The 144,179-nt window shown below is 35.6% G+C and overlaps 7 protein-coding genes across 9 annotated transcripts in view; 4 read left to right on the top strand and 3 right to left on the bottom strand.

The window, feature by feature from the left end:
• LOC134259847 (protocadherin Fat 4-like) overlaps positions 1–37,619 on the top strand; it is a 40,576-nt gene extending 2,957 nt beyond the window's left edge. The window contains exons 1-19 of the mRNA XM_062742445.1: positions 1–2,370; positions 13,548–13,749; positions 14,760–15,103; positions 16,872–17,073; positions 18,700–18,890; positions 19,114–20,029; positions 22,902–23,085; positions 24,710–24,960; positions 25,243–25,433; positions 25,552–26,184; positions 27,240–28,122; positions 28,768–30,150; positions 30,283–32,033; positions 32,432–32,532; positions 33,983–34,302; positions 34,612–34,817; positions 34,924–35,029; positions 35,160–35,303; positions 35,435–37,619. The exon at positions 1–2,370 is cut by the window's left edge and continues 2,957 nt beyond it. Coding sequence (XP_062598429.1) covers positions 1–2,370; positions 13,548–13,749; positions 14,760–15,103; positions 16,872–17,073; positions 18,700–18,890; positions 19,114–20,029; positions 22,902–23,085; positions 24,710–24,960; positions 25,243–25,433; positions 25,552–26,184; positions 27,240–28,122; positions 28,768–30,150; positions 30,283–32,033; positions 32,432–32,532; positions 33,983–34,302; positions 34,612–34,817; positions 34,924–35,029; positions 35,160–35,303; positions 35,435–37,107 — 12,051 coding nt within the window. The 3' untranslated portion in view covers positions 37,108–37,619. The remainder of the gene's footprint in view (positions 2,371–13,547; positions 13,750–14,759; positions 15,104–16,871; positions 17,074–18,699; positions 18,891–19,113; positions 20,030–22,901; positions 23,086–24,709; positions 24,961–25,242; positions 25,434–25,551; positions 26,185–27,239; positions 28,123–28,767; positions 30,151–30,282; positions 32,034–32,431; positions 32,533–33,982; positions 34,303–34,611; positions 34,818–34,923; positions 35,030–35,159; positions 35,304–35,434) is intronic.
• A 3,998-nt stretch (positions 37,620–41,617) lies between these two features.
• Positions 41,618–48,203, bottom strand: LOC134259848 (spartin-like). 2 transcript variants are annotated; one of them, XM_062742447.1, is made up of 8 exons: positions 48,111–48,203; positions 46,766–47,547; positions 46,488–46,673; positions 46,253–46,342; positions 45,463–45,654; positions 44,770–44,949; positions 44,543–44,633; positions 41,618–42,397 (listed from the first exon to the last, which is right to left on the bottom strand). In XM_062742447.1, the coding sequence occupies exons 2-8, from the start codon at positions 47,520–47,522 to the stop codon at positions 42,166–42,168; spliced, it is 1,728 nt and encodes a 575-aa protein (XP_062598431.1). In that variant the 5' UTR covers positions 47,523–47,547; positions 48,111–48,203; the 3' UTR covers positions 41,618–42,165. The 2 variants fall into 2 exon arrangements, with proteins under 2 accessions (XP_062598431.1, XP_062598432.1); XM_062742448.1 differs by having other exon boundaries at positions 46,253–46,324.
• A 214-nt stretch (positions 48,204–48,417) lies between these two features.
• Positions 48,418–53,903, top strand: LOC134259846 (transmembrane protein 184C-like). The gene is made up of 9 exons (XM_062742444.1): positions 48,418–48,779; positions 50,237–50,273; positions 50,383–50,588; positions 51,274–51,348; positions 51,512–51,605; positions 51,692–51,804; positions 51,900–52,002; positions 52,310–52,484; positions 52,857–53,903. The coding sequence occupies exons 1-9, from the start codon at positions 48,535–48,537 to the stop codon at positions 53,363–53,365; spliced, it is 1,557 nt and encodes a 518-aa protein (XP_062598428.1). The 5' UTR covers positions 48,418–48,534; the 3' UTR covers positions 53,366–53,903.
• A 1,532-nt stretch (positions 53,904–55,435) lies between these two features.
• On the top strand, positions 55,436–64,785 carry LOC134259845 (uncharacterized). The gene is made up of 7 exons (XM_062742443.1): positions 55,436–55,681; positions 57,479–57,722; positions 60,296–60,412; positions 60,701–61,337; positions 61,422–61,587; positions 61,879–62,297; positions 62,396–64,785. The coding sequence occupies exons 1-7, from the start codon at positions 55,572–55,574 to the stop codon at positions 63,055–63,057; spliced, it is 2,355 nt and encodes a 784-aa protein (XP_062598427.1). The 5' UTR covers positions 55,436–55,571; the 3' UTR covers positions 63,058–64,785.
• Positions 64,786–67,724: 2,939 nt separating this feature from the next.
• LOC134259843 (protein dachsous-like) lies at positions 67,725–98,965 on the bottom strand. Its single transcript, XM_062742442.1, has 20 exons — positions 96,712–98,965; positions 81,224–81,407; positions 80,816–81,049; positions 80,266–80,517; positions 79,887–80,053; positions 78,660–79,758; positions 77,529–78,551; positions 76,523–76,762; positions 75,989–76,123; positions 75,348–75,557; positions 74,598–74,967; positions 74,093–74,499; positions 72,871–73,298; positions 72,455–72,740; positions 72,147–72,337; positions 71,914–72,009; positions 71,660–71,801; positions 71,321–71,492; positions 68,056–71,218; positions 67,725–67,971 (listed from the first exon to the last, which is right to left on the bottom strand). Exons 1-19 carry the CDS (start codon positions 98,440–98,442, stop codon positions 68,731–68,733), a joined length of 9,855 nt encoding a protein of 3,284 aa, XP_062598426.1. The 5' UTR covers positions 98,443–98,965; the 3' UTR covers positions 67,725–67,971; positions 68,056–68,730.
• Positions 98,966–105,481: 6,516 nt separating this feature from the next.
• On the top strand, positions 105,482–131,151 carry LOC134259842 (guanylate cyclase soluble subunit alpha-2-like). Of its 2 annotated transcripts, XM_062742440.1 has the most exons (12): positions 105,482–105,864; positions 106,806–106,998; positions 111,942–113,322; positions 117,479–117,549; positions 117,644–117,762; positions 120,590–121,308; positions 121,397–121,576; positions 122,069–122,207; positions 122,413–122,579; positions 125,285–125,428; positions 128,943–129,097; positions 130,734–131,151. In XM_062742440.1, exons 3-12 carry the CDS (start codon positions 112,906–112,908, stop codon positions 130,933–130,935), a joined length of 2,313 nt encoding a protein of 770 aa, XP_062598424.1. In that variant the 5' UTR covers positions 105,482–105,864; positions 106,806–106,998; positions 111,942–112,905; the 3' UTR covers positions 130,936–131,151. The 2 variants fall into 2 exon arrangements, with proteins under 2 accessions (XP_062598424.1, XP_062598425.1); XM_062742441.1 differs by lacking the exon at positions 105,482–105,864 and having other exon boundaries at positions 106,314–106,998.
• Positions 131,152–142,522: 11,371 nt separating this feature from the next.
• LOC134259841 (guanylate cyclase soluble subunit beta-1-like) overlaps positions 142,523–144,179 on the bottom strand; it is a 6,479-nt gene continuing 4,822 nt past the window's right edge. The window contains exons 4-8 of the mRNA XM_062742439.1: positions 143,891–144,179; positions 143,573–143,804; positions 143,186–143,329; positions 142,933–143,087; positions 142,523–142,838 (exon numbers count right to left, since the gene is read on the bottom strand). The exon at positions 143,891–144,179 is cut by the window's right edge and continues 711 nt beyond it. Of these exons, the coding sequence (XP_062598423.1) occupies positions 142,712–142,838; positions 142,933–143,087; positions 143,186–143,329; positions 143,573–143,804; positions 143,891–144,179 (947 nt within the window). The 3' untranslated portion in view covers positions 142,523–142,711. The remainder of the gene's footprint in view (positions 142,839–142,932; positions 143,088–143,185; positions 143,330–143,572; positions 143,805–143,890) is intronic.

The following is a 144,179-nucleotide window of genomic DNA, read 5'->3' as shown; positions in this document are numbered from 1 at the left end:
TTGACAACAAACTCCAACCTATTCAGAGTTAATCCAAACTCGGGGATGATAACTCTGACACGACCTTACCAGAAAGTCTATGGTACACAATTTGATATGTCAGTCACCGCTTCTGATTCAGGTTCTCCTTCTAGTAGCGCCTCCATGAATGTTGCAGTTCATGTTACAGACGTCAACGATCACAACCCAGTGTTTCCCAAAACAGACTATGCCATCACCCTGGAGGAATCTACTCTGGTCAACACCCAGTTCCATACCCTGACTGCCACAGATGCTGATAAAGGTAGAAATGCTTATCTTGTATACAACATAACTAGAGGAAATGATGATGGGAAGTTTGGAATTTTTCCTGATGGAAAGCTGTACATTGCTAAGCCACTGGATAGAGAAATCAGGGATCTGTATAAATTAACAGTCATGGCTCAGGACCATGGCATTCCTCCAAGGAGTTCTGAAGTTAATGTTACCGTTCATATTTTGGACAGTAATGACAACAGGCCCAGATTCCTCAACCAGACTTATTCCTTTTATGTGTCAGAAAATGTTCCTCCTGGAGAGAAGATTGGGGCTGTTAAAGCTTTGGATGCTGACATAGGAAGAAATGCAGAGCTGGCTTTTCTACTGTCAGAGGACCAGGACAATTTTACCATTGATTTCCAGACTGGAGAGATCACAACTCTGAGGACTTATGATAGGGAGGCTCTGATCTCTGAGACGGGGAAGGATTACTACAGTGTTGAGGTGACAGTAATGGACAATGGAGTCCAAAGACAGGAGGATACCATCACTGCCCATATTTATATACTGGACCAGAATGACAACCCACCTCTTTTTGATAGAGACATCTACAGAACATCAGTCAAGGAGAACCTGGCCAAGTACTCATTTGTGTACAAAGTCACAGCCACTGACTTAGACATAGATGAGAATGCAGCTTTAACCTACACCATTATTGAGGGAAACACTGAAGACATGTTCAACATAAATCCAGGGACTGGACAGATCTCCTTGAATGGGAATTTGGATACAGAGACTCTAGATCTGTACAGTTTGAAAATACAGGCTGCAGACAATGGAAAATCCAAAACATTCACATCCTCGGCCACAGTCATCATCAACATCCTGGATGTTAATGATAACACCCCACTTTTCCATCTCACCGTGTATGAAGTCAACATCCCAGAAGACACCAGACTTGGGGAGAAGTTGATTCAGGTCACAGCAGACGATACAGACCTCGGCATCAATGCTGAAATAGAGTATTCCTTGAGTGATTCAAATAACACGTTCAAAATCGACAGTCATAATGGAAATATCTACCTCAACAAATTGGTGGACTTTGAGACAAAGAGATTATACAGTGTCAAGGTCATCGCTACAGATAAAGGTGATCCAAGGCTGTTTTCAGAGGCTGATTTGAATGTCCGGATTGTAGATGTGAATGACAACTATCCAGAGTTTCGCAACGACTTTAGCGTTTTGTCCATTTCTGAAAACACACCACAGTTTGCTAGTATTGGTCAGATCTCGGCCAGTGATAAAGACAGTGGATTAAATGGAAAGGTGGAGTACCTCCTTGTGAACCAGGATCCCCCTGGAAATAATTTCAAAATCAACAGAGATGATGGAAGACTACGTCTGGAGACTAAACTGGACAGAGAAAAAGTGGCCTTGTACATGTTAACTGTTGTTGCCAGTGACTTGGCCCCCAATGGCAGTCTACGTTTAACTTCAGAAAAAATGTTTTCGATTCATGTACTGGATGAAAATGATAATGCCCCGATTTTAAACAGTCCTCCATCAATAACTATACAGTACCCCACAAGTACTGGTCACATTGGAACCATACATGCTTCAGATCCAGATTACCTTAGCAATGGCACTATAGTGTTTCAGCTAATGGGTGGTGTGGAAGTAACAAGAAAGTTTAGTTTGGATAGTGCACTTGGGAAACTTTACCTGAATGAAAATTTGCCACAGAGTCCTACAATGTACAAGCTGGTCATTACTATTTCAGATGAAGGCCGTCCTGCTCAAACTACCACCATTACTGTTACCGTTATACTGATTCAAAGCGTTAATGTCCAAGCGGGTCCGAGGTTCAGCAATACTCCGTACAGATTTTCTGTCAGGGAGGGTGAGGAAGCCAATGTGAATTCTGTTCTAAGTTCGGAGGCTAGTGTGGAATATTATATTGTGAAAATTAAATCTGCTCTGTCAAGCAATGGATATTACTTCACTTTGGACAAGACATCAGGAATGATTAGGACCAATGGATTCCTTGATCGGGAGGTGACGGGAAGCCAAGTGAACCTGACTGTCTGTGCCGTCAACACGCAGTCTGACTTTCCTCAGGCTTCCTTGGAAGAGGTGAGTTCAGCATCTTGCATTTTTATGTAAAATAAAAATTGTAGGGCTATTTCCAGCAGTACTGTTACAGAAAATGTTCAATTTATGGCTGTTTTGATCCGAGAAATCATTTAGAGTACCAGTAGTTTATGCAAATATTAATTGATTTTTCTATGGTTACATTAATTTTAAGTGCCGATACCCAGTGTCTTGATTGTGGTTTAGAAAAATGTGTTTTAATATGGAACTTTGGTCTGCATTGTTACTGTTAAGATGGAGAATTGCTTTTACAATACAAGCTGTGCTCAGGAATGGTACCAATAGGTTTGGGCTTTTATTTAGGGGTATATTTTCTTTTCAAATATTGGTTCTCAATATTTTTCTCATTAAAGGGAAAGACATTGGTTGTGGCCAAGGAAAGCTTGATAATTTCTACAGGGGCATAAGATGGACAGATTTAAATTTGTTTTGGTTGATTGAGTAACAATGGGACTGGGCTGATAAGGATTGGGCCTGATTCTCAGAAGGCACTAGTGTGTGTCCTGTTATTTCTAGATTAGATATGATTACAAATTACAGGACCTTCTATCACTGGTCATGCTAGCTGGCCACAAACATCCATAGAATTTAATTTTGTTTGAAACAGGGAAGGGAAGGTCCATTAAACATGATACAGTGATTAAGTCAAAGTAAAATTCCATGTATCCAGCTTTAGGTTTCTTCCTGACCGATGTCAAAGTCAGTAGAATATGTGTGTATCAAGGGTGGATGGCTGGTGTACCCTGTAATTTGTTTCTGTTGATTGACCCAGTGGTGTAGGTCTTCTGTAGGTAGAGCTGTGCATGGCGACCTCTTGACTGTGAGATGTGTGCCGTTTGCTGCCTCTCTAATGCTCATCTAAACACTTGATCCTCTCATCTACCCTAAAATGATAAATACATGAGTATCTTCCTCAGGTGAAGGGGGCAGCCAGGTGTAGAAGATATAATAAATGTTATGCATGGTAGGAATTCTAGTTTTAATGAAAAGTGTCATATGTAATCATATATAATGGGCCCAGTGGCAGGTTTTATGAATTATGTCACACCATCACAGCGTTTTGGTGTTCCTAAACAGTGCAGTTAATGTAGCTTTACAGGTTGTCCAAGTTTGTAATCTCAGGTGAAGACTTTGACAGGTAAATGTCCACAAGTGTCACATTTTCCAGCTATAACATAGTTCTTTTCCCAGGAATGCTGTAATGTTAAGGAGGACTGAAAACTCCATGAATTAGCAATTTCTGTAGGTTGTTTGTATTTCTCAATTAAAATATTGTGATGTCTAAAGACCCTCTCAAAAGGTTTGATATGGGGAATGGAAATTAAAAGCTTCTCATATATCGCAGGGATTAACAATGTATTGTCACAAGAAAACTGTTGATTCATCCAGAAAGCAGGGCCTGTATGCAAGGAAAGGGGAGATAACTCTGTATTATAAACCTTTATTGATAATTTATAAGAAAAAGATTAGAACATATTTCAGAAATCTTTGTTTGCCTCAGATAAGAAATGATATAGACATTTTCCTGTTGCCATTAAACTTTCTTCCAGTAACATTTATGCTTATAAAGTGGACCGTAGTCCAACCATGAAAACTTTGACTTGTCAGGAGAGAAAACAAAAAAAAAGGTACCTCACAGCAGTGTAATGATATAGTGGTGGTATCTCTGGGTATAGTGAAATGGAAATTGGGTCTTTGTGAGGGTAAGATAACAGAGCTCTGCCTTGGTTGGCCAGGTGAGACACATTCTATCTGTACAATACACCTGTCCCCCTGGAGATTCCGAACACTAAATTACCAGCCACTCCACAACTAGTGCTGGATCAATATATTGGAAGATTCATTTATTAAATTTGTTACTAAGTACATGTAAGAAACAATCGGCAGTGGTCAGGTCTGGTAACAATTACTAGATTTTGTCTTTTCTTTCTTAACTAAATCAGCTTGGAAACAAAAAAATTCTGGCCAAATCTCAAGCTGGGTACAGGTGGCACCTTGCTGTCCTGATGTAGTATTGATTTAAACTGATTCAAAGTAGAAGACAATGCCCATTAAAATGACTTAAATTTACCTGTGTCACTTGTCAAACCAAACCTAATTGTTACCTGTTCAATGGCGACTTATTTGTTCTTAATTGTGATTCATTGTAGTAATTCTAGTCACCGAGGGACACTTTATAATTAACTCCTCAATAAACAGAACAGCCTGTCCTTGTGATCTTTGTAAAGATAAACGGATGGGAACCAGAGGTCTTTTATTTGCTGTCTAGAGATACAGCATGTTCCTAACTGTACAAATATGCAGTGCTGAAATGCTGAAACCCTTTTTCTCAGCTAAACTAAAAAAAATTATATGGGATGAAATCAAAATACTTAGCTGTAAATAATTTTTTTAAAGGTAACTTTATCTGCATCATGATTACACTGCAGAAAATTCAATTAGCTGCTGCTGGATTGGAGTTTAATTGATAATTTCTTGAGTGAACCTGATATAGTGTTGCAAGTGTTTAAATTTCCATTTTGATTGTATGTCAACATAAATTAAAATATTTCTCTTCTATAGAGTTTTTCCAGCCCTTCAGTTTGACAGCGACAAAGCCTTTTGTGTGGTCTAGCAGTACCCAATTTTATTTTAAGATTTTGAATGAACTGTATTTGTGACAATGCTTTGAGATAAGAAATTAAAGACATGGGCCTGTAGACCCTATTGATTCCCCATAATCCAGGGCTTGCTGGGTATGCTACATAAGTAATTGTGGTTATCGTGTCGAGCCACTGACTATCTCAGTGCATTTACAGGATAGTTTGTTGTTAGTTTCTTTTAAGATATTCAGTAAATATTGAGAATGTTCGATACATGTTGGTATTATAATGAAGCATTTTATGAACGTTTGAAAGGAGAAATAAGAAATTGGAAAATAATTTCAGTAGTCATAAATTTTTACAACGAAGTAGGTCTTCACTTTTCTGCAATTTGTAAAATTCCTTCATAGGAGAGAATTTTTACATATAGCAGGAAAGCAGCAAGTTGATTTTCACAAGAATGAAGTATTCACTAGTAGGGGATCAATCCCTCTCCATCGATTAGATTCCCAATCATCCATTATCTGGGGCAATACATCAATGTAAATCTCTGTTAAAAGTATCAAATATTGCTGTTTTCCTGCAATCATGACCCCTTATTTCAGTGCAGGACCCCAGCTTTGTTATTCATGCCTCCCCGATCTCATTGTATGCAGATTCAATATGTTGTTACAGTGTTCGGGGTGGAATTTTAATTTCCATACCTGTCTTTAAACATGCCATATGAGATGATACCTGAACTTTTTATGTTGCCATGAAGTTGGGGACTGAATCCCTGCTATTTTTATAAAGTATTATTTTATGGATCCGTATGATGTTGGTGCCTTTGTAAATTAAAACCCCAAACAAGTGACTCATTAGTTTTTGTGTGGTTTAGTCATTTGTTCCACCTTTAAAAAATCAATTCTATTATCAGTACAAATCCATGAAATCAGAAATTTAAGGAATTTTAACAATGCTCAATATTTAAAATCATTTCCTTGATCTTTACAATTTGAGCATATGTTACATAAGAATAACTAAACATTCATTTCAAAGGATTTTTTTTATTTTCATGAGTAAAATACAGATGACATTATAATTAAATTTCCATTTTGGTTTTATGTACACATAACTGTAAATCTCAGATCAGTTAATTATAATGTATCCTAGGGATAAATTTAAGTTTCTGTTTTAAATCTTGAACCTTTGAAGTTGACCAATTAGAGTCAAGACTCTTGATCTAGGACCAGACAAGTGATAATTGTGGGACTTGACCCTCAGGTTTCCTTAGCACCTGAAAATCTTTTATGCATAAAAAATTAACCTGTAAAATGTGTTAAAAATACCCAGTCGAGAACAGGCTGGATGAAAGAAAAACATTGCTCAAATTGGACCACCATCCTGTCCAACCATTGTATTGTAGACCCACAGGCCATTGTGCAAATCCAATTATACAGCCTTTATATTTCTGATACCTGCTGATTTTTCTTGGACCTGCTTACCAAAGAGCACAGATGTTACCATTCATAAATAATGACATGAAATGGGTAGGAGGGGGTATTGTTTGTATGCTTTAGAGTTTGCTGATTTTCGGTTTGCTTTTTGGCAGACATTATGCACGGTATATGTTTTCTGTTAACAGCTATTGGGAACATGAGAACAACAGAACAATCTTTAAATGCTGATCCACTAATCCCTTGTACTGGTAGATTTACCAGCTTTCCTTGGACAGAAATTGTTTAAACCTGTTAAAATGTATCAGCTTCCAAGGAATGTAGTTTAATAATGTGAGACTGTCAATATTTTTTTAAGTTTATCACGAGACCTATTCATCTTAAGATTAAGGGCATTGGTCAATGAACCAAGCCCAGGGACTTCTATATTTGGTGACAGATTAATTGTACATAGAATTCTGATAAATTGACATATATTTTTAATGAATGTCCTTGAGAAGAATTTTTAAGCGTTTCTATTCATACCCCTTTGTAGCCCCCTTCTACCACTAGGGACCACGATGTTAACAAGCTTAATTCAATCAATGATTATATTAAGAAGTTTTTATTGCACAGTTATCTCCCCTTAAACAGAATTTAAAAGAGATATTGTTTGTATAAATTCTGTATTTTACATATTTTGGTTCTAACTTTAAAAAAAAAAATGATAGCTATTGAGCAGTGCAGATTCCAATTTCATGTGAAAGTTCTCGACTTCAAGAATTTAAGTAGAACTCAATTATCTAGAAGACATTTTCTGAAATATTTAAAAAATATCATCATGTCAAAATGTGTGTCAGAATGACAATTTCTGAGATGGGATGTCTGATTTAGGGTAGGGCACTCCTAATTGCCTCGTTGGGACTAATTGACTAGTGACAGTTAAAAAGAAAACTATGCAGGGCTTAATTATCCAGTTGATGGACAGTTGGCCTTTATTTGCTTTTTTTTTTAAGTACTTTATTTTTGTTTTTTTCACAGTCAGCAGGATGTGTGAAATGTTTTGTAATAATTATGTTTATTTAAACTTGCCCAAGATCCTTATTCAGATAGACTGTTATTTGGAAATTGGAGATTCGCATGAGAATAGCTCATTTTTCATTAATAAATGCATTATAGGCTAAGTTAAATTTCGTTTATAACCACTATATTTATATCTATGAAAAACAAAATATATGTCAGATCAAAAAGTAAAATAGGAGGTGCACAATGGCAATATGTGATAAAGATTCTGTGAAAGTTTCATTAAACTTCCTTCAGTGGTATGGGAGGAGTTGCGGATAAGAGAATTGTGAATTTCAAACCCCAGTAACAGACGGACTGTACTTATATATTGAAACTGGATGAATTGTTTGAAATCTGCTCGGTATTTATATATACCCAAGGGTGCCTTTTCAAAAATTGTGCTGTGTGGATCAAGCGGGGGGGTTCATGTGTGATTAAACAGCTAGCTAGGAACACATACTCTGGTATGCAAAGCAGTGATCTAAATTGCTTTTTATATTAGAAATGTCTTCTAATATATTAAAATTTCATTATATTTAGTTGACTGTAATTCTGTTACAATAATCTGCAATCTTAAGTTTTTTGGTGTTTCTTACTTCTCCAGGTGTATAACCCATAATGCTTATATAGAAAGTGTTTGACCATAATTGTCTTATGTATACATTTCAATTGTCAACATAAGATATCCATGTATATTGAAATAGAAATGTATGTGATGTTGGTGTGTTTACTTTCCTTTTGGTATTGAATTGGTATATGTTGGCTCAGACTGATTGTGTTTCCCGTTATTCACAGCTACTGCTTTTAATTCAGTTGAAGAAAAAAAACTACTGAGAGTGTTCGGATATGTTTGCTTTGTCCATGTCAAGTTTAGAGGGAACATTTAAGTATGAGGATTTTGGCAGAATTTCCACTTGATTCAAGATTAATAAACACATTTTACACAGTCTAAGAACATTATATACATGATATGTAAATTCTATAGATTAAATCTTTCTGAGAGAACTTGATAGACTGAAGATAGCTAGGTATATATGCAGGTAGCTTTCAGATGATGTCAACCCTTAGTCAGAATTGTAGATTATAAATGAGATGCTTGAGAGAATTACAAGCCAAGGTGAAAAGATAAATTGCTTTCAGGCTTGTATAAGAAAAGTACCATTTGGCAATCATGCAGGGACGGGATAAAAAATGATCAGGGTTTATAACATGTCAAATCAATTCCAGGAGCCATTCTCATTGTTGTCAAGGAGGCAGCCATAGTCAAAGAAATGCTTCTGTAATGTGCCTTTGGCTTCAGGAATGCATTCTTAAACATCAGTGACATTCTGATGAAAGCTTTAGGCAAATTCTGAAGAAAACTTCATATTTTAAGACATGTTTAATCTTTGTGTGTGTCACATTTGTTTAATGGGAATTTTGATTGCTTTTGAATACCAGTGACTGTGGTACAGTCATTTCTAAATTCATGCTATGCCTTTGTTTTTAACCACATCTTTGAAGTTAAAGTAACACACATGGAGACATACCACTTCTCTGACTGCAAAGTGCTTCAAATTCTTCAGGTGGTAAGGCCGGGTTTGGGGTTATAACCCAGACTTGTTTTTTGGGGGTAAAAAAATTAATGGCCATGTGAATACGTAAAACATCTGTGCAGTTTATAGGAACCAAACAAAAGCTCAAGTGTGGCTGTTTTCTTATAACCAAATCCAAATGACAGATATATCTGATAAGTTGTGGTAGACATGCCTGTATGAAGATTGAGGCTTGGAATAGAACAACTCTCCAGATATCCTTAGATATGGCGCTATATTTGTCAGATTTCCTACAGATGTCAAACAACAAAGATAGATCATTTTAGTTTTGGTCCGAAATATGTATCTAAAAAAAATTGTAAAGCCTATAAGGTATTGACTCATTATGCACACTCAATATTTGGAAGATTTTTACCGCATTACTTATGCAAATAGGGTTTAATCGGCTTTTATTTCTTTGAATTAAAAAGACAATGCCTGCATGCACTACATGACAGTTTGATTTTGAAAAGAGTTATGCATTTTCAATCACAAAGAGAAAAAAGGGGGTGTTGGCATTTTATCTTTCAGATAATGAATGAGAGGTATTGGTTTTGAACTTGAAGTATTGATAGTTGTTGAGCAAGTAACAATAGAATGTCTAGGTTGAACCTAAAAATACCACATAAAGTGAAAAAAAAACCTTGAATAAACACTCAGAAAAGCGGACCTTATATAACTTACATAAAACTTTATTATTGAAATTTTTTTTAAAATAATTTTTATGTTGGTCAATTGTCTTTGGATTTTCTTTCGGGTGGTGGTGTCAACTATTTCATTTCCAGTTTTAAAATTTTCTTTACTATAAAAATTGAGATGAAAATAGAATTTGTGACTTTAATCTCTGAAAATGGTGACCTTTCATCACATCCTTTGTAACAAAATCAAGTCCCTCTAGGGAACCTGCCAGACTAAGGTGGGGGTAAAGTTCTATTGTTCCAGACACTACATACAGGTACCAAGGACAACAAAATCTGGGATGAAACCTGAGAATTAAACCAATTACCTGTACAAAGTCATTCCACATCAAGCCTGTCAGTTCACATCGTTTTTGTACAAGTTTATTTCTATTTTTTAGTTTTATTTATTTGCTGCAATGGTGTTGGAAAATCTTTTATATTTCAATGTGCATGTGGTAGGATTTTTTTATCCTTCAATTTTTTAAAAGTCAGAAAAAGTTGTTACGTCATTTGCCTGTAAAATAAAGCTCTTGATGGTTTGCAGTGTGCATCTGTAAAGAAAATATTAGTGATCATATATGTCCCAGCCCTGGCTTGTACAACAGAAAGGTGGGCTTAGACAGGCAGATTGGAATTTTTACAGCCATTATCCAAATTGGCCAACCACTTCTTAAGCTGAAAACCAAGTTATTATTGAGGACTAGAGAGCTCATATTTTAAGGAAAGTTGATGTTTTTATACATGGGTGAAACTTGTAATAAAGTATATAAGAGTCCTGAATCATAGCTATAAATCAATTTCTTGTCTATCTGACTTTAAACTTTGCGTCTTTTCTACATAAATGTCCTATACATCCTAGATATGAGAACTGAAGTAATGTTAAAATAAATAAAATTTGAAGGATAATTTAGCTTGACATATCAATAAGAGTCTGTATACAGTGGATTTATAAGGCTTTTATTTCTTCATTATTCGGGATTCTTAGCTACGAGGTTTTAATTGGTCTCATGGCACTGGTCTTTCAGAGACTAATCTCGTCACACTGAGAGAGATTATTCGTCTGTTCCTCTCTCATAGCTCTGAGCAGTGCAGAAATGAAGAGTCATTCAGAAATAGGTCCTCTCCAAGTCCGTCTCAAAGTCCCGCTTTGTGCAGGGATAATGCGACAACTCTGACTAAACAATACACTGACTTTGTTGGTGCAGGATTAGGGTGACCTTTGTTAATGGAATTAATAAAACATTTTTATCTTGTTTAATCCCTTTTCCACCTAGCTTACTCTGTAAGAGGATAGGAAAAGTTGTGAGAAAGTTGCGCAATTAAACTATAAAAACCAGATCTAATTCCATGTCAAGAGACTCTCCAAGAACTGCTCTTGCACAACGCAAAGTTGTTTTTTTTCTGCATTATGCTTTTTATTGAAAGAGAATATTTTGTGGTATTACTGATGTGATTTTTTTACCTGTCCAAACAATAATTTACTGTTACAATTAAATATGAATCTTTTTTTTTATAGTTGTTTGGTTGTTTTTCAACTTCTAACTTCTAACACACTGCCATGCCCAAGGGCTGTATTAAACTTCAAATAAAATATGCAGATTACTTCGTAAAGTGCATCCACTGCATATATAGTTGAATGATATGATATGGGGAAAAAAGTTGCCCACAATTACATATAATTACAGGGAAATAGTGCCAAGACATTCGTTACTCGGGGAGTTAAATTTATGTGATGTTTCAAATTTGTCCACAAAATACAAAAATTATTTTGCTGTAGGCTGGTACACATATATATTACATGTATACTATTTTTTACAGTTGTACAAAGAACACAGTTGTGAATCCCTTTTGATCAGAAATTTTAACAGTATTATCTTGCCATCTAAAGTGTATCATTTCGAAACATTATCTTAACGTGCTGTGTATTGATCTAGGAATATAATCACGCACACAAGATTTATTTTCAAAAATTTTTTTTTTCACCCAAAATAATTTTGACAACAATAGAATTCCTGATATGGAAAACGAATTAATGTATTCATATTTAATGTATTAAAGATTAATCAACCAGAACTAATAGTAGCAGAGAGTATTACTCATCACTCATTTTTCCAAGGCTTCCATTTGCAAGAGGAAATACATGTGTATATACTCTTATATGTAAATAAAAAGAGGTTCAAAAATGTAGCTTAAAATGGAATTTGATTAAATTATTTTTCAATAAAATGTAGGGTTCATACTGAGGTTTTTGTAATGGAAGATGGACGAGTTATCAGGACACAATCAAATTTTCACCTGTTACACAGTAGACACGTCTGTATTAGTGTCAATCATTTTCACTTTTTATTTTAACATATGTATTTTTTTATGAGATATTTTGCATTTTTAAACATTTCCCAGTTTTTTGATCTTGTAATCAATGGACACAATCTAAACTTTATCAAGTTAAAATATCAGCAATATAAATAAATCACATAACTTACAAAATTTTCTGATTGTGGTTGTCAAAAATAAAGAGATTCATACTGGTTACGAAAGTTTGTATTTTTTTTTCTTGAAATACATACTTTCTCGATTATCCTGATTATAACTGTCACAATTAGACCAGAAATGGAGAGCATGTTTACATGACAGAATCATAATTGTACGGCACTGATCTTACTGTCATATTACAACTCATAAAATGATCAACTGTGTCTTAATTGCAGTTTAGCCTAAATGTTTATCTCCCTTTATGAGAAAAAGTAGATAATTATCTCCCTTGGTGTACATGAGCAGGAGATAAGATAGACATTATTCTGTGTGTTTTGTGGGACTGTGATTGTTGGAGAAGACGGAATGTTGATAAAACAACAAGATTAAGGCTGTGAAGTGTCCTCAGTTAACCAAGACAGCAGTCTGAAACTGGGGGGTTCAAAACTTATCAATTTGGCCTGTTTTGACATGTGCTATTTCCAGAACCTTTTATGTTTGACTTTGGCAATCATTAGATGCATTAAGTTTTGTGACAGAGGCAAAACTGTAAGAATTAATTTGCTCTCAGGCATACGGTGTGAAATTTCACTATCCTGCCCTTTGAAAAAAGAGGTGTCACAATACATGGGAGAAGATTTAGAATTTTCAAATAAAAAAGATTCTAGCACCTTGTTGAGTAGAACCCAGTCAACTGGCAGAATGTATAGAAATTTTTACAGATTGATTATATAACAAGAAGTAAATTTTGGCAAGTATTAAATCCTAGTTTTTACATGGATTAAACAACCAGTCCCCAAACATGCTTGGCAGGTATAGAGGGGGTCCTGGTTTATATAAATTAGGCCACAAGGAATGGCTAAAATTTATGTGAAATATGAATTATATAATAGAATTATTAAATAATTACTTATAATACTGAAGATGCAAGTTTTTTTGATGAACAGTTGTCAATCTAAATAAAAGTGCAAATATAAAATAAAATTAAAACTATTATTACTAGATAAATAACAGTTGATACAATACAATGTTTTCAATATATGACTGTGAACTCTTTAAAAGCATTTTGAATCATTGACTGATAGTGCTTAAAAACCTAAAAAGGTTTTGTAATAAGGTTTTTTTTGTGTGTCCTCATTGCCTTTGGTCAAAAAGTGTTTGTCTTTAATTTGTAAACTGACTTATATGCATTTTTTAGGGGAAAAAATACACTGGGAAGCATTAGATTTGTGAAAAATAGATGTTTAAAAGATACAGTATTCATACTTTATATTTGATTGGCTGCATGTTTTATAGAATTCTTTGTATGATTTTGTCACCCTCCTTAGAGGTAAATTGGATGAAGAAATTGATTCTTCTTATATTTTGTAGGTGGTGATTACAATCATTGACATCAATGACACCCCTCCCCTGTTTACCAACACCTCGTTTGTTAAGAGTGTGGGTGAGGACTTACCGGTGGGGTCAGAGATCCTGCGCATAACCGTCACTGACCCAGATTCTACTACTGGGACACAGAGTCTGAAGATTGTCAAAGGAAGCCATGGAAACTACGCCCTGAACAGTCAGACAGGTACACAGGGTTATATTTATTAGGTGGTCATGCAACTGAAGTGTATTACATTCAAGTAAAAATCAAGGCAATATATGAAATATATATATACTGTAAATTCCTAAATATATGCGTGGAATTTATTATCGTTTAATTTCGCAAAAATAAAGCATTAAAAAAAAAAATTTCGCAAGAAGCACCAGACGCGAAATAAAATTACTCGCCTTTATTATTATGGTGCTGAAATGTATATTAAATTTCTTGATCAACCATACATTCGCGAATTAATATTCTCGCAATTTGCCGTTTAAGAGCCCATTCGCGATAATAAGTACTCGTGAAAAATAAGGAATCGACAGTATTACATCTTTCCATGTACTAGCTGCAGATCTGTAGCTCTCCGAAAAAAAATTATATTGACAGACCGGAGAGCTACAGTGCCACCTATTGAAAAAACTGTATATTTATTGCGCACGAAAATGTGCGCAAGGGTTTGGATTAATTCTTCCAAATTCTTACCTCAATTGCAAAAAGGATAGATTTTAAAAGATTCCTTACTCCTCTATCAAGTACTTTCGTACTTTACATCTGTGCGAAACGCGTTGGACCGAATTATCTCACAAACCAAACTGACATTATAAATAGGCGAATTTTTCAATGATCTCAATTTCAAGGCCAGGAGGGTTATTAACAACAATTATAAAATATGTTTTGTCGTGGAAATAGTGAAATCATATGTTGGGAACACACAGTTAGTAATATTTTGAGATGACAGTTTCAAAAACATTGAGAAATAAATCGAGAAACAGCGCATTTTTTGGTGCGCAATAAATATACAGTTTTTTCAATGGGTGGCACTGTAGCTCTCCAGTCTGTCAATATAATTTTTTTTCGGAGAGCTACAGATCTGCAGCTATCCATGTACATGTAGTTGGAATTGAGAATAATGGCAAAACTTATCATTCCTGAGAAAAAATATATCTAGCAATAATTACTTCTTCTGTATTATATGTATGACTATTCCATTATAGGAGCATTGACTGTCGCAAGAAGACTTGACCGAGAGGTTCGTTCCACAGACAGACTGACCATTGAATCCTCTGATGGCACCAACACAGCTGTGGCCACGGTGAAAGTCCTCATCACTGACACTAACGACAATGCCCCAGTCTTCACCGATGTCTTCTACTCTTTTGATATTCCCGAGGATACCCCCATAGAAACCACCGTGGCTTTGGTGGAGGCAGTGGACGCGGATAAAGGACTGAACGGAGAGGTGGTGTACAGTCTGGTCTCCACCTGGGGGCAGTCCATCTTCCACCTGGACCCACAGATGGGAACCATCAAACTCATCAAAAGGGTGGACTTTGAACAGGTATGCTGTTAGTGTTTGTACTATAGAATAGAGAATATAGGGGGAGAGGGTAATAATTTCTTATATTTACTGCATAGATATTGTAGTTCTCGGTGCAAAAAAGGCACAAGTTGGAATGCTGTTATTATGAATGTATACATTTATTAGATGGTACATACTTTTATCTTAGTGAAATGTTCATAATGAATAACCTTAACATCCAGAGAAGGTTATTTGTTATGTTGCATTTTGCCAAGGTCAATGGTATGCAAATTGTTTGAAGGACAAAATATCAAAGGGATGGCTGCTGGTATTTTAGTGGGATAAGAGGAAATCTTTGGCCATTAAAACTGCCCGTTAAAATCATTGAGCTGTGCGGCAAAGTGTTGGTGATATGGTATTATAAAAAAGTTGTTAAACGTTCACAGTGAATTCATTTTGTCAAGGTTTTGTGAAAAGAACTTAAGAAAGATCAGGTATTCATCTCTAGTAATTAGAAAAAAAACTGTTATTTTCCATTAAAAAATCCTGGTGGGTTCTGCTGCTAGAACCATTACGTATTATCTATCATGCTGTTTAACATGATCCAGTGTGATTACAATGGATAAGACATACAGTGTTTTTCTTTGTGGTGCCAAACTTTTCTGTGAAAAAAAAGCATCAACGCATTATGCTGTTTGCTAGTACACAGAGAAGTGTCTGACTGAGAAAATAAACCCAGAACTAGCGTGTTAACACATTTTCTGTCTCCTGTCTCGGCTTTTATAATAGCAGGTGCCCCCGGAGTCAGCAGGCCTGTAATGTCGCTGTAGATACATGCTTTTCTTTCTTTTTTACAATTGATTAAAGCTCTCACTATCGGCAGGTGGTCATCTGGTGCAATTTAACAGGAGTAAATATTCTTTAAAATTCGTTGTCCTTAGTGTCACAGTGAGATAGTCGGAAGTAGGCAAATTTAAAAAGACGACCATTAATAATTTGATTTCCAACATAAACAGCATTTATACCCAGTACAAGATCAGCATGATAAACGTCATAGCTCAGTGGACTGTATCAAGTTATGTTCTCTTTTCTTAGTGCTAAATATTCATGAAAGCCTTTTTTCAAAGGCTTACCGAAAATTAATATTTCAGCATTTATCATCTCATTTTCTATCAGTGTTGAACAATTGCTGACAATTTTTTTAAAGCGCCACATAAATCAGTATATTATTTCTTTTATATAAGGATTAGAAAGTTTTTCGCCCAACTTTTAAAAATATTTGAATTCATGTAAAAGTACTTTTTATATGAATTTTTTAATACCTTCATATGAAGTTTACTATTCTTCGATGGTTAATGAAAAACTTTCAAGCATTGAATAGGTATTAGCTGACAAGCATAAATAATTAACTGACATTTTGTTATCAGGTATATGATGTAATATAGAATGTACTTCTAAATTAGAATTCATTGAGTCCTGAATCACAGGTTAGCAGGGTATGCAGTGACTCAGTGGCCCTTTCATAATATTATACACATGTATCTTAAAGAACTATGATATCTAACTTACTAGAATTTGTTTCATTAATATTCATTTATTCCTTATGGATCTGTCCTAAAAAGTGTAAACTTTAAAGGTTAAAAAATAAAAGGAAGTTTTTAAAAATTGAAATTATGCTCTTATAGAATCAGTAGATTTCCATTTGTAAGTCATTTTGAATTTGAAAGTCATGAACAGTATAATTTGTAATGGAGCTGAGGAAGCCTGGATGAGAGTTGATATACATGTATATGTTATTGTATTGTAGAATCATCTGTATACTCTGACCATCCTGGCTTCTGACAAGGGAAGTCCCAGTCAGTCTACTTCAGTACTAGTGTACCTAAACATCAAAGATGTCAATGATAATGAACCACAGTTCAACCACCAGGCTTACAATGGAGAAGTATTGGAAAACGCTGCCATTGGTACCAGTGTGCTCACAGTACAGGCCACGGACATTGACTCAGGTTAGTCTCTAGTGTAACAATGTCTACTGATCTTATTGACTAATGTCTACAAACATAGACTCAGAGGAACTTGAACATTAAAAAGTGGAGGCATTTTATCAAAATTATCATTTCAAAATCATTAAAAGATGGTTTGTTATTCTACAAATGAAAATGATCACAAAGGCTTTGTAGTAAATGGTGTGCAGTTAAAAAGTCTGCTGAGTGTTTGAAAAATGTCAGTCATTACCAACAAGCAAAACAAAAAGACAGAAAGAAAAAAAGCAATGAATCAGGTTGATAAATAGTGATGAGTGCCTTAGATTAAGCTTCTAGTGATCAAATGACTCGCACTGTCCCAGCTTTACTCCCTGTCACTGGTTTTTGTGTAGGACCAGCGTCAAAAGTTTTACCTGCATTCCAAAGAACAAAAGAAAGCGCACCTCAAGCTCATAAAGTTTCGAGATAAATGGTTTTTGTTTTTAGAAATGTTCTCTTTTATGATCTAACACCATTTTGAAGAATTGTTACCAAACACACTTAAAACATTAAAGTGAAACCCGTGGAAGGTGTCGCGTTTCCCTTAAGATTTTCAGAGATTAACATATACATTCGCATTGAATATTGGCATGAATGATGACGATGCAATGCAAACTTAAACTATACAGTGTCTACAGACTGAGGAAATGCCTGAAAGAACTGAATAATATGCAGTGTTAATCATGCATTATAAAATGCCTTTGTTGTGTTTTGAAATGATCCCTCTATTCACTAAAACTCGATAAATGAATTTAAATGTAATGAAAAGAAAGACCCAAGACTTTGTGCACTGCTTTGAAAGCTTAACAACAATGGCTGGTGAGAGATTTGAATACCAGTGTGAAAACTGGGTCTAATGCTGCCTTTCCTAAAGGTGTTCTTTTTTGGCATTAAACGTGAGTGCCAATGACAGGGATGGGGTATAATTTCTCAATTATTTGGAGGTAATGGGTGGTGTTGGCAGGAAAACCAATGTCAACTGTTAAAAAACAAATCTTCTGTGTGAAGGTACAAAAAGAGCAAACATCCAGAAAACACGAAACAGTAGCACATCTATACACCTATATACATACTATTAACTCTAGGGGGGATTTTAATGGGATAGAAAAAAATATATATGGTAAATGTACCATATCAAGCCTTAAGATGCACACAATTAACTTGCATTGTTGAGGATCTGTTCCTATGAAGTTTGATTTTTTTGTTGCCTGTATAGAATGTAAATCTTGCATAACAAGCCAACACATCAATCTTGGGGAGGTTGGTTCTGTGTACACCGACAGCCTCTTTGTAGGTAAACATTTACAGAAGGAAACATAACACTTGTAACTGCTGTTTCACACTTTTGAGCAGCAGTTAATTCACAACATATAAGTATACAGAAACACTGATAATCTGATTAGTGCCTAGTGATATTGAGGGAGCCTTCATGTTCACTTTATTTTGAGATATATCCAAATCAAATTTGCACTGTCATTTCTTAAATTAAACATATATTTTATATAATATAAATCAACATTGCTGATAATATTGAGTTTATTTACTTACAACAAAATATTTTCTTTTACATCTGCATTTATTTATTCAAAGAAAAAATAAATCTTGTAGGGATTAACAGTAAGCTAGAGTACACCCTGCTGGAGGGAAATTCATCCTCGGACTTCAGCATCGGGACAGAGAATGGAACCATATACACTGTCCAAAGCCTGGACCGAGAGACTCAATCTCAGTACACTCTCGTGGTCATAGCAACTGATCAGGCTGAGCCACCAAGTTCAAGGAAGAGTACAACAGCCGAGGTCAGTTTTCACAAAAAAAACCCCCAAAATATTTAATTAATTAAAATATACAGGCAAGAGATTGGAAAAATTAAACAAATGAAATAAAATATTTTGCACCACAATTGATGTTGCTTAGATTCAGTAATAAAAATTTTTTATCTTAACTCAAAAAATGTGTAATATATGAGAGAGAAGAACTCTGTTTTTGATATTCCTAGTAAAACTTGTGATTGTGTTTCAGGTGATCATTACTGTGAGAGATGTCAATGATAACGCTCCAGAGTTTATGACACCACCCCAGATCTGGGTAAAGGAGAATGCCACCGTGGGGTCTGTTGTTTACACTGTGAGAGCGGTGGACATTGATGAGGGGGCTAATGCCAATGTGATGTACAGTCTGGTGTCCCATCCTGTCTTCCAAATTTCTCCCTCCACTGGGGGAATAACTTTACAGAGTCCACTAAATAGGGAACTCATCCAAAACTACACCCTCCAGGTGACCGCCACTGATCAGGGGACAGAATCGCAGTCCACCACCCAAAAACTTCAGATCTTGGTTGAGGATGTAAACGACAACCCTCCAGTGTTTATTCCCTCATCTTACAGACATTCAGTCCAAGAGGATGTTCAGATTGGCACCACTTTACTCCGAGTGACTGCAACAGATGCTGACGCTGGTTTGAATGGTGTGGTCAGATTCTTTATCATAAGGGGAGATAACAATGCAGACTTCAGTATGGACCCTAGTAATGGGGTTCTTAGAGTACAGAAAAATCTGGACTATGAGAGAGTGAGCATGTACACTCTGACAGTGCAGGCTGAGGATATGGGTGTGAATCCTCGCTATTCTGTAGCCACAGTCACCATTAATGTAAATGATGTGAATGACTTTCAGCCAGTTTTCCAGAATTCTCCGTTTTATGCCCTTGTTAGGGAGAACATGGCGTCTTCTCCCCCTGTCCCTGTGATTACGCTGTCTGCACTGGACCTGGACTCCTCCCCTAACAGTCAGCTGACTTACGCCCTACGGGAGGGAGATAAAGGTGTGACCTCCATCTTCCAGATCAATTCAACGTCAGGGGAGGTAACCTGTAGCCAGACTCTGGACCGAGAGCAGGTGCCCCAGTACAAAATCCTAGTGGTGGCTATTGATTCTGGTAAGTATACCTTGTCCATTTATTTCATTTTCACTTCTACCTTTCTTTTTAACTTAGATAGTGAACAGAACACGTCAGAATAGTATTTTCATTCAGTTTTAGCAATTACCCTGGTGTAATCATTTGAGTTCATGATGCCATATTCAATTTCTTTTCCCATGTTTATTCAACTGTTACACTTTCAAGAAAAACAATTGCATTTTCTTTATTTTACCAAGGCTAGTGAGTGATTAGTGTCGTCCAGAATGTCACATCATTTTGAAGTTTAAATTGCAGGTGTCCAGATTCCCAGAGTTAATGTTCTTTGGTACCCCTTTCAATTCATAGCTTTGTAGAAGCAGAAAAAATGTTGAATGAACTGAGCACAATTATGTAATTATGAATGTTATAGACAATTTGAACTTAACAATAGAAGATTTATTTTGAAACAGGTTTTAAAAAAAAAGAAGATTTTTAACAGTAAACTTCGTGATAATTGATAGCGTATTAGAAACACATTTTAATTGGTCAGGAAATATTCTCATAATTAGTAAGCCATGGTGCAGGTTTAAAATCTGGAAGTTCTGTAGAATTTCTTTATAATATACGTCATAAAGGGTGAACCTTCACTGACTGTGCAGGTATAATTGACATAGAAATTATTTTTAAATTCTTGAACTTGTGATATTAATCTCCGATGTTGTCATTATAAAAATTAGGGAATAATTTTGTCATCTGTATGCAAATAATTGTTGTCACTTCAAAAGATAAGGCCTAGAATATCCATTCAACGGGAACATATTTAGAATTAAATAAATGCAGATTAAGGTGTTTTTTTTATGGAGATATATCAATTTAGGTGTAGGAATTGTTTGTTTTGGGCAGACATTGGTGTTTTGTGTGGTACGGTGATCATAGCCTTAGGTCAGATAGGAAGAGATAACCGATAATAAGAATAGACTTGATAGAGCGACGAATCAATTTAAATAAAAAACCTTTTTTGACCCCCAGGCTGGGAGTATGATATATGTTTGGTCCTGGACCAGTTCAATAAACAGATAAGCCAAAAACCAAATTGGTTGTTATTGAAATTTATAAGAAATTCAGATCGATTTTTACTGTTATTTGGGGTGGAAAGAATGCTTGGTGTATACCAGCTTTCTTCTAACAAAAGAGTCGTGTGGAGATTTTTATCTCCCATGCTGAAGTTTTCCACCTAACTGTGTCAACTGAATGGGTGACAAAAGTTGTGTGGAATTGATGTATGTGGTTGATTGTAACACACCCTGGTTATACCTCTGTGTAAATGAAGTGTACCTGTTATAAGGCCTATCCATCTGACTCCCTCTGAACAGGTGAGACATAAACAGTCAGTCTACACCTGATGACATCCTCGTTTGGTGATCTGGGGGTCATTCATCATTTCTTGTGACAAATGACCATCAGTAGAAATTGATGATTTATGGTAAAGTGATTAGGTTGGTGTTTGTCGGCCATCAGATTTAGCATGACTTGCTGGGGTGGTATGTCCGGATTGTAAGCTCTACCCATCAGCACCCTGATTCAGCCACCAACCCATCACTCTTACTTGACAACTTGATTGAAATTCCCATCAACGAAGGGCACATGGAGTCAACTCTTCTATTAGGAAGCTGCATTCTGGATGATAAAGCATGCACTATATATGTCCAAGTTATGAGAAATAAATTAAATTACTCATATCTTAGCAACTACTGGGGAATATTTTATGAGTATTATTGAGCATTGATGTTTTTATTCCTCCAAAAAAGAAAGTTTCTTGAACTGCTCCTTACCTATAGAGAGATAAATTCTTTTGAATTACCTTTTAATAAAATTGTGTAAAGGGATGTCTATAACCCAGCATTTTTTCTTTGATAAGACTCATACATGGGTACATTTATCTCAAATTCATAAAGGTATTTGTCCAAATATTTTTTCAACTGTTTGTTTAAAAGGGAGGTTTAATGTCGCAATCGTAGAACCATTCACACTGGTACAAGAGATGATTCACGGAGAGGGAAGATAAAAAACAACAGTGACCCTCTCCCTCTCTGACAACAGATATATTTCTAGATCTCCTGATACACAAAGTAGGTGCCATTCATCATTGTGTAAAAGAAGATTAGCTGATTGTGTCATTGTTAAAACTTCAGCTATGGTAACTGTTTTGTACATTAGGGGAGAATAATACTTTTTCTTATAGAACATAAGGGAGAAATTGGAATCTCTGTCTTTCAATAAATTGGCTTCAACGTCTTTTTTCGGCTTTGTTTCCGTGGGTCTCTCTTTTCCCTATTTTGATTCATGGAGACAGCACTTGATACCTGGCCTTCACAAATAGGGCTGTTCAGGTCGGCATTTGATCTTTGGGGTGAAAACAGCTCAACTGAAGTGAATCAGATTTAAGATAATGTGGTTATGTTCATGATGTATTTTCAACAAAAATGACAGAAAATGAAATAAAACATAGATATATGACTTTTTATCAGGCTATTTGTCTTTTAGTGTTTGTCCATGATATGACCTACCCACTTTGTGTGACAAATGGTCTTCTTCACCCTTCAAAGACCAAATAATCATTATTTATTAAGATTTACTTTTATTGGTTAAATGATGTTTCAAAAGTACAAAATATTTATTTATTTCATAATTCACATAAAATATAATCATGCACTTAGTACATTGGCAACATTAAAGTGATCAGTGAAATGTCAGAGAAGAAAAAAAGTTCAGCTTTTGTCAGCAATATATTTAGTGCCCAGTGACAAAAGTCTTGGAAGATATTTCCTTTTTCCTAAAATATGTGTAGAAGAAAAATCAAACTTCTAAAACTACTATTTACTAATGTACAAAATAATTCTGTATTTTGCAGGAATAAACCGTTTGACAGGAACGGGGACGATACATGTCGAGGTAGAGGATGTGAACGATAATACGCCGCTGTTTGACAGGAGCTCTGCATATGTAGGTCACGTCCAGGAGAATCAGGACAGTCCAGCGGACATACTGACCGTCACCGCCACGGACGATGACAGCGGCGCCAACGCTCAGATCAGGTAAACACATAATAGAGGGGACTGTAAAGTGTGCTACAGTGGTCAAAATGGTTAAAAGTCGGTGGTTTGAATCCCTGTGACTACTGATTACTTGGATACTAATGCTGTCCTTGTAAATGGTCCAACTAAATGTATCAACTGTGAATGACCTGTGTACTATATAAAGGACACCAGTACATACAAAAATATCAGGAAGCATTATCATTGGCTGGCTAAATTTACAGATTTTTGAATGAATGAGGATTCCGAACATGAAATTCCTTATAGTGCATTGATTGAAACAATGTAATCAAAGTTCACAAAGTCCATGGAAGGGAGTCACTTTGAGGTCTTACGTCAGGTTCTAACCACCAAGAGCCATTTCATTGGCAGGACACAGCATAGGAATTTATTTACAAGACAAAAAATTATAAAAACATGCTTATTTATTAATATATGTTTGGTTATGACAGGCAGCATTTTAAGGGAACACCAATTTTAATGTAGTTCCGTTTTTTGCAGTGCAAACATAATATGTGGGAGAGTTTATTGAATGACTTGGCAGAAAGAAATACAATGATGTTCAATAGTATGCAATCAAATTGCATTTAATATACTTTATTTACAAAGGCATTGAATGCAATTGCAAGCAAATACTGCAGGCAGTTTTATGTAAGACCTGGATTAATGTTTGATTGAAGTGCTAGGAGAGTTTTAAGTACTAAAACAAAGAAGTTCCCTTGCCTGGTTTCCGCGAGACCTTGATTGGGGAGCACAGCGTCTTACAGTGGAGTGGATGTCATGTTAAGACGTGTGAAGTGGGTGGGAATGGGGAGACCCTCGCCTCTTGTCTTCATGCACTGTCAGGGCTGTGTTTGGAGAACTAAACATCCATTTTTTTTCTACCATCCACTCTTACCATAACAAAATATTCATCTTTCCCCAGATCTATAGTATACAAAGCATTTCAATCGATGCTTTGATTTTTAAAAAAATGTTTGTTTGACTCTTTAGGAAATATTTTTGCAATATGAATTCAGACAATTAAAATTGATTTATTTTTTGGTAATTTAATAAAATGACATAAATATTTAGAGTAGATCAATTATTTGATTAAAAAGATATGAAACAAAATGAAAAAAAAAATTATATTTATTCATGATTAGAAAATTTTTAACAAATATATGACTTTAAGAGGTTGACCTGTGCAAAACTGTCCTCAAGATATACCAGCCTGAGTATATATTTGACAGTTCTTCAATTTAATCTGTCACATGAAGGAATCATCACTTTGTACATTTTGTGGGCTATGTACACAATCATGATTTAGCATTCTGAACATATGAATAGAAATTGACTAGTAGAGACCTAATTGATTTTATTGAACAGAAATTTAAGAGCAAGATAAATTTCATTTAATGCATCTGAATTGTTTGTTTGCAAGTTTACGTGAAGGTGCTTATTATAGTCACAGTATTTTCACTGGTAGCCGTTAATTTGGAATGTATCAGAGCGTAGCAGAATATATTTGATTTGAGAATTTTGAGTAGAGGGTACAATTCTTGTACGTCACTTGTGTCATTTTAGGACAAATGGAAACTCTGTATTTAAATCTCCTCCTAATGCGCGTGTTGTCTTATTACAGCTACAGCCTGGTGGATGACGTTGATGGTAGATTTATCATCAATATGACCAACGGTGTTCTGACTTCACAGAAACCTCTGGATCGAGAAGATACAGCCCTGTACCATTTAACAGTGGTAGCAAAGGATCATGGGAACATTGCCCGATCTTCTAATGCTAACATCACTGTTTATGTTGATGATATTAATGATAATGTCCCTTTGTTTGAGAAACAAACCTACAATCGAACCCTGAATAATCCAACTTCTTCAGGTATGATCAAAAGTTCGAAAAAATATCTCATAAAATAATGCAGCAATATTAACCATGATGATAGCAATCTACCTATCTCCCCATTAAATGCATACTGCACAATAAAGATATAATGTTAAAGTACATATATATAAAAAAGAACTGAAAGATGATAAAATAGAAGTATTCTAATGAATGTCAAATATCCTCTTCAACGTTAATTTGTTATTTTAGTGCAAATATAATTTTTCTTGTGAAAAGCATTTTTAAAATGCACACTTGTCATGTCATAAATCTTTACAGGTCAGTTTGTGGTGGGGGTTACAGCAGTAGACAGGGACGCGGGACTGAATGGAAGAGTCACATACCGTCTGCTGGGACCACAAAACTGTAATAAATTTAACCTGGACAGTCAGAGAGGGGTCATCACTACAGCCAATTTCATTTCTGGGGCCGAGAACAAGTTCACCTGCACCATAGAGGCCAGAGACCAGGTGAGTGAGGCTTAAAGGGAGTTTTCAGTTTTAAATTTATTTGCAACATTGAAGAGAGATAGGTACACATTGTAGAGTCACTCTAGAATATATTCACTACATTGACTTTTCTTTGTAGGGTACTCCCCAGAAGACATCCACCACCACTCTTCAGGTGGAGGTTTCCTCAGTCGGTACCTCCAGTATTCCACAGTTTGATGCCATCAGTAACCCACAACTACCAGAGGGCTCACCACTGGATCAGGTGGTCGCCACCGTCAGGGCCAGGCCTGCGTCTGGCAGTGGGGTCATCAAGTACAGCATCGCCGGAGGGAACGTCGGCAACACTTTTCATATTGACGAGTCTCTTGGAACTATTCGGGTCGCTGGAGATGTGGATTACGAAATGACACCTGATTTCCATCTGTGGATCCAGGCAACAGAAGGATCTAATCTGTTACTCTCTGCTTATAAAGAAATTGTTATTACTGTTTCTGACCAGAATGATAATGTCCCAAGATTCCAGGAGGGTGTCTACATCACCTCAATTAGAGAGGATGTTTCTGTAGGCACGAGTGTCTTTACTGTGAGTGCATCTGATGCAGACAGTGGTGACAATGGAAGAATAGTGTATGTTCTAGCTGGAGGAAGTTTGGACAATGTTCAGGACACTTTTGAAGTGATTTCTTCTTCTGGAGAAATTAAAACCAAAGTCGTTTTAGACAGAGAGACTCAAGATTCATATAACCTTATTGTAGAGGCGAGAGATATGGTAAGCAAAAATTTTTAAAAATTCACTCTTAAAAATTCTATACACTATTCAGTCAAGTACAGCCTACTCTGGATATATTGAAATGCAGGGAACCATGCAAATTATTTCAATATATCCGTAATTCAATATACGCGAAATCGTGAGGCCTCCATTTTTTTAATTAAAAGTTCAATCCCGATCTTAAAATAAAGAACAAACCCGAACAAATTAATTTTGTCATCGTTTAACTATAACAGTGTACAGATTGCATGGAATATTACTTAGTTCTTGAAAGTTTAAATAAAATTGTTTTTTTCTTTTTTATCGATAAGACAATCTTCAACTTCATTATTATTCCCCTATCGCATTTATTAACATTTTGGAGAGAAATCACCGATGTCAAACTGTTGAGTACGGCTGAACGCTGCATGTTTTTCATCTTAAGTGTACTCGGGTTGATCTCTTAGCTATTTCGAATTTAGGTTTATCATCAGCCATTAACAGTACGTATTTTATTTGAAAGTTATGTTTTTTCTAGATCTGCTGGGGTTACTAACTATATTGCCTTTAGCCTAAGTACTTCCGTATTATATACATGGAAACAAACAATTTAGCAGTGAATAATTTTTTTTTCGTAAGAGCATGCAGTATAAAAACACATAAGGTGAAAACTTAATTATTCACACCTTTTTATATCAACTGGTCAGTCAGGTATAATTTCTGTCACCAACCGTAACGACAGCCGCCAGGGAGACTTCAATATAACCGTTATGAAAACAACTCATTATCACCTGTGGGGACCGATAAGTGGCTTCAATATAAGCGAAATTTCAATATAGCCGATTTCAATATAACCGTTATTTTAATGCAAAGAATATAAGAGTAAAAAACTGGGGATTTATTTTTATTTCAAAATAAGCGGAATTTCAAAATAAGCGAGTTCAATTTAAGTGGAGTAAGCTGTATTTTGATGTTAAAGAACATGAAGCACAATTCTTGGTTAAAAGATTTTCGCCAGATATTAAGAAATTCTTGAAGTTAAAAGTCTTTGATGTATGGTATACTTTCTGTTGCAGGGATCACCACCCAAGACTGGTACCACCACAGTGAGAGTAACACTGATTGACGTCAATGACAATTCTCCAAAGTTCACCACCATCTTCTCTGTGAACATTCCGGAGGATCTTCCTGTCAACAGCTTCGTCATTCAGGTCACCTCCACGGACAGGGACATTGGGGTCAACGCCAAGGCACACTACCGCATAGACCCCACCGCCAGCGAGGCTGCCATGTTCAGCATCGACGCTGACTCTGGAAACATTACACTGAAGTCTCAGATTGACCGTGAAACCGTGTCCAGCCAGAGAATAACCATTCCACTGATAGCAGAAGATGGATCCTTCTCCACCCGAGGATATTTACATGTGTTTGTCACAGACGTCAATGACAATGCACCTCAGATCATGCCTCCAGTTACCTTCAATTTCTTGGAGCTTCAGCCAATAGGTTCAACAGTTGGTACAATAACAGCAGAGGACAAAGATGTGTCCAGTCCCAATAATCAGTTCTACTTCTCCTTCAAACTACCTTCCTCAGAGTTTGCAATAGATGACAAAACTGGAGTAATCACCTCTAAAGAGGAACTGACCTACATCTACCATAAGAGCTTCTCTAACGCTCTGAACCAGAGGGAGCTGGTGGTCATTGCTACAGACTTAGGCACCCCAGCAAAGTCCTCAGAAGCCATAATAACCATAGAGATCATTGATGCCAATGACCATGCTCCCAGTTTTGAACAAAACCTGTACTTCTCTGCTGTGCCTGAGAGTTCCACTGTTGGAGAGAGAATACTGACTGTGGTGGCGAGGGATTTACAGGACTTTGGTCAGAACGCTGAAGTGGAATATTTTATTGAGAGTGGAAATGGATCCAGCTACTTCTTTGTCAACAAAACCACAGGTAGATAATTTAACTGAAATCAGTTTTGATGTTCTCATTGTTTTTAGCCGGGCTTATTGCTCAAAGAGCAATTGCCGGCTTATGTGATCCTGTTCAAGGCAGGATGTTGACCCCATAGTCGCCATTTTAAAGTTACGTGCAAAAATATAGTTCTTACTCTCAACCGCTTTTGAGATAATACAAATGCTAAATAAAGCAACAAAAATAAAACGAAGTTTTATCTATATAAAATAAGCATTAGTAGTAATGACTTTGAAAACTTCATAAGTCAAAGAACATAGTTCATTAGCGTAAGGATTTTTGATAATCAGTGTTACCGTAGTTCTCTACACATACGAGGTAAAGCAGGAGAGGGAACCAGACTGACCTGTTTTTTTTACATTCAGCTGCGGTACCAGATTAATTCTGATTCTGACAAAATCGGACCGTGGTATTAGGATTGAAAAACTCGCTGTCAGTGTCTTACCATTTATATTGATAGTTTTAAAATAATTTTTTCATCAGAATATAAACGTGATTCATGTAAGAAATCCATTCTACTCTGTAAATGAGCCCGGCTCTCTGTACTTCTGAGTACTTTGATTTGAAGATCAATTAGGATACTGGTACAGTGTTTATTCAAATTTTATGAATGAATCATTTCAGGTTTGATCACCGTGGCTCAGCTCCTAAATGGAAGAAGGAACCAGGATTTCACTATCGACATTAGAGCAGAAGACAAGGGCTTGCCCCCCAAATCCACCACAGTGCAAGTTCAGCTCTCAATAACTGCAGACAACAGCTATACCCCTGTGTTTAGTATGACAGGCTTCTCCTACAGTATTCGTGAAGATGCCCCGATTGGACAGAGTGTTGCACAGGTGACGGCCACAGATCGAGATGGTCCAGGTCCCAATGGAAAAGTCTCGTATTACATCATGGATGGAAATTCAGAGGGACTTTTTCAGATCAACTCTGAGAATGGAGTCATTTCTGTTGCTCAGGCTCTAGATTATGAAACTTCAGATATTCATTTATTAAATATATCAGCCCGGGACTCTGGACTGCATTATCGTGAAGCAACAGCCATTCTAACTGTGCAGTTGAATGATGTCAATGACAATCCTCCATTGTTCCCACAGACTCATTTTGATGGTTACGTTCCAGAGAACTCGCGCTCAGACACGAGCATCATTAAAGTTCAGGCCCACGATAGGGATAAAGGGGAGAACGCCAAAATTGAGTACTACATTAGTGAATCTGGAAGTGATCAGCTAGCTCTTACACTGTTTAAAATTGACAAACAAACTGGAGTACTTATGACCAAAGGAAATTTAGATTATGAAACTCAAACCAAATATTCAATGGTCGTTATTGCTCGTAATCCAAATGATGACATGATGAGAAGTTCTACCATAGTAACTGTACATGTGACCAGTGTGAATGAATTCTATCCAGAATTTGAGCAGAAGACTTATGCCTTTTCTACCAAAGAATCAGCTGCCAATGGCAGTGTTATTGGCAGTGTGAGAGCCACTGACCGTGACAAGGGAATTGATGGAATTGTGTATTACTATCTGATTGGATCCAGTAATGTTAAGGGATTCAGTGTCAATTATAAAACAGGGGGTATATATGTGTCTGGTAAACCGGACTATGAGAGTTCCCCACATGTCGTTCTGAATGTCTTGGCCAAGAACTGGGAGAGTGTAAAGGGAAATGACACAGATACCTGTACCGTGACTATTTCTGTGGAAGATGCCAATGATGCACCTGTGTTTACACAAACTCTCTATCTAGCCAGCGTAGCAGAGAACTCAGCAGGGGGAGTGAGTGTCACTACTGTAACAGCCATAGACCGGGACAACTTGCCAGAGGACAGACTGTTCAGTTACAGAATTCTCAGTGGAAATGAGGCTGGGGAATTCTCCATTGATGCCACCAGTGGCCGTATCCACACCACGGGGAGAGGGAGCTTAGACAGGGAGACCACACCCACACACTCCCTGGTGGTGGGGGCTGTAGACAGAGGAACACCCCCCGCTACAGGTCAGTAATTTTATTACCTGGTATCCCTTTTTGTGCCGTATTAAATTTTTTTTTGTCTTTTTAATTTTTCTTGGTTTCTTTTCTGATTCAAAGATTGTCAAATGAATAAATGAATTTTCTCATTATTCTCAGGATCAGCAACAGTGAGAATTACATTGCTGGATGAGAATGATAATCCTCCGTACTTGTCTCCCTCTAACCTAACAGCATATGTCAGGGAGAACCTGCCTGCAGGAACCAGCGTGATCAACGTAGCTGACTACACGTCTGATCGGGACATAGATCTCGCAGGACAACCTGGAAACCAAGGCCCATACACCTACATCATGTCTCCTGGTAGCCATTACAACTTCTTCAGTGTCTCCTCAGAGGGACAGGTGTCCACTAAACAGACCCTAGACAGGGAGGCCCTACAGGGGAGTCAGTATGATGTCATAATGGTCGCCAGGGATGTGGGAACACCCACTCAGTCTGCGACCTTTACATTCAAGGTCATAGTCCAGGATGAGAATGATTCACCGCCACAGGCCAGAAATATGAGTGTCCAGGTCGGTGTTTTTGAGACCACTCTTCCCACTTCTCCTGTGGCAGATGTTCGACCATTGGATGCTGACACCATTGGTACTTACACATGCACTGTGACAGATGAGTTTTACACAATTACCCAAGGATCAGGATGCAACTTAACTCTAAGGAACTTTCATACACCACCGACTCGAACCTTAAATGTTCAAGGGTCTGATGGAAATATCATGGTATCATACAGAGTCATATCAACACTGCTCTATTTCGATAATGTGACTTTGGATAACGTTGTCATAATTTATGTTGATGGAATGGAAAAATCTACGTTTGTGAAAGATAAGTTAAATGGTTTACAAAGTGCTATTGTCCAGCTGTACAGCAGTGATCACAGAGTAACAGTATTAAATGTGGACACCAAAGATACAGGAACTTTAGTTTACGTCAGTGTGGCAGAGGCCTCAGGAAAAGTGGTTGTTTATGACTTTCTGAAACAAAAGCTGAGCTCCAACAAACAAGACATTGCAAGGGCCATTTTTCAAAATGTGGTAAATCCAGAAAATAGAATTAGAATTGGTTACTCTGTTTGTGAATCCTCCTCATGTAACTCTGGGACTTGTTTGAATAGAATTCTTGTTAGATCTGGAATGAACACAGTGGACTCCCCAGCGTTCGTTCTGTCCTCTCCAGTCATGGTGCCAGATTTCTACTGCATCTGTCCCTCTCAGTATACAGGCAGACACTGCGAGGTCCCCGTACAGCCCTGTGGAGGGGGCTTCTGTAGTAATGGTGGATTTTGTCAAAATGGAGTCTGCCAGTGTGAGGATGGATGGACAGGACAGTACTGTGACCAGAATAAAAATGAATGCTTGACCGATCCATGTCAGAACGAAGCCACATGTGAGGACACACAGGGGTCCTATACTTGTCTCTGTCCAGATGGGTTCACTGGCAAGCACTGCGAAACAGGCTCCAACCACTGTGCCTCCTTCCCCTGCCAGAATGACGGTCAGTGTAAGAATGAGTTGAATGGATTCCTTTGCCAGTGTCCATTTGAGTATTGGGGTAACCAGTGTGAGTACACATCAAAAGGGTTCTCAGAGCTGTCATATATGGAGTTCAACTCTATTGACCAAAACCAGAAAGACATTGACCTTGATGTGACCTTTTCAACCATCAAATCAAAAGGTCTTCTACTGTATAACCCTAGCAATACTGGAAAATTCATAGCTCTGGAGATTTTTAATAGAAATGTGAGGTTTTCATTCAATTTCGGCGACACCAAAGCTACAGTTCTTACAGTACCAAAGGATGTAACCACGGGGGAGTGGTTCAGGGTTCAAGTCCGCAGGCAGCTGAAGGTAGGTTTATATTTCTTTGGTGTTCTTTAAGGATTGCATGATACCTACAGAATTAATTTTAACAATGATGCAGTAATGGTAAGATATTTATGGCCAGTGCTTGTCACTGTCTGGTAGAATGTAAAAGGAAGCTAGCATTAACAATGATTTTATGTCAGAATTTAGTAATTTAAAGGTGTAAGACATCTTTAATGACTGAAACTTGAAGACAACCTTTACAGAGTTACTAAATGATTCGGATTAATGTGCAGTTAAAATTTTACATAGAAGATTTATGAATAGGAAAAGTGTGATTTTTATTAATAGACATCTAAGAATCTGGAACATCAAGATAAGCTTAAGTATTACACAATCGTCTTGTCCTTTATGTTTGGTTGACCTTGTGGGTTTCGTTGTAGGATGCTGAGATGAGGGTGACCCACTGCCCCGGTACCAGCTCAGAATGTGTCACTTGTCAGACCGGGGATACCTCCTGTTACAGTAAAGGCAGCCAAACAAAGTATGTCCCAGTAAAGTCTCACATGTTTACTTTGTATCTACATATACATGATATACACAGTTATTCTTTCTATTAATCAGCAAATTTCATTGAGAAAATCTGAAATAGAATTGTATGTTGTTGATAACCTGGGGTTAAGTCGGATTTATCTCTGGTTGACAAAGTTCTGACTCCATCAAGGTGGTTATTTCTTTGTGTTTGACAACAGTCATGATTGAAGTATCCTCAGAATTCCTTATTAAGGAGGTATTTGCAGACATTTTTTATATTCAGATTACGTGGTTTGATACTTTGAGTCCTATTAAGATTAAATTTACTGAAACTGTCATGCCTGTCTGATTTAAGTAAAGGCATTCATCTGTGTAAGCTTATCATTGCCATTTATTTATAAAATTCAATGTTAGTATCGGGTAGATTGGGGTACGTGCTGTGTTTATTATTCATTGATGTGTAGATTACACCGCAGCTCTGCTGTAGTGTGGAACATTTAGGCAGCCATTGTGTTGCATTTAGACATTCCTTTTTAAATGTGTAACTTGATCGAATTTTGCATTGCCTTGGCCAAATAAAACCCTCCCTGCTGGATTTTGTATATAAAACCCACCAAATTGTATTAGTGTAGGAGTCCATCTTAACAATTAATTCTGTCAAAAATCAAATCAAAAAAGATAAAGTTATTGATTATATGTAAAGGTTTAAATGTTTCTTTGTTCCTGTCTAAATGCAGAAAAATAGGCTTTTAATTAATAAACCATCTGTACACAAGAAGGAAAAACAATCAATAATCAATAAGTCGGAACACCAGAAAAATGGTGTTGAACTTCTTGGGGTGGTTTTTCACCCATGTAAAAGTCTACCCTGTTACATGGTAGATAGAGTTACCCACATCCGTGTGGTTTATAGTGCCATGGGGTGGATTGAGGTAAAGTTTACGTGATCTATGGCCGTTACACTGAAATCAATACAGATGTATGGCAGTTTTATGTTTCCTAAGCATTTAATTCCTCATATTTACAAACACAACCACTGTCAATTACCAGATCAAACCATTACTGTACAACCCGATACAATCTTTTATCAATCAATCTTTGCTTACTTTTAAGTGATAGTATATGTAAATAGGGTGTCTTCAACACTTCACTAAAACACTTTGGTCTGACTTTTATCTCCTCCAAAACTAAGTGAAGATTCGGGTGTGTAAGGATATCCTAAAGAAATGAACTTTAATTTGGTTCTGAATCACACCCTTTGATCCCCAGTAACTCAATTGACACCTCTGTGTTACTCAATCTTGTAAAATGCCCTTTAATGAATAAATAATTTTTTAATTTCTGTACAATTCTTCCATTTCCTAAATAGACTCTAAGCTCATTAAAGGTTGTTGTCCATACTGAACTTTGAACACTGAACTCTCTTGAGTTTTAATACCAATATATTTTTTCCTTTTCAGTTACTATCTGGACTTAGATGGACACCCAATGTACATAGGTGGCCTCCGAGACATTGAAACCATCCAGAGTCGCCCAGGACAAATCAGTTCTCATGATTTCGTTGGGTGTATCAGAGAATTCAAAATTAACAATGTAGACCACCTCACCCAACCTCCGACCCCGAACAGTCAGAAGAACATCCTGAACAAGTGTCCACGTAACTCCGCGAGCGGTAACTGCCGAGCGGACAGCTGTAAGAATGGGGGACAATGTGTGGAGGAGTGGGAGGGGTTCTCCTGTCGCTGTGTCAAAGGTTATGCAGGGGCCCACTGTGAAATAGGTAAAATATTTAGAAAATATTTCTTTTTGAATAAAATAAAATATGGAATGATGATAATGGTAGTTGTAAATTTGTAATGTCCTACATGATAAATGTCTTTTCAATAATTCAAACCATTTTCCATCATAAAGGATGGATGTAAATGCAGTGTTTTTTGGAAAAAAATATTTTTTGCAGGTGATCTGTGAACAGAAAAAAATTAACTGTACTAATGTTTATTTTCTTCACTTGTATTTTGAGAATGATATTAAATTCATTTATTTTCAATGATGATGAGAATGATATTAAATTCATTTATTTTCAATGCAGCACCTGGGCCATTAGGATTTGGAGCCAACTCTCGTATAACTTTTGTTCAAAAGGAGTCCTTCAGAAGAGACCAGATAATTAACCAATCAAATTCAAGGAGGCGCCGGGCTCTTGACACATCATCAGTGATGGTTAGATATCGTACCACTGGTTATCCAGAACCTCTGCTAATTCTTAATACTTCTAATGACCAGGGAGTCCTTTGGGTATGTTTTACTGGCATAGTTAGATGAAGTATTCAACATAACAAGTGTTTTCTTTGGAAAGATTGTTGAGAATAAATTGTATGTTAATTACTAAAACTTGTTACAGGTGGATTCTGGGAAGTTGGTGTACACATTTGGGTCCAGATCAGTTGTTCTCAGTGATGGAAGTGTACACAATGGAGACTGGCACAATGCTACTGTCTCAATAAGTGGTAAGACTTTTTCATATATTAACTATCAAATGTCCCGAATTTGTTCTGGAGTTTTATTTTGCATGATTAATTTTCCGATACACCCTTCTTTAATTTCTATACAAGATAGTATATAATTTTCCTGTTACAGGAGACCAAGTAACATTGAGGTTGGATGAGAAGGAAGACACACAGAATCTGAATGGTGTAGCTAAGTTCTCAGATGTTAATATCACCAAAATGGTGATGGGTTCCAGTGAGTCAACCATCAATGTGGACAACAAAGAGTTCAAAGGTCAGAATATTTCAAGTAATGACATTAAGTCAAATAAATGAAAAAAGGAAAATTAGGAATTGAATTTCAATTATGCGGTAATACATGTAAAAAAGATAAATATATAAATGAATTTTTTTTCTATATTGTAGCTTTCTCAGGTTGCATCTCTGTATTTCAAATGGATGGATCTTCAGTTCCGCTTAATGGCTCTACAGAGCGCTTCATCATTACACCCACCGAGAGTGTCGAGTCGGGATGCTCAGCTCTGTGTGCAGGAAATCCATGTGGAGGAGGAGATTGTTCTGTCAATTTGGAAACTCGTGTGTGTGCTCAAGTGAGTGAACCAAGTGACAGTCTCAGCATTGGCATCATTGTGGTGATTGTTTTCTTTGGAGTTCTGTTAATCGTTATCGCAATTGTGTTTGTGTTATTCCGTATGCGCCGTCAGAAAAAAGATCCCAAAAATCAAACCAGAGCAAATGAAAATGGTCATGTGAACAAAAGTTATAATAACAGCCCACCCAGTTATCAGGATTCTGGTTATGGAGAGCAAGATTTTAACAGACAAAATAACCTCAATACACCCTATACTCCAAATGGACTACACAGGCCTGATCTAATCAACTCTGATCCAACTCAACGAAGACCATATGAAATAGATGATGGCACCGTAATTATTGACAATGGAGATGTAAACATGAACCAGCTCACTGACATGCCAGAACATTATGACCTTGACAATGCCAGCAGTATAGCACCATCAGATACAGACGTTCACACACACTACAGAGGTTTCCGATCTGGTTACTATCCCGATCGCTCCCGAGAGCGTCCCCACAAACGTCACAGAGAAAGTCCATCTGGTGGATTCAAGTCCCGCGAAAGTCCGGGACCAGGGGCACTCAAACTTCAAACATCAGGACGACTACGAAGTAGTCCTGCTAATCACTTAGAAGTGCCACAGATTGCTAGTCATTCTGCTAGGAGTAGTCCTGCTAATGTAGCAATGCGCAATAGTCCCATCAATCAACTCTCACGACAAAGCCCGCAAGTCCGGGCCAGTCCATTGACTCATTCTAATTTACGAGGAACACCTGTTTCAAACATTCATCACAGTAGAACAGAATCAGACCGCAGTCTTGCCAGTCATCATAGTAAAAGTTCCACAAGTTCATCCGTTCCTAGAACAGTGATACCAAATGGACATGCAAAGTCCAGTAGGCACAAGTACCATAATTCTAATTCTCGTCAAGTTAAAGGCCTGACAGTGGAGGAGATAGAGAAACTGAATGCCCGTCCGCGACGACCCAGCCCTGTCAGTTTGTTGGAGGCCGTGTCGTCTTCAGAAGAGGGTCGTCATATGGCTCATATACGAATGAGCACTATAAACAGTGACGTGGAGCTGGTTCCTCCCGAGTCCAGCTCCGAGGATAGTGCTAATGACTCATTCACTTGCTCAGAGTTTGAGTATGAAAATGAGAAGACTAAAAATGAATTTGACCCAAATGCAATGATATTTTCAAAGGTGTCGGAAGCAGAAAATGAACACGAGGATTCCAGTCATCAAAACAGGACTTCCCAGTCCGATGGCCTCGATTCAAATGGAGGTTCCTTCGCCAGCACGGTGGGGTCATCAGAAGAGGGTCCTCATCATGACCAAAAGTTACTCAACGGTCACTTTGCCTGGGATTACCTCATGAACTGGGGTCCCAGCTACGAAAAACTTGTTGGTGTGTTCAAAGACATTGCTTCACTGCCTGACGGTGAGACGAATGAATGTCCGGAAGATGAGGTAGCAGCAGACTGTGAGGAATATGTGTGATTGTGTGTACATCTGTGATTGTATGTACATGTGTGATATTTTACCTCCTAACATTCCCTTATTTATTGCAGCAATTTTAAAATATGCAACTGCAGAGTTTTTGAATAATGATATGAATTTGTAAATACATTCAATGTATGATTGAATCAAGGTTGTACAGAGTGTTTATCATTATTATTATTATATTTTATGTTTATATTTCTGTTGGTGCAGACTTTTTATTGTTGTAGAAAATGCCTTCTGAGTGTGAAGTGTGTGTGTAGTACATAAGATCCATGTTTTGTCTCCAATATATCACTTTAAGTCCCAGGAAATTGTTAAGGCAATATTTTTACTGTTTGACGTAAGTCCTTACATCCCTAACATTCCCCAGAGTCTCTGAGACAGTGTCTATTTTTATAAATGGTCAACCAAGTTGACTTCATCAGATTGTGAGTGATATTGACTTGTGTGCATTTATATATATTATTTTTCATTCTCTACTTAATTTTCCAGTCCCTTTCTCAGAATGATTATCTACCTATAATACCACGGACATTTTGGGTGAGAACCCTTTTACAAAAGCATTTATTTTTTAAATACTTTCTGATGATAACATTTTATAAAATTGTTTGATTTATGGAATTTATGCTATTTTGTCCAAAGAGCGAGAGAAGAGAGCTTTTTATTCAAACTTTTGATAAAAGAACAAAAAATATGCCAAAGTACATGTATCATTTATTTTAAAATTCTGTACTTTATTTTAGCTCTGTCATTGCAATAACTCACAGGTAACCAATAATAGATGCAAATATGATCATTATTTTTATTTGTATATGAATTGTCACTTTTTATACTCGTAATAAAGGATGAGGTGACTTGCGGCCCCTCGTATACTGACAAAAAATTAAATGTCTAAATTTTACTCAAATTTTTGTATGTGACTAATCACTGATATGTGTACCATTATAGAATACTATTTTTAACAAAAATAGAAACGTGATTTGAAAGATATAGATCTTTTATTGTGGTAGGGGTATCATGTTTACATTCAATTCCCATTGCATTTTAACCCTGCCCCACTCTTTGAAGACCTTAAAATATACGAGCGCAGGTAGGTACAATTTTCTCTTTTGGCTGTATCCTGTATTTTATTGAAATCGACCTATATGTCAAAGAAGAAAATTGTACCTAACTGCGCTCACATGCTATTTTTTAAAAAATCGTAAAATCTAGCTGGCCTTTCCCATTAAAAACAGATCGACGGAACTAGATTTTCTGACGTAAGAATGAATTCATATGCTAATCGAGGCACAGGCGATACTCTCTAACTGACCAATCAGCTAAATGAAATTTGTTACGAGTGAGTACCACAAAAATACTATGGAAACATGCTTGGAATTTAATTACTGCTTTCCGATATTTTTTTTATGCATTTGAGTCACAGATTAGGCACGGATCTACATATGTACCATTTTCGATACCACAGTAAAATTTATATACAGTTACAAACAATTGATAGAATATACACATGGTATACATTGATTTAAAGTTTTGTAGCGTGTTTGGTGAGCATCTCGCTAGGTCTACACGTATTCCCGAGTATCGGTAAATACAAGTTTCATGTGCATTTCTTGTCCAAAAAACCGTAAATGCTGAAAATCCATGCGTATAATAAAGTATAAACAGTACTGGCTGACCATTTTAAAAGTTTGAAATGTAGAAAAGGAAAACATGTAAACTGACCTAAACCACGTGTCTGCGATAAAATGTAAACGTAGTAAACCAGCATGTTTTGTTGTTCTGTCATCGGATTGAACCATGACTAAATGCAAAATAATAACAATAGCCATATAAGGTCTTCTCGGACACGCATATCCCTCTATTGTACTAAGACCCGCCCATTCTCTTGCCATAAAAAAAATATTCGCACAAATCTAGCTGAATTTAGCTGTGATAGGGTCTAAAAAAAATCGAAGATAATGCAGTATTCCTTATAATTAAAATGTGTCTGAACTATTGAAACTATTCAAAAGGCGTCGTATTTATTCACTCGTGTTTGAAAACTACCAACATCATTGTAGATTAAATATAATTCGTCGTAGAAAAGGGGGCCCCGGATAGCAGTTATGTCACATCATCCTTTATCTAAGACAGTAGATGGTTTTTATTATATTCAGCACAAGAGGGACAACTCTTTTAAAAACTTAGGACTCAAGGCTTGAAAATAAGAAGGGCAAAGGTGTATACAAACTTTTATAATTATCAAACTTACATGTTGATTTTTTTATATCAGTGGGAGAACAGAGCCAATTAACTTATCATATATTATTAAAGATGCCATGATTACTTCCATTATGATCATTTATTTCTCTCTTGCAGAAATAATAAAGGCTATAATTTGTAGGGATGTAAATGACACTTTATTGTGATGCAGAGGGGGTTGATTTGAGACAAAGATACATAAAATAAATTACATTTTATTGAAAACTTTCAGAATCAAATAAATATAAATGTTATGATATCAAAGTTTCTGTATAAACAATACGGCAGAACCTTTTTAACATTAAACAAGAGGCCCATGGGCCTTATAGGTCACCTGAGCATCATGCAACAACTTAACTACGATTGACTTTGGTTCATGTTTTAACACTGTTTAAACTAGACATCATGGCATTCACAATTTTGAAAGCGGCACCATTGCTAATCATAACTATACACTTAGCATGTTTAGTTTGGTTACGTGATACCCATAGACAGAGTAGGGGAACAAAAAAATGCATTTCGACTAATCAGTAATATTCAGCAATAATCAGTATAGTGCCACTACCACACATGAACCCCTGACCCTTGGTCCACACATTTCAAAATTTTGGAAAAACTTGCTCATCAAAATTATTTGATTAATACAAAGGAGAAGATTTTAATCAATTCATTTTCAGTATATAAGTAGAGCCCCTCCCCCCATGGTACCCCTTACCCAGGGGCGTTGAAATTCACAATTCAGGAAGAATGGCCCTTGCTCATCATAGCTATATAGGTAGTTCATCTGCTTAATACCCAGGAGCAGAGAAGAAGATTTTTGAACAATTTCTGCATTTTCTCCATAAAACCAATAGAGCCCCGCCCTAACAACAGAACCCCTGACCCTGGGGTCATAAAATTCACAGTAGCATTCTTCCTCATCATGACTATGTACTTAGTTAGTTCATTTAATACCCAGGAACAGAGAAAAAGATTTTTAAAGAAATAATGTATTTTCACTATTTAATCAATAGAGCCCCACCCTAAGACCAGAACTCCTGACCCTGGGGCCATAAAAATTCACAGTTTTGGAAAAGGCATTCATGCTCATCATAACTATATACATGCACTACATTAGTTTATTTAATACCCAGCAGCAGAGAAGAAGATTTTCAAACAATTTCTGCATTTTCTCTATATAACCAATACAGCCCTGCCCTAACACCAGAACCCCTGACCCTGGGGCCATAAAATTCATAATTTTGGAAGAAGCATTCTTGCTCATCATAACTATATACTTAATTAATTCGTTGAATACCCAGCAGCAGAGAAGATTTTCAAACAATTTCTGCATTTTCTCTATATAATCAATAGAGCCCCACCCTAACACCAGAACCCTTGACCCTAGGGCCATAAAATTCACAATTTTGGAAGGGGCATTCTTGTTCATCATAACTATATACTTAGTTAGTTTGTTGAATACCCAGCAGCAGAGAAGAAGATTTTCAAACAAATTCTGCATTTTCTCTATATAATCAATAGAGCCCAGCCCTAACACCAGAACCCCTGACCCCGGGGCCATAAAATTCACAATTTTGCAAAAGGTATTCTTCCTCTGACATCATAACTATGTCCTTAGTTAGTTTATTTAATACCCAGGAGTAGAGAAGATTTTTAAAGAAATCATGCATTTTCACTATATAATCAATAGAGCCACACCCAAGCACTAGAACCCCTGACCCTGGGGCCATAAAATTCACAATTTTGCAAAAGGCATTCTTCCTCATTATAACTATGTCCTTAGTTAGTTTATTTAATACCCAGGAGTAGAGAAGAAGATTTTTAAAGAAATAATGCATTTTCACTATATAATCAATACAGCCCCACCCTAGCACTAGAACCCCTGACCCTGGGCCATGAATTTCACAATTTTGGTAGAGGACTCAATGGTCATTCCATTCATGCTAACAGTTTGACTGCTTGATGTCCAGGAGTAAAGAAGAAGATTTTTAAAGATTGCACTAATTTTAGTGGTTTTGGCCCCACCCCTCAGGCCCTAGGGGGGCAGGGACCATGGAATTCATAATTTTTGTTCCCCTTCACCAATAGATGCTTTGTGTAAAATTTGGTGGAAATTGGTTGAGTGGTTGCAGAGAAGAGGCTGAAAATGTTCAAATGTTAATGACGAACGACGCACGACAAACGACGCACGACGACGGACGAAAACAGATAGCAATAGGTCACCTGAGTTTACGCAGGTGACCTAAAAAAGAAAAGTGTTGAAAAATAGCGAAAATTTTTATTTCTGTTGTAATTTTGGTTTAGAAGTACAAAAGACAATAAAAATGAGATTTTGTGTCTTCAACAACTTGTGTGTTTGGAAGTCATTTGATAGAAAAAATGAAGTCTATCTTGTACATATTAACAAATATAGTTAAATTGGATACAAAGTAGTTTTATATATGCATATTCAGGCAAACAAGACAGTAGGTCAATTTCAGCAAAATATTATTGAATACATGTATTTTAAATTAAAATGTCTAATATTACACAATTTTTTTTTTATATTCAGTTTGATAAAATATCTCAGATTTTCATTAAACCAAAATTACTGGAAGGTTCTACTCGACCTATCTTTTGAAAGATATCACAGTTTAGGGTCCAACCCTTCTTAGGTCAGAAAAAGTCTATAACTATGTTTTCAATTTAAAACTAATGTCACACAGTATTATAGTAGTATACAGAATTACAGATCAACAGAGTTCCTACAGGAATGCTTCTTACACCACATATAAATAACATTGATATAATGACAGTATATACACAGCTATAAATCTAAGGACGTTTTTCCTGCTGGTCTTTTAATGCTGAGTACTGATAACTGGAGTTTTTGCTGCCGTCTTTCCACTCCTTGTGAATGTCTTTTACTAACTCTTTTCCTGTCTCTTTAGCTGCTCGTTTTGCGATGGCCTTTACACCCAGATTGTCTACATTGTAAGCTGTCATGGCAACATTTCCTACTGTATACAAGGCATTTTCCGATAGCTTGGCAGCTTCACTTCCATACCTGATAATCACAATGTATCATTATCAATTTATCATGCACTCTCCTGTTTTACATAATAGCATGCCAGTAGTTATAGAGAAGTAGTCTCTATTAAATAATTTTATCCTAGATCATTACTTCTTGTTCATTTATATACTGGACTGTTAAACAGGAGAATGATAATAAAAGTGTATAAAATGAACAAGACATTATGATCTAGGCTCTAATTGTTTAATTCAGTTTTCTATAACTGTGCCATGTGACAGGGACGAAAAAGGATGAATGAAGTTATGCATAACACGGGCCTTATAGGTCACCTGAGTATTGAGCAACAACTTTCAAACAATTAAATTTGGTTCATATTTTAAACCAGAGGCCATGAAATTCACAATTTTGAAAGAGGCACCATTGCTTATCATAATTATAGACTTAGCATGCAGGCGCGGATTCAGGATTTGAAGTTAGGGGGAGCGTCAAAAGTAGGCAAGGGGTCTGGGGGCTGTCTTGAGGCCCCCAGTGGGTCCAGGGCGAAGCCCTGGTGGGGGTCCAGGGGGCGAAGCCCCCGGAAGCTCCTGGATTCTAGAGATTTTGTAGGGTAAAAATGAGGTCTACCGAGTATACATATTAACATTTTGTAGACGAAACTGTGATTTACGTTAACTTTGACAATTTTAGGGGGGGGGCGCCGGGTGCGCCCCCCCTTAAATCCGCCACTGGCATGCTTACTCTATTTACTTAATACCCAAAGGTAGATCAGAGTAACAAAGAGAAAATGCACTTCCACTTTATAACCAGTTGTGCACATCATCCCAAAGGAACCACTGACGTTGGGGCCACATATTTCAAAATTTTGCAAATTTTATCCTAAAATGGTTGATTAATATCAAAGAGCAGATTTCAAAGCATTAATTCATTTTCAGACTATGACCCAGGAGGGGAGGGGGCATAAAAAATAACCATTTTGCTAGATGCACCTTTCTTCATCATAAATATATATTCTTGGATCATTGGCATAAAACCCAGGAGCAAAGGAAAGATTTTCAAAGAATTAATGTATTTTCACTATATAATCAATAGAGCCCCACCCTAACACCAGAACCCCTGACCCTGGGGCCACAAAATTTACAATTTTGGAAGAGGCACTCTTGCTCATCATAACTATGTACTTAAATAGTTTATTTAATACCCAGAAGCAGAGAAGAAGATTTTCAAAGAATAAATGCATTTTCACTATATAACCAATAGAGCCCCGCCCTAACACCAGAACCCCTGACCCTGGGGCCATAAAATTCACAATTTTGGAAGAGGCACTCTTGCTCATCATAACTATGTAATTAAATAGTTTATTTAATACCCAGAAGCAGAGAAGAAGATTTTCAAAGAATAAATGCATTTTCACTATGTAACCAATAGAGCCACACCCTAACACTAGAACCCCTGACCCTGGGGCAATAAAATTCACAATTTTGGAAGAGGCACTCTTGTTCATCATAACTAAGTACTTAGTTACTTTACTTAATACCCAGAAGAGAAGAAGATTTTTAAAGAAATCATGTATTTTCATTATATAATCTATATAGTCCGCCCTAGCACTAGAACCCCGGACCCTGGGGCCATGAATTTCACAATTTTGGTAGAGGACTCAATGCTCATTACATTCATGCCAACAGTTTGCCTGCTTGATGTCCAGGAGTAAAGAAGATTTTTAAAGATTGCAATAATTTTAGTGGTTTTGGCCCCACCCCTCAGGCCCCGGGGGGGGGGGGGGGGGGGGGCGGGAACCATAAAATTCACAAGTTTTGTTCCCCTTCACCCATAGATGCTGTATACCAAATTTGGTTGAAATTGGTTCAGTGGTTTCAGAGAAGAAGCTAAAAATGTTCAAATGTTAACACACGACGCACGACACATGATGACGGACGGAAACGGATAGCAATAGGTCACTTGAGTTACTCAGGTGACCTAAAAAGTCTCTGAAGAGATCTGCTGGACTGAACTTGTATTGAATGTTATATTTTTGATTTCTCTCACTGTTACAGACATAAAACTCTAAAAGAACCTACAGTCTTACTTGTATGATTAAACAGAGAAACATTTGCAAGGATATAAAAATGAATTTTGATTTTATAATCATTTAATGCACAGGTACATTTATTGTGTACTTACTTATGACTGACCACGGTAACGGTCTCATTAGCCAGGTTTCTAGCCAGGGCTTTAGCAGCTGCCTCTAGTGACATAAAAACAGTCCCAAAACCTGTAATATTAAAAATACATGTAACAAAAGTGACATGAAAACTGTCCCAAAACCTGTCATAATAAAAGTTACTTCTTACTTCTAAATTACAAATGTACATCTAAATCTATAATTAATGATGATTCAAACTGCCAACCTTTAAGTCCGGAGGCTGCCACCTCCACTGTGCCGTCTATGACTTTGTCCACTTTAGGATTACTGCCAGAGGCACCTGCCTTGCTTTTGACAGATTCTGGAAGGAGTTTCTGCCCTTGTTTTCTGATATGTGGCGCCACCTCTCTAGCTACTGCCACTGTAGCCTGACCCAACTTTGTCACTAAAATATAATTGAGTTTATAACTGAGGAATAGGCTAATATCAGATATATATATATATTTGATTTAACCTATAAAAGAATAAGTCTACATTTTCTCAGATATACAAAAAATCTTCAATTAAGCATCTCCTCCAACTTAATTAATACTTGTTTGATAATGATATTCGTTGAGGTTTTGCTGAGTGTTATGGAGTATGGATTTGCACTGCATGTTTAAATCATTTTAATAAAAGTGTTGGGTGCATTCTGTGAATGTTTTTTTTATGTATTTGACAATTGTGAAAAAGGTATCAAAAAGGTGTGAAAAAGGAAACTTATCTGATCAAACAAGTGTAATTTAAGATACTTTTCTAATCACAAAATGAACTCAAAATAGACAATTTGAAAAAGGACAATGTTGAGCCCTTTTTCAGATCACCTATCTAACTTCTCAACCTGCTGACAAATTTACATGCCTGGCCTCTTTTACCAATAGATATACATTCAGGTGATTTTGATCTTATTCATCCTTACCTACATATGAGCTGACAGACACAGCGACATGAGCCCCCTTCCTAGCATACTCTGCTCCTTTCTGCAGCTTTGGGTCGACTGGTTTGGGCTGTTCAGGAACTAGATGTCCCTTTAATTTCTCGGATCCTAGTTTTATGTAGTGTCCAGCTTTCTCTGACCCCTTCTCCAGACCCCAGGAAATCCACTGAGAGGCTGAAATAGGAAGTGTAAATGTTATTTTAGATAACCTCTTTACAAAAGTATCATTAATAAGATGTATACTTGAATTCAATCTATGGGTACATGTTCTGTTTGATTGTTTGTTGTTTAATGTCTCTCTTGAGAAATTTCAGCTCATATAGAGGTCACCATTTGCCATTGAAGGACTGCAAATTTATACTATGCTTGGCACTCAGGGTCAATGAGTAGTAAGGAATTTTTTTCATGCCAACATCTACTGCCACACTACACCAATAATCTCATCTGAACGGCCAGTCTCCAATCCCACATGTTGTTTAGAATTGCTGCCTGGGATCTTTATTTCAGTTTAACAAGGAAGGGAGGCAACTTTTTTCAAAATTGAAGTGAAATTAAAAACTGTTTATAAATACATGTATTCAAAATTCAAGGAAAATATCACTTCCTGATTTTTTTCTTAAAAGGTACATGTATCTCCCATCAACCAAGAATCCAGGCTTTGCTCAGAACTGATACACATGTACTATAATTGTTTGAGTGGTAAATGTGAATTTTGGTCAAACAAGACTCTACCTTTTCTAAGCAAACTTCAGCCTTTGTCTTGATCCCTTACCTATTGTGATGCCCTTGGCTATCTTTGTAGATGTTCCTTCTTCGGTTTTCTCCTTCACAGTTACCTCTGATTCTGCCACAGTAACACCACCTAAACAATTATTTTAAAAATACATGTTAATAAAAATATGCTATGGATTCTAATTATGATGATTCATCCAAATCTGTAAAAATAAATCGAAAAAAATAAATTAATTAATATCAAGATTCTTTGATACATTCTGAGCAAATCAAACCTTTTGTAGATATGTGGGTAGCTTCTTGCTCGATTTGCATGGGTGGTGCTGAGGGCTCTTGCTCCAGGGGTGGGGCTGTTGGTGTAGTCTGATCCAGCAGAGCTGTCATTGACGCCAAAGTTTGTTCAAACTGTTGTCTCTGTCTTGGGGTCGCATCAGGGGGCAAAATCAAGCCAACTGAGGACCCTACAATAGAAGCAATAGAAAAATTCAATCCTCTAGAAAACTGGGATGACCATGTTATAACAGTTAATTCATAAATCAATATTAGATGTTACCTTCACTGGATGCAGTTACATCAGGAAAAATGTATGAACCATTTGTAGCATGCAGTGCTGGGGACATTCCAGGAACCAAAGGGTACATCCAATTGTCTACTTTCAGAAATGCTGGGGGTCTATTCTGATCTTCTGCAGGAGGTGGGTCTGTAAACCGGAATATTCTCAGGGAGGTTGGGTAAGAAGGAGCACTAACAAATCCCTCTGGTGTGATGTAAAATATCTGTACTCCATCAGGTATATTAAAGATCTCCTCTGCATTAGCTGAGAGAGTGTCATCAGATGACTGGTCACCCATTATAGAATCTCCCAAGGAAATAAAAGCTTCATCTGACACTGACCCTGGGGAGGAGATGGACTCCTCATAGGATGGAGGGGCCTCAACTTCCATAGATCCATTCCTAGTCTGAGTCAAAGACTGCACTCGATACTCAATCTGAAGCTTAGTTTTTGTCATTTTCTGCTGCATTAATTTCACTTCATTCTTCTCATCTTCTGAACATTTCAAATTTTCTGCATTTATCACTAGTCCTTTCTCAATTTGTTCTAGTCCTTTCTGGTAGTTGGTTAAAGCAAGTGGGATATTTGATTCCTCATCCAAAGCAAGTCCTTTGTTGATAGCTTTGAATGCAGAATCATGTAACTTCTGGAATGACTTTAAGTCTGTAATGTTGTCCCTGCTTTGGTTTATTGGGGGTGGCCTTTGGGGACGAGGTCTTGCTCCCCGAGAACCTCTCTCCATCTGGCATTCTGCCATGCTGAAAATTTCTTGAATGCAAACACTACAAAATACAATCCCAAATTACATGTTTAATTATTCATAATCAATTATAATCACAGGCACTTTTTTCATACATTGGGCACCCCTACTTATTTCAACCACTACTCTAAGGTATCTCAATATCCGTCATCCCCACTTCAAGCTCATATTTTGTTAATATATCAATCATTAACCTACATAAAAGTGATATTGTTTGTTTACCATTTAAAGTCTTTCTCATCTTAAAATGTATTGAAGTAATTTTCAAGGAATAAATGAGTGGTTTACAATTAAGAGGCTCAATCAGAGACTTCTAAAGCAATTCAATTGCCAAGAAAAAGTCTTTTGAAGTGTATGATATATACCACAAGTGCCTGTGTATAGAATGCTAAAAAGATAGTGTAAAAAGTTAGAACAATAATTTTTTTTTTTTTTTACTTATTTCATCAACCTACTGATCGGGATTGATCCTTAGCTAGGTTGGGAAATTTCAATAAACAGATTTCACGTTTTGAAAATTTCGGCAAAAGAAAATAAATAAGTGATGTATTTTTCTATTTTATTGGATAAAATGATATTTCTTACCTTACCGTTAAACGTTGTTAAGAACAATAACAACACGTCAACTACAATGATACATGATCATCTGACTGAAAATTCTACTTTCATTTTTCAAGGTAAAATATAAACAAGTCGTACCACAATCTAAAAGTTAAAAGGAGACTTAAAACTATAGATGAAATAAACTTTTAACATTTATTCATCTACAACATGACTTATTTAAAATATAAAAATGGTCTAACTGTATTTAGTATCATAATGAATATCTAAAATGGTAAAAATATATAGTAATTTTGAGTACGACTTAACAAAGTCTTGTGATGATCACATGATGTAAACATGGTAGACGGTAGGAGGAAAACATTGATAGCAGAAGTGTTTTGTTTTCTTCCTTTTAGACCTAACTTTGAAATGAAATAAACATTTTGTAGTTGAGAAGTACGGGGACATGGATTTTTTTCATCAATGGCGACACTGGATTCGACCGTTTTTTATCGGCTTATATTTTGTCTTGGCAATAATAGCGCTTCCGCTGTGTGTTGTGGAACTTAATAGAGAGGGTGCGCCCAAGCACGTGCAGGCATGGTTTGCTGGTGGAATATTTGTGATGATGGCTATCCCCATATCATTTTGGGGTATACTTCAACACTTAGTCAACTATACTCAACCAGTTCTTCAAAGACATATCATTAGGTATAACATTTTGGAACAATCTTCTGATCTTCTAAACAGTACATGATATCACTAATTTAATTGGATAACATTATGATCCGAAAGAGCTGTAATGTAAATATATGGTATGTGCTTAAGTTCATAGTTTCTTATATCTTACAACAGAGAGAGTTGTTTTTTAAGGATGTACAATATGGTAAAACAAAAATGACCTAACATTAATCTTAGATTCATCTGACTCTAATCCCTGCTTTTTATATTGTGACTTGTGTCCCTGCAAAAGTCACAATATTATAAGCAGGGGTTAGAGTCAGAAGAATCTCGGATAAACCTAACATATAACATTACTCTTCAAGAAATTTTACATGGCTTAGAGCTTATTTATTAAAATGGGCCATTTTCTAAAAAACAGTCTAAGACTCTAAGTGTTCTGCATAAAGACTTTAATACCGTGGTAGTTTTTTATTGGTCAATATATTTGTAAGACTCCAAAGTGCGATGGTGACGCCAAAGTCCGATGGTCTCGCCAAACCCCGATGGTCTGCGCCAAACCCCGATGGCTAGCTGTCTTTACGGATGCCAAAGTCCAATGGTCACGCCAAAGTCCGATGGCTCGTTTCCTATGAGACATGTTGTGCTAAAGCTCGATGGTCTGATATGCCAAAGTCTGATGGTGCGGAGGAACAATCAATGCTTATGTCATCACAATAGTCCAACGTCAATCCTTGACGCCATTGTCCTGCATTCAAAAGCCATCATTTCTGAATTCGTCCTCGAATACAATTTTATTGATTTGGCTTATTGCTTGCACCTTCCAGATATATTAGGGTTAGTCCTTGCACACCTCTCACTTGATTAGGGTGAGTCCTTGCATTGCACAACTGGAGAGATTTAAGGTTAGTCCTCGCACACTAGTCGAGTAATTAGGGTTAGTCTTGCACCCACCCACATATTTTGCATTTTTCGACTGATTAGGGTATATCCAAAAGATGAGGTTTAATCGTTGCGTTTAATATTTATATTTGTATTTATTTTAAACAATCGGGCCATGGTATGGCGCGGCATCGCATTTTTGTGCAGAAGTACTTTGACGTCATAAACATTAATTGTTTTCGGCACCATCGGACCTTGGCGTGTCAATCCATCAGGGTTTTGCGCAGACCATCGGACTTTGGCATGACCATTGGACTTTGGAGTCCCATAGCACTTTGGAGTCCTACATATTTATATTTCTTGAAATCAACAAAAGTGCAGATTTAATTTAAACAAACAACCTTGGTAGACATATTGTAATCATGAGTTTCAGGAATATCATTATCAGTCAGCAAATGGCTATGAACATTACCGGTAATGGGCTTAATGAGTTTTGGACTGAATGAAGAAGCGGTATAAGAGTAGCACACAATGTATAAGTATAAATAAAAGTGTCAGATTTTACTGTATAATATGAATATTTGATAGAATATTTATTTTTGCAGAATATTATGGATGGTCCCAATATATGCAGTCAATGCAGTAAGTAGGCAACATTTTGATACATAAGTAATTTATTTCAAAACCTGAAATAGGACTGGCTTAGACTAAAATTCCGTCATCATTTATTTTAGCTTTTTGTATTTTTCAGTGGTTTGCCTTACGATTTCCAGATGCTGCCATTTACCTGGACACTCTCAGAGAATGCTATGAAGCTTATGTCATTTACAACTTCATGGCCTACCTGTTAAATTACTTATGGATAGAAAACCCTAACCTTGAAATAGCACTCAGAAACAAAGAACCTGTCAAACATATCTGTCCATTCTGTTGTTTTCCTTCCTGGCAAATGAAATAGTAAGTCTTCCTGGTATTTATCTGCTACTGTTTTTTCTAGATAACAAATTGCTAGACATATAAGCCACTTTCTGTGATAAGTTTTATTTTGTCTTACTTGATAATTGATGGATTTAAGCACAATCTTATCTTCAGTATATAGTTTCTTTTATCAAATAAATACTTACAGCTTCTCTTAGAAATTTTTAGGGTAATTTAATTTGTTATACATTACATGTATTTCATAATAGGATATTATTTCCTTCTTGTTTTAAGAAATCAAAAGTCATTTATCAGTACTTAAATGGTGCTAAGCAAGCCACCTAGTTTTGAGGAGTAGGATTAATTTGAATTATTATTCATACATATATTTAAACTTCAAATAAAATGTCTCTTTGATCGATAGGTTGGGAATTAACATTATTGTTTTCACAGGAAAAAAATTACAAATCCCATTTGCACAGGGTTTTTTTCTGCAACAGCTGCAACATTAATTTTCATACAAACAACCAGGGAAAGCATTTTATTGTTTAATAATTTTAACTATTAATCTCAGATTTTAAATCTTCAAGTTTGCAAAATTATAATTGATTAATCTTATCTTTTACTGGTTTACCACCATTCATTTTTAGAAAAAATCTTTTATATGGGTATATATTTTGTTTCTTTGTAAATGCAGTATAATAAAACAACATATTTTTTTCAGCTCATTCATCAACAGATGTAAACATGGGGCATTACAGTATACCATTGTTAGACCAGTGACAACAGTTATAGCTTTGTAAGTAGTGAAAACTTATGAAACAAAGATTTTACTTGCTTTAGAAAATTAGAATTTAGATAAAAAATAAATTAACTTTTAATAAGGAAAGATGCTTCAACTATGTAGTAGCTACATGTACTTTCTTTGGAATTTTTAACATATTTACATTTTTTCCCTGCAGAATTTGTCAGCTAAATGATGTGTATAATGAAGGAGACTTTGATTTTAAATCAGCCTGGTCCTATTTAGTGATTATCAACAACATCTCACAAATTGTAGGTACCATATACCCTCTGTTAAAGTTTACATTCTTCCAATATTTTGTATTTATTAAGTTTGACAACTATGATATTATTTCTAGTGGGCTATGTACTGCCTGGTGTTGTTTTATAAAGCAATGAAGGAAGAGTTAGCTCCCATTAACCCACTGCCAAAGTTCCTCTGTGTTAAATTTGTTGTCTTCTTCTCATTCTGGTAAGTGCTTTCCTCAATGAACCATTGTAAATTGTACAGTAAACATTCCAATTCTTGATGAGATACCTAGGTAAAGGTCTCTTCCATTTCTTTAGGCAGTCAGTGGCCATTGCTATAATGGTCAAAGTGGGCTGGATTCCTGAAGATGGTACTTGGGTCTTCTACCATTCCATCCAAGATGTTGCCACGGGATTACAGGTATTGGCCAACAGGTTTATATATAGTACTTATAAATTTCAAATACTGTATAAGCAGAATTTTTTAGGGAGGATTTAATTTAAACATTTTTAATGAGGGTGCCAAGATCACTAAAATTGAATACCGCTAAAAATTAATTGCACTTTATTTGTAATAGCTTTTTAAAAATGGCTAAATTTGCGTCTTGCCATAATTTCAACTTATACGGTATAAACAGAAAACAAAACTCAAATCTGTTGTCTTTCTGAGAAGCTAAAATTGCAAAATAGTGTATACGGTATTAATTTTATATTTCTTTAAAATCCAGGACTTCTTGATCTGCATTGAGATGTTCTTGGCGGCCATTGCTCATTATTATTCATTTTCCCACAAACCTTTCATCAGCAGTGAAAATGAGAATGTCAGCTGTTTTTCCTCATTCTTGTCCATGTGGGATGTGTCAGACATGAAAGATGATGTCATAGAGCATGTCAAGGTCATCAGTGAGTATGCATATGTGAAGGTCGAGAATTGAAAAATTCTTAAACTACTCAACTGTATTGGTACATATAATAGAATACTGAGTTTTTCATTTATCCTATGTTGTAAATCTTCCAGAATTTGTGGGTGAAGAAAATTGGTTGACATACCAATATATACTTCCTTAGTATACAAAATGTATTTTGATACATGTAAAACAATAGTATAGAATAAAAGTATGCATGTAAACTAATAACGTAGAAAATATTAGTTTTACTTATAATTTAAAAAAAAGTAAGAATTCATGTTTTGACTCAAGCTCTCCTTTTAATCTTATCTAAAGCTTAATACTTACCTTAATTTTTTTTTTTATTAAATAAAATATCTGTTTACAGGCAAAACAATGAAAAAAACTATCAGCAAGTCAAAGATGAAATCTGACAATGAACGGACCCCTCTCCTTGCAGGGGATAATACCCCTTCCTCTTCCCACAGGGATCTACTGGGCTCCCAGAGCAGTGCAGACTGGGATGCGACATCCCTGGAGAACAGTGAACGGCCCTTCCCACAGGTCACCCAGGCCACACCCAGCATGAGTAACTACGTGGTCCTCGAGGACGAGGAAAGTGACCAGGAAGTGGACAGGACAGACCAACAGACAGGGGATAACAGGACAGACACACAGACAGGGGACAACACAACAGACACACAGACAGGGGACAACACAACAGACACACAGAACAGTGGTCAGGGCACAGGTCAAGTCACTGTAAAGACCAATCAAACTGATATAACATTGACCAATGAAAATATTCATACTGGAGCGACCAATCAGAGCGATCTATCTGAACAGAAGACTTTAGCAGATGTGCATAGACAAGATCAAGATGATACTGCATCATAGCATTCAGTGCATCATAGCATTCCATCATTAGATAGCCTTTACATGCCGTAATGTAAGTTTGTTAATCAGTGTATCATCTTATTGTTGCTTCATCAGTTACAAATAACACTTTATACCAATTACAAATTATTATACAAGTTACAAATTACTGTGATACCAAATTGCCACACCTTGGACCAAACACAACCTCATATGTAATATGGTGTTTGTGCTGTCCATGACCATTTTACTTGTTTATAATAAACTTAATAAGAAATATGTGCTTGATTGCAAATACACTGTAGGTTTTTAGTGGTTCAAGCACACAAAATCAATTTGTTGTAGTCGATCCACAGTTTGGCCATAGCCTACAGAAGTCCCATCTATTTTGTACATGATATTTTTAAGATCTGCTGAATACATTTTAGATGTTTATTTATAACTTGGAAGAAGTCCCTCAGAGGCCTTAGAAGTTAAAATTATGATAGACTTAAATATACTCTTTGCTTTACTGCAGTATTGGGTGCTGCAACTTTAAGCATATTTATTCTTTGTTTATTTTATGTGATATTGTAAATATCAAAGATTAAGTTAATTTTTATCTTTATAAATAAATTATTGATATTCTCACAAAATATTTTGTTTGTTTTCTCTTTCCATCTATTGATGTAAATCATAACACCATTGTCATCAAGAGAGGAAACAGCAAAATTCAAATCAAAACATTAATGTTTTTAAACAGTCATTTTGCAAGGTTATCTGAAAAAATGATCACCAGTATTTCTGTTGAAGAGTTATATCTAAATTTATGTACATTTCACTAGCTGTGCCTAATGGGTCTTTGATATTTTAGATAATAAGCACCCCAAAATGTGGAAATTACTAGTAGCCATATTTATTTGGATTTGGTTCAAGGTTATGTATGTGCAATTCAAGATTTATATTTCCTGTAAAAACAATGTGTAACAAGTTTCAAAATAATGCAAGTACTTATTTGCTAATTGGGGCTTTGTAAGGATTTGCAGGTGATATTTATATACAATGGAAAGCCAATGTGTTCATATCTAGACAAAGTCGAGAAACGGAATGAACACCGAAAAGAAAGCCTTTGGCTCCATAATGCATTGCAGCTAGTTGTGTATATGGCATATCCAATGTAAACGTCCTTATTGTCTCACACTTTCACACAGTGAGGGTAATTAATATCAGTTTGTCCGTCTGTCTGTTCATCCGTCTATATTTCTGTCACACTGTTACACTTTCATTTCTCTCGCTTTTGCGAAAAATTATACTCCCTACGGCCTAAGAAAAAGGGCTATCGATTTTAAGGTCAAAGGTCAAGGTAATAAATTTAGTCTGTCTTAACACTTTCGTTTCTGGGCGAAACTCAAGAATTCATTGGGATTTTGCAGCGAAATTTATACTACGACTTCCTTTGGCCTAAAATGGACCTCTATTTATTTTGAGAACAAAGGTCGTATATATTCATACACTGTTAGTGTGTAAAATTCATTTCAAGGCGATATCTCACGAAGCTTTTAAGTTTTGCAATGAAATTGTATACTATTACTCCAATTGCCCCACCTGCCCCTCACCAATCCCATTTTGACCCCCACTACTAGATCCGCGCATACTCTTCTTTTTTTCGTTAAGCAAGGGACACATTTCTCTGAATTAACTTGTTTTAATTTTTATTGATAAAATAATCACACTAATAAATAACATTATTAAATTTAAACGCCATGTCGTCATGCAATGCTGTATAGTTTTCTAGTATATTTGAATAAGACGAAAAAATATATTAAGAATTTATTATTTTTTGGAACGTCCTGCCGCAATCACTAAATAAGGATACTCACTTCCTCTCCAGTCGGGTTCTGTGCTCTCTCTCTCTCTCTCTCTCTCTCTCTCTCTCGTGGACTAAAACTATCAAAAATTGATAGATCTCATTGTAATACATAATTATGAATACTTTGTATCAATATGCATGTATTTGTAAACTGAGAGAAAATAAATCTTGGGTGGTTCGTTATAATTGATGCCCTCTTTACACCAGGTCTATCGACTATTGAAGGGGTAATGTGTTCTGTATGAGAGCGTATATAATAGATTCCACAGACGCGACCAGCTTCATTCCCCGCGCAGGAATCCTCCGTGAGAACTTCCCGTTACCTGTCGACCTCGACTGACCCTCCTCAGGTGCTGGTATTTACCCCCAACGTGCGACATGGTGAGAAGTCAAAATTTCGTCCTGCTAGGACTTTGTGTGACCGTGGTTGCAGGATTCAACAGGTCAGCATGTCCAGCGACCCTCAGTCCAGCACCCGGAACCACTGGGTAAGTCTTCTCTCTCTCTCTCTCGTTTGTGTTTTTATCTCAGTAAAGCAATGACAGTCAATATTTTATCTCATCAATACATCGTTATCATTGCACCTCATGGACTGAATAAACCAAAGAATATAGAAAGCAATTGAAATGTTTGAGTCAAAAGTTTGTATCAAACTGTAGATACTGGACATCTTCAAAAAATGTTACTTTTTGTTTCTTTCTGTCCATTATTTTCTTTTTGTTTTTAAGTTGATCATGTGAAATTATAGATTGGTAGCTGTTTATTAAGTCTGCATCCTTGATCAAACTTTAAGCCAGACATGTTATTGCGCTCTCACTCTCCTCTGTGACCCCCTATTTTTTTTTTTCATGTCCACGAATATTATTTGTATTGTTCTTAGTATTGCTATTCTTATCGTGTTTTACTCCTTCTTAAAGTTTAACGGAGGTAACGTAAATGGGTCAAAAATCTAAGTGAGTGGTTTAACTTTGACAATTTCATTTAAATTCGTGTACTTTTATACAATCTCACATGGATCCAGGTTCATGAACCACAGCGCTCACAGCTTCTGCATTGAGATAGAGAGATTAAATAAGATTAACTATAAGCTTCATTTTAAAATATCAAAAATATGATTTTGTGCAATAGAAAATATATCGATCACAAGACATATGTAATAGAATACTCAGTATGTGTATGTTCCTACACGAAATTATTTGTAGTCCATTCAGACCATACAGCTCACCTTTTTTTCTCTCCAACGTTTGATAAATATACTCGTACTTAATGAATAAATTTAATTAAAAACATATAAATAAGCATTCTGAGAGCATTGCCAAAACATTAATGCACTTTTAGTATCATCACAAATACTTTGCAATCCCTACAATGTATACTTTTACTACATGTATTTTTTTTCTTGGAATAAACCGTGTTTTATAGTACATGTAATAAATCGAAGATATACTATAACTTAAGCATACGATTTCAGATGTTAAATTGAGACAGATTAGTCGTAGAACTTTCGGAGAAAAATATTTCAAATCAAAATTTTCAGACATAACAGAGTCTTTTCTCTTTTCTTCTATCATTCCTCACGATAAATTTAAGTCAAGGATATTTTAACATCAGTGACAGTTGCCTTTTCAATAAAATGAAACTCGTATATTTTACTTTTCTGGTCATTTGAAAATATGTTTTCTTAAAACATTCTGATTGTACATACAAGTACTCTCAAGTTGATACTAAAAGGGTGCTTGAGTTTCTGATTGACTATATCTACACTGTAAGTGGTTTTTGGAGACCGGTTCTTCCAGCAATCCGTTGGAATTCCCATGGGTCCCAATTGCGCCCCGTTATAATCAGACCTATTTGTTGTATTCATATGAAGAAGAATTTATTTGAAACCTTGCGTATTTACACGAGAAGAAGAAAAAGCTTGCATTGGCTTTCAACTCGACATATCAATTAACAATAGATATTTGCATTCATATGTCGACACGATATATCCCAGTGAGCTTGAAGTAAAAGATACCACAGAGTCATAGTGGTAATCTAACAATAAACTTTATGATAAACGTGAAAACTTCAGCTTCCCTTACTTTTGTGTAGCAATGTACCTTTATCACCTGCATAAGGATTTTATGTATCCCAGTTAAATCGATACACAAGAGCAAGCTCTACGTACAATTTCTAAAAAAAAAAAAAAAAAAAAACCAACAAGCTATTGACAAATAAGTTTATGAATTGAATATATCAACAAGATAATAAAACACAACCTAACTCCGGTGAGTGTTTCATTGTAGAGTTAAACCCGTTCTTGAGCGATACGAGTCGGCTTTACTTATGGTCCTAGGATTTGGTGGATTTTCTATACTGCTAGCCATGCTCCATAATGCTGTTCGGAAATACATCTTCCATGACGAGCATAATCTAGATACTACATTTGACGCCGGTGGTAACGTCAGTTTGAGTCTGACAGCTGTGACGGTTGCCTCCCAGTTGTTCTGGCCTGGAGACATACTTCATAGTGCTACCCTTACAACAAAGGTATAACAGCATTTCAAGCAAAATTTAGTAACAAGTTATACTCATATTGTTTCTATTAGAATACACAAAATCAGAGAAACCCATAAAGACACCATAGTTAGCAACTCAAAAAAGGTGGCTCAACATTTAGATTTTGAATATGCACATTTTGAGCACGCCAAGTATAATGAGGTTAAACAGGATTTCCTTTGTCAATATGTCTGCCAGTCAACTCATGGCTTCGTTTGTTTTTTGCATTTTTGCCAGCAATATAAATTTGCCTATATCAAAGATTATCAGATATGATCTTGACTCGCAAGCTTCTCAAAAGTCAAGGGCATTGTTTTACAGTATTTGAGCTAAAAATAATGCCTAATCCAAGTGAGAAAATGTTTAATAGAGATGATTTTTTTTCTCAGTTACCTTGACATAAGGTTAAAATGTTGAAGGTCATGACATGGTGGCACTATAGTAAAATTGTGAAGGTAACCGTCAAAAAAAATGATATAGCTATCATATCACTTTAATCTGCCTTGAGCCGCAATCAGGGTTTGGATTCAGGGTCTGTGCAAAGCTATTTTTTGTGCGCTTGCTTGGTGCCCAATGTTTGAATTCGCACAGAAATGCCCTAGGAATGCAAGAATGCCTAAGTCTTCCTCGTCATTCTATGTGGTAGAGAGACATTGACTTTCCTACATTTGTATTGACAGACGGTGTCAGATAGTATTTCCTGTATACTGTGTCCCAGGGATAAAGATGTCCAAAATAGAAAACTGAGGACACTTGAGCACACATTTAATGTACGATGCTAAGCTAAGTTGACGTTAAGCTCTCATTTCGGCCAGTTCCTTGGCGATCTAGAGCGCTATAATTGAACCGATAGGCAGAGAATTTTTCTAACAGACACATGTTTTGTACCAAAGTGAATATTTATTTTAGAATTCACTGCAAGTTGACCACCCGTTATAATAAGATTAGGCCCCTATATCACTTCTGTCTTGGTTTGTTTCGTCCAGATAAGGGCCTTCCATCTGCGCGCAATTAGGACCTTGCTCTTCTGTTGGATTTTCATTATATCCCCACTTTCAATGGAAAATCAAATAGAAAAAGAGTCAGTTGAGAAAATTAGAGAATTATGCCACGAAATGTCTATACATCTTCGCCAGATGATAGGAAGGTTCGACTTATATTTGTTGGAAGTAATTTCAAATTGGACAGTCAAATTTGTAAGGCGAAACCTTAAATGGTGTAAGAAAGAAATGAATTGGGTGATATAGCCACTGATATTAGAAAAGTAACACCATATGATTTGCAGTTCACATAGCTAGTGAGATAAGAGGACTATACGGATATGTTTAATATAAAAAGCGCCATTTCACACAATGCCTGTTGTTTCATGTCCTAATAATGATTAAAGCTTAAATCCATTGTAAACCCTGCCAGGACAGACGTTTTATTGGGGTATAAGATTCATAAAATATCAGAGGAAAATCGACTGAACTTATACCATTAGTACGTAATGTAATTAAAAGACTGCTGGAATCTAGGTCTTCAGACCAGTTGAACCGTCTACTTTATAGCAAAATAACACGAACAAAAGTGGACCTACTGCATTGATTATCTAATTCACACTTAAATATCGTTATTCTGTAATCTAATCACAAACATTAAACACTTAATGAATCGAGATTTTTTGGGAGGATGACACTGTCGAATAAGGACGCGATCGATTTGCTAAGGACCGAAACTGTGAGTGATGTGAGACAGCCTGGCCCGTCACGTGATGTATCGTTAGTAACTCCGACAGTATCATACATCATTGATGGGCTTTTCCTTAAAAAAGGGGGACATGAATCGAATGTATAAAAACACTGATAGTCCATCTCTCTATAAATTAAGTTTTCAAAAGCTTCATTTCCGGTACAGTGCACCCTTCCTGGGCTTCACCTGCAACATGTCGCGTTCAGACACCAGCTTTAAAAAAATTCAATATCAATAAGATAGTTGTCCTACCAGTAGATGTGCTATGGAAGAAAAAAGTATGATTTAATTTTAAACGCATAAACTAACTAAAGGCCAACGATAAGTGAAGAATGGTAACATTGTTTCGCGACCTATCTCCAGCTAGGTCATTTTCATCAAAAAGATATCGTATTCTACATGTATTCCTTATGACTTAAAAGTAATGTATCAAAAGAAAGGGAATAGATCTACATTTTTGGTTAAACTCGCTAATTTTATACGTAAAATTCAATGGAAAAAGATTTTTTCATAGTTTATTACGCCCTATCCCACCAGTAAAACAAATTAAATTTGTGTTCAGAAAAAAATTGCATATATACCAAACTTTTTTCACTACTTGTGCATGTGTGAAAGGTAGGCGAGGATCCAGAGTTAGCGCTCGCAGTTCTTTGTGTTCTAGCAACGGAGATCATCAGCATCAAGAAAAATCTAAGGAACAAATTCAATTTACAAAAGTATAACCATTAACCTACAATTTTATGTGTTTAAAAATCCTCTTACTGAATGTTTGAAATGACAATCTTTGTTAGAAACAATTAACCTTTCATCTCCATAATTTTTTTCTGTTGCAGAATGGAGTCGCTGGCCCATTCTGGTACGCAGTAGGGATCATGGTTAACATCTTTATATTCCCGATATTCTCGGTGCAATTCAAAACTCGGGCACCTGGAGCTAAAACATATTTACAGGTACATTTATTAAGATATAACTGTTTCAACAAGGCAAATAATATACTAGTATATTGTATGCTGAAATCATGTTCTTCGCATTATACTATCTCTCTTTATTGCTCCGATCCACATTATGTCTTACTTGTTTCCTCTACGTTTTGCAATTGTTATCTTAATGTTATTTTCTCTTTTGATGATGGATTATTCAGCAAGTGAACCACGTGACACATTTAAAAAATTTGAATTATGATTTACTAAATTTCACAAAGAATAAAAAACTTCAGTAGAAAATTATTTTCATTTCAGATTATACACGCTCGTTTCGGCAAATCTGCTCACGTGGTCTTTTGTGCATTTGCCTTGATCACTAACCTGGTTATAATGATCGGGCTGTTACTAGCAGGTCGAGCCACCATTAAGTCCCTTACTAAAGACACCTCGGACGAATTCTCACTTTTTGTAATGGCGGTTCTGTTCGGGTCTTACTCTTTGGTCGGAGGAATTGGGACGACATTTTATGTGTCTTACTTTAATGCCTGTCTCGTATTCATACTATTAATAGTATTTGTTGTCAAGATCCTTCACAATGATTCGATCGCCTTTGATTCCATTGGCGATGTCTCCAAGATGTATGAATACATTTCATGCGTCAAAGGGCCTCCTGAAAACGAGAACTACAGCTATTTGACCTTTCGTTCTGGAGTAGCAATCCTTTACGGGGTCATTGAGGTTTTTGTTTCCTCGGCGGTCACTTATTGTGACCAGGCTTCGTGGCAGAGTCGAATTGCTGCTAAGCCGATACAGGGCGTCTGGGGCTTCATTTTGGCGGGCTTTATGTGGTTCGCTATTCCTGCCACAATGGCAACCACAACCGGTATGGCATATCTTGCCTTAAGCATGGAAAACGGAACACATCTGTTGACACCAGGTCAAATTGATGAAGGTAATTATCAATTTTCATACGGAAACATTAAAGCAAACACATCAGGTATGTCAGTTGGAGTACTTGGGTTTGAAACGTTTGTAGGTTTGGTAACACCACTCATTGCTGAGAAGGTTCTGGGTTCCTCGGGTGGCATATTGATTCTGACTATGGGTGCGATGGCGCTGATGTCAACAGGATCAGGGGAGGTTATGGCGATATCCTCCATCATTGTATACGACATCTACCAGACCTACGTCAGACCGTTCAGGTATACTGTTTGTTGCAAGTGTTTCAATAAAAATGGTAAGTACCCAACATACGTAGTAGATTCTAAGAAAAGCAAGTTTCTGTCCCACAAACCAGACGACTGAAGGTTTCAGCATAACGATGCAATCTGGACATAACCAGTACCTGTACTGATAATACTCGTAGGTTTATATAGTTCCTTTAAAAATAATAAAACATGCTCAATTTTAGTTTTACCAAAAAGTACAGTGAAATTTAGTATGCCTATAAGAAAAAGTGTGCTAATTTTGATTCAAGTCCATTTTCATTGCAGAGCCGGAATGAAGAGAAGACAATGTGTTTTATGTGGTAAAAACAAGAAAAGGACCTTGGTGGTCACTTACGAGAGTCGAAATGACCTTCACTGTCAGTGTACCAGTGTCGTACGCTGTCACGGCTGCGCAGAGGATATAGTTCGCAGAAACCAGGTCACCGAGAACTGCATCAAGCCTCGTTATGAGTGTCCAATCCATGGTCAGTATCGACAGTATCAGGACAGTCTGATTCATTTCAAAAATTGGTGCATTGTGTTGGTCACTATCGGCATCATTCCTCTTGGAATGCTGGTTTTTGAGTCTGGAATCGATCTTAATTGGATTTTCTATGTTGGCGCCATTGTTACGATTCCGTGTTTTCCACCAGTTCTTCTCTCCATCATGTGGGTGAAAGCCACTTCAAGGGGTCTTATTACAGGTACAGAGAAAAGGGTACAGACTGCTTAAATTTTTGTCTCAACTGAAAGCTGGCTAATGTAAATGTATCTAATCAGAGGTTCCATTTTCTAATTACAGGAGGAATTTTTGGACTGATATGTGGTATAACCGCAACGCTGTCAGCAGCAACTATGTATGAGGGAGGTCTCAATAATTTCCTGATCAACACAGTCCAGGATCATGCCATTTTGGCGGGAACATGTTCTAGTTTTGGCGGCAGTTTGTTGGGATGTATTATCAGTTCGTTAATTACACATCAAATTCGATGTCCTGAAGATGCAAATGAAGAATGGCAAAAACTGTACGACATTGACAATCCACTAAATCCATGGGAGTTAAACTACAAAGAGGAGTTAAAGGGTCTTCATTTTGATACAAAACCAACTTTTGAACAAATGTCTGCTCAATTTCGTAAAGCAAAAATGGTAGCATATATTGGCGGCGGGAGTAGCATAGTTTTAATGGCCCTCGTGATACCGGGAATCATCATGGCCAGCTACTCAGTGATGAGTGAAGGGCAATTCTCTGCTTGGGTCTGGTTCACTCAGGCATGGGCTGTTGTCATGGCAATTGTTGTCATAATAGCGCCGCCTGCCGAGGAAATATCTCGAATAGTAAAGCAGTACCGCCAAAACAAAGAAACTGTGATGGATGCAAACGAAACAGTGGATGAAGTTTTACTGAAAGAAGTCAATCATACTGATTTTCACGATTCATCCCAGCCCGTGGCAAAAGTTTGAGAATTTCTGTAGTTGAGAAAAAGTTGGTAGCTATCTACAATGAACTATTTAAAAGAGTTTTTGAAATTTTGAGTTACAATGTATTTTCATGTAGCGATCATATTTTTTCCTCATCGGTACATTTTTCTCATCCAGCATCCCTCATTTGTCACTAAACAGGTATTCCATCATCTGTTATGTGTTCTACATAAGGAACTTTATAAGGTAATGGTAAGTTCGATATAGGTCTAGACGTCATTTCAATTTTGCAACAGGCCTATGGACCACAACGCTTATATGAGTCGCTTTGACTCTGATGATGAATTGGAATGATTCAATATCGATACGACCATCATGGCCTTGTTGTTCTGGAGAATTTCCCTTTTGCGCACATATTATGTACAATTCAGATCTTTGATTTTGATCAAACTCCCCACGGAGTCATAATTTTAAAAATATAATACCACATAACTTAGATCTGTTTTATTTTTAGGTATGATAGAGTATCTTGTCGCTCTTAAAAAGATAGCTTCCTATAAATTCTGTAAAGCTCTGATCCTCTATTGTAGCCCACGCTGTTTCCGAGGGTCCTTTCCACTATAATTTTTTTATTACCTTTTGCCCTTGACCGACTGTAGAGTTTGGTCCACTTTTGATCAATTTTAACCTTGGCCTTATTCTTTAAAAAGTAAGTACTAGAATTTTCATATATGGTGACAAGGCCTTCCTCTAGATACACCAATTTTGACCCTAGAGTCACAAACTTTTAGAAAATTTAATCTATGCCAAATAACTTTTAAACAGTTGGTGCTAGACCTTTCCACTAGTTTTATTTATTTTTTTTTTTTTTGCCTCTAACCTTGGAGTTTGGACCATTTTTAAAAAACTTTAACCTTGGCCTTAATTTTTAAATAGTAAGTATTAGAACTTTTATATTCTAAAGGTATAAGACCTGCCTCTAGATACCAACAATTTAGACTTTGACCTTGGCGTTTTACATATATACATGTACATGTATTATATAAAAAAAATTATCCATAAGTTTTGAACAGTTGGTGCTAAGGCTGACAAGGCCCATTTCCAGAAAACCATTAATTTTGACCTTGATCTAGCAGTTTGACCTATTTTTAAAAACGTTAACCTAGGACTTCATTGATAAGGGTCCAACATCTTTTGACCTTGACCTTAGAAATTGGCTATTAAAGAAACTTTAACCTTTGCCATAAGTTGTCACACAGGGGAATTGTACGGTGTTTCACAAATACATTTTTTGTTTTGCTCTTGTACATTTTAGCGTTGCAAACCACAGTCAAAATGCACGATACAGACGAATTCTGACCGCTTAGGAGAAAAAAATGCTAAAGAGCCAACGATCTTGAGACGTTGGTAGAATATCCGTTTCTGTTGACAGATATTATTTCACCAGCCATAAAAAATCATTTCTTATGTGGAAAAAAAACCAAAAAACAGAATGATATAGTTTCTAACGGCTATTTCCAAATGATGGAATTGTTCCAGATATTTTTTTTTCACTTTATATATTACGTAGATGAGACCATAATAGACCTTTTTAATACCATGGAAGATATAAGGTCGTGGACTAGCAAATACCCAGTCAAAACTGATATCTAAATTCTTGTACAGTGTATGACAAGTTTTCTGTAATGTGTTCGCTTACTAGTATTCCATGCACAAATGTTTGTATCTTTTAAGAATGTACATAACAATAAAACAATACCTTATAATTGATTCTTTAATTAATATTATACTTTCATTTAAATTAGTTGAATCTACTGATTGGTCGAGAAACATTTGTTAAAAAACCAGCTGAATAACGTGTTAAAAAACCAGCTGAATAACGAAGCCACGCCCTCCAGCGTAGCAACTGTCAACATTGCTTGACGACGGGTGATATTCCCAAAAATGGCGACTGCGCAGAATTTATGCGCACATGGTTCACTGTTATATGTATTTGTATAAAACATTCATTATAATATAATAAATATCGCATTTCATGCACAGTGTAACATTTGATTAAATACAATATTTATATAATATTGCATTTCATGCACAGTGTAATGTTTTATTAAAAAGATATACATGTATATTAACACTAAAATTCCCACTTCGTCCTTTTGAATACTTAGTAAAAGAACACGCCCCCAAACAAACAAATAAAAAACAAAACACACACACACACACCCTCACACACACAAAACAAACAAAAAACGCCAAAATGAAATCATAATCTGTCCAAAAGATAAATACCACCTGTTCATGAGCAATTTTATGATGATGTGATTAAAAAACCTTAAAAGATTATTTTTTTGTTAATTTTTTTTTTAAATCAATTTAAAGGTGCATGGACAAAAATTATGAAGTTTATTTTCTGTATAATACTTTTAAAGGAATATATTTTTATAGCATTTTACAAAAAAATATATTACAAATCTTATTTCATCTTTAAGTTATCAAAACTTCATTTTAAAATATATATTGCTTACACATCCTTGCACTTTCAAAAAAGTTAATTTTATTTTAAATCTTTCCAAAAGTCAATTTGTGTCAAAATGAAAAACATTAAAACTATAATCCGGAAAATTCTGAGTAGAAATATTCGAAAGCAAAACATACACACAATATATTGTCAGTCCGTGCAGTTGTGGTGAGCAGACTTTAACAATTGAACGTTCACGGTGAGATGAAAACATCAACATATAATAAACATGTATATTAACAAAAACTTGTACGTTTCACTTTGTGATCGATTTGCTAAACTCTGTACACAACACTTAGCGCGGAATGACGATACTTGTGAAGTGGTTTGCTTTCTAACACTTCTACTCTGAATACAATTATTTTCTGGATTAAAGTTTTAATATTTTTCTCTAATACACAACAAGATTGCCACTTTTCCCAAGTATTACGAATAAAAGTAAAATTTGTGAAAATGCAAGGATGTTTCAATCAAACCCATCCCAAAATTTGAAGTTTCAATAACTTTAAGATGAAATAGAATTTTTAACATATCCTGGTATTTTTGTGTGAAATACTATTAAAATATGTAAGTCGTGATATTATACAGAAAATATTAACTTCAATTTCGTTTAAATCAGGCTTAAGATTTCTAACAGGGGCAGTCTTCTCTGTGCAAGGTTTATCCTTCTTGGATCATAAAAATGGAAGGTGATATCTAGAACAAGGGGTGGTTCAGTGAACTTTTTACGAGGGGAGAGGAGAAGGGGCCACTAAAAAGTTCTCTCTTACGTAAGTTTACAAGAAATGAGAAAAAGGATTAAATATATGATAAACAATATCTGGACTTACCACGATTACGTTGAAAAGGGGGCTTCTCAAGAACTTTTATCCAGAAGTGTGGGGTTCCAGTCTTTTTGGTTACTATAATATGTAATTTAAATATAATAACTCTAATATAAATCCCAGGAGGTCCACACGCACATACAAAAAAAAAAACTATTTCGAGTTAAGGGGTGTTGGTGACACTTGGTATTAAGTTTTTTTTCAACTTCGTAAGTGTTAAAGTTCCAAATTGGCAATACTGATCATATTCGGTTCACATTATACAAAAGCGGATCTTGCAGAGAGATTGAGTTGAGGTGGGGGATAGACAGCCATCATATCGCACAGCATAGTTGGCAAAAAATGACTATGGAACCTCTCCCGGTTGGAAACGCAAACTATTCTTTAAAGAAATGCACATGAAATAAAGGGGGTTACCCCGTTTTCTCAGGAAATAGTGTTTTTCAGTGTTTCGTGATTTTTTTTCGTCGTAAAGATCATTTTGGGAGTGTGAAATTTTACCAATTGAAAATGGATGCTCCTTTGTTGTACTACATGTAGGTAGGCGTTGGTGACTTTCTTAAAAAATACATTTGTGAGAGATTAAGAAGTATCAATATAGGAAACATATGCAGATAACAAACGGTATTCAAGATCAAAAGTCTATAAAACGACACAGAATAGGATCTGAGCAAACACGGGCATCCAACACATCAGAGGTGGGATCAGGTGCCATGGAGGAGTGAGCATCACCTGCCGATTTGATAAATTTGTTCAAAACATGTATCCAATAGTTACCTTTTTATTACTTTGTCTAAATCTAACTTTACAATGATCTTGCTCTGAAAAAAATATGACATTCTGATTTTTTTTGCACACCTTGAGTCTTTTTTGCAGTTGCTTACTCTTATCAATAAGTTAGACGAAGTTTGAAGCTGACCCATCATTTCTAAATGAAGACACATAACTCTTGACAGCAATATTTGAATTCTTTGTTTCTTGGTAAGAACATACCATACCAAAAATCATTTCAGTTTCGTTCATATTCAATCACAGTCATGCCTTTCTAACAAGCTGAATACATGTAATTTCACTTTCTTCAGAAAACAAAGCATTAATATACTTAAACATTAAAAGTGCTGTTTTCATGATTCATATTGCTGCAGGCTTGTTTTTATTAAAAACCTGTCTAAAGATATTAATTTTTAAATATAATTTTAATGTGATTAAAATCACACATACAGGATTAAAAATGCAGACTGATACTGGATTACAAGCCAATGCTTTTTATTACTGGTAACTCTTTATTTTTTTTAATAATACATGATCAGCATTTGCGGATGAAATTAAAACCAGATGATTTGTTTTAAGAAAAAGACAATATAAAATCACGGTTTGAATTTCTTTATTTGGTATAAATAAATTTGATTCATCTATATTTTACATATAACTATAAATGAGACAAAGACCAACTGACCCCTGATGAAAAAATGTTTCATATTTAAACTTTTTGATTGGTTACTTTACAACTGTAGAAAAATATGCATATTTTATTATGATGGCACAAATGTAAGAAATTCTAATTCTAAGCTACAGAAATTCTAGTGATGTGAAATATACAAAATGGTACAACTTCTAGTGATGTGAAATATACAAATATTACGGATATAGCGAAGTAATTTCATAGGTCCCTGTGACTTCGTTATAACCGAGTTTTACTGTACACATTTGTAAGTACCAAATAGATCGTTTAAAAAAAATCATGAGCATTAAGATTTAATTTAAGAATTAAATGCATATCATTAAAAATGCACATGTATATGACATTGGCACTTAATAACAAGTACATGTACGTAAAAGTCAGCATCAACTGTCGATAAAAGTCTATAAAATATGGTTTGTAAAAAGGGTCATGTGACTTACGTCAATTTTCCACAAAAATACATAAATTTAAAGTCTCAAGGACTCTGGTCCCCCTTTATATTGCATATATAAAAACATAATATCAGACATAACAGTGACATAAAAAGCTTCTCACGAGCACTAACGCACAACCTAATGTCAGAAGTCAGGTATTATTTCACACAAATACGACTTATTTTACCATTAAAAAAAATACTATAAAAATAAACTTAAAAGTAGTTGCAATGATAAAATTTGTTTTTTTTCTACCATACCATTCTCACATGTGGAAATGTTTTGAGTAGAGAAAAGAAAGTTTCTTATGAGTTAAAAACAAGACAACTAAAACACACATGCATCTTTGTGTCACATTTAAAAACAAATTGATTTTAAAAATATATATCATCTCAATAAAAGAAATATTACATGAATACTACTACAGACATCACAAGTTCATCAGAATGCATTCAAATAGTCTTAAGTTTGACCTAGTTATATCCTGAGCTCTTGTTCTGACTCTGATGATAAAGCCATTCTCTGCATGTGACCATTGGTTCGTTGTCTGTTTGGTGTATTATGACCTGACCCATACGGAGATATGGAAGGGCTGCGAGTGGCCAGGGGGGTGAGGGAGGGGGTATAAGAGGGAGTGATGGCGGGGGACGTAAAGCTTGACTCGTAACTGATCGGGGATCGGGGTAAACTGGGGAGAGAGGACACATTCATTGTACTATTTGTTCGTGAGGAGTGTTTGCTCCCCTGACTTTGCTGCACTGATTTAGGGGGAGCATTAGTTATGATTGGGGGTGGGTCCATTTTCACTTGGGGATTTAAATTAATGGTAGTCTTTCTTTGTGGCACAGTTTTCACAGGTTGCTTTTTGGGTGTTTGCTTATCGTCCTTTAATCGGGCGATTTCTGTGAACACATGGGCTAGGGGTTGATATTGTGGACCCCAGTCTAATAAATAGTCCCAGTTATAGGACCCACTATATTCCTCCTCACTGTTTATCACACTGGAGAGGGCCCCCACATGCTGCTGTACGTCGGGCTCGTGGAACCCTAAGTCATTATTGCTGTCAGATATCACGATATCTGCACTAGAGTCATTGTTATACTCCACATCCTCCCCACCCCCCTCTTCTGTAAACTGATGCATGCTCTCCACAGATTGCATAATATTTTGAGTCTTTATCTGGGTATGCACAGGTTCTATTCCTAGCCGTGCTAGGTAGTCTTTTGAATTCTGAACGGAAGGTTCAGACATATTGTCATCATCCTGAATTCCAGAATCTGGCATGTTTTTACTTCGGAATCCAGCAGAGTTATTTAAGACTGAGGAATGTGAGTTAATCATCATGATTTCCTCATCTTCGTCAGCCTCCACTGAACCGCGACCACTGGACTGAGAGTGATGGGATCGTTCAGAGATATCTGGTGTAATGGGGTGGTTCCTGTACTTCTCATCATAAGCAGGTGGTGATCCATCATCGCTGGCCACTGGGAAATCAAACTGATGGGGGTATTCTGTTTCATAAACCACAGTGGGGGCCTTCCTTTTCCTGAATCTTATCACAATGATCACAATAATGACAACGAGAATGATGGCCACCAACACAAACACTACCACTATAGCGATTATTGTGGTGTTCACTGAGTCCTCCTGAGTTAGAGGCTGTGGAAGAGCACACCCAGCACATTCCGTGTCGACAGACACCTCCACTATGGCTGTAGAGGCTCGCAAGTCTTCAGCTCCATTGGTGGCCGTAATGATCAGAGTGATGAAATTTTTATCCAAGGCTCGCTTCTGACGCGAAAACGTATCCCGCTTGCTCCTAATATCAGAATGGAAGTCATGGGACACATACACCTCACCAGTGGTTATGTTTACATCAAAGTAATCTACAGGACTTTTGATGACATAGAAAACCATTCCAGCGAGTCCTCCATCGTCATCGGTTGCACCGACTTTTCCAATGATATGACCTTTTTTAGCATTTCCAGGTACATCAAATGCATACTTATTTTTTGTGAACACTGGAGAAAATTCATCGACATCGTTGATGGTGACAATAACAGGTTTAGTGTCCTCCAAACCATCCAGGTCTGTCACAGTGAGGTCAAACTTGTACTGGTGCTCTCCTGGAGCCGAGAGGTAAGGAAGATTCTCATAATCAATATCCATGTTTGTATACACCCATCCTGTGATGGAATCGATTCGGAAAACATTAGTATTCTGAATTCTGTAGGACAGAACTCCGTATTTCCCACCATCTTTGTCGTTGGCATGCGCCTGGAATACTTTGGTATCTCTAGGTCCCTCATTGACGCTGGCATAATAAAACGGCACAGGGAACAGAGGAGGATATTCATTGACATCTGTCACATTTATGACTATTGTTGCAAAAGCTGAGAATTTCATTTGTGAGCTGTCACAACCCAAACAGTCTGTGGCTCTCACGATCAGTTTATGTTGTTGAGTGTTCTCATAATCCAGAGTTGCGTTTGGAGTTATCGAAACAACACCAGTTTTTCCATGCACTATGAACAGACCTTGATCATTTCCTGATGTAATTGTGTACTGAATTTCAGCATTAATCCCAGCATCAGAATCTGTGGCAAGCACCTGTAGGAAGGAATTGGAGTGTGCCATATTCTCAGGTAATTCCTTGAAATATTCAGTTGGCTTGAACACTGGGCTCTGATCGTTAACATCGATAACTTCCACGGATACTCCAATGGTGTTCTTTTTCACTGGGTTTCCGTTGTCTGAGGCCTCAATGATGAGAGAGTAAGATGGCATTGACTCTCTATCAAGATTTTCATTCAAGAAAACTAGTCCTGACTGCCGATCAATTCCGAAAGAGTTTGCCTGGTTCCCTGCCCTAATGCTGTAGTAGACTTCCTGTTTCATGTCCCGGTCAGAAGCTGTTACGCTCCAGAGATTTTCACCTTTCTTGATGTCCTCAGCGAAAGAAAATCTAAAAATAGCAACCACTCATTTAGCAAAATCACCTTAAACAAATAATCACTGATCATCATGAAAATCAAATTCTTTTCTCCTCCAATAAAATTAGACCTACTTAGTTTGTTGTGGAGGAAACTCTGGAGCATACTGGTTGACAGGAATGATCTGTAGATTAATGGCTACCACCGCTGACAGTCTTGGAGTACCCCCGTCTTGTGCTGTCACCACCAAAGTCAACACCTGCTGATCTTGTCGAAGTTCAACAGTCTTGTTTGTGTAAATCTCTCCTGAAATTTTGATGGGTTTTTTATTCAAATTTTTGTGAACTAAAAATATTTTTACACTTTCAATCTTAATTCCAAGATATATTTCGAAAGTACTTATTTAGAAGACTTTGTGTTTGTATTACAAAAGAGAATCTTATACAAGGTTACATTTTATGATTGTGATTTACCTGTATTAGGATCTATATAAAATCCCCCAGTTGGATTAACGATCAGATTATAAGTAATGACAGCATTGACCCCTGTGTCAGCATCTGTAGCATTAACAGTCAAAATCTTCACCCCTGATCCTGTGAACTCCAGAATATCAGCCTGTCATAGAAAGAAAATGAAATACATTTTATTTGTAAACTATACCTTATGTATTATTCCATTTCCACATTGATAGATAGTGCTTTATATGTAATAATATATGATGTCTTACCTTATAACTTTGCTGCAAGAAGACTGGATGATTGTCATTTTCATCTTTAACATTTACATTTAGGGTGGTCTGGGCTGAATACTTAGTATCATTCACCTGCAGATAAAATGTTTGTCACTTAATGTCAAATAAATTATACATTCACAAACATGTGAAACAAATACATATTTATTATTATTAAAAGTAATTCTCTTCAAAACACTAATGTAATGCTCTTTAGAAGTAGAACTTACAGTTAAGCCAACAGCATAATTCCTTTGAATTTCATGATCCAGTGGCTTGGCTAGAGTAACTCTTCCACTGAATCTATCGATGGCAAAGGTGTTTCCAGGGTTACCATTTGGTGTGAAGTCATAGAGCAGAGTAGGGTTTCTGTCTCTGTCATTGGCTGTTACCAATCTCACCAGAGAACCAATGTCTGCAGCTAAAATTACAATAAATTGTGTAATGATTATTTCAAACTTTAAAAGCTATCAGAGACTTTAATTTACCTCCTGAAGTAAAAAAAAAGTGAAGATCGATTATGTTTGCAGCATTTTACCTTCACTGAGATTGACAGGTTGAGGTTCGGGGAAGGTTGGATACTGATCATTGATATCCACCACGTCTATATTGAGTGTACAGGTACTGCTCTGAGAGGGTCTCCCCTGATCCACGGCCTCTATAGTCAGGCTGTAGAAATTCTGAATCTCATAATCCAGAGGAAGCGTGGTGACCACAATGCCACTGTGGGGAGGGTGGATTTGGAAGGTATAACCCTCATTACCCCCGATGATGTTGTACGTGATGTCAGAATTGATTCCTGAGTCAGCATCTGTTGCTAGTACCTGCAAAAAGTATTCAGATAATGCAAAAACTTTATTGCAATGAAATTAATACTTAGAAAAGATCCTAGCAAGCAGTAGATCAAGTCAACTATATAGATTTACTGTAGATATACATGTATATGAATATTACCTGTGTAACATAGACATGGTCCCCCTTTTCTCCTTCCCAGGTGGAGGAGTAGTACACATTCTGTGCAAACTTGGGTGCATTATCATTTTTGTCTGTTAACTGGACCACCACCTGAGTGTAGGTAGAGAGGCTCCCACTGGAAGCCACCACCATCACATGCACCTCCTGGGCCACCTCGAAGTCCAGTAGGGCTCCGTTGTTAACTGTGACCCTCCCAGTCGAGGAATCCAGGGAGAAGACCTGCTGATCTTTACTGTTAACCAAGGAATAGGTGATGGGGCCACTTCCTGATCCCACATATGTGGCTCTGACCGTCGTGACAGAGGTGTATTTGGGAGATCCTTCCTCTATAGTGGCGTGGTAGGAAGTCTGGTCGAACCTTAAACTGACGCTGCCTGCATTATCCCCGACGGTGACCTCAATGATACCTACAATGTCAGTATATGTATATATATATACATAAAGTTCTGAGAACGAAAACCATATAGAAAATTTCTTAATTATTTTGGCAATGGTAAAATACCCCCTCCCCCCTATAAAAAAAAAGATATGTTCAGAGTGAACTAATCAAATGGCAAAAATGTAATGTATTAGTGTCAATGCCCTATGAAAAATAAACAAAATAACTCTTATGTTATTTCATTTCTGGGGGTAGAGTCCAAAAAGTAATTCTACAATCAAATTATAATTTGAGTATTGAGAAATAGACATAAAATCCTTCATGCAGAATAAAAATCAACAGTTCGCAATATTTAACACAATATTCCTTTTCATTTCCTGACCAAATCCTTTAGTATTGCATCTAGTCCTCCAAATCCTATGCTCAAGTTTGAAGAATGCTTTCCATTCTTTCATTTTTAATACGAGAACCATTTGTCATGTTTTTGTGTGAAATGGAAAACTCATAAGAAATGTCGTGAAGATTTATTGAATTGAAAAGTTTATAAAGGATACAATCTAGTGTAAAACAGGATCTCTACAAAATACCTTGTAAATTTATCTTTTTAAAGCATGCCCTTCATGTCAAATAGAAATAGGGACAAGTAATCCCTCTAAATCTTTCTTATCATTAATCAATATTCATATATTCCTGTGATTAGTTGCCCCCTTATCTTGTGTGTGACCTACCTGTAGAACTAAGAGCAGGTGCTCCTAGGTCTGTAGCCACCACCTGAATCATGTGGACTCCCCACCCCTACCCCTTATCTTGCGTGTGACTTACCTGTTGAACTAAGAGCAGGTGCTCCTAGGTCTGTAGCCACCACTTGAATCATGTGGACTCCCCTGGTAGTCAGGGTCTGTCTGGTGTATACATTTCCACTAACTTCATCAATACGGAACATGTTGTAGGTGGCCAAGTCTGTGCCTGAATTACTTAAGGCGTATCGCACCTCTCCGTTAATGCCGGAGTCCTTGTCGTCTGCCTGAACCTTGACAACAAAGGTGTCAGCTGGGGTGTTGATTGACACATTTTTGCGGTAGGCCATCTCCTTAAAGATGGGGGCATTGTCATTGACATCACTAAGGTTGATGCGGACTTGAACCGTTTTATTTTTGATGTCCTTTTGACCTCCATCCTTAGCAACCACATAGAAAACATAAGATGTCTTCTTCTCATAATCAAACAGGCTGCAAATTAAGTGAAATTAAAATGAAAATAAAACTTAACACACATCTTTAAATGCAAAATAAAATAACTTACTTGTAAATGCCGAAATAAACCTTACCCATTTGTAGTAATGTTTCCTGACTGACTGTCTACTTGGAAGAAGCCATCTGTGTCATTACCCAGAGAGTAAGTGATGCGAGCATTCTCACCCTCATCAATGTCACTAGCTGCCACCTGAAGTACGAATGTACCCAGTGCCACATTTTCTTTGATGGTGTGAGCATACTCTAGGGCAGAGAATTCTGGGAAGTTGTCATTCTTGTCTAAAACTTTGACATGGACTTGACACATAGTGTTTCTTTGTGGACTGCCATGGTCACTAGCTCTAATGGTTAGGTTATAAGATGCTATGGTTTCTCTGTCCAGTGCTTTACAGGACAGTTCACCTGTTTCTGGGTCAATAGTGAAAGCTCCGCCAATATTGCCACCTATACAAGATAATGCAAATCAAGAGTTACTTCCCTTAGTCAAAAAGAGAGAAATAGTACATACAGCGAAAGCATAAATTTGCTGAGTATTTCATTTTCCTATCTAAAGAATCTGTTAGCATAGATATAAATCAGTGCTCAGATGATAAAATTTGTGCAATGTTCAAATTTGCTTAGATAACCTGCATCAACCCATGGGGAAAACAAACAAATTTGTGACCAGATTTATCTAAAGCTTGTGATAAACATTAATCTAAGTATATTAAATCAATATTATTTGATAAGTATTAAGGATATAAGATTTTTTTATCACTTCACCTGCAGTCTAATACACAGGGGGATAAACTAATCAATAATTGGGTCTGATACGTGATACGTACCAATGATTGCGTAGGACAGTCTGGCATTGTCACCTGCGTCTGCGTCTTTTGCGACTAATTGATGGATGGCCTCCTGTTTGGTATTTTCCGGGATAGACAAACTCACTTCACTTTTGACAAAAACTGGGACATTGTCGTTGACGTCAGTTACATCCACAACAATTCTAGTGGTGCTGTACTTTTCTGGGTATCCAAAGTCACGCACATAGGCTAAGAATAAAATATAATTCTTGTTGAATTAAACATATATCCCTTCAATCAAAAATCAAGTGGTGTTCTTTTTGAGAAGAGAATAGGCTTTAATCATTGATATGTAGAATATAAATATTTTAATTCAAAACAGCTACATGTAATATTGCAGGAGAAAAATTGAATTGGGCATTAGTCCAACACTTTTAAATCTTTTTATAGATGAATGGAATGTTTCTGTATATTTAACATATAAATTTTCTGTTAGCTCTGAATTTGAAACTGCATATATATCAATAGACAAAGAGACTCCCGTAATCATAACTCTGGCTATATGGTTTACAGTATTTAACATATAAATTTTCTTTTCATCTGCCAGTTTTGTATATGGCTACTTCATCAGTTTTGATTTTCTTTGATTTCTTTATTTTGATGATTGTCTGTTTGTTTACCTGTGAGGACATACTGGGCCTGCTCTTCCCTGTCCAGACTAGCCGTTGTACTCAGTTGACCTGTGGTCGGGTTCAGCTGGAACTTGTCGTCTGCAACTCCAGGAGGCAGGTAGAAGGAGAGGCGGCCATTTTCCCCTGTTCCAGAAAGACAAGAAATATACAATTAAAAACACCCATGCAAAAGCAAAAACAAAAGGTAAATCCACATTTACAAAGAAATGAAATAAAATAATTACAGTACATGATTAAACATTAAGAAACAACATGGGAAGCAAATGAAAATTTCTTATTTTCATTACCCAACAGCTGGAAATACATTTACTCAGCAAAACTAATTAAACACTAACAATCTCCAACTGTTCAATTCTCCCTGTATCTGAGATCAAAAAGTTTTACCAAAAACATTCAAAAACAAGCTATTTCACAGTATCTTTCATTTTCTCAAAAAAAGGTTGATATACTAAAAATTAAAGTAACTTTGATAAATAAAAAAGAAAATGGGAAATAATTGTATAGAATGTTGCTGTTCCTTACCAATGTCTAGGTCTGTAGCTGTTAGCTGGAGGACGTTCTGCTGTGGTGAGGAGTTCTCTGGGATACTGACAGTGTAGGTGGACTGACTGAACTGGGGGGCGTGGTCATTGATGTCCAGGACGTGGACGCTGATCTGTTTGACGGCTGACCGCTGGGGCGTCCCCTGATCCTGGACCTGAATGGTCAGGGTGTAGGATGGAGTTGTCTCCCTGTCTAAAGTTTGCTGGATCACCAACAATCCTGATAAAAGATTTCCATAGCAATGGTTTAATCAAAGAGTACCCACATAAAATAATGTTAAATTGTTTTCAGGTACCTAGGCTAAGAATTTTGAAGTATAATCTTCATTTAGACTTCCTTCTAATTTCACAGTAAATAGGATATTTTTAGCATCTTAACAACCTTTAAAATCTTCTACTCAGTTCTTACAATGTCCTGTACTTTTAGATGTCATTTTGAAACAATTGAGATGAGCAGTTTGTGCTTGGACGACACCATGAAAATTGTAATTTCAAATTCCAGGGTTTTAATACAAATTTAACAATTGCTTTCAAAGCTTTGAAATATGCTCAAAAAAGACCTCTGGAATGCTCATATCTAACATAATAAAATCTTTCCTTCCTTTCATGGTCACACTTTGTGAAAAGGGAAAACCCATTCAGAACGGTTCTACCTTATTTCTATAACCATGTTAATTGCTTGAAAATCAATAGCATGGATTCCATCTTTTGCTTCTCTTTATGGAACTGACTTTTTTGTTATTTATCTATAAGGTAGTTTAATTTAATTGATGTAGATGAATACAAATTTGCAAAAACATTATTCAGCTAGGCTATAAAATACATCATACAACAAATGCATTGTGTAACAGTGTGCCATTGGCAAGCAATAATGTATTGCAGATTGTTAACATGTGCACGAATAAATTAACCAAAAGGTTGAATGGATATCTTTAAAATGCTAAAAAGTAACAAAACCACAGAAATGTAACTTGACTCATTTTTACCTGAAGATCTATCAATGGCAAAGTGCCCCTCATCATTGCCTCCAATGATACTGAAGGCTAAGACTCCATTACCACTGTTATCCACATTACTGTCAGCATCTGTGGCAATTATATGTGTCACAGGATAACCAGTGGGACCCACTGTCTCATTCTCAAACACAGAGTAAGAGGAATTTCCTTTAAACACAGGATTGTTGTCATTTACATCAATCACATAGAGCCAAGCGGTAACTGTCGCTTTCTGTACACATCCCACATGACACCGGTCCTCAGCCTGAATCACCAAGGACACCTGCTTGACAACCTCATAATCCAACATGGCTGCTACTTTTAGATCTCCAGTCTGCGGATCAATGGTAAACAAGGACTTGTCTGGTGTCTGACTTTGGATACTGTAGCGGATTGTTCCGTTCAGCCCGGAATCCTTGTCAGTGGCAGTGAATGTGTAAACTGTGTATCCTATAGGCAGGTTCTCCTTCCTGTGGAGGAGGACAGGGTCTTTGTCAAACACCGGTGGATTATCATTGGTGTCCTCCACTTCTATCTCCACACTGATTGTGCTACTCTTTGGAATGTAGGGAGAGTTATCCACTGCCTTGACTGCCAGGGAGTGAGAGGAGGCCTCCTCATAATCCACATTCCTGATACAGTAAATATCCCCAGTGGAAACATTCACAGCAAATACATCAAACACATTTCCTCCAATGATGGAGTAGGAAATACGACCATTTTCTCCAGAATCCCAGTCCTTCGCCTCCACTCTACCCACAATAGACCCAGTTTTGATATTTTCTACCACTTTTATGGTAACATTTTGTGAAGAAAAGATTGGTTTGCCATCATTTTCATCTTTAACATTAATGACAAGGGATGAAGAGGTGCTCCTTGCTGGATTCCCATGATCTTCAGCAACTACTCCCATTACATATCTGTTCTTCTTCTCATAATCAAGAACCTCCAATGTTGTTATCAGACCAGACTTTGGGTGTATGGCAAAATATTTAAGGGCCTCTGCATCACCATCTGTAATTATGACAGAAATTTCAAAATTTGATAGACATAAAGAACATACTGAAAAATATGAAATAATCTTTACCATTACAAGTAAGCATATAAACAGAGAACACAAACCTGCTGTAAGAGAAAATGATATTGTTCCATTCTCCAAAGCATCATCATCCTTAGCCGAAATATTAAGGACCGACGTTCCTTTGGGTTCATTTTCACTGACTAAAGCCTCTATGGGTTGACTATTCAGAAAAGTGGGGCTGTTGTCATTCAAGTCTCCAACTAAAATCTTGACATTAGCATAGTCATACTTTTTGGGATCTCCATGATCACTAGCTATTACAGTGAGGTTATAGAGGTCTTTGTCTTCTCTGTCCAGAGAGCTGGCAATGGTGATCACACCAGACACAGGGTCGATCCTCAGGTGGGGCTCTGGCTGCTCAAACTGATACAGGAGATAAGCATTGTCCCCTGTGTCTTTGTCTGTGGCAGTGGTCTGTCCCACTAAAGTGTTAGCAGCCATATTCTCCAGAATATAGAATGTAAAGAAAGACTGTTTGAAGACTGGACTGTGGTCATTGGCATCTATCACATTGATCGTGACTTGGACAGCTGTGGACCGGTATCCCTTCCCATTGTCCCTAGCAATGACAGTTAAAATGTAGCTGTCTTTCTCCTCCCGATTGAGTTCCTGTTTGAGGAAGATGTATCCAGTTGAAGAGTCTATTCCAAACAAGTTTTGGTACATTGAGTCTCTCAAAGAATATGATACGATGTCACCATCTAGATCTGTAGCCTGTATTCTGTCAATGTTGGACTGGACAGCAGCTGATTCACTTACATTGAAGACATATTGGCTGGCTGAGAACACTGGAGAGTTGTCATTCACATTCAGCACTTTAATGGTCAGATTCAGAGTAGATGTGCGAGGAGCTTTTCCTTGATCACTAGCCTCTACATGTAAATGGTACATTACAACTTGTTCGTAATCCAGGGCCTTCTGTAGAGTGATTTCCCCTGAGGTTGGGTTGATCCTAAACGTGTTGGAGGAGTCTCCCTGCAAGCTGTAAAATACAGTCCCGTTCTCACCGCTGTCTGGATCGGTGGCGTGGGCTGTGTACAGAGTGGTAGAGAGATCCTCATCCTCCCACACAGGGATCTGTAGGGAGTTTGTCTGGAACTGTGGACTGTTGTCATTTACATCGGATACTGTGATGTTCACCTGAAAAATACAAACACTCTGTAAACAGAGGAACCTTTTTTCATCAGTTTCAAAAAATGTCCAGTGAGAACAAGTTTTCTACATAATGCTTCATTGTGGTGATTATATTTTAGAAGAAGGACACACACCTGAGCTGTGCCAAACACGGGTGGGTCCCCAGCCTCCGCCCGAATGCTGAGGAGGACAAATGGCTGAGTCTCATGGTCCAGGGACTTGGTGCTGGATATCACTCCTGTCCTGTCATTGATGGCAAACAGTCCTGTCTTATCACCAGAGGCAATCGAGTACTTCACCACTGAAAAAAAGAGAGAATTACAATTTTATGATTTTTTTATCACATAGATAATATGTACATTCTAAAAAAAATCACACAAGTACATTCAAAAATTATATATTTAAATTATCTTTTTGGAAAATGCTTAATTAACATCTAGATTACCGGTAGCAAAATTATTTCAATACTATGTTGATACAGGTATCCCTAGTGAGGTCTTTCATCATTATTACCTGGAGTTACTCCATTGATAGGTTGAACTGTTGCATGTATAGTCCCCACAGTGGTTCCATGGACAGTGTCCTCTGGTACAGAGAAGCTATAGGTCAGATTACCAAACACAGGGGGGTGGGAGTTCTGTCCAGTGATACTGACATACACGTGGGCAGGGATTTTAGACGTCAGACCCCCATCATCTGTCCCTGTGACCTCCAAGGTGTACATCTTTTCTTCTGAGGGCAGGGAGGAAGCCAGATAGATACGACCTATAAAAAACAATTATTAAATTTTGTTAGATGTATTAAATGAAACAAATGAGAGTTGACATTTCCTTTGATTTCGGTTAGTATATGTAAGTGATTTTTAAATTTTGCAATATCATATACAATAATCTTTAGGATTACCAAGTAGTAAGTAAACAGAATACATGTATATGTTTCTTCAGATAATCAAAATCAATAATGTTGTGTGTACTCAGAATTGATCTGATCAAGACTAGATGCATTGAATTTAAGTGTATATCATTAATATATCATATTTATTGTTCCTCTTTATGAATTATACCTGAATTGGTTGTGATACTGAAGTAGCCCCTGTCATTGCCTGCAGTAATACTGTACTGAACACTCCCATAACTCCCGCTGTCTGGGTCCTGAGCCTGAACCCTCACTATGGTGGTCCCCGCCTGGGCCTCCGAGAGATCCACGTTGATGCTGTAATTCTGGGGGTAAAACTCGGGGTGATTGTCATTGACATCAGTAAGGCTGACCTTCACCACGGCACTACTCTCCAGGTTACCTATCAATAACAGATAATGTGTGATTGTGTGTCCGTGTCAAATGTAGGTCCATAAAATCATCAATCTATCATCACATCAGAACACTGCTGTTGTTCATTTTATTACTATATAGACACAAAACATTAATCTTAAGCCAAAATATATTAACAATGCTTGTGTAAATTCTATCTTACCAGCATCTCTTGCAAAAACTGTGAACTCATGGCTTTGTTTGGTCTCAAAATCAAGAGCTTGTCTGACACAGATTTGTCCACTGGTGGCGTTCACATTGAAATTCTGGGAGACCGAGGTATTGTCTAGACGATACTGGATCAAATTCTGGGTTCTACCCTGGCAGTCTGGATCATTGGCAGACACCTGAAACAAAAACAGAGTTTGCTTGAATGTGTGATAGAAATTTTATTATATATATGTTATTTAAAGTTGGTTATATTAAAGTCTTTATACTGAAATGTTGACACTCTTTATCATAAAGAGGAGTGCACAAAGAAATCACCTGGCTTTCTAATTTTTACAAATATTTGCTTTCTTGATCATGCTTTTAAGATGAAAAATGTCAGTGACCCTTTGACAATTCAGTAACACCCTTGCCTCCATTCACAGATGTTGGAAGCAGTTCAGTTTACCACTCCAAGGTAAAGAGGACAGGGGGACAATTCATGGAGCCATCAAAATCAGACACACCGACAGAAAAAATAAACATTATCGAACATTCCACCCATCTTATTTGAATCGGGGGACCACAAAATAAAGTGTAAAGTGGAGTAAAATTAAAGTTAATGGCCAGAGAAGGGATATACCCATTATCCAGTTATAACTGGGAGCTATATATCGAGATTTAATGTCCTTCATCTCAGTTGTCAGGTCTTTTAAGGTGATAGGTGTCATTATGTAGTTTGGTTTCAGGTGAACAAAGACTCAGTGTGTATTGCTGACAATAAGACAGATTGTACTCCCGATCTTAACTTCCATGACATCACTCCGAACTCGGAGTCTTTATCCCAGAGTTCAGGCCCCTGTGTCCGCAAACAGCACCGCAAAATCTGACAGTGGTCCAATTACCTCATCCATCAGATTTTGCATTCCTTTCTATCATACAATCAATGGCCACATTTAATTCAGCAGGCTCTTAAACTACTGGTATCTTTTTGATTTGTCATGATTATTGATTGCCTCAACATTATCAGATCATATTCTGACTTTTACCGTTAGTTTTTCACTTTAACAGCAAAAACTGACTTAAGTCTCAATTACCCAATTACAGTTCGGCAATAGGTAGATAAGAGATCATTTCTTAGGCTTTTTGTGTGCGACATTTTGGCAGAACTTTTATGTATAATGGGGGAAATCGTTGGAGGTAGCTCTGGTAATTGTGAAATGCTAATCCCGTTATTACAAACAACCTTGGGTCTGCTTGTACCTCTATATCAACTCTCTTTCATAAAACAAAACCAACAAAGTCATTATACCTTCATTACTTCAAATTTAGTCTTTGTGGTTGATTTCAAACAATGATAAACATTTTGGCAACAAATGGACATTCCATTGGCTTGACAACAAACATATTCTATAGTTACACCTGATTTCACTGTAAAAGGATCCGACATTCTGCATTAATGTGTGAAAAAAGTTAAATGCACATTCATTCCTAAATATTTGGTGTGATATAAAGAATCTCCAAATAAATGAAACTTCTCATACAATGTAATGGTTAAATATATCAGGAAGCTGACATATATATCATCAGTGTCAAGGGAGATAATCAGTGTGTCCATTAGTTAAAGGGAGATAACTCCTCTCTTGGCTCTGTTTACCATCATTAGGGTGTTCACCATTGAACACAGCCGTCCATCAGCAGCTCTCTATCAGAGGAAGCGCTTTCCCATGTCAGACACCAAATTCTCCTCAAAACTTTCCCCTTTTTATGAAAGATTTGGTGATAAATCTTACTGCTTTACATCAACCATCAGAAGGGGTTTTCCTTGCCAAAAAGAGGATCATTTTATGAAACCATAGAAAAAAATCAGACATCAAACCCTGCGGTAAATCAGACATCAAATGTTTCCATCAAGGTCTCTGAATTGTTTTTATTTCAAATGTTTTACCCATATGATTTTGTTTATGATAAATTTCACAGTAATTTGTTGCACAGAGTCAATGACTTGATCTTCTTGGGACTTCTAAAGAATCTTTCAAATTGGTGGATTACAGAAGCATCAACAATGAAGTTTGAAAAAGGATTGTGTACCCTGGCAACCATAGCTTCAATGCAGACTTAATTTGTTTGGCTTTTTGATGTGATACACTTACATTTTGCTGAGATTATAAACATCTTGAAAATAAAGTAGACAGTCTAGAAATTTTTTGTACAAAGAACATATGGCTTTCAAGTTTGATCCTTTTTCTCAAGCTTACAGTGCATGAACAAGGTGTGTTAATAGCAGAATAATTGTATCACAGGTGATCTCTCATATCCCTTCCACTTCTAAAATGATTTATATCCTTTCCAATTTTTGATGTTACATATGTAATTTTCTTTTGAAATATTCTATGTGCAGTGAACCAGTTTATACCCAATTAACAAAACTGTTCTTTATAATGCATAAGGTTGACAATGGTATGTTAACGTGATGTTTGAGGCACACTTCAAGAGCAATTTTCAGAATACAGGAGAAATAAAAGCTGTCAAAGAATGCAGAATGTGTGATGGAAGCCAGAAAAATGCCGAAACTGTGAGGAAAATTCATTCCAACCCTCCTCCAACAGTGCAGGGGAAGGCGATAGTTTATAGTAAATTACAGATCATTATAGGCAAGGGTTGATCTGCAAATAAAGTGGCAGGTCACAGAATTTATAAACAGTTAGCTTTCTAACTGGTGACAGATGTGCAAGTAAAATAAACTCTGAAGTCTTTCATATCTCAAAACTTGACGAGGTTCTAGAGTGAAATACATAAGTATTTGAATAGCATAAAATCACCCCCCACTGGGAAGAAATATTTGTATGATCTATATTGATTGTGTACTCCAGCTTAGTCCAATGTTTGTTTTATGTTCTCTGAACATCATATAATGAAGTTTACTGGGTGTTTAAATAGGGCTTTTGAAGACACTGATATCCAGGTTAAAACTTACAGCATTCCAACAAAAGCCAGATTATTCATTTTTTTGTTCTTTTAATGTTTCTGTGAACTGCTTTCAAATTCCTTAAGTAAATTTGGCCGGCATTTGGACACTAGCAAACTGGTTCACCTCAGGCTTTGTAAAAAGAATCGATTCGAAGTGTCGATAAATCAATACCATATATAGAGAACGGGTACAGGTTCCTAAACAAGTACTCATTTAAATCAACTACCAACTTTCCTCATACAGGCCATTCTGGTTGGAACATCCACTATGTGGCCAGCTTATATAGACAGGGAAGTCATTACGAGTGAACCGAAGCCCAGATCTAGGGCTGCCCTATAACAATAGCTGGACTGATCTTCTTGTATAGAGACCTGAGAAAGAATTACTGGGACAGGCCTAACACTATAGCTCTCACAAAAAAAAAGATTATCCCTAATCCAAATGGGATAATATGGACTTCATAAATTTACCGTTCAATTTCTCAATGCAAAGTTAAAATGTAAATAACATTATGTAAAAGAAAATGCATTCAAAATCCAATTATAAAATTACTAGAAGAGGTTTTTTGAATAAAATATTCCATATAACTGATTTTATAAATTTACCAAGGAGAAATACGATACCCTTTACACAGAATATGACTAATATGATCAGTCATCTACACTGTCAACAAACTATTGTCTGTCGGTATAGCTTTAAACTGTGAAGGATGTTAACAATTTTGTGGATTTATTGTCCCAGGACCATACCAACTGTTGTTATTTCATGAAATGTTTCATTTTCATTGTTTTAAAATCCCTACCCAAATTCTATCCAACTGTTGTTACAAGTTTCATGGAATGTTTCATTTTCTATGTTTCGAAATTCTACCAAATGAATATACTTTTCTAACCATCATAAACTGTTGCATTCAAATTTGAGTCCCATTTTTTACACCTCCCTGCCAACTGACACCTATTTGCACTAGCTCCTGCAATTCTATATTTTCAACACTCTTTATCAAAGCTCTCTGTACTTTTCAGATATAGCCGTAATAATGTCAATATTTGTATTCCGTTATCATTTTGAAATATACCAAAACTTGAATAAAATTTTTTTTTGAACATTCACATGAAATAAAAAATGATCATATCAATTTCATGCCTAGAGAATTTACCATTAGAGAGACAAGACATTCGGCAATATTTAATATGTCTGTGAGGGTTGTGATTGAGTAGCACGTATTTCAGAATTGTTTATTTTAACCATATCTACTTGCACTGCCAGGTAATTCCAAGCTTTTCTGATTCAAAGACATACTAGGTAAATAAATGGGCACTTCACGAAAGCTGTCTTTAGAAAAAAAGACAGATATTTCTTAAACACGAGGACTGCATTACCAAAGATAATTTGCATAGCTCTCTCAATAGCTCCCACTTACGCCGCTGGGATCTTAACTTTTATTCTGCTGAAGGACACCATTTCTTTAACAAACAACCCATGTGACTCAATGAGCTTGTGTTTAAAAAATCTCTTTTAAGAATTTAATTATTCATCAAATACTGGAAGACTTTTAAACATTCTTGATATGATTTGCTCTTTAAGGGGACACAACTCAATGTCTCCAGTTAATTCCCTTTAGGGTGTTAAGAGTCTTGTAAGGAAACAAATTTCCAGACATTTGTTTATTTGAACTTATTTTGTATAAAAGTCTTTGTCTATGTTTGAGTATCAATTACTTGTGAAATTCTGATCAGGCCAGAAAACCTCAATCCAAAACAATATTTTAGAATCACTATTGCGTAATTATACCGGCTGACATCTGACATGGTCAAAGTTTGTCTTCGGGCACATGTTTGGTTTGAGGATAACTATAAGAAAGAGGCAGGAAGCCCGGACAATGTCCTGAGTGAAACCCTGTAATGGTGTGTTAAGGACAAATATTGACTGGGTAATTAAAGCTTAGGTAATCTGATGACATCAGATGACAAATATTGACCGTCGCTCTCTTCATTTGTAACACAGGAATAAACAGGGGTTCTCACGAAAACATGAGGAAAATACCAGGCATACCTCCCCAAAATCTGAAGTGCAGTTTCCCAGGGTTTGCGGAAACAAAGAAAAAATGTCCATGAAAAACAAACTGTCCTATCATCTTCAAAGTATTCACAGATTGCATGTCTGCGTGCCGTATTTTTATAACGGTAAAAACTAAAAGATTAATTAGAACTATAAATTTCATAAATATTTAATGAGTCCTGTACAATAATTAACATGGGAATATATCATATTCTGCAAGCCATTGAATATGAAATTAGCTAAAACTGATTGCTGTGCAATATTTGTTACCTAAGGTCACATTAATTAAATCACACCTAATACATTTACAATAAGAATCAACATTTTTCACAGTGATACGTGGTTCCCTTTACTCCGGGCTTTAGGAAGTATATTTTACGTGATGTCTGACTTATCATTTACATCAGTATTCTCAGTTTAGGTGAGCTTTGAACCACTGTTCACAAGATAATAAACTGTAGGGATACAAAGAAACATCATTTTACAACAGAAATAAAACAAAACCTCAAGTCAGAGGCTTTAAACAACTTTATGGTCATCTCCATGCCCTGAGCATTGTCTTTGGTGTAAATTTGCATACATGGACAAGGTAATGAATATTTCAGAGGAAATGTTGTTTGTCAAAAGCATAACATCATAGCCACAGGCAATGCATTAAAAATTTATTTTCAAAAATTATTTTCAAACTTGGCCCTCAGCAGACACAATATACAACAAAGTTTCAGATCAAATCTTTCAGAGTGTGTTCTACACAGGGAAAAGTCCTCTTTTCAACTAAACTAAAATATAGGTCAAATTAAACCTTTCACTAAAATGTTTTTGAAGATGATTTTTATCAATAAATTGCTGATAATAGAGAGTGTTTTAATGTGACAAGCAATGGAGATCCGCTGCAAGCAACAAAGGAAGGCTTTTTTTATGACTTCCATTTACTCTACTCAAAATTCCTCATTCTTAAATATGTTTTATTTTCCTTTTAAACCCTGGCTACCCCAGCTATATGAGATATCATTTTGCCTGTATGGAGGTTTTTGTGTCTGGTGTAGTCCCCGAAATATCAGTGTGATTTATGATAGAACAACGACACATTCACACACTTCTGAAATTCATATATCTGAATTGTCAACATAAGAGTGTGATAAAATGTGCAAAACGGATACATTGCCAACAAAATCTTTGTCCCTTAATCCTAATTTCAATGCCTTCACAGAAAATTTTATTCCCCTCTCCCTTGTAAATGAAACTTTTCAGGATAAAGAACATGCTCAAGGGCTATTTTTTTTCAGCAAAATTACCCCGGCAGAGCTTTTATTTCTGCATAAATGTATTAACATGTATATTCAAAATTTACAAATAGTCTGAGTCAATTTCATTTATTCTGTGTCAGAGAAAACTTCAAATAAGATAAATAATTTTTTTATGTAACAAAATGCATGTGAATAAATTAGGGGGAAAAAATCCTTCAAGATTTTACTTATGCCAAGACCCTGGCCATGACATCTGATTTATGACTTGGTAGTCTATTCAGTTCCTTACAAAAAACCATCTATATAACTAACACAGACATAGAAAAAATCTTAATAGTATTTACAAAACAAATCAAATCTCCAGATATCATTTAAAAGAAAAAAGCATGGTCCATTTAGCATTGTCTTTAATCCTTCTCTACCCCCAGCTGTCAGGGCGAGAGATCTATGGAACATGAAATATACCCTGACACAACCTCCACAGTTAATGTTCTGAAAATCATTACTGACTGCTGGAATCATTATTTTACATTGCACCACCCTATCAATAAAGTAGACCAAAAAATCATACATCTCCTGAATTTATCTGTCTGTTTACCACAGAACCAATATTTTATGCCTAGAAAACTAACATTTTTACTTTCTACACTTGACAAATAAAATATTTTCAATTCTTTTCTCCCCAAGATTCCAAATTCCAAGCAGTCGTCTCTATCCGGTGATGTATTTTGATAGCATTACATCTAGACTTAAAAACTATTTTAGTGATTACCGGAGAAAGCTAAAACGATTAACCACCCAAACTTATTTGTCTTAAACCCTAAATGAAGCAACAAGCAAAGTTTAAAAGCTTTGGGAGGAAAAGGACAATCGTGAACATGACCAAACATAGATAGCACGGTGACGACCAAGCCATTCTGGGTGTCTGCAGGCAAACAAGGCGGGCAGAATGGATGACGGAATGCTGCCATGTCTGTCTGACACAAACTCTAATGTTAAAAGAAAATGACAAATCATTAATGTAGTAATCTGAATTTCATATTCTAAAATATCTATGGAACTTTCACTGTATATTTCTTATACCTCAGAGGGTGGGCATATCCAGTACAAAACCAGAATTTATTAAAAATTCACAAATTATCACATCTCTATTGACAACAAGGGAAGTGGTTGTGGCCTGTTGTTGGGTTACCATACCGTTTTTTGAAATGTAAAGCATAACCAGCTTTTTAAAGAAGTTGATATGCAAGATCATTCTTTATAATGTCAACTGTGACTTGATTAAATCTAAATGACGGCCTAACAAGTAAACAGATACTTTCTGTCAGGAAAAGTTACCCACTAAGGGGACGGCAAACCACTGAAGCTTTTAGCATCTCAGTAACAAAGCCCGGATTTGGGGACCACTTCTTGCATTATCACAACTGTAAATCGGATAGGTTTGTTGAGGTACATGGCTTATGTACCTATGATTAAAATTCCATAAAAGCTCTAGGTCTGGCTCCTATAACAGAGCCAGTATACAGAAATAAAACTAATCCACAACACGCAACAAACCAACAAATGGCAGATTCACACCCAGGAGACTACTAAACCCATATAGTCCAATTTTGGGATTAGATTGCAACTTCTGAGAGGAACAAAATGGACAGGTATTGCCTGTTAAACAATGGGAGATGAAAGACCTTAGCTGTTTTATTGCCCCCATTTCTACCATATTCCTAGCAAAGGAAATTCAGATTGACCAAAATCTCCTCATTCTGAACATTCCTACGAATTTAAAGATTGAAGTCTTTGTTTAGAGAAGATTTTCCTTTAATATCCCTCCTTAATCGGAATCTTGTTTTCGCACGCAGTGGGTGCTCACAAGTTTTAAATGGAGAAATATTTTAATCCTATGATCATCCTTAATATTGCTAAATTTTCAATTTTTGTGGGATAAAAGTTTTAAAGTCAATCTTTTGAAATTACTGCCTAGAACATTTGAAATAAAAATTCCCTAGGGTAAAATTGACTGGATTTAAATGAATCATATTGGCTGTGAAGCCAAACGTTTTTAATCTAATTGCCTAATCTTCAGTGAACTGCAGTTTGGATGAAAAAAGTTTTTGTAAGTATAAAAGCATATTAAAATGATTGAAGGTTGCCGCTGTATACATATAATTGAGGGTAGGCTATCAGCACTTAGTGCTAAATCAGGGTTCTAATAGATTCACATATTCATGTTAATGTGTGAAGCACAGGGGTTCATTAAAAGTTTCTGGTAGTCACAATTTTGACTGTATATTTAAAGTTATAAAGCTTCAAATACACTCTCTTCAGACTAGGTTACAGCAACACTATAGATACTCACAAAGCCATTTTAAATTTGGAGAGGATATCTGGATACTGTTTAAATTCTAGGTTAAATAATTGTATAGGATTTTTCATAATTAATTTTTTTATCACCAAAAAACACAACTGTTTAAAAGGTTCCATGTCAACAAATTTTTAGTAATTTAATACACACAAAAAAGAAAAGACATTTTAATGAAGTTCAGTCTCAAATGAACAAGGAACCCACAACCACTTAGTACTGACAAATTCTGATATTAGGTTAATTTCATAAACTGTGGCCCTGTAATTTTATGTCCCCTAAATCTTTCCTGGTTTACATTTGATCAGGTTTAGTGATTGGGAGGAATTTTTTGGGAGATGTGAGGTTGGATCGAGAGGGACACCCTGTAATTATCTTCCTAAATATCATTCCCAAAAGTTCTTTATTCCATTGATCACTCACAGTGAAATACGGCAGAGAGATTTTTATCTACCCAAGACAAATATTAAAGCCATAAAACACCAGAGGCCTCACAAAGGCATGAAAGAATTGGCAATCACTTGTGACATTTGTACACATTTGGACAGTGCACCAACAGGAGAAAGGTGTGAACCCGTGCACGCCCCGACAGGTGCCCCCCTTTATTCTGTAAGGTGCCCACCTTATCTGACCATGTAAATTATCCAAGTCTATTAAAGACCAGTCTGTCATGGGTTTTAACTGTCTGAGGAGTAAGAATGCTGTAACATGGTCCACTATGTACTAGTTAACAGGTGTTGACATCTCACTTTAAGTGGGTACTCTAATAGTACTAATCTAGTTCTATGATACCTGTCATAACTCTGAATTTTGTTACACCAATCCTCATGAATTTGTCTCACTTGTGTAATCAGAAATCAAACAGCTTTACAAGATATTAAAATGGCAAATATGTGTAGAAAGAGATAATAAAACAGTACGTGACACCTAAAGTTTATAAACCAGTTATCGATGTTGAAATGATTTTCTGTATGAATTTTTTTTGTAAAATTTTACAGCACTAAAGTAATAAATATCTGCGTATCCCACTCTCTGATTCTTAATTTCTGTCTGTGCAAATGCCTGTAGTTCAGATAAATGTGTGTTTATTACAGAGTTTACACAAAAAATATCTGTTTCTTGATTTCAAAATGATCAGATCAAAACAACAAATTCAGATTGCTTTAAAAATAGTCAAGTTCCATCATCTCCATGCAAAAACCTTTTCTAAGATATTAAATTATTAATGAAATATAGCAAGTTTGTACATACAAATCTCTTGATCCCCTCTTTATTTTAACTTATGAGTCCTTACAAAACCTTTGTATTATCACAGTTACTAACACAGATGATAAAACACATCTGCCAGATATAAACCTCTCATTTGTCACTGAAAAATTATCTAAAACCTTTTGTCCAAAAAAAATAAACCTATTTCTTAATGCTTAAAACATCTACCAAAAACAGTCAATTACAAGAGAATTTAATACATTGCATATATTTTTTTATGGAGTACATCACAGTAGCTCTCATTTTCTGGATTCTCATGCCATGGGTCACTTGCCTACCTTGCAGTGACACATCAAAAATACGGCCATAAAACATACACTACATGTCCCTAACAGGACACCGTGATGTCAGAAATAAAACAGTAGGCAGGTCCTAGACTATTGATAGTCATCTCCTCCATAAACATCATATATCAGCTTCAAATTCAACATTCTACTATACTCTCTGCATATCCTTTCAATGAATTCTGCTGAGTCAAAGTCAAACAATTGGTGGATACTATATTTATGGATTAACAACTGCAACAGAAAGAAAAGGAAATGACTGCTGAAAGTAGAGAAAGCATATTGTCTTCAGTCATAAAAAAGCATGTCCTTGACTTGATCTTTCTTTGCAATGTTGGAATCTTGCATTTTCCTTTTCAGGATATTGTCGATATTATACTGTAATGGAACCTTTACATTTACATATATACGTTGTCAAAGCAGTTCTCAGATCACACGCACCAGCCACACAAAATTCAACTGACATTCTAATATTTGCACATGTAAAATTGTTGAAACCTATACATGCATTGTCAAAAATTGAAATATGTCTGCATCATTTAACAAACATAATCGAGTGAAGTTGGAGATGGCTAAATATCTTACTGATCTCTTTCAAGCATCTGAATAACAAGGTATAAGATATTCCAACCGGTGTGTGAACAATATGAACTAGAGGCAAATCAAGACATTTTTATCAGGCCTTACAAATGAGAGTGTCACATATCTTACTACACAAGAGCTGTATTTTTGGGCAGAATATGGAGAGCTTTTGTGCTACTGCTTATTACAGCTTGAGCTTATAAGCTATATCTAATATCTAATCTGGCCATCATTGAGACTTTGTCAATGATACACAGGGCAGATTGAATTTCAATCAGCGACCTTAAAGAGAATCCATTTAGAACCTGCCTGGCATCCAAATCTCTGCTAAAGGGTCATTCCGTCTAAAATACGTCCAAATATCTCCTAACTACTGAGCTGTATGTCTCTTATAATACAATATGCATACAAAATGAATTATTCAGTTGGAATCTGTAAAACTGCAGCCAACCACAGCATAATTAGCCTTAAAAGAATCTGAATTTTCTCAGACCTTGATATAGGGTATGTCATCAAAGAATATTTAAAACATTCACGTTAACACTGTATCAATTCATGTGAGGACTACAGGCACACTTACCAGGTATTTAATTACTTTCACATAATCATAAAAAAAAAATAATAATGATAAATACAGACAAAATTGATTTTATGAATTCCTCAGTCGTTTTTTTAAAATCAGTATTGGATGTATTGCTATAATTCATTTTAAAAATTCAATAACACTTTAATTTTTTGACAACTTTAACAAAATTTGAGTGGTGTTTCCAGACAAGATCATCGGCCAATTGTTGACCCTAACTGGACACCTACTGCAGCTATCTTGCTGACCATCTTATAAACCCTACACCTTGTAGCTCCTCAGGTTCTTCTAACATTATCTATGTGACAAAAAGGGATTTAGGGAGTTATGAACACACCACTAACCAACTCAGTGTGAATTTTATGGAGGCTGGTCACAAAGTGATTATTCTGTGACATGCTTCCCCATGTGTAACCCAAAAGAGCAATTTGTATGAGCAGCCTCTTTTAGAATAATGCCTCTAATAGGATTGAGGGGATTAACCCATCACTGCGGCCTTTAGCTCCTTGGATCTATGCAACTCTACCAAGACGCCACTGAAATTTCAACATAACTGCATATTTTAATATTTATAAATGTAAAATCCTATAAAAACTTAAAGCTATTCAAGATTCTGTCTGTGGCATCCCCCACCCATTCAGTTTTAGAAATGTACTGTGTAAACTAGTGGATATAAATATTTTAAAAATTTATGCTTTCTTCAATTTTCTTGACAAAATATGCTTATGATTGAGTGCCCACACAACTTCACAATTCAATTTTCAAGGAAAACTGCATTGATATAAAACACTTTTCCTTTTAACCCAAATTTCTGCCTTAATCAATGCAACATAAATATATACTGGGATCACATACTTTCTCAACAGGACCTCAGTGCCTCAATCAAATGGATCTTTTGTTGCACAAATAATGCAGGCAATAAAATCACAGGCAGTCTAGACCAGGCTAAGGTTAATTACCAAACTGCCCCTATTAAGGAAAGGGTTCTCATTCTGAACTTTATTCAATGAAATGCCTTTGCCTTTGAAATATTTTTTTAAACAAAATAAATGTATAGACCCTATTGGCCATTGCCATGGCTGCAGAAAAGGTGAAGAAAAGAATTTTAAGAGAGACAGAAAATTTATAGCAGTTTCAGAAAATTTATGTTTGTATTAAATCAGTCAGAAAGGTTTGTTGTCTGTGTTCCCGTAAAATTGATTTTTCAGGCGATTTGAAGAATATCTGATATTGACAAAGGCATGGACAAACATGGTCAAATGGACTAGGAGAAGAACTGGCCGTGATCTGAATAATGGAAACAACAGGAGGGAATGCTGGGAGCTGGGCACCTGGTAATTTACGTCGTTTGTCATCCGTCATGGCCTCATCTTTCATCTGACTCTACCTGGACAAACCTCTCATGCACATGTGTATGCCATTAATTTTACGATGGTGAATAAGCACATAAACAAAGAACCCTGTCAAGCATTATAACAAAAACCCATGACAAATACATATACGTGCAGGCTCCTCTGCACTAATTCACAATCACAGTGTTTTGCAATTAAAAATACAAATAAACAACAATTTAATTTACTACACAGGTGATGAATATGTAATTAAAGCTGAACTTAATTGGTATCTAAAACACTTACTCTGAAGACCAAGTCAAAGTGATTTAGAAAATTAAAAGTCACCACACTTTTTCTATTCAATATCTCAAATCCTTTAATATACTGAAGTTTTTTTTTTGTCCCTTTGATTTAGACATAACAGGATTTGACTGTAGCATACCTATATTTACCAGTAAAATTACCTTTAAAAGTGAAGAAAATCGGCTACCTTAGATTTTCACTCTACAATATTCTGATTTTTGTTTCAAAATATTAAAATGCACCGCATCATAACCCCCTAAATTAAGTGATCTATTGTAATTATTGCACATTTCAAATGTTTCAAATATGAATCACGTACCATAAAAATTACCGGTACATGAGTTACCCTGAAAATGTAACACAATTTTGAGGTTTAAATAAAATTCTTTTGAGGTACATTTTTTCCTAAGGAGGTTTTTTTTTTTATCAAACCACGCTTTCCACATTTTAGGAAGAAAGTGTTTAGGGGTTCTTATTACACAATGTATATAGCTCACAATTAGCTGTCAATTTATCTTTTATCTACCTATTGATCACACTCTTTGATTTGAGGAAATCGGTCACTAAGTACTGACTATAATAGTTTAATACATGCTTAGAAATTTGATAATTAATGATACTCATTAGGGAGAGTTTCTATTGTGGAGGTGTCATGCTGAGCCCATGAAGTCATCATTATCGCCTGTATAATCAGTATTTGTTACCTAGTTAACTTGTGTTGTGTTATTTACTACAGGCCCCTATGACAAAAAAATTGATTATAGGGGCTGACATAATGATTTCTCCCCAAGTCCATGACTGCACCTGGGCGACCCCTCAACTAAAAAGTACACCTTCAACTGTTGGGCAATTTCAATAAAAATTACCAAAGTTTGTATTAACATGATTAAAACTCTTAAATGCCCACACAAAAGAAAATAAACAAAGGGGCTACACTGGTTAAGCCTCTTCTCTTCTCTCCCACAAAACACTAAAGGATTAAGAAGAATGGACATTATAATTTTGGTGTAATACCATTCCGAGTGAATTGGAGAGCTAAATGTCAGAAATTTGATTATGTTAGACTGCCCAATACTTGGGTGAGGCCCAAACTACCCGACTTCTGTTTTTTCTGGTGACCAAGGCCAGTCAGACCATATTGGTCACCGGCTCACCCCTCGCCGTGAGACACCATTTCTCTGTAATGCGGATTCCATGTTTGCTCCACTGGATGTACCCCTTTATTCCTAGTGTCAACAGAATATTTGTACTGGGATTATGGCCCGGGTCTCTCTATGGAAGACATTCCTCCCACAAAGACATAATGTGAACAAATTAAAATCCCTTCTGTACACAACTCAATGCTTTTCTTCTGCATGTGTGGATAAAATCTTTGAAACATGTTTTCTAACAGTTAATAAACACAAGCTATTCTTTGAACTGCCCAGTTAAAACATTCACTTGAATTCAATGAGCCTAATTTAAGTAAAAGAGATGTTGTCTAAAAAGAAGATTTAGTCTATTTATAGAGTATGACATTTGTGTTCCTAAAAACTTGTTTTTATATCGTTATCCAAAAATAAATCTTTTTATTACTCTTCCACATTAAGTAAAAGTCATTACTTTTTAAGGAACTAATTCTCATTTGATCATCATGATCTTACATGTGTATGCTTTATTAGTTAATTATGGATTGTGTCCTTTTCTTAACAGTATTTCATGATGGTCACATTGACCAATTATTGCCTTTTCTACACATTTTCCATTGTTCCTCTGTCATACGCGCCTCTCTCTTGGTGCTTCAGAAGGCTGCAGTAGATGACAGCTACTGCCCTTAGGGCTAGATCTGAACCACTGTCCAACCTTCTTACCAATTCACCATGATCAAAGCCCCTTGTAAGGAAAACAACTAATGTGACCAAAGAGACTCTTTTCCTTAACATCAAAGCATGGCTCCTCATGTTAGCAGGAAAACAACAGGGTGTAGCCTCTCTTACAAGCTAAAAATCCATTTACCATAGAAGTCAAAAAGTCATCAGAGAATGTAAGGGTTAGACTAAACAAATCAATTGATTCTAATCAACCACTCTCCATCAGCTCGATGTTGTCCTTGGCTGATCCTGCCATACAACATGTAAAGACCAGGCGACTAATTTAATTAAAGAATTAATACCAATATAGGGTAAATGTGTATTTTTCCTCATTGGAGAATTCATTTTTTTTCTCTTCACACACAGAATAATCAAACAAATGCAGGTGTCTGTGTGTGGATTCCAGTATTCTTGAGAGGGGAAAATTCAGCAGAACACATTACCACACCATTCATCATGCTTTCTGAAATAATCCATCTTACTTCAAAACCCAGCTGCCTGCTTTTTTTTCAATCATTTGTTAAATCTTTACATTTCCTCAGGGCACACACTAGTTTGCAATGAAAATTAAGGGGAACATTATGAATAATGTTTGGTTCTATATCATATATCAAATATAAACTACTTCATAACACTTCATAAATCGTTGGTCACCTGAAAAACTTACCGTCAAGATGCAGGAACCCACAGCTACATTTTCAGCAACTCTGCCTTCATAGTACGACCTCTCAAAGACAGGTTCAAGGTCGTTGACGTCGTCAATGGCGATGCTGACAGTGGCGGTGGATGACTGCGGTGGACTTCCATGATCCGTTGCAATCACAGTAATCCAGGGGTTTGAATTGTGCTCACAGTCAATGTTTGAACTACTCTTAGTGGTGATCAACCCAGTAGAACTATCAATTTGAAACCAATCTGCATCGGATGAAGGATTGGATATTATGCTATAAGTGATACGAGCATTTTCTCCCAGGTCAGGGTCACTGGCTGTAACCTTGACAACAGTTGAACCAGCAGGTGCCTGTTCAGGAACTGATGCTGAGTAAATTGTTTTTGTAAACTTTGGAGCATTGTCATTCACATCTTCTACAATCAGTGTGAAAGATTTACTTGCATACAAGGGTGGTCCACTTGGGCCTGAGTCTTCGGCTGTAATTGTCAGGTTGTAATTAGCGTAGCTTTCTCTATCCAGGGGTTTTAAGATCTTGATGCGATACACCACCCTGTCATCTGTCACAAGGCCGAAATATCCCATGTCTCCCTGCAGCGTAACATTAACATTGGCATAGTAATTATTTGGGGAGTCTGGGTCACTGACAGAGATGCGAGCGATGTAGTCCCCCACTGTTGCGTTTTCAAATGTTTTGTTGTCTTTTATTAGGTAAACAAGGTTAATGTTTGCTGGTTGCTCATTTACGTTTGTGATATTAACTTCTACAACTGCATTTGATTCTAATGTTTGGGAACCGTTGTCTCTTGCAATCACAGATAACTCGTAATGTTTTTGTCGTTCGTAGTCCACTTGTTTGTTGATTCTAATGATACCCGTATTTTGTTCAATGATGAAATGTTCCTCTGGATCTCGCTGGCGATCCAGTAAATAAGTAATTTTCCCGTTTTCACCAGAATCGATGTCTGTAGCACTAACCTTAACAATACTAGTCCCAATCTGAATACTTTCGGGTACAACTGTAGAGTATTTTGTGTGTGTGAATTCCGGAGCATTATCATTGGCATCTATAACACTCACATTTACCAAAACATTCGCTGTGTGTCTAGGAACTCCCCCATCACTCACTTGAATGATCAAACTATACTCTTTTACACCACTGTCATAATCTAACTTTCCATTTAACACCAAGTCCAAATACAGCGTTGCAGATGGCAATCTGGATTCCAGTTTGAACATATTGTCTTGATTTCCACTGATGATGGTCGCAGTATTTTGGACTGAGTTGATCCCAATATCCCGATCTTTCACACTACCGATGTGGACTTTGCTTCCATTTGGTGACATTTCTGAGAGGGACAGGGATTTGCTGCCACTCGGAAAATATGGCACATTGTCATTTGTGTCAATGACATTTATCTTAATCTGAATGGTTGTCATTCCATTAGAGTGCATAGAAAGTATCACAATTTCATAGCTTGACTTGGTCTCCCTGTCTAACTTGCGGGCAGTGCGGATAAGTCCAGACTGGATATCTAGACTGATGTCATCTGAAGATTGCAACAAAGTGTAAGGTGGGGGGTAAGCGGTCACATTGATCTGTCCTACATAAGTTAGTGGAGCCTGTTCTTCTATGACATCAAACTTGAGTGTCACTTCCACTTGACTTCGTACTGCTGCTACTAAGCTCAGTAGCAGCAACAAAAGGTTGTTATTCCAAGGTTTCATTTTAATGTATGAGCATGATCAAATGCCTTCCTTTCTTCTAAAAATGTTAAAATACCTTCTTTTCAGTCCTTCATACATTGCGAAGCCATAGTGAGCGATGGCCTGGACTCATTCCCTTTATTCAGCGCGACATGCTTGTAAATTATCGCAATTTCAAAAACAGCTCAACAAAATTGTCGAAAGTTCATAAGACCCTAAATGTTAAAATAGATACCCTTTCAAATCCAGGAACCATTTTCTCCGCGGGAGACAAAAGGACTAATTGCATACCTTACCATTACACAGTAAATATACGGCAACACGCTGAGCCGACTACCTGTCCAAACGTAAACTCCAATAACACACCTGTAAAACCTTAAAACAGCACTCTCACACACAGGATCTCTGAGTCTTTCCAATAAGATACCGCCACAATTTTAGTTTCCTATCACACTCTACATTTTTACTCTTTTCTCTTCTGTCGATTCAGTAACGTGGTTGTGTTGTCTACGGTCCGACTCGAAATCAACTGCAGTTTCTAAGTTTATCTCGATTGAGCCTCGTTTTGGATTTTAATCCACAAGCGGTACCTATACACAGGTAATTTAGCTAGCCAAACGGTGTGTAAACATTGAGCCCCGTTTAAAAAAATGAAAGAAAAGGATTTTAGTAAACAATAGAATGCAATCATCACAAGTCAACTGAAGTGACGCACCCAGGTGTAAATAAACTAAATAGATTCCATTAAACTAAATAGATTCCAATGTAAGGCTAACATGATTTGGCATATACTCGTATAGTATCATTTTGAAGTTTATATAGGCCTAACGTTATTCCTTTTTTGTTAAAAATGAAAATTGTTTCTTTTTAATTTCCACCCCTCCCTTTGAAAAAAAGAAGTGAATTTTGAACAAGTGCAAATTATACTGATATATAATAAACTTATAGATATTTCCAAGAATAGACCTATTGTCCAAAATAAAAAAAGAAAGAAATTCCTTCATAGTCATTTTTTGTGTATATTTTTATTTACTATTTTTCATTGCATCAATAATTTTAAGTTTATGTAATTTAATGCATTTTTTACTTTCCAATATATCAAAAAGCTGGTATACATTTTTTTTTAAAAAAAAAACTCGCATCGTTATAAGATTGCTAGAGTTGTCCTTCCTATGGTACATGTACCATCAAGATCGCCGCAAGTCTGCAAGCGCGGATCGAGAAATTTACAAAAAAGCCAATCTCAGAAAATCTGTGACATTAAAAATAACGATAAATAAACGTAAACAAGTACTTCAAACAAAATTCCTCTTCGTTCGGTTGGGTGGGGTAAATTGAAAGGGGAGCGGAGGGGGGGGGGGTCAGCTAATCGATAAAAACGACTCTTTTTCGCAATCTAAATAAAATAAGATCTTTGATCCTCTCCAACTAGATCGCTTTTATCAAAGCTCTAATTTTAATCATATTAACTTTTAGTTACTTTATGTCTTTAATTGCTACTCTTAAAACCACTGGCGGTAGGTGGGGTTTGGGTAGGGAGCTAGATCCGCACAAGAGTCTAACCGCTGTTTATGAACCATTCTGTGCAAATTTAAAACTCTAATTTCCATTGATGTTCATGAGTTCCACTTTAAGAGTCTTGAAGTTTTTAGCACTAAATATACTTTAAAAATATATGACACCTACAGCTAAAAAATCAATTTGGCACATAAACATGTATGATGATAGTTAAATTTAACCAATCATGCAGTAAAGCATTATCAATGATTGCAATGATGAAAGTAATTTAATAATCACAAAATATTTTCAAAATTTTTTCAGTTTCAGGGAAGCTGTTCAAGTTTTCAAAAGAATGTCAAACTGAGAGTAAAGGTCAATAAGTCAAATTTTCGGATTGATTGATTGTATGTTGTTTAACGTCCCTCTCAAGAATTTTTTACTCATATAGAGACGCCACCACTTTCCGGTGGAGAGCTGCAAATTTTGTCCTATACTCTACACTTAGAGCCATAAAGCAGGGAGGGATCTTTTTTGTGCCAGCACCTACTGCGACACGGGGCCTCGTTTTATACGGTCTCATTCGAAGGACTGATCTCCATGTCCCACAGTGGGATTCGAACCCGCGACATAAGGACAAACTCCTTACTTAAATGCGAGTCTAGAGCAGACGCTCTAACCACTGCGTCACGGTGCGTTGGTGGTGGGTATCCAGCTACTAGTCTATCTCTTCATCCAATTCCAGCATGATGATCGTTCTGCTGCTTGAGCCATCTTTTGGACTGCTGTTCCCTTACTTCTCCTTGTCTCCCCTAGACAAGAGAACATCCTCCAAACTGATTGTACCGGGAATCCTCTACATCCGACCTCTAATGGATAGTTCCAGGTCTGCCATCCTACCTCTCTACATTCTGAAAGCAATAAGTCATATTTAGCCTTCTTTCTTTAATGGGCTTCCTAGCATCATCCCTCCCAGGGCAGCCACGTAGCATCGTTTTTGAAAGGGGGGGGGCAGTCAGAGAATTTTTTTTTAACTTACCTGAAAAAGTTGACAAGCAAACAAAAAATTGTCCAAAGTCGAAAATCCTATTTCGTGGGGGTGGGGGGTTAGAAGCCAACTTTTTTCTGCCAATTTCTTTCAGTACCAATTTTTTGACCTACTACATTTTTCTTATATCACTAAAAGTTAGGGGGGCAACCAGCCTTTCAATAAACATTTCCTATAGTTTAAGTTATGTTGGGGAAAAAAAGTGGGGGGTGGCAGGCCCCCCTGGCCCCCTGTTGCTACGTGCCTGCAGGGTACATGTATTTGGTGTTGTCACAAGGGATACACCTGTGAAATATGAACTTCCTTGTACATACTGTTAAAAAAAACTTCAAGGTCAATATGTCAAATGTTGATACTCCCAGAAAAGTCTTTTCACAGTAAATTCACATTAATGTTGAAAAAAAGAAAGGCATAGCTCGAAGTCTCAAACCAAACAAAAGTTATGGGCAAGGTTAAAGTTTTTTTTAAAATAAACGCAGGGTTTTTAGGGGTCATAGGGGGCCTGAAATAGACCCCATTCCAAATGGTAAGTTTTTCCCAATATTATAAAAGGAAATTCCCAAAAGAGAATCAAAACAAACAAATATGGTTAAAAATGTCTGAATTCCGTAACATGATACCAGGAATGGTGTTAAAAAACAAATTAAAAGTAATGTTCCAAAAACTGATTGACTAAATGTTAAATAAGTAAATAAAATGCCTTGCATTCATGAAAATAAAAACATATAATTAAATTTATTTACACGATAAAATGAAATATGATATTATTCCAAATTTAAACAAAATGTCGCTATTTTCCCAAATGCAAATAAATGCACAGTCGCTTGACTTTGATATTAACGACAACAAAATTCAAAAGCAATACAAGGGTTATCTTTCTTATTACGCTATGTGGATCAATTTTTTTTTAAACGTATAGGGTCAACATGCATTAAATATTCAATACTAGTATGCAAAAAGCAAAAATCAAATCATATATATTTGTTCTTTATATATACGATTAGAAAATAACAAAAATATATTGATATATGTTCTTTATATACGATAAAAATTGTTTTCAATGTTCACGATGGATGTATCAATTAGATTGTAAATGTTTTCTAAATACATCCCCATTACCAGTTCAACAGACCCCCCCCCACCACCACCACCACCACCACACACACACACACACACACACACACACACACACACACACCCTAACACACCAGCATCGTGGCCCTAAACATGCCCTGTCGGTTCCTGAGTATGGACTTCTCTTATTGACACCCACTTCAAGAAAGCAAATATTTGTGTACCAAATCTAAACATTCAAGTTAAACAAGGTTTATGTGAGTGCAGAGAAACAAGATTTCGTCAATTTGTCGCCGTTCATTGTGAAGTGCTACCGCTGAGGTATCCCTCCCCTTTTCTATATATATACATTTAATTCAAGTCTATAGTCTCATTTCGTGGATTTTATTTTATTTATTTTAAGTAATTTTATAAAGTTTATATGCATTTTTGTACTGAATAGTAAAAAATTATGAACCTACTGTATACATATTTTTATTTCTTTGTCGAGTGATATCCATTCTTTCTTCGTTTAATTTCATAACAGTAGAGTTAGCGTAATCAAAGACATCTAAATGGATTTTTCGTGTTTTTTAAAAATGGGATAGGGAAAAATATTCTGCGAAGAAGTATATAAAAACAGAGCAAACGATTCAACAACTATCTGAAAAGTGTATACGTCAAGTGTGGTCGGCTGGCATGGTGTTGAAAGGCCTCTAAATTAAAATGTACTCAGAATTCATGACAAGCGATTGATTGAGATGTACATTGTAATAAGGTTTTTTTTTCTTTCCAGCATTTAAGAATGCACCACCACGCACCCGAGCAGAGGATTTGCTGACTAGTGAAGTCAAATGAAACCTTAATCGCTAGGCTTTTTGGCTGGATTTACAAATTATAATTTAAAAAAATCAAACATTTATTCTCAAGTGGGATGTTTTTGGATCAGTTTTGATTAGTGAAGGTTTAATGTAAATTAAATTAGGAACTTTGTACATTCATTTGCATGTTATAGTAAATTTCTAAATGTATATATGCCTTTCAAAGTTCTTTGCTGTTTTCTTACATAAATATCCAACATTGAAAAATACTTTGACACCAGTTATCTCGAATCTTCAAAGAATGAGTTATTTGCATAAAAACTAAAAAATGTTTTGAAAAAAACCGAAGGAAAAACTCTGAAAGGTTTTAGAAATCAAGACAAATGACTATATAAATTTGTTTCCGTGGTATGTTTATATAAGAACATGTACTTTGTTAAACATTGGCATGTACCTTTTTTCGGTTATACATTATGATGACGTTATCATCGTAAATGATATTACAGACACATATTTATTTGTATACTGGTATATATGTATATTGATAATATTGATTTTGATTGCATGTTAATTAGCGATTTGATAACCCCAACTGCTGCATCTACAGGTACAGTTACTTGTATATATTGTATCAGATATACACATGTGTGTGTGTTTATGTTTGTGTATGTTTACTAACCTTTCTTTCAGAACTTTCTATCTTGTCATTGTAAAAAAATAAAACAAAATCTTTATGCCTTATGGGCCCAAAATTGGAAAATAAAATTATCTAATTATCTTACATTATTGTGGTTATTTTGTTCGTTTTGTAAAAGTATGCCTTTTCAAACACCCTTTGTTTGATGAAAATAGAAAATTATAGCATGGTAAAATTTACTGTCGAATATGTTTATTAAAAGGGTTATCCTCCACATTCAAATTTATATGTAGAAATATATTTTTAAAAATTTTCAAACAAAGATTAACTGACTGTTTTCAACAAGAATGTGATGCTTTTTTTTTCTTCGCCTTCAAACACATGTCAAAGTGTTTTGTGTATAGATATTTAACAAATAAACTGCATGCAATCCTATTTAATGAAACCAATTCCATCCAAGTATATTCAATTGATTACAAAATATAGATTAAGCGCACATTTATTAATGATTGAGAAGGGAAGATTTACTCATATTCCTAGGGAGAATAGATTTTGTTTTTGTTGTCAGATGGAGGTTGAAGATGAGTATCATTTTATTTTAAAATGTCCACTTTATCATGAGTACAGGAAATTGTATATTAAAAAGTATTATTGGTATAAACCTAGCATGTATAATCTATTACAATTATTATCAACTGAAAATGTGAGTGAACTTTGTAATATAGGGAAATTCTTCCAAAAAGCAGAAGCACTTCGAGATTTACATCTGTAAACTGAGTATTTTTTCTATGTTTGGTTGGAAATATTGTATACAACAAGCAGTATTAACTTAAAAGAAGTATATGTAAATATTTCATTTATGTACTAGTACATTAATTCTGTGCTTTACATCCTGTATTTTGTAATTATGTTATCTGATAAGTCATATGACTTAAGGAACAAACAAACAAACAAGAAAAACCTAATTAGACCCCCGAGGAGATAAGAATTTGAAGATTTGGGCAATTTATGAAATTTTTGTATATCATTTTTACTCGTCAAAAATTTGTCGAGTATAAGTTGTATATATTTCTTGTGGTTTACCCCTCCCCCTCCTTCAAAAATGATGCTACGTGCCTGCGTGTACGGAATACCGATGAGACGTTGAATGGACGAAGTCCTGGTACGATGAAAAAGAAAACCAAGATTAAATAAAACTACAACTGAGCATGATATCAAACTATATCATTTGATCAAGAGTGTACAGTCCGGCGCCATGTATTTCCCTTATACTAAGTAGTTTATAGTATATCCATCATCTTATCAGAAGGTGCCAAAACTTAATAAATGGTATAATTCCTAATGTATTAGATATGAATCTTGAGATATTTCACAAAAACGAAATTGAGTATTCATGAAATAGTGTAGAGATGATTTATCTAATTACAAACAGAGACTTTGATATTACGTACAAGACCGTCAGAAAGGGGAATGGTTTAAAAAGGTTGCCCCTTACAAAAAAACTCGATATTATGTTTTTGAACAAACGAATATACATTATTTTCTTGATGAAGAAATGCGAGTAATTCTAGAAAACCTTTCAGAATACACCAGAACTTATATCAAAATGGACCCCCAAAATATATCTGGCTAAGAAAGGGTATATTCCCCTAATACCCTTTCTGGAAACATAGTGTGTAATGATGAAAATAATATTTTTTAAATTGCAGCATCTTGCGATAATGCAAAAGATTAAATAGACCAACACATCTTCTAAGTCGTAGAAGTGTTTGTAAATTATATAATGTGGCGAAGTGTGTCATGTCTACATTACAAACCCTACATCATTAGCAATCCAAAATAAAAAAAAAACTTTATTTTATTGATTATGCGATGTTCAGCGATTTTTTAAAAACACGGACAGTAGAGTTCCTTACAATTTGTTTGTATGGAGAGCTCTAAAAGAGGCACAGTTTCACCGACACTTCAGAATTTTTCTTCTCGTGCATTCTTTTTTAACAGTTTTGTAAACATAAGGCTTAAAGGGTTTGCCGTTTTGCGATGACACACGATATAGTGTATTTTACTCGAGATCAGTGTAAATACCGCGGACACACAATCCCCCAGCATCTCCCGGCCTGCGATCGGCAAACAAGGTTTTGGCGGAATAGTGACTTTTTCCACGTGACTTACCTGAAAGGTAAACCTAAGGGTCTCCGTAAATCTTCACCCGGAATTTTAACAAGTCCATAAAGCAAATGGAGAACTAATGTTTGTTTTGGGGATTCATGCATTTAGATTCACTACGTTGTATAACCACGAGAATGCATTTCCACATTTTCCACACATACGAATTTAAGATAGGATTTAGAGGGGATGCTGAAATGCTTTCTTAATGATTTTTACAGGTGAGTTGATTCTCTAGTTGCAAAAATTTTACTTTGAAAATTTTTGTATTTATTTATTATCAATTGAGTAAATAATCTTTTAATTTGAGTACATCAAAAGAATTTAAAAAGTGTCGAAATATTAGGACTTCGCAGCAAATTTTATGCAGAAATCTTTCTGTCAAATAAGTTTCTTTTGCTGCGAGTTCTATCCACTGACCAGTAATTGTTTAATCAATTAATCCTATAACACAAGTCATATAATCCATAGTACGTGCAGCGTTTTCTATAGGAATTTCAAGAGCAAAAACAAAACCCATTTTATTGAGATAAAATCTGTCTGTTGGTACAATCAAGCCATAAACGACAAAAATAATCCTCGCTGGTTCCGTCAGTTGGCCAACATCAATCGCCTGCCAGCTTTACTATCAGTACTAACCCCGTACCCACGACATTAACCGTAAACAACACTCGGAACTCTTTTCTTGTTGATTCTGGCCATAAGAATAAAGTCAATCGTAAATTTAAAAAAAGCGACTTCTAGAGAATTAAACAGTACAGAGGACTTGACTGAGGTGATTGGTTGTGGGTGGGGATTAATTTGCTGGTCCCCTTGCCATGTGTCAGGGTGCTTCTGACGCTGTACCAATCTGACAGCTGACGAGATGAAATAATCGAATTTCTTCCTTTTTTATTCCATCATGGTACTTTATAAATTATATTCTGCTCTCTCGGATACTGTTGATAAACCGCAATTCATTTTGTCGGAGTAACAAACTTTGATATTTTAGGTGAATTTTAAATTTAAAGAGAACGAATCTATTTTTTTATGTCTGATTTCCATAAAAGTAATCAAATGGAGTGGAATTTGTCTTTGTTGTTAAGGCTGCACTTTGTTGACATCTGTGAGTGTTAAAATGGTGTCAAGACTGATCGAAAAGTGATACTTTTTTTATCTACAGATTTTCCCTGAGTTTCATCCGGGAGACGTGTTATTAATTGTATTTAATAAGAAGGAAAAGCTCAGGATTTACACGGACAAAGTTTCATTGAGGCCCTAGATAAAAAGTGTGAGAAAGTCATTCAAGTTTGCTACAGAATATTTTACAGTTGGTTGACGTTGCCAGGAAACCAGGAAATGGCTCTCGTTTTATAGTAAGTATTTTAAAAGGAGAGAGAGATTCATAAAAGGTGTTGACTTTGTGAACAATGGAGGATGATCTGTACACAAGTCTTAATTGAAATTCGTATGTCCGCCCATTACGATGTTTACTAGAATAATACAATGTATCCTTCAGAAAGTCCAAAAGTTTAAATTTGGAAATATGTAATATACCCCCAGTTCCTAGACCGTTATTGAAGGCAAGTTAAAGATTATGATACTAATTTACGTGTATGTGTGATAACGTTATACACCATTGGAATGAGTTTGCAAGATTCCTTACAGAGAATTTCATTTCGCAGTCGTTTTCAGTTCGACAAACTCTGGTACTGAATTGGTGTGCCACTTTTCATAAAATTGTATTTTATTAGTTTTCTCTAAAATAAATTCCTTAACATTTTTGCTAGATAATTCCATTTTGATGCGATATAGGATATTTTTTCTGAAATAATTATAACAATATCAATATAAGTATACGTCCCTAGAGCTTTAAAAAAAATCAATTCCAATAACTTTCTTTTTAATAAAACCTTTTCATTAGAATTTAAATTTGAACATTAAGGTTGTTCATTAAGTGTGTCTCCATTTTGCTGTGGAAATCGATATTATATCGCATTATTATTATGGAGGAAAAAAGAGGAGAACAAAGATGTATTTTTAATTAGATTTTTTAAAATTAAATGTTTATTTCCAAGGAGGATCTCGTGTTACTAGTATTGTATGAAGTGTATATGTAATCTTTTTGTTACTTACATGTATATGTATAATATACCTATTATACATATAAATGTACAAGGAAATTTAATAGATACATAACTTAATAATCAATTCAATCCGTGCAGTATCAGTTCAAAATAGAATGACTAAAATTAATCAGTAGACCCAGTGTGAAAATGGAGCTTTGTTTTGTTTTGATTAATATTGCTTCGAGTCTTTGAGGTAGATTGTAGAAGATAAACGACACCATTTCATGACACCAAACGTTATACAAATCTGGATTATTCTGACACTAAAACTGACGATCCCCTGTTTATTATAAACCCAAATCTTAACATTTGATAAATATTTACGATATCTTGTAAACAATAAATTCAATGGCTTGAGACGCCCAGTAAATTGATTGTGAAAATTTAATCTTTGTTAAAAATTAATCATTTTTTTATTCTTATATCTAAATACATGTATAGTTTTTACGTAAATTTTGAAGTTTAAAATTGGTTTGATATTAAAACACATGTAAGCCTGTATATATGTTCTGCAGAAGCAACATCTGTTCTGTACTAATTTTACTGAAACTATAGCTACAAGTATAATAAGATAATTAAATTACGTGTATCGATTAATATGTAGTATTTGATAACAATATTTCTGTAAAAAACAGGATGAAACGGGGAAAAAATCCAGGCTGAGTATTGAATCGATTTTATTTGGCAGAAAAAAAAATGCTGAAAAAGGACAAAATGCATCGTAAAAAATGAAGAACTTTTCTTTATTTTCACCTGCAATGTTTAAACAAATAATGATATTGTTGCACTTAATAGTAATGAACCCTATGATTTTTTCAGCTTTATTTCAGGCTAAGAATCCATTTCTGTCCACGGATTGATCCTCTCAATCAAGCATTAGTCAACAATCAATCAATCAATCAATCAATCAATCAATCAAATCTTGCGTTAGTCATACCCTCAGCATGCACTATGTAGCTATACTGGCTATATAGATAACAGTTTATAGATACGCCAGGAAACACTTTTGAGTTTATTGAAAATGTAGGAACAAGTTGACGAAGGCTCGCGTAATTCTCCGACCTGTTTTCTCAAACAGGCACATCTACCTGGCCATTAAAGGTAGCTTCAATTTCATAAACGACAAGTCATATATAAAAGGGTACTTGCTAATATCAAAGTCAACACACGAAAGACTTTGATGTGCTACTGCTTGTCGTGAGAGGCGTATTTTATGCACAGACAACCATTCTGGACTTTCATAACCAAAATAAATATCTTGAAAGCTTCAATAAAACACCAAAGGCCTTGACTGTGACCCCAGGGTCACCCTACAAAGCACCAAATGTTTTAATAATGCTCGTAGTGTTCAAAATAAAAAAAAGTTATTAGTACTTGAAATGTTCATTTTAGTTTCTTTTCCTGCAAAATTGCCTTCACATTGCTTGCGAAGCTCGGACTTCAAGCACTGGGTGCTTACAAGAATTGGCACTCGAGATCTTGTGTAAAGTTGGCGAGAATCAATTACTTTTTAACGAATATTAAGAATAGGGATTAGTGGTTAGAAAGTACAGATTCTACTTTGATAAACACGATAGTTCTTTAAAACGACCTTCAGGAGTTGACCTTAACTTGCGTAGTAAATGTACCTGTCAGAAAAGATGCAGATCTGTAGCTCGCTAGTCTAAAAAAGTAGGATGGACTAAATGTACCAGAGAGCTTCAGTGCCACTGTATTGAAAAAAAAATATATTTTATTGCTCACAAAAAATTGTGCTGTTTCTCGATAATTTCACATTAAAAGGTGTTTTTGTCTCCCATTATGTCTCTCGATAAGCATGAGCATGTTCAGCTGAGTACGATCGATTGTAAACAAAGACAGGCTACTGAAAAGTTATTTGATGTTTCAGGGTCTTCTACTTTAACGTTTAAAGTCAGCATTTTACAATTTCTTGGATGGCTAAAAATGTTCTGTTAGCGACAAATTGCTGGGTTGTATGTTGACTGAAATTTCTCCATTTTTTTCTTGTATACCATATATAATGATTATGACCTCGAATTAGTCTTTTTATCTGATCAATATACGTTTATAGATCTGTCAGCGGGCGCGACTGGTCGTCATGGGATGCTGACTTCCTCTGCGCACCTGATCCCACCCTTCATGGTCAGGATTCGTATTCATTACTGAATTTATGAATTTGATCATTGTTACTTACTTACTTATCCTCTGCCCCAAGGACGCATGGGGCCGTTAACGGTTTCCGTAATCAATTGTTTTTATGGAAGGAGGCGATTAGCCTCAAGTCCAACCCCCAAATTTATGTATGGGGGTCCATCATAGTAGTTGCTAACGGTCTCCTACTAAATCTGGATTGTAATCAGAGTTTCCTCTCCTGGATGAGTTGCCGACCAAGACTTTCGAACCTCATCTTCCCGTGCGCCCTTGCGAAGTTAGCCTGGGGCCGAAAGGTGCCCAGTATCCGTCTGCTTCCGCGTGGAGGCATCGCATAGGACTTATTGTGGAGAGGCTATGTACTGGCAGGGGAAGACTTACAAACTGCTTCCCTTTTCGCATTGCTGCTAGTCAGCGTCGAGGACTGAAAGCGAGAGGTGACAAGCACACAGACACCAACACCAACACACTAAACGCGTCACACAACATGTAGCAGAGTTGATCACTGTTCATTATCTTCAGTTTCTATTTATCTATTGTATGGTATAAAAAACATCATTTCAGATCTGAAGTGATGTTTTTTTTTATACCACACATTTCCATAGCGTATAATTAAAACAAACTTAGCTACGAAAGGAATCGAACGTAAATTTACGGTAAATGATTAGGAAGTAAAAGTAAAAAAATGTATTAAAGCAACAGAACAAGCTTAATTAGACATTTTGTTTTAAAAGCAAAACACAAAATTGCTCACTGTCGCAAATATGATGTTCGAATGTCTTCAAAAACCCTTTTAGAAGAAATAATTTTAAACGTCTCAATATCTGTTGAAGAAATTGGTTCATTGTGAACTATGGAAAAGTATAATTATAAATAATAAGCAGGTAGATGTAAATATGATCTTAATATCTTTTGAACAGAAATACCACAGTCTACTTAATTTATTATTGATTCATTTACTATAGTGCCTAAATGTTAATCATAGTTTCTCAAGACTATGAGAAGAGACTAGGATAGAACGATCATTGGCATTTATGCCTGCTGTTCAATCCAATTCAGTGAATAAAATATATTTTAAACAAAAAAATATAGTTTCTGAAGACGAACTGTATAAATGTCATGATAGTAAATTAACACGTACTACAAACAGAGAGAAATCGAGGTCGTGTTTGGAATGAGATGTTACATATATCTTATTCAGACAAGAATATGTTTAGATATCTACATTTATAACATAAAAACCTCTAGATTAAATAGCGCTACGTTCCATTAATATTTCTAACGAATTTTTACGTCGTTTTTCATTAAATCAGAGGGGGAAAAGACAAATAAAGAGCATGTGACCGTTTTTGAGCAATAAAGTTGAAATCTTCAAGGAATACTGTAGTGAATAGAATCAAGTTTTAGAAATGAAAAATGCACATCTGAATTTTATGTTGTTTTTTTTCTGACGTTCATTTTAAATATACTGAGTTTTAATTAATACGTATGTTAAATATTTCCAGCTGTTGGTATTCACATGTTATTGACAAGTCGCGAATCTTAACTAGCTACTTTGATTTGTTCTTCCTTATTACTTAATTGTACCTTAGACTATAGGTTACGTGAAAGGACATATGCTCTATTTAACACTCTAGACAGCTTGAGCTTTTATGTAGAACAGAGCCATTTTATTCAATTTAGAAATATAACTTTATTCAAATGCCGGAGAAAACGTTATTAGGTAAGTTTTCTGCACCATGTATTTTACATACATAGTAGATTGAAAATGAACATTCAAATCTTTCACTTTACAAACTGATAATTAATAGATGATAGTTTTAAGAAAACCATAGTTAAGGTAAAAAGTAATTTTCACTAACTTCTAAGATTGCACTGATCGATTGCTGGACTAATGGAGTAGTTAGTGGATAAGGGTGGGGTGGCAGGTACCCCAAACTGCCCGCAGCAGCACTGATAGCTTTAACTCTGTTAGCTCTATTAGATGATAAGTTAATACTTTAGGCATGGTAGGTAGAAACTGGATGAGATTTTTTCAGTAATTTTCTGGAGACCCCAATCAACCATCAAGTAGTCTCCGAGAGACCATTCTAATGGACAGACATATAAGATCCAGTTGAAATAATTATCCAAATCGGAGGTCGACTGAACCCAACAAGAAAAATAAGTATCTTTTTCATTTCTTTCTAATTTTTCCATTATGAATGAAGTAAATATGCAATCAGTGTTGAACTTCACGGGTAAAGAGGACTAATCAACCGTTATTAATAAGAGTAAACACAGCATCAATAGATGGATGTTCAGCAATTTGCTGTTCTTGTTCAGGAAAATGGCTTGATGAAATTGTCCCTATTGAGCAGTTCTCATTTTAAGGCAATGATGAGGTCTTTCAGAATGTGATGCTTCCCCGATCTTTGTAGTTATACAATATGTAAATGCCTTGATTCACGTCCGCGCGTTTCACGGATGAATTTGGCACCATCTTTTAGTTTGTCTTACCAGACAGATATTATCCGGCCGATTTGATACGGAAATGTATTTTACGCTCCGGGATTGGGAAGGCTATTTTGTTTCAAAAAAGGAACTGGAGCTGACATTGTTCGTAAATTACGATGAATGATCTCATTAAGTATAAACCTTCATGTCTTTACTTACAAGAGTCTGGAATCAGAATGATTCCTCTTAATAAGGAAATACCACCACGGCTGCTCCAAAACTACTCTATTGATCCGTGTCTGATGTCCATTGTGTATATCCGGCATTTGACTTTAAATAAATACCCGGACAATCAGCAGAATTCATCAATGATTGGCAATAGGAAATGAGAGATTTGTAAATAAAAATGTCCCTATCAGTGGAGAACGTTTGTTGAGATCACATAAACCTTTCATGGTCCATTTTATTGGTTGTTAAGAGTCTTAACACTCTTGTGTGATTTCGCCCGACGGAGGCACAAACTTTAACCTTGATTTTTATTTTTGTTGCTTTTTTTCTTCTTTCAAAATGGGATGTACCATGAGCTGCCAGGGCCAAGTCCAAAAACTAATCGACGCGGACAGCCCGCCCTGTCCGTTTGCCCTGAAGTACGGCAAGGGCAATTCCGTGGAGCATGGAGATGGAGTAGACCCCCAGGAAAATAACAAACTGGTGACAGAAAACTCCAGAAATAAGTTCTCCAGGGAGGACGAGAAAGAAACATGTGATAACAAATTAGAACAAAATACTGCTGACACTGTCAAACTTACCTGTGGCGGGAACCCCCGGGGGTCGGGCACCTGTGAGTCCCCCAAGAGGAAGACCAGTACCCTGTCCACAGTGTCCACGGCCAGCTCCGTGGGGTCGGAGGACAACGAGCTGTCGGAAAAGAAAGTAGACTTGATCGGACTGATAGAGAGCGTGGGCACACTTCTCCTACCAACAGTGAGTACTAGTTAATTTTTATGATACTAAGTATAGAATTTTTATGAGAATTGTGCTTTTTTTGGTTGTCCCGCGTTAGCATTGCTGTAGATAGAAAAAGCACATTTCAAAAGCACACACAAAGTGAGAAAACGATAAACGCGAATGGTTATTGAATTTTAAAATGAATATGACATTATCACAATTTAAATATTGGAGTCTCTCTATTTGTTCTGTTCGCTCATAAAACATTGTGGAATCGACCCCTGGTCACAAAAATGCCAAATTAATAATTTTCCATTTCACGCGTCTTCAGATGTTCCATCAGTACCATATTTTCAGCTCTAGTTCATTAATAACTAAATACGATTATAATTACCTCATCTTATCTTCATTGAGCTGTTACAGTCCTTATGAAAATAATCGTAATTTATGTTTTAACCGCTCGGCAAATTCACAGATCTCTCCGAGAGTTTATAATGGAATATGAGAAAAAGTATTGTGTAGTTGCCTCGCTGCATAGAACGTTTTTTGATTGCTCATATACATCATTTGTAAATATTGTTCGGTTCAAAACTCTAGAATTCATCAATAATTATATACTTTCTGAAATTTTATTTAGGATTTTGGAACATAGTACATAAAGTGTGTTATAAAATGGTTGTCAACTTCTTGCCATGTAATACATTTCTGTAGAAACTGAATGTACTAGTGTGCATAGCTATATTTAAAAAAAATTATTGAAGTATACATCAGGGCGTACTATGTATCTTTGAAGAACACAGTATCTTTTATGTTGACATATAAAAAGTTACTGCCACAGTTTAAGAGGGTACTTTCACAGTTAAGGTGGTTGCTATCGCAGTTAAGGTGTTTGGTGTCAAAGTTAAGGTGGTTGCTATCGCAGTTAAGGTTGTTGGTGTCACAGTTAAGGTGTTTCGTGTCACAGTTAATGTTGTTGGTGTCACAGTTAAGGTGGTTGGTGTCACAGTTAAGGTTGCTGGTGTCACAGTTAAGGTTATTGGTGTCACAGTTAAGGTAGTTGGTGTTGCCATGAAGGCGGTTGGTGTCACATGGTTGGTGTCACAGACTCACAGTTGAGTTGTTGGTGTCACAGTTAAGGTTGCTGGTGTCACAGTTAAGGTGGTTAGTGTCACAGTTAAGGTGGTTGGTGTCACACTTAAGGTTGTTGGTGTCACAGTAAAGGTGGTTGGTGTCACAGTTAAGGTGGCTGGTGTCACAGTTAAGGTTGTTGGTGTCACAGTTAAGGTGGTTGATGTCACAGTTAAGGTGGTTGGTGTCATACTTAAGGTTGTTGGTGTCACAGTTAAGGTATTAAATGTTGCACATTAAGAGATTACTTTCACAGTTTAGGAGGCTGGTGTCACAATTGAAGAGTTACAGTCACAGTTGAAGAGATTACTGTCACAGTTGAAGAAATAACTGTCACAGTTTTAAAAGGGGTTGTCGCAGATAAAGAGGTACTGTCACAGTGTAGATTTTTTTTTCACTCTCTGGAGGATATTTTCAAATTTTTCTTACAGTTTAGGACGACACTGTCAGGGATAAGAAGGTTACTATTACGGTTTAGAGATTTTTCTTATCCTCTGTAATCTTTTGTGTTTTGATATTGAATTCCAATGAATTACTTTAGCTATTCAAATTCAATCTGATGACTGATCCTCATGTATAATATTCATGACATTATATTCCAGTAAATTTCAGTTCTGAATTTATACCAATCGTGGGTGATGCGAGAAACTTGACATAAGGATCATTAAATGATAATACATGTATATTATGTACTGATTCTTGAGAATTAGAACTAACACCCTGAACGCTGAACAATTTTTAATAAAATTTCAAATTTCCAAGATAAATTTTAATACATTTTTCACATGTTGGCTGAAGTCTAAGACTGCTTCGCGGTCCGTGGACTTGGTCTTGATGTGTTTGTATTGTTAAAAAAATTTATAGTAATCACTAATGCTATAAAATTCACAAATAAGAAAATGGAACAGAAACGGAGTATATTTGTTTCGTTTTTGTCAGTCATTATTATTAGTCACAGATTAAATTATTTTTTTTAATTTAAACAGTGGATAATATATCCATAAAAATTTATTTAATTAGGTTGATGTCATATTATTAGTGGTTAATATATTGCTAGATTAATAGGGAATACATGTATACAGAATTAATGGATGTATACAAAAAAGCACCCAGTAGTGCTACACTATAGTACATTGTATATCATTTGTTGATGCTTCTGTCCAAAGTGGTTTCAATAAAGCTCTATTCCTTCCGGGTTTTTCTGCCAAAAATATACTACAAGTTGTTTCTCCCAAAAGATTAGATTGTTTATTTTTTATGCTGCGAGACTTTTTTCCCTATAATAATGTAACTTGATAAAATACATTGTTAGTTTGTGAAGAATGATATATTTAGAAAATACCCCAGAGAGGGTAATCACCGGTTATATACGTATACTCTATTGGAGATTGGCATAATTAAAGTAAAAGCACTCATCAATACTTTATTTATTTATTGATTAAAATTGACTTTTAAATCAATTTGAAAATTAATAATTCACTCAATTCAGTGCGTGAAAGGCATCAATTAAAGTAGATTCCATCGATTGAACGTTTTCTACTCAGGGTGGCTTAATATGTTAGACTTTCCTATCAACTATGAATGTGTGTTATTTTCATTTGTAATTACATGTACAAGTATGTTTGATTCTAACAGAAAGTTACACCATTCTGTGATTGCAGCTATTCTGATAACACGGAGGCATTACCATCATTACACCTGTATAATTAATGCATTACGGAAATCAATATTACTTTAATACCAAACTGTTCATTGTCTTTCCAACAATGTCTGTTTATCTCCTAGCCAATAAATTATAACATAGATAAAAATCTTGTTTCACCGATGTGGTCTTTAAAATATTGAAGAGGACGAAGTAAACTTTCGCGAGCATTATGCAATTGTTACTAATGGTGTTAACAGAGTCATTAAGGCGGAGAAGATGAACACTTTTCTCTCCTCCAGAAAGATAAGAGCTATCACATGGAGACAATATTTCAGGTGCTCCCTGGCACTTACTCTGGGTTATCTATCAACCAACAAAAACCGATTCCTGCCGAGCGATCCAGTGGGACAATTAAAATCACATTTCTTTAGTTTTGTTCTGAAACGGAAGTTAGAGGTCTTCGCGCGAGGAATGCTTTTAATTTTCATTTAAGTTTTCAGTAAACAATCCTACATATACTGCTTTGCACTAGTCATGTTCTGAAAACCAGGTACTTTCATCACATTTCCTTCTGTAGCATAAAAAAGGTTGTAAGGCAAACAACAATTGATTTTGATGCAAGCATTCATAGTACATTGTATACCACAGACATACTAATGCTACATGCATTTCATGATCGAAAAATAACAAAAAGAAATATTTAATGCAATTTAGTACAAAACCCACTCTTGATACAGAATTCTTATAGCAAATGTAAATACTCGTGATCACACAAGGGAAAATCTTTTGATCTTCGAGGTGCATTCCATTCATTAGACTGTACTGAATGATAGATAGGAAATTCTGAGAAACATATGGCTCTATATAAACACAATCCGGCCCCCTTGTTTATCATATGTCCCAGTTTTGTATACATTACTTCACAGTCTTCCAGACTTTTATTTCAAACTATTATTATTCCTACCAAGAATAACTCGCGAAACCAAAACATTTCAAGAGTAATGTTCGAAGTGTGTTCTTGTAGTTACCAGGCCTTATATTGCGGCAGTGGTTCTCTCCGTGTGTGAGCATTCTATTATTATAAGGCACACACGCAGACATCTTGTAAATGGAGACAGGAACGGCGATATCTTCTTAGAATACAGTAATCGAAAACCTTGTCAAAATACCCCCGACGTAAAGGGCATATAAAAAGTTCTATAGTGCAAAAAGAAATCTTATTTTTAAAAAAATAATTTGGAGCTAATACTGGTCCTTCAAATCTGAAACCATAGTGTAAATGGAATGTCTTAAAGATTATAATGTGATATTTAAATGCAAAAGTAAAATTTCCAGACTGTGCAAAAAAGAAAGATGAAATAAGGCAGTAGGAAACTGTTTAATTAATGAATAATTCTCTTACTCTATATTCCTTTCCAGACTGGGTTTGTTTGTCGAGCTGTACAAATTCTTCTTGCTTCCTGTGACCAGGATATTCTTAATAAAATCAGGTACATTAAGAACAGAAAAATCTACATTTGAACAATAAAAACTTACATAGATCGAAGAGTATACTGAATAAAATTAAGTTGTTTTTTTTTTCAGGGATGGGGCTATTGAAAATGACGTCAAATTCAGTACGGCTTTCAACGAAGAGAACAGACATACGCCACTGGATCAAGACGAACTTCTAAAATTTTCCACCCATGTAGCGAAACTTACGGGTAAAAGTCTTTATAGATTCTTGATTTTGTCATAGAATGACATTACATGTATATAAGTTTTAATAAATATGATATATTCATTCTTTTGAACATAAGCTTATTAAGCAACAATAAAACCTGTGATGTAAAAAACATGGTAGTGTACTTGAATTTTATCACATGCTTACATCCCTTATCCATAGATATCACTTCTGATACAAGTTTTTCATATCTAAAACCCACTCTTTGTATTTCAACGGCTGGTGATATATGCATTTTTAAAAAAAAAAAAATCCAAAACATTTTAATCAAAACAACTAAAACAAAGATAAAGAAAGAAAGAGACTAAAAAATAAACTATATCAGAGGTTTAAGTTTTTCGGAGAATGGGATAGAGAGCACTTAGTTTAAATAACTCTTTTTAAAAAGGGAGATCCTAACTACATTATACTGTTTATATTTGTAATTTCCATTTAAGGTAGTCCGATCCTCAGGTTTATAAAATTAGCAGTTAAGTAATCAGAAATACTCATAAAAGTATCTCTGAATCCACAACGTTATGTAAATTTATCCACAATATTTCTTTAAAGTTAAAAGATTAAAGTTAATCATATTATATAGGGAAAATTGACAAATCTCCAATATTTTTGCAGGAAAAGCGAATTGGAATATCAGCAATGCATTTTCTAATTGCATATTGATCAACAAATATATTTTAGGCCAAAAAACGATAGGTATCCAGGCATTCAGAGAAATTGTCATAATTTTTATACTTATTTGGTATTTTTCGTCTTCCATTTCCGTCATGTATTCTATAATTAATAGTGTAAAAGGCTTTTGTTATCATTGCAAGGCACCACAAATCACTTCTCATTTCAAATCATGGTAATAAGCATTGGTATCTATGGCTTGATTCAAGAAAATCTTATTTCTCTAAAACTGTATTAATTTTTTCCTCCTTTTATAGAGTACAATTGTCAACTTGCATTAGACCCTTTCTAAGACTTCCAAAGACCTTGAATCTTGTAAAGATGCATAAAATGACAATTGTTGCATAAAAAGTTTCATTTTCAAGCTTCATTTTGATACATTTCAAATTAAATATTAATTTTTTGAGTTACCCTTCCTGGCTGAGGATCGGATATCCTTAACTTAGTGCGTTCGGCCAACTTTATTTTGCTTTTATAGTATTGTTATTGCATTGATTGTGTGCGTTGAACATATTGTGTTAATATGGTGTTTGTGAGTTTCAAATATTTTCGAAATTGTTTTTGTTTAAATAGTACCATACATTAAACCATGACAAGCCTCATGTTTGTTTTCCTCCATAGACTCGATAGACTGTAGATTGTCAAACTTCTTTAGAGAAATGGATATTGATGAGAGCATTGCAATTTTGTACATAAAGGCTGTGGAGATAATAACATTTTGATTTAATTTTTCTCTTCCTACGGCATTGGCAGCATAAAACCCATCTTATTGAAAATAATGCGATAAAACAGATATTGTTGGTTGACATAGGTTTAATAACATAGATTGTAAATTTTGATGAGCTCTTTCAATGGCGATTTTAAGACGCTTTTCTCAATATATTTTAAACAAAACATTTATCTTTCCTCTGAGTTATTATGTGTCATGGCAACATCTTTACCGCCGGCTCCAACCAGAAAATATTGAAAAAGAAAATCCCTTCGTGCTGCATATACAGAACTGATTCACTTTATACCCCCCAGCCTTATACATCACTAGATATCATACTCTATAATACAATTCTCCCAACCACATTACAAGATTTGCAGAATCTTAAAAACAAACCAAAAGCCTTTTTTTGATACTTTGTTAACTAATATTATCAACCATCAAGTTCGCTATGGGAATATTTCCGCATTTGATGTTGCTGGGATACTCCGCTGTGGTTGAATTTTTCACCTTGTTTTATTGAATTTGTGGTAGATGTGGTTTGATAGGGACCAAAAAAACCTGAATTGACGGTTAAAAATATTGACTGTGAAGGAAACTTCAATAAACCTATATATGGAGCATTTTTTAATCTTTCTGTGCCGCGTTTCATCACATGCCAATAGGAAATCTGCCTCTGTTAAATAAAAGTCAACCGTTTCGTTTTAACTTTAGGCCCTTTTATTATTAATTTCACCTCTGTCATAGCGTTCGACCATTCAGATTAAAGTGAATTAAGTTTTTGTAACGTCAATATCTATTAGATTATTAACTCATATTCAGCACGTTGAAATGTCAGAAAATGTTGGAAAATATACGTCTGAGAAATTCTCCCACAAGCTTCCATTTCGCTTAATTTTGAATTATCTGTATGAAATGACTATCCCGAGGATCTGGATCGAATGCATAAAACACTCAGCCGATTCTGTAATCATATAAAGATCCTGCATCTTAGTAGAGGCGTCAATGAAGGGGTTATTTATGTGTAAAATGACAAAATATAAACCCTAACGGAACAAAAGCCGGATAATTATCCCCAGAAATCACACAAACTGCTCTCTAATGGGGACTCTGACTTTTGGTACGTCTCGTGAACGCAGACTTTTTTGTCCGGAGAAGAAAGACATTATTCCATCAATCATGTTATATTATAGAATTTTTGTTTCAACACTTAGAGATTAGACGTGTTATGCAAATTTTTATATTCTTCTAAAACGAACATTTTCCAGATGTAGTGTCTGGGAAATTTTTGCACAAGAAGCGTTTTTATTTGTCCAATTTTACTAAAAGGGTGTATATTATTTTATTTTTTTTCCTTTGCACCCTTTTTCCTACTTTGAAAATTAAAATTTATTAAGAAAGACTGATAAAACATTTTACTTTTTGGTAGATACACAGGACGAACAGAGGACGCTCTGCCGACTTGGTGAAGAGTACGCCAAACTCTGTCTGTCGGAGTACCGAAGGTCTCTCAGCGTTTTGGGGAGTAACATGGTGGAATTCTTCAGCAACCTGGATGGGTTTCACGACCATATTCTCAAGTCTTCCAAATTCAACGCGCAACGACCGCCATCTTTTCGATGTGAAAATAGTCCCAACCATGTGACTTTACATATATACACGGAGAGATCTAAAATGTTGGATTACTACGCGGGTATTGTTAAATATGTATCAAATTCAATGTTCAATTTGGATGTTCAAATCACTGTACATCCGAACGAAACAAAAACTTCCTTACACCATATCATAAAAGTACAAACCTCTGTAAAAACATGCTCCAAAAAGTGCGCGTGCTGTAAGATTTGTTCACATCAATCCGCTTACTCGGAAAATCCAGAAGATCTAAGGATTGGTTTTGACACTTTTTGTGAAACATTCCCTTTTCATCTGATTATGAATAGAAACCTTGAAATAAGTCAGCTTGGAACGGCATTAATGAAGATTGTTCGTTCTGATGAGGAGTCTAAAGACCCAAGCTTTACCAAGTATTTTAAGGTTATCCGACCGGAGATCAAACAGCTCACTTTTTCTGCGTTGTTGTCAAGGGTCAACTTTGCTTTTCTCCTGAAGACCAGGATGCGCTCTAACGACAACTTATCTCTCAACGAGGTACGTCTTCGCTGATTTCTCAAGAACCATGTTACTGGTATTATATGTTTTGTGCATGCCCTGGTGATATATACCTTTGACATTTCAGGGAACAATGCTAAAAGGGCAACTGATATTCCTCCCAGAATCCGATTCCTTAATGTTTTTAGGATCCCCAAGTATAGAGAAGTTAGACGAACTCATCTCTAAAGGTCTCTACATATCAGATGTCCCAATCCATGACGCAACTCGTGACGTCATTCTAGTAGGAGAACAAACCAAAGCACAGGTACCGATACATGTTGGAGTTTCTACAAATAGTAATTTCTGTTCACCCTGAATCAAGTGTCACACATTAATTAAACAGAGCAAGGGAAGTTGTCTGAGTTGCATGATATAGATTCCATTGATTACAAAGCTATCTTCGATTCTCTTTGGTAATGGAATTGAAATAACACCAGAACTGTTATTAATGTAAATTTAGTAATGATTGAAGAAGAAATTTAATTACAAGTACAAAATGAGAGCTTGTTTCCTAATTTGTGTAAGCATGAACAGAGAACTGAATATTTTATATTTAATTACAAATAAATTGAAATCAATCCTATTTAAACAAGTAATAATTTCAAACATAATACAAGTATTGACATCTAGTTTGCTCTTCAGCTTTTTTAATCCAGATAAATGTGCGTTGCAAATTTACATTACAAAAAGGAAAATGGATTTTATTTAATTGAGAAAAATACATGAGAAAGACTTGTTTTGAATTTGATATCGACAGGATGGATTGACGAAAAGAATGGAACAGATAAAGAAGAGCATTTTGGAAGGAAGTGAAGCAGTCAATATTGAAAAACAGAAAAACGTGGAGCTTTTAAACATGATCTTCCCCGAAGCTATAGCCATGAAACTTTGGAGAGGTAAATACTGACCCAAAAAAAACATGTTAAGATTCCTATTGGTAATAATTTATTTCACGTCTAATTAATTTATTTTGATATATTGCATAAATTTTAGAGAAGGTTTCTGTTAAAATAAATGACATTAATTATGGGATCTACATGTGGTATTGTTTTTGTCTCATCCATTTAATCTAAATGAGTCATTTTTCTGTATTATTTTAAGGAGAACCAATACAGCCGACCAAAGTTGATGACGTCACTATGTTATTTAGTGACATAGTAGGATTTACCGCCATTTGTGCGACCTGTACCCCCATGATGGTTGTCAACATGTTGAACTCTCTTTATACCCAGTTTGATCACTACTGTGGAATGCTAGATGTTTACAAGGTATTGTTTCAAAGCTTCTTTTGAATGTGAGATTTCTGAAGAATAACACAAATTGTAGTTTGTTTAGAAACACCTGCTACCCAAGTGTGTCGTATACATCGTCTGTCTTGCAGTATGGTGCTTCCAAAAAAGTGTTCGTCCGCTTAATTAGATTTATTGTTCCTGATAGATTGCGTTGGTGATTGATTTGCCTGTGTTTTAACACCATGCAGCTGCTAATAGACAATGCTGACAATTTGTGAAAGTGTTAAGAAAGCTCTCGGGTTAAAGGAAAAATATTACTTGCTGTTCTCCTAATTATAAGGAAATGGGATGGCTGTTAGATTAATATCTGAAATGAAAGGGATAACTTTCTGCCGAGTATACATTATTATAAAATCTTGACAACCCAATCATATCAGCTCTAAGAATACTTGAAAACTGATTAAAGGACTGCTCCTTTTTAATGAAGAAAAGGATGGAAAAAATTGCCTTAGTAACTCGATCAGACTGAAGATACAGTGCAAATTATGGACCAGCAGACGATACGTAGTCGCCATATTTATAAAGGCATCATTCAGCCTTTTAGTTTCCTAAATATTATTAAGATTCTTTTGAAAATATACATCTGGTAGAAGAATAACTGTTTGAAACTCGATGAAAGTGAATCATATAATGACTTCACATGAACTTGTTTGTATATAGGGCACCCCTATCTATTCTTACCTCTAGGTACCTTACTCAATTTCAGACACCCCCACTTCCAACTTATTTTTTTTAATTCACCAATCATTAATCAATCCATAAAAAACATATTTCGCTTCGAAGTGTTACACGGGATACATTAACTTCCGGTGAAAGTTTAAATGTACGATAAAACCGGAACCTTTGAAATGAATTTGAGCCTGGCGGTCTCTAGTCTGGTCCCCTTGCTTATCATTGCCAATGCAGTGCCTCTGAGTACATAACAGGAACAGAAAACCAGGCTAGATTGCCTAGAGAATTATACAACACTATCCATCTAACCGGAAGTTAATGTATCTCGTTTAATTAAGTCTTTAAATTCTTTTGTCATTTTACTTAATTTCTGAGTACAAAAGCTTATTTTTACGCATCTGTTAATTCTAGAAAGAACTTTTAATCTCAGAAAAAACATTTATCTCCATGACTTAGCTATGACGTCGAGCACAACCGCTCAAAAATGACGTCGCAGCTAATGACACTGTAGGGGCAAAAGAAATCAATATATTATAGTTGAATATAGAATTCATTCCACTGGTGGGACCTGATTATTTTAGTATTTTGAACTATTTTCAAACGTGCATCGCACTCCTGAAATTAATAATCCTGTCCCACGAGTCAAATGAATTCCATATTCAACTACAAAACATTGGATACCCTTTATTTTTCTGGACTTTGTATATGCCATCTTCTAAATAATATTAACCGATTTCATATAGCGCCGATCAGTAGACTTTTGGTCTTAATAATATTTGATACGAGTGGATATAATGGGGAAATTGGAAAGATAAGGTAATGTTGAGTAGGTATCAGGAATGGTTTATGGCCTTCCGGAGAGAAAAAAAGCAGACGACAATTGTTACCGATGAGAGACTGTAAGGCCATAACTGGACGGGATGAATTCATTCGCCGGAAACCGTATATTTACCAGTATTTGATTTTACATATTAAATAAAGAATCCTATGTAATGGATACAAATGCCGATCGAAACGATCGGACAAGATATTATAACTGGTTGATGTGATTTGGTCGCCATGTTAGTGACGTCCAGTATATGTCATATCAGTTAGCCAGTATGTGATTTTTCTGTGATTTATGATTCGCTTTGCTCGGGGTTGCAGAAGAGACGATTTTAAACGAAAACAATGTTTAAAATGACGGACTTTGATATAAAGACGGGATTGCTTAATTTTTCTTTCGATTCAAATGACTTTATTGATGTTCTTAGTGTTATCATGGTTATTGTAATCAATTTAGGGAATGTAGACAAATTAGCTACGTGTTGAAGTGTTTTTAATCATAAACATTCAAGTATCTTAATTCAATGCTAATTTATTTCTAGTTCAAAATAAGTTGCTGATTTAGAAAACAATTGATTATTGTTATTAAAAATGAAGACAATATAGGATTGTCCTCGATTCTATATACCAATTCTTTTGTACGATTTTCTATTCACGTACAGCTTTTCAAACAGGATGAGGGTGTATTCTTGCAAAATACGGAAAATATACTTAATGCAGATTAATTTCTCTGACAAACAAAGGTTTGACTGATTATTTCAGCCAAATCCCCAAAGAAATACAAAGGCTGAAAAGTTAAAGCATAGAACCTAGAGAAAAGCTTGCACTCAAGTTCATACCTAAAGAAATGCAGTTTCTATAGTAGATAATTAAATTGTAGACCTTGAAGAAATTCCAGGCCTGTAACAGATGTTCTTGAAATACAAAGTCTGTAGCAGATAATTAAAGTTAGATGAAGTGTAAGATATTACCAGACCTAAAAGACATGCCAAGCCTCTGAATTACAAATGATTTAATAGTATTGTACAGCTTGAAGAAATGCAATGCCCGAATCGACTAAGTATAGACCTTGATACATGATCTACTTTTTACTTGATATTGGCCTTATTTAAGATAATTATAGTGTCTAGCCATAATAAAATACAATATTATATCATCATCTTAAAATTAAGTTATTGTTTTAGGTAGAAACAATAGGAGATGCCTATTGTGTCGCAGGCGGATTACACCGGAAGTCCAGCTACCATGCGCAGCAGATTGCGTGGATGGCATTGAAAATGATGGAAACTGCAAAAAATGAGCTGTCCCATGACGGGAACGTTATAAGGGTCAGTATCTTCTATTGCATATCTACATATTCAAGAATTATAAAAAAAAGATATAAGTCATTTAGACAACAGACAACAGTTTATTTCTAATCAGGGGCTTACAAAGAGACAATGTAAGGGTTATAATTGTAGACTAATCAATCACTGAGATAAAATACATCAAGTAAAATACTTGATCATTAATTAGTAGAGGCACTTAAGAAGTTGAAGTATCAATATTCTTGAAAAATCCAGATTTTTAAAAAATAATTATTGAATTATAAGATATATTAAAATTTACTGTGCTTCGTTTAGAAGTTCTGAAACTTATTCTGTGCAATTCATAGCTGAGAATGAATCAAAGCCATTTCTCCCCAAAATTCATTGCTTTTTAATTGCAATATATCAGAGGAAAACCATTTATCTTTTTTCTTTTAACTTTATGATCCTTTTTTCCATAACAGCAATGAGAGTTGTGAATTGTTTTCTACTTACCGACAGAAAATGTAAAAAGGAGAGACGTTCAGATTCTAATATTTGTTCCTTTGATACATTTATTGCATTTTCTGGTTGGTTGATTTCAATAATTTTTAATGATTTAAAATTCTGATATCTGTTGTTATCCCGAAGGGATGTAACCATTGGCGATATTTAAATTAGTATGGTGTATCACATATACAGGCTTTTTATAGCCACATTCAGTTCAAAACGGACAGCAAAACCTTTGTAAGAGTTTCAGTAAAAGAAAACAAGATGTGTTCAAGGGAAAAAAATAGTTACCCATAGAAAGTCTCAATGGATAACTGGTAAATGTGAAAGCCAAAAACATCAACCTTTTAAAAGTTATATACATAGTTAATGTTTTCTAAAATTGGGTCAAACTCAAAGGTCAAATGTTCAAAGAAATGGTACGCAGGGTAAGTCCTTATCATAATTTGTACACCTTGTTCAAACTGTCCAAATGTTACAGCGATTGTTCAAGTTTTTCAAAAGTAACTCAAACTCCAAGGTCAGAAAGGTCTAATAATTGATATCCAAAGGAAAGCCTTGTCACAAGGAATAAACCTATGGAGTTTGAAGGCCTGGTACTGACTGTTTAAAAGTAATGGCCAAGGTTAAAGTTTTATTAAAAAAAGATTGAAACCCCCAGATCAAAGTCAAAAAATATACATCCAAGGAAAGACCTTGTCCAACTAAATATACTTATATGAAATAAATACTGAGTATGAAAGCCCAAGCATCAACTGTTCAAAAATCATGGGCAAGGTTAAAGTAGGGTTAACCTTTGGAAAACATTGGGCAAAACTCTGTTGTCAAGGTGAAGAGGTCATATATGTTTATACCCAAAGAAAGGGTGAGTCACAAGGAATTAAACAATAATGAAAGTCATAGCTCCAACCAATCAAAAGTTACAGACAGTATTAAAGTTTTTGCGGATAAACAGCTATACAGACAGAGACGGACAGGGCAAAAACTATACCCCCCAGTCTTTGATGACAGGGGCATAAAAATGAATTCGATTAGTTTGATTGTCACAGTGGATACTATAGAGTAAAAGACTTTAAAAAGTTTCTTTTGTCTGTATATAAAAGGGTTGCATGATTCGCCATACTGTAAAAACAAGGCTTTGGATATTACGTTTTGTGAATTTCAATTAAGAAAACCCCTTGAAAATTGGTATTCTAATAGCATCACTTCTTATTTTGCATTCTCCATGTCTAAAACTCACTGACATTAATATTTTTCCAGTCTATATAAGATATAGGAAGCGAAAAAAAGGAAAAGAAGTAAACCCACTTCTCTCTGATTTAAGGCTATCACCCGCTCGTTAGACAAATTCTTCATACAGGATGCTTGTTAAGCCCTCATCAGAAAAAGATATCATTAGAAGTATAATATCCCATTAAAAGTCAATAACAATATTGGCGTGTACAAGTGGTACAGGGGAAACCTCTCCGCGTTAGCGAGCTGCATCTTTAGCGCAGACGTGAAAAATTCTTCAGCTTTTTGTCATCTCTGCACAGACAAAAAAGTGATTCCTATAATCTATATAGCCTGTACAGCAGATGTCTAGGTATCAAACAAGATGTATGCCTCTGTTTATACCGTCAGCTCTTTATCTCTTTTAAATATGCACTTTTTGCGGAATTCTCGGATAGGAGAAGAGCGTCTCTAATATTTCAAAGCTGATTTTAAGGCTTTACTGAAATACCAAAATATATACCTCCCGCGGCTTCCGTGGAATGATCTGTGATGGTAAAGCCCGGAATTGTGTAAGATGTCTCATCCCAAGTCTGTTAGAACTAATCCACATCAGACCGGTATTCAGGTCAGGTCAGCAATTAAAATGGCAACAGCAACTTCTAAGACATTATTCAAAGTACATCAATTGAAGGGTATAGGAATTACCAGATTTAAAAAAAAATACTTCTTGTTGAAATGGCATCATAATTTTCTGTTTCCCACTTCTTAAATGCTTAGCAACAAAATTAAAGCCAATATTATGCAACTTTACAAAGTTCGAGGCATTTAGCAAAGCTAAATTTGCAGTGTATTGTCCATTATAATGCTCTTTACATAAGATTTTTTTCCCGGAAGCAAAATGCCCATAAAATTTTCTTCTCGTGTTCCTGAGGTAGAAAGATTTAGGGCTGCGATCTTACAACACGTGCGAAAAGTAATCATCGGAAGGAATTTATTGAGCGTTTGTGCATTGATGAGCAAACTTGTGATTGTAGTAAAGCATGTTCCTGCCATAGGAATCGTAGAACTGTCGTTCTCTTCGGAGCAAGGACGATTTAGCACAGCAAAAACTAGTTAGACCTTGATTGTTACCTTCAAGTGTTACAAATTTAAGCGACATGCTTTACAGATAAGACAGAAGTTTTTCCGAGATTTGATACAAATAATTAGACAACTATTCAGTTGTTTGGTGTTTGATGAGTGATATCTTCGTCAGGTTGAAGAATTCTAAACAGATGACTGATGGCACTCGCTGCGAAGCACACAATATATTAAAGGCGTTTTACAGAGAATTTCATTTTAACAAATATTTTCATCCTATATTATCCAAAAAACAGACGCTTCAAGCCCTCAATTAGATAAAGTGACATGCTTTCTAAAAATACAATGTTAATCTGATACACCTTGTGAACTCTCTACTCCTGATATCAAATTGATTCTACTTGTTACACTGCGAAGCTAAAAGCCTTAGATTTTGAGTGTTTTTGAAAAGGTGCTTTACAACAAAATATATTAATTTAAAAGGCCTAGATGGTAATGGCCATTCTAGACCATAAAAACCTCCTGAAAAAGAAGAGCTCTTGATACAAATATAGGAAAAGTTTGTTGGTTTGTTATTGTTGTTGGTTTTTGAACTAAATTATAGATTATGGTTAGAAAATCATGCATTCATCATTCATATTTTAAGTTTGAATTGCTGAAATTGCTTTGTTGGATACCCAGATTCTATAAATATAATTAATTTGTACTTGTAACATAAACTTTCACCAGTCTGTGTTTTCTCTCCACACAGATGAGAATAGGGATCCACACCGGGTCTGTCTTGGCCGGAGTGGTGGGTGCGCGCATGCCTAGATACTGCTTATTCGGTAACAACGTGAACCTCGCCAATAAGTTTGAATCCGGAAGTGAACCTACACGGATCAACATTAGTCCAACAACGTACAGGTGAGAACACACAGCAAGCTCATTACTTTTATTGTATGATTGAAGGATTCCCAGCTCCTTGATAAGCTGATGTCTAATATTCCTGAACATGAACTGTGTGGAAGATGAGATACACTCACTGATTGAATGTCCATTATATAAGCATGATAGAGATGACTTTTTTAATATTATTGCCAGTAATAAAAATTTCTATACTTTAACAAATATAGAAATATTTTTATGGATTATGTCTAATGAAGATGACATGTTGCTTATCAAGCTGGGTAATTTTTTAATCAATATCTTTAAAATAAGAAATAGCAAATTATGCAATGTTAAACAAAGAAACAAATAAATACAAAAGAAATATATAAAATACTTTAAACAAACTTTTATTTACAGATATTGATTATGTATGTTGTAATCCCCAACTGCTGTAACATCATTTATCTTTTTTAGTTACTGTGAAATGAAATTTGGTATTAATAAATCTACATCTCCAGTAATTAAGAATTGTTAACTTGGCTAAATTTTCAAAATTTCTACATCTCAGAGTTTAAATTTGCAATTATATCTCACAAATTGAATTCACCTCTGTCGTCTTAAAACATGCATATTGTACCTGCATATCAAGAGCTATTAAAGCATGGCCGATCTTTGGGTATTAAAATGTCAGGGATTGGATATAATTTTTATAAACCGTCTTTGTTTTATGAGACGGACAGGGCTGACATACAGTGATATTTTTCTTTATTTCAAATTTAAAAGTTAAGGCAGCACCTCACTTTATGATTTCTATCGTAAGCAGACATGATTCGTATACAGCAATATGTCGGTGTTTCGTGACATTACGAGGTGTCAAACACAATCAGACTCGGTAGAACTAGAGTCTCAAAGAAACATGGAAATCATGGGAATTTTTATCAAAACGAAACAAACTATTTCCTTTATGCCTCAGAGCAATTTATAAAGCAAGATAGGAAAAGATTTTTGAAATAAAAAAAGGTAAATCGATTGTATGATGTTTTGTTCATTTGAAATTCCCGACAATTGTATTTTCTAGAGCACCACTGCAAATTAAATGTACTACAATGAAATAAAACAGCACATACTTGAAGTTAACACCTAATGTGTTTGATTTACTTTTATGTAATCTAATGCGTCTGATTAGTATCGAAAATATGCACAATTTATCGATATTTATACTGAATTGACGACGGATTTTCCGTTCTTTCCCGATCATGACAAGGAGTACACAGCGGGTGTGACCGATCGGCAGGGGATGCTCACTCCTCCATGGCTTCTGATCCCACCTCTGATGTTTTGGAGGTCCGTGTTTGCTCTGTTCCTGTTTTGTATTGTTTTATGGACTTTTGATCTTGAATACTGTTCGTTATCTTCATATATTTCATTCTGACACTTTTTAGAAAACATAGGTCTGTTGTTTAAGGTCAAAGAAGAAATAGCGGATCAAATTGTCTCTTGACCTATTACATATAGTAGTACTTTACCGTATTGCATTCAGAAGTACCTTTGGTAAGATCAGTCTCCTTTTTGTCATTAGTCTCATGAATGTTTGTGTGGTGCATCATATAAAATATACACATTAAAATGGAAGAGACTTATCACCTTTTATCATTTTCTTTTACCTTTGTAGATGCTTACAAGCGACAGAGGGTTTTATATATACACCAAGAACCAAAGAGGATCTACCATCTGGATTTCCACCGGAAATAGACGGTGTATGTTATTTTCTGGATGGGTATGAACACCCCAATTTCGCAGGATGTGACGACACTGAATTTGATCATATTGATTTTGCATTGCAAGAGTTGAGTATTTCAAAGGAAGTGACGTAATCATGATGAAATTCGATGTGAAGGAGAAATGCCGTCCGATTCTGTACACAAGTGTATTGATTACTCATTTATATTATAATGTAGGTTGTATAGTTCTCTGTTATTAACTTATCTGTTAACTTTTTAAATATTAGTTTTGTTGGATTTGTATGTCATGCAGATGCGTTTTATCCATTTTGTATCTTTAATGTTTTTTATTATTAAAAAATAACCATTTCACAAACATTTTTCTTTTAATATAAGATTTAATTAAAAAAATCAGGCATTAACAAAAATTCTCATTTACATTATCGATAACGTAAGTACATACGCGTCGGACCATTTGGCGTCCAGTTTTACGTTACACTACCACCCAGAATAACTGGAGATTTACGATAGATCCGGGAGTCCATAAAATCTAGTAAAACCGTGTTTACGATGCTGAAAAGTAATTACTACTAGTTAAACTCAAAAATTGACACGAGTAACGTGTGATGTCATATTTTAAAATAATGTATTTCTAATTTTCATTTTTGCATCTTACAATAACTAAGTATGCCTTTTAAGTTCTATATTTGTTTGCATTTTCGAATATAATAATTCTAAGATCAGCATAACCGTTATGATGAGTTGCAGACTGCACCTTATGTCAATAGAATGCGGGATTAATTCTATTTTCCATTATACATATTTTTTTTACTTTGATATCTGCAAGATAAGAGTATATAAATATTAGCACTGAAGAGAGGTATCTCAGCTGTTTATATCAAACAACAGTTGGTTAAAATTTTAATATTTTGTTCTCACAATTACCTATATTAACATTCCGTAGTTTTACCTATGATAAAACTATTCTTCAAAATCCTGAGCTTCATTTCACTATGTTTGCACGGTGTCTCTCAGGTTTGCTGATTGTCTAAATATACACATATGACACAGAGCTGTTGCAAAAAGGTTAACATCTTCGGGGATATACATGTATGTAGTGTTCATGAAGCTCATTCGGGGATGCTTGCGGGAAAAAAAGTTGCGTACTATAATGTTACATTTCGTATACTACGATTTTCATAGATGATCTCTTTTCGAGAAGCAAGTAATGATTAATTTTTTTAAAAAGTGTAGACGACAAAGGAATAGGAATACAAATATTTTGGGAAGAACAATTCGTCCTACTGACAATTTTAAATTTTAAAATACATTTGCAATGAATACAAAGCCTCTAAAAAAATGTGTTTGTAAAATCACTCATGCCCCCGTATGGCAGTTTTTGTTAAAGTTAAACAGTTTCTTATATGCAAATCAAACTCAAAGGTCAAGGGATGGAAAATTCTGTCACACAAAGAAAGGACCTGTCTCAATAAATATATCTTTGAAATGTAAAAGCCCAAGCACCAACCATTCATAAGATATGGCTAAGGTCTTTGTTTTTAAACGTGGATCAAACTTCAGAGTCAAAGGGTCAAATTAAACGTACCCAGAGGAAGGCCTTGACATAAGAAATAAACCTGATCAGGTGGATTATAAATGAATTTCAAACTAGAATTTCAATCCAATGTTTTCTCGGCCGTCCGCGTCGAATTGTACCCACTCATTTAAGGAGGCTAGGTGGTCAACAAATTATTTTTTAGTAACCACCAGATATAACTTAAATTTTGGAATATGATATTTTAAGCTGTCAACTATCATTTGGCAAAGAAAAATTTCATAAATTTTAATTTTGAAATTTGATCATTTTATTATATCTTTATATGGAGCTCTTCTTATAAAGGAGATCAAAATTGTCTAAAAATGGCCACGACCACCCAGCCTCTTTAATTGTCTATCATTGAATGTTTTGATTGTAACATATAGAAATGACGTAAGCTGCATATATATTTCCAATTTTTGTCCCCCGCTTTTTTTTAATTGTCCCCCGCTTTCGCGAAAGCGAGGGGACATTAAATCTCATTCGTCTGTCCGTCTGTCACAAAAACTTGAACCTTGCCCATAACTTTTGATTTAGTGGAGCTATGACTTTCATATTTCATGTGTATTTATTGTGACAAGACCTTTCTTTGGGTACCACCAAATTTGACCTTTTGACCTTGACCTTGGAATTTGACCCACTTTTACACAAAAATTCCAAACTTTTACTTTGGCCATAACTTTTGGATGGTATCTACTAAGACTTTCATATTTCACAAATGTATTCTTTGTAGCAAGACCTTTTATTGGATACCAACAACCTTGACCTTGGAGATTTCTATACCTATGAAAAAACTTTAACTTTGACCATAACTTTTGCGTGGTAAGGGCTAGGTCTTTCTTACTTCACATATATAATTCGTGTGTGAAGACTTTTCATTGAATACCAAGAACTTTGCCCCTTGGACCTTGACCTTAGAGTTTGACCACCTACTTTTCAAAAACTTTGACCTTGGCCACAACTTTTGAACAGTAGATACCAGGACTTTCATATTTCACATATGTATTCTTTGTGGCAAGACCTTTCATTTGATACCAACAACCTTGACCTCTTGACCTTGACCTTGGAGATTTTTTGTACTTATGAGAAAACTTTAACCTTGACCATAACTTTTGAATGGTAAGGGCTAGGGCTTTCATACTTAACATATGTAATCCTTCTGAGAAGACTTTTCATTGGATACCAAGAACGTTAACCCTTTGACCTTGACCTTGGAATTCAGTGATAATTTCTAAATAGATGACTTATGATAGGGCCTTCATACTAGACACAAAATGTCATAAAAAATGACATCTTACCCAAAAAGACACCGAAAGCGGGGGACCACAATTCTTTGAATTTGCTTGTTGGTCGACATTTTGTACCGTTTTTGTCCCCCGCTTGAAAAGTGGGGGATATTAATTTGGGTTTGTCCGTCTGTCCGTCCGTCTGTCCGTCCGTCCGTCCGTCTTTCTGTCTGTCTGTAACGCTTTCGTTTCCACACGATATCTCGAGAACCCTTTGAGCTTTTGCAATGAAATTTAGCACAGCAACTCCCTATGGACTAAAGAAGACCCCTATTGATTTTGAGGTCAAAAGGTCAAAGGTCAGTCAAGGTCATAAATAAGCAAATTCTGTCTGTTAAAACACTTTCGTTTCCACACGATATCTCTAGAACCGTTTGAACTATTGCAATGAAATTTTACGTAACAACTCCCTGTGGCCTAATGAAGACCCCTATTGATTTTGAGGTCAAAAGGTCAAAAAGGTCGTAAATTTATACATTCTGTCTGTGTAACACTATCATTTCCGATATTTCAAGAAGATTTTGAGCTTATGCAATGTAATTTTATTTGACGTCTCTCGCCCCTCTCAGTGCCCCGCCCCGTTTGTTTTATTAGTATTTATAGTATTACATGTCGCTATTTTTAGCGCAGGGGCATGAGGAGAGTTATTGCGTATAAAACAGGTTCTCGGTGGACTTTATGTTCTTATTACATCTATTAGAACTGTTTAATAAAGGCTAAATAAATCAAACACCATGGATTGTGTAAAATTTTGAGAATACCGAACATGAAAACATGAATATATAAATGTATATGACTTCAGTTCTGCATATACTTTACACTGAGTAAAGCGATTCCGTGGTTAAGTGGTTATGTCTCTCGCTTCAAATGTGAGAGGACCCGGGATCGAATCTCGGTCAAACCTTTTTTTTTTTTTTTAAATACTTTCTTTTTCTTTTTTTTTACTAAATGATAGTATTCAGCATGTGACATGAAAAATTTATGAGGTTATAAAATCATCATTACAGTGTGATAAACATTCCATATAAAAAAATCTTCTATACACATAATAAAGAATAAGCAATCAAATCTTTATATGCATATTGACATACATGTATTTTATTTGCTTCAGTATACATGTACATGTATACATTTAATAATTCTACTAATTCAGTCAGGGGGATCGGACTTTTTCCCTAAGCGAGGGACACGAATTCTCTGAATTAGCTTGTTTGATTTGCAATGTACAGTATTTTCACCAAACTTCCAGTATTTTGAAGGCTGCTATACAGTATCTGGGTCTAGAAATTATCACATGTATGAATTGCAGTTAGCATTTTTTTCTTTTATATAAGAATCACAATGATTTCAAGCAATTTTTTTTATTTTATTTTAGGGACATTAAATATCATTTGTCTGTCCATCCACAGGGACTTGCTCCTGGCGTGTAAAAAATATTTATATAAAAAAACAAAACAAAACGATATACTATAAAACTACACGTTTTATAGTACATTGTTTTGTTTTTTCTATATAAATATTTTTTACACGCCAGGAGCAAGTCCCTGCCCATAACTTTTGATAACTTTTGATTTAGTGGAGCTATGACTTTCATATTTCACATGTGTATTTCTAGTGGCAAGATCTTTCTTTGGGTACCACCAAATTTGACCTTTTGACCTTGACCTTGGACTTTGACCCACTTTTAAACAAATTTCCGAACTTTTACTTTGGCCATAACTTTTGAATGGTAGATACTAGGACTTTCATACACATATGTAGTCTTTGTGGCAAGTCCTTTCATTGGATACCAACAACTTTGACCTTGACCTTGGAGATTTCTGTACTTATGAAAGAATTTTGACCTTCTGACCTTGACGTTTAACCTACTAAAAAAATTAACCTTGGCCATAACTTTTGAACGGTAAGGGCTAGGGCTCTCATACTTCACATATGTAATCCTTGTGAGGAGACCTTTCATTGAATACCAACAACTTTGACCTTTTGACCTTGACCTTGGATTTTGACCTACTTTTTGAAAAAATTAACCTTAGCCATAATTTTTGAACGGTTTGGGCAAGGAATTTCATACTTCATATATATAATACTTGTGGCTAGACCTTTCATTGGATATAAAGAACTTTGACCCTTTGACCTTGGAGTTTGACCTACTTTTTAAAAACTTTAACCTTGGCCATAACTTTTGTACGGTTCGGGCAAGGGCTTTCATACTTCACGTATGTAATACTTCTGGCAAGACCTTTCTGAAGAAACTTCCAATATATATTTGAATTGCATTTAAGAAAAGTTTATTCTTCGCTATTTTGCCATACGGGGTCATCAGGTTCACTTCCTTATAACTTTTGATTGAGAAGAGATAGGGCTTTCATATCTGACATGTGCATTACATGTACCTATAAATGACAAGATTTGACACAATATTTCATTAAAAATGACATACCACCCACAAAGATACCGAAAGCGGGGGACCACAATTCTTTGAATTTGCTTGTTGCCAGTTAATGTTCCGCGGTCTTAAAGGTTTTTCAAAATTATTTCAAACTCCAGGGTCAAGAGGTCAAATATATGTTAATTTCAAAGAAATACCTTGTAACAAGGAATATACCTTTGAAATATGAAAGCCATAACTCCAACCAATTAAAAGTTATGAGCAAGGTTAAAGTTTTTGAGGACAAACAGATAATCAGACAGAAAGACAGACGGTCAGGACAAGAGTTTAACTGGGCGACTATGATATTCTTCCACATTATTTTATGTTTCTAATATGGTTTATTTTATTTATTATGTTAAAATCAAGCCGTCGATGATTTCTTCATCTCTCACCTTTTTTCAGTAGTTTATCCTATATACAGTAAAACGATTTTGTTCTCCAGAATTTTCTCATCTTTCCCTTTCTTGTTGTGTTGACTTGTCGATGCTTTACATCAAACAGGCTGCTCTTTATTCTCAGAGTATGACTGTTTCATATGTATCATCTGAAATCTTGTAATTATTTCTCTCATATTTTTGACCCTCTATAACCCTAGCAAGGGCGAGAGACGTTAGTTTGGGTCTTCCCTTCGATTAGTCTGCCCTTTTGGCACCTTTCGTTTAACGAGTTTTTTCCTCTCGAGAAAAATAAAGTAAATTCGCCTTCATACATACACTTATAACTGGCTAAGAAAAAATAAACAGAATTATCAAAGTTGACACATTTTTAAAATAAAGCCATGGGTAAATCGAATATTGCCAGATTAGTCTATAGGATGATGTGCATACGTATTACTTGCATTTCGAACTTTAAATTGGTACTTTGGATCTGTGGTAAAAGAATTTTCACATACGCTGTAGGAAGATAGTTCTCAAATACGACATCTTACAGAAATTAAGAAATTGGTTTTAAGACGAAATCTTTGTGGTAAAGATTTCAAAATTCACATATATATATATATTGTTCATTTGAAAACAGGGGGTAAAAGGAACATCATATGCAGATTTTGCTAAATTGGTTTTCAAACGAATAACTGGTAAGTTCTTAAAACAATGACCCCAGGGAAAGTTTGATAGTAATTAAGTTTTCTTGATACACACCAAGCCTTTCAATGATGAGGAGGAGGGCATAAATTCACTGAATGAATCTACATTTTATTACCATTTCTTATAAGACCCTATGCATTCAAAAACCTCATGATAAAAAGTCTGTCGATATGGTCACCAACTGGAAATTTAGATATACTGTAAATCACTTTTTATTCGCGAGAACTAATTACGCGAGGCATGTGCTCGCGAAATTTTAACCTATATGTATTCCTTAAGATAAAATAGAGCAATACCCGCAATTCGTGAAAAATTTGTCTCGATAATTAAGAGTAAATGACTATCTCGCGGAAATAAGGTGTCGCGAAAATTTAGTGATCTACAGTAATATAGAGGATATTTTGTAAATTAACTTATATGTTTTTTATTCATACATTAATTTGATTTATCCCATTGGATTCAAAAAATTAAAGAAACAAGAATTTGAGACGTATCAGCTGTGGTAAATGTGATGACTTCAATTTTTCAATAAAGTACTCAAATTCCTTTATTAATGAAAGAATATACCATTATCGCCTTGTTTTTTTAAGGGTTTTGTCTTCCACTTGATAAAATACGCGAGAATATATTACTTGTGCGAACAACTTTTAAAAAGAGGCATAGTCCTGATAAACAAGTTGATGATACAAGGGTTTCTACAATCTCAATGACACCTGACCCATTTCTGAAGTTTTCAGTGTTCGTTTGTCGTGCTCACTATTGGTGAAGACAATTCAAGTTTGTTCAAATGAAGAGTCACGGTTTTTGTCAAGGACATGTATGAAGAATTATTTAATTAGTGAATAATAGCATCTTTTAAAATTTTTTTATGGATACATACTGTAGATTCAAGTTTTATATGTTAGAATAATACCCCCAGAATAGATGGGGCAAAAAAGGATGATCAAAGTTTGACATAAGAATACAGGAATAAAAAAAACCATCTCAAGAACAGCAAAACCATGATTTGAATAAAAGCATCCTCAAGTTGTGTAGATCTTTCTTCAAATTTTAACCCCATGGACAAGATGGGGTCACAATTGGAGATCGAAGATTATCAGAGGGATATATAAATGTATACACTGATTTAAGCTTGTTCATATCTCAACTCGTTTACTCTGGTGAGCATTGCTGACTACTGACCTCTTGTTTTTGAAACGATTTGAAATGCGTCTACGTGTATCCAATTAAAATGGAAAAAAATTCCAGATTATTTGCTCCCAAGCAACTCTGCTAATGCTAATTCGAATGATTGCACAAAGAAATAGATGATGGGTTCGCAATAGCTTTTCTCAAACACCCCATTCCTACAAAATAGTGGTTTTGAGGGAAATTTTACGACTAAATCGTTATGCCAATATCCGATTTTCCAGCTTGCCTTTGGAACTCAGTCACTACCTCGAATGTAAATCAAGAAAACATGGAGGGGAAAATTCCCTTACATTGACTTAAATGTTCCGATCAGTATCAAAGGAAACAACTAACTATTTTTTCTATAAATCAATGGTGTATAAGGATTTGTTATTCTCAATCACTTAACGTTCTGCTTTAACCGCGAAATAGGACAAATTAATGGTGATGAGAGAGATATAAGAGAGCGATAGGCTTAATAAATACCAATAGTAAAAGTGTAGATTTTTCTTAAAGAAAACTTTTCGACGCATTTTGAAATTTTCTCTGATCTATGACATGATTATTTTTATGCTTAAACTTTTACAAATGCATAAGCTTATTTAAAAAAAATCAAATGTTCAATTTATTGACCTTGCTCTTGTCTAAATCATGCTAGCATAAATAGATTTCTGAAAATCAACAAAATACAGATTTGGTACAAGCATATTAATCCTGATTAAAAGTAAAAGCATGTTCATCTCTCATACGGTGATCTCATAATAGAAATATTAGAAAGAAAAAAATTATAAGAAAGGGAATCTTAAAACGCATTCTGGAGGAAACAGAATTTTGTCATCGAAGACATGAAAATGTCGGACAGTGCTGAGAATTTGCCTTTGAAAGAGTATTGAATTCCCAGAATGTTTGATGATGTTAACATGATTTGTATAGGCAATTCTTCGTATCATTGAACTAAAGAACAGTTGAAGTATATGAGATTTACTATTCTTCTTGATATCCAAGCGATCTAATATTGTACAAATCGTAAATTCATTATAAATGAAGGATCTTTGATTTAAGTTGCAAGTCATGGTGTATAAATAATGATGTAATGTATCGTGTTTTGAACCGAACAACACAACATTGTGTAACACAGAAGGGCGATATATTGGTTAAATCAAAATAGCTTACTAGTAATTACAATTACAAGATTAGCAAATTCTATTTTAAATATAACAAGATGTGTTTGTGAAACACTATGCGCCCGGCGGCAACAAAGTTCGGAAAAAGCTATTTTAGCATTAAGGTCACAGTCAAGGTCACAAGGTCATTGACCTTAGTGTCATTTGGAAGAACCTGATTAGTGGAGTTTGCATACCAAATATGAAGTCTCTGTCTTTCATGGTTCAAAAGTTATGGCGAAGGTTACAGTTTGCTGAAAAAAGCTACTTTTAGCATATAGGCCAGAGTCAAGGTCACAAGGTCATTGACCTTGGTGTCATTTGAAAGAGCTTAATTAGTGGAGTATGCATACTAAATATGAAGTCTCTATCTTTCATGGTTCAAAAGTTATGGTGAAGGTTAAAGTTCGGGACAAACAAACAAACAAACAAACAGACAGACAGGACAAAAACAATATACGCCCTGGATCTATCGATCCGGGCGCATAAAAAACTTCGTTTAATTTGGACCGATTTATTGCATTCTTCTTTTAAAAGAAAAAAAACCATTTCCTCAAGATACTTCTGGTAATAAGTATTAACCCCCCCCCCCCCTTAATCCCATTATTCCTCTGCAAGTTAAAATTTCCACTTCTCTTTGCAATATAGAATAATTCGTATAATTTTGGAGATATATTAGGAAATCTACATACGTTTGCCCCATTTTTAACAATATTTTAATTGGATGGCTGAATGCAAAAGTCTAATGCCACGGCTGCTATAAGATGACAAATTTCCCAGAGGACGCCATCTTACATGTAAGTAAGATGCAAAGTTTGTGGAGATGATTTTTTATTTGAAGATAACCCAATTGGTAAAAGTACTAATATTCCTCGGGGGTCCTCTATTCATCTCCGATACTACAACGAATTACAAAAGTGCAACAATAAAAAAAAATTACGACGTAGATGAAATACGATTGAAAAAGATATATAGATAAAATAATATACGTACAAATCGGCAAAATTGCGGTAATTAATAATAATTTGTTATATAATTCAATCAAATAATTTAACTTTTTATTTTATTATTTTACGTAAGTTATCATGCATGTAAAGGTAATTCGTATCACAAGTGAAAGCTCATCGGAATAGGGGGGGGGGGTGTCTCATTACTTCCATTATATGAGAATATTAAAAGTTGATACTTCCAACTTTAAAATTAGTTTTTCAACTTAAGAGAAGGTATAACTTTAAACGTGATAATTCCAACTCTAAAATTGGCTGTTCCACTTAATGGGGCCTAGGTGCAGATTTGAAGCTCATATTTCTAACATTTTCAATAAAATATCATGACATTTTGCTAGTAAAATTTCACACCGAAATAAAATAAAACTAAGAATTTCATTTGATCTAACTTTATTTAAACTACAAATCTGTAAACATAGGAACTGTGTCGAGACCTTTCACGGTTGGTTTTTCCAGACTTAAAGAAGGCTTTCAAGCTCCACGTACCGTTACATTTTTTGTAACCCCTTGAATGATCGATTCATCAATTACGAAATAATTGTTGGAAAAAAAATTCTGAGACATGATTAAAAAAAACATCAAGACTTTGTGAAGAAATTGAATAAAATTTTCTCTATTTGCTTAATAATGAATTTTTAAAGTTTAACACTACACGCCTATTTACTCTTCGTACATATTCACTAGAAATTCAAAACTAAATAAACTTCAAATAAACTGGTTTTCAACAATCTCAGCATTATTTAAAGCATTTATTTACCCTCAAGTATACATATCTCCATCGTAAAGCTACTATTCGACTGCCGCTAGTTATGAATTCCGTATAACGATGTGGAACTTCTGTCACATTGACGAAATGAATGATAAAGTAATGGAGAAACAGGCTTAAATTCGGATTGGAAAGCTTTCTTACATGGATAAAGCTCTGCTACCTACTGTCGCGAACTGCATTCTTTCTCTTATACGAGCTGGTTCCATAAAATTTGCATATGCCCGACAACAAAGGATCGTTCGCCATCAAACACTGATATTTGGTTCTCATAAATAAATATGTCGTACATACAATAACGTAGTACACAACTCAAAGATGTAATTGCATAATTTTTCGAAAATACTAACTTTTATTTGGATTGTAACCAAGATGCAAGTTTTGTTTTTAAATTCAGTCCAAATAGGGCTAAAGGTTGCGCAAAAAAAATTCTTTAGAATAAAATTTCTTTAGTGTTTTTTTTTTAACCAAAAGAAACCTACCAGTAAGGTTTAAGAGCTTTATACAACCCCCATATTTCAAAACTGCATTGGTTTTCTTCAGGTTTTGTAATAAAGTGCTTTATTTACAAACGTCTTGTCGTTTTGTTTGCCAGCTTATATAGTTCAAGATTTGGACCAAAGGTTGAAATGAAATTATATAAGGATAGTTAAGGATAAATAAATATCTAGTATTTAAGTTTATATACATATATACAAAACCTTCCCGAAATTCAAACATTCGTTTTATCAAAACTTATAATGACCCTTTACCTAATCTTGCTTTTGTTAGTTCAAAAAATTATAAGTTCCAAAGGAAATGACACGCTTTTTCTTGGTCTTCAGGAAGCTTAAGCGTAGAGAGAAAGATTTAGTGGTTAATCTCCGGGAAGGATAGAACAGAAAACAGCAATTTCATAAAACCATCCTCAGTATATATCCTTTATCTTTTATGGCGACTCTATCTGACGGCACGCTGTCTCTGGCCTTTACGCGGCAAATCGCTCATGTAAACTGCCGGAGGATGCATCATCTGATGTGAGTAGTTTTATTCTGGCATTGCAGCCACAGAACAGCGCTCTGTGATGATGCATCTCGGCACTGTATCATCCCTACCATTGATTATGGTAGGTCACCATTTATCAATGACATTCTTGACAAGGGAATGTGATATCAAGTCTTTTTCTTGTACCAAAAAAAAAAAAAACCAAAAAAAAAAACAAACAATGGTTTTCCTTGATTTATTCCGAATAAAAATCGAAAAGATCAAGAAAGTAACACGAATGACTAGAAATAATTAAATAAACCTAAAAATTCACAATGATACAAGCATCTATAAATATTGATCACAGAAAGGTTATTCATCTCTTTGAAATGCTGTACGCTAGGCATCTACACGCCCCATCTTCATCACAGTTATAAATAGACTGAATTTTTTTCAGAAACTTATTTTTTCACAACTTTTCGTGTCAAAAAGTAGCACTCCATTGGTTCGGGTTTTCCTTTCATTTTCACAAACCCTCTGTGCTCAAATTCGAATTCAGGATCAAAATTTTCTGGAGAGGTGAGGAATCTAAAAAGTAAAATGAATAATGCTATACCCAAAGAATGTTACAAGAATTACATATGAACAATAATTTCAGGATGAGGTTGTTGATCGTGTTTACCTGTAGGCAAATTCTGATACATTAATCTTGCCCTTCACTCCCGTAGTTTCTGTACGACTTGTTAGATTCACAGTGTTTCCGAAGAGACAGTATCTGGGCATGCGCTTTCCAATAACTCCCGTAACGACTTCACCAGAGTGGATGCCAATGGTAATCTAAACAGTGAAATTTGTCTTATTTATAAATTTCAAGACGGAGTAAAACGTGGCAAATAGATAATTTGATTTGTTGTTCTTCATTTATAGGACCCTACCTCAACTTTGTTCCCATATGGATCTTTCAAATGATTAGATATATCCATCATGTCCAATGAAAGTCTCGCAATGCTTCTCGCGTGATCGGTGCAGGGTTCCGGAAGTCCGCTGACCGCCATGTATTTGTCTCCAACAGTTTCCACCTGGTACATATATTAAATCTTGACAGAACATACATCTCAATAAAATCAATTTATTTTGTCCATCTGTGCAATATATATTGATTTTAAGCGTCATAAAATTAATCTCCATTAAAATTAAATGAATTCCTATCACTTTTTTGTTTAGCGTTTCAATGTTATGGATTTCCAATTTATATGAAATGTGTAACTACATGTAATTCTTTATCTTCAAATAAGAAAGTATTCTTTATATTGGTTCTATACCTTGTAAACGTCAATATTGGTTTTTAGAAGGTCATCAAACTTGACATAAATTTCATTCAGGTAGTTAATGATCATGATAGCCCCTTCAGCGTCCGAGTGTTGTGCACAGAACTCATTAAATCCTACAATACCACTGAACAATAAGGTGACCCCTTCATGTTTGGAAGCAGGCACTGGGCGATGATGACGTAGCTCGTTAGCCACAGATATAGGCAGTATAGAGTACATCAATCTAGGAACCATAAAGTTTGTGTTGATGTTTAACACCGTTTGTTTATCAGATAAAGAGAAATTTCAGATAAGTTTTATAATAAATACCTGTCTGTTTTAGCTTTTTCATCCTCTAGTTCGCGGTAGGTCTGCTGCAGTTGGTCATTAAGTACTTCTAGATTCTGTGCTAGCTTGTAGTCAGCCTCAAACCGCTCGGAGAGCAGCACAAGGTCACGGGTGGCGTCGTGAAGAGGGATATCACTTAAATAAAGTCCCTTACGATGTAAATCATCCAGGTTCGTAACACTTGGGGAACATAGAAATAACATCATATCAGATTCCGGAACATATATCATTTGTCCCTTTAAACGCATGCGCGATATATCATGTTGCTCGG

The sequence above is a fragment of the Saccostrea cucullata genome, unplaced genomic scaffold (genome assembly GCF_032062105.1).
Source record: "Saccostrea cucullata isolate Sc308-1 unplaced genomic scaffold, CSIRO_AGI_Scuc_v1 ctg441, whole genome shotgun sequence".
NCBI classification, from domain to species: Eukaryota; Metazoa; Mollusca; class Bivalvia; order Ostreida; family Ostreidae; genus Saccostrea; species Saccostrea cuccullata.
This window is presented reverse-complemented; position numbering and strand designations above follow the sequence as displayed.

Bases quoted from the DNA above. Each gene is read 5' to 3' on its own strand.
- LOC134259848 (XM_062742447.1), bottom strand. From the start codon at position 47,522: ATGGCAGAATGCCAGATGGAGAGAGGTTCTCGGGGAGCAAGACCTCGT. The intron at 45,655-46,252 runs GTAAGGGATCAA...TTCCTATTTCAG, and splicing joins AGCCAAGGGCATCACAATAG to CCTCTCAGTGGATTTCCTGG. The intron at 44,950-45,462 runs GTAAGGATGAAT...ATTATATTTTAG, and splicing joins GTCTGTCAGCTCATATGTAG to TGACAAAGTTGGGTCAGGCT.
- LOC134259846 (XM_062742444.1), top strand. From the start codon at position 48,535: ATGGATTTTTTTCATCAATGGCGACACTGGATTCGACCGTTTTTTATC. The intron at 51,805-51,899 runs GTAAGTGCTTTC...CCATTTCTTTAG, and splicing joins GTTGTCTTCTTCTCATTCTG to GCAGTCAGTGGCCATTGCTA. The intron at 52,485-52,856 runs GTGAGTATGCAT...ATCTGTTTACAG, and splicing joins AGAGCATGTCAAGGTCATCA to GCAAAACAATGAAAAAAACT.
- LOC134259845 (XM_062742443.1), top strand. From the start codon at position 55,572: ATGGTGAGAAGTCAAAATTTCGTCCTGCTAGGACTTTGTGTGACCGTG. The intron at 60,413-60,700 runs GTACATTTATTA...TTTTCATTTCAG, and splicing joins GAGCTAAAACATATTTACAG to ATTATACACGCTCGTTTCGG. The intron at 61,338-61,421 runs GTAATTATCAAT...AAACGTTTGTAG, and splicing joins ACCAGGTCAAATTGATGAAG to GTTTGGTAACACCACTCATT.
- LOC134259843 (XM_062742442.1), bottom strand. From the start codon at position 98,442: ATGAAACCTTGGAATAACAACCTTTTGTTGCTGCTACTGAGCTTAGTA. The intron at 78,552-78,659 runs GTTTGTGTTCTC...TCATAATTACAG, and splicing joins ATCATTTTCTCTTACAGCAG to ATGGTGATGCAGAGGCCCTT. The intron at 72,010-72,146 runs GTAAGTTCTACT...TTTTATCTGCAG, and splicing joins ATTATGCTGTTGGCTTAACT to GTGAATGATACTAAGTATTC.
- LOC134259842 (XM_062742440.1), top strand. From the start codon at position 112,906: ATGGGATGTACCATGAGCTGCCAGGGCCAAGTCCAAAAACTAATCGAC. The intron at 113,323-117,478 runs GTGAGTACTAGT...ATTCCTTTCCAG, and splicing joins GCACACTTCTCCTACCAACA to ACTGGGTTTGTTTGTCGAGC. The intron at 122,208-122,412 runs GTAAATACTGAC...TATTATTTTAAG, and splicing joins AGCCATGAAACTTTGGAGAG to GAGAACCAATACAGCCGACC.